This window comes from Hyperolius riggenbachi, chromosome 12, assembly GCF_040937935.1.
Source record: "Hyperolius riggenbachi isolate aHypRig1 chromosome 12, aHypRig1.pri, whole genome shotgun sequence".
Classification (NCBI taxonomy): Eukaryota; Metazoa; Chordata; class Amphibia; order Anura; family Hyperoliidae; genus Hyperolius; species Hyperolius riggenbachi.
In genome coordinates, this window is record NC_090657.1 from 203755733 (window position 1) to 203899911 (window position 144179).

General features: G+C 46.1%; 3 protein-coding genes across 4 annotated transcripts in view; 2 read left to right on the plus strand and 1 right to left on the minus strand.

Annotated features, from left to right (window-relative positions):
• The first annotated feature begins 11616 nt into the window (after positions 1 to 11616).
• Positions 11617 to 58762, plus strand: LUC7L3 (LUC7 like 3 pre-mRNA splicing factor). Its single transcript, XM_068263695.1, has 11 exons — positions 11617 to 11848; positions 30880 to 30946; positions 36170 to 36209; positions 36294 to 36438; positions 38307 to 38381; positions 42964 to 43068; positions 44412 to 44573; positions 45425 to 45777; positions 49550 to 49710; positions 56675 to 56865; positions 58296 to 58762. The coding sequence occupies exons 1-10, from the start codon at positions 11750 to 11752 to the stop codon at positions 56830 to 56832; spliced, it is 1365 nt and encodes a 454-aa protein (XP_068119796.1). The 5' UTR covers positions 11617 to 11749; the 3' UTR covers positions 56833 to 56865; positions 58296 to 58762.
• A 45820-nt stretch (positions 58763 to 104582) lies between these two features.
• On the plus strand, positions 104583 to 122105 carry WFIKKN2 (WAP, follistatin/kazal, immunoglobulin, kunitz and netrin domain containing 2). The gene is made up of 2 exons (XM_068264406.1): positions 104583 to 104877; positions 120121 to 122105. The coding sequence occupies exons 1-2, from the start codon at positions 104677 to 104679 to the stop codon at positions 121624 to 121626; spliced, it is 1707 nt and encodes a 568-aa protein (XP_068120507.1). The 5' UTR covers positions 104583 to 104676; the 3' UTR covers positions 121627 to 122105.
• An 8436-nt stretch (positions 122106 to 130541) lies between these two features.
• The window catches only part of ABCC3 (ATP binding cassette subfamily C member 3), a 143660-nt gene continuing 130022 nt past the window's right edge, over positions 130542 to 144179 (minus strand). For both annotated transcript variants that reach the window (XM_068263109.1, XM_068263108.1), the window contains exons 25-31: positions 142333 to 142459; positions 142139 to 142240; positions 138770 to 138916; positions 136054 to 136212; positions 135764 to 135930; positions 131851 to 132045; positions 130542 to 130963 (exon numbers count right to left, since the gene is read on the minus strand). In XM_068263109.1, the coding sequence (XP_068119210.1) occupies positions 130855 to 130963; positions 131851 to 132045; positions 135764 to 135930; positions 136054 to 136212; positions 138770 to 138916; positions 142139 to 142240; positions 142333 to 142459 (1006 nt within the window). In that variant the 3' untranslated portion in view covers positions 130542 to 130854. The remainder of the gene's footprint in view (positions 130964 to 131850; positions 132046 to 135763; positions 135931 to 136053; positions 136213 to 138769; positions 138917 to 142138; positions 142241 to 142332; positions 142460 to 144179) is intronic.

Here is a 144179-nt window from a genome sequence, read left to right on the forward strand (position 1 = left end):
TGCTGTGTAATTAGAATAAGGTTGACTCTGTTGTGAAAATAAGTGCAACTTTGTCAGAAATTGCAAACTACTATTCTTCTATGGGGTGCAAATTCTGACTGATAAAATGCTACCTGTAGTGAAAATATTTGCAACTTCATCGGAGTTTGCAACCTCCGCCTCACATGAACCTGCCAAACTTTCTGCCTAAAGCCTCGTACACACGCTTGACTTAAGTTGGCTGAGGTGCCTGATTATAATGCCTGCCTCAGCCGATAATCCGGTGTTTTTATGGCAGCCGGCGACCGAAAACCCCTGAGCGACCTGTCGGGCAGATCTTCACCTCCAACGAAGCTGATTCCATTGTTTGCGCTGATTCTCACCCGTTGCATGACGTCACAAATGTGACGCTAGTTGTCCCTCCCCTGTCCTCCTGCCCCCCCCCCCCCCCCGCTCCTCATAGCAACACAGCACGTCGTTAGCTACACAGCTGACACGTGTGCAGCCCAGCGATGTCACCCAAGGGGTGAAGTCCTGATCCCCAACAGGCGACATCCATCAAACGTGTGTACTAACCTACCATATCCTGTGCCTAAAACTGCCCTGCATCCATCCTAACCCTAACCAACCTTATCCTGTTCCTAAAACTACTACCCACCTATCCCATGCCTAATCTACCCTATCTTGTGTCTAAATCTACCCTCCACCCATCCCATGCCTAACCTACACTATCCTGTGCCTAAAACTACCCTCAACCCATCCCAGGCCTAACCTACCCTATCCTGTGCCTAAATCTACCCTCCACCCATCCCATGCCTAACCTACCCTATCCTGTGCCTACCCATCCCATGCCTAACCTACCCTATCCTGTGCCTACCCATCCCATGCCTAACCTACTTTATCCTGTGCCTGAAACTACCCTTCACCCATTCTCTGCCTAACACTAAACTCCCTTCTGCTCTGCCATTCTCCTATAAGATGCAAATTCTGATAGGTTGCAAAATATGCTACACCCCCTGACCTCTGTCACCCACTGCTCTCCATCCACCTAAGTGGGCCAAAAGTGGTGGCAGTAGGATTAGCCATACTATGCCAGGGAAAAAAACATATATAAGTAGATAAATACTTGATCTACTTACATAACACATGTATTGTACTGTCCACGTTTTGATTTCAGGGAATTTTATAAAGTAAATGAAGAGAATTCTGTTCCTGGTGGGAACCATGCCTTTTGCCCACAGTTTAAGGCTAAATCCTGATGATATTTCTACCCTTAACTTTTTTCTTATCTCCTCCAATACTGAGTCACCTCAGCCTTGCTTGTAAACTCAAGTGAGCAGAGGATCGTGTTTCAGATAGGCAGCTAGACAGGAAAATAAATGAAGGAGGAGGAATATATTATAGATAAAAAGAACCCCCAGCATGCAACTGTTTGGCTTTGACTATTAAAGGGCCAGTGCTCCTAAAGTATGTGATAACTCCAAACCATAACAGCAGAAAACGTTTTGAAAGTTTTGAATGCAGGATTAGCATCCTTATCTATTTAAACACTCAGATCAGTTGCTGTTGAAATTTGATTTTTATGGTGACAATCCCGCTTTAACATTTCTATTAAGAAGAATAGCCAAGTATTGGAAAGTTTGTAGAGAAATATTTGAATAGATCCAAGACTGTAATTGTTTTTTTTTTTCTGAATTGTTGCTCTTCTTATCTTTTTTCTTCCTGTTATAAGTTACAAGGGCGTAGCAATAGGGGTTGCAGAGGTTGTGACCACATCGGGGCCCTTGGGCTAGAGGGGCTCTGAAGGGCCCTGCCTAAACTCCAGTACTAGCTCTCTATTGGTCCTGTGCTCACAATAATCACTTCTATAGATACTTTGAATAGTGGCAATCATTACAAACTGTTCCCCCTCCCCTTCTTGCACCTCTGACACTGTAGTTGCCATTGGCAGGGTTTGGTGCGCCGTATCAATTGTTATGTATAGAGTGCTTGGGGGCCCCATTATAAAACTTGCATCGGGGCCCACAGCTCCTTAGCTACGTCACTGATAAGTTGTATTGGCTATCATTCATAAAGAATTTCCGCATGCGGAAATGCTAAAAACAGCTGACTTTACCGACCACTCGGCAAAGTCAGCATTCATAAAGGCTCTTTCCGCATAAAAAACTGACACTACCGAGCAGAGTGATAAATCACCGCCTTGTGCGGTGATTATCAGAACAAATGTAGCAAAATGTTTATTCATAAAGATCACCGCAAGCGGTGAGAGGTCGGGAAGTACCGCTCCCTGTGATGTGGCGATACCAATGCAAGTGAATGGAGACACAGACCTCCCAGGCAGCTGCAGCAGAGCGGAACACGGAGAAATGTATCAACTCGGCAGTTTCCGTGTCTCCGCCTGCCTACCGCCTGCCTAGTTCGGGGAATCTCCGCACTGCCACCGCACCTGGATGTTTTTTTATGAATGCCCACCCAGAAGTCTAAAACACCGGCAGCGGTGTTTTCCTGCACTGATTCCCTGTACCGACAGCTCCTTTATGAATGATAGCCATTGAGTAAATACAGTGGAAATTATTATTTTTTCTTTGCTTGAGTCTTCATTTCAGGCAGCAAGGCAACAAAATGTGAATCTTTTGAAAGGTTTGAACCTTTTCTGTACCCCGTGTACAGGAAGTATGGTGAGTCAAAAACCCTGGCACAGCCACATGGGCACCAGCCGCTGGCTGCACAGTCGTATTTCTACTCCTGCTCTTGGGTCTTCTTTTAATAGCCCATTGACACTCAAAAAGGCATAGATGCTGAGATTATTATTTAGTATTTATATATGCTGACACCTTCCGCAGCGCTGTACGGAGTAAATATTGTCTTGTCACTTAACTGTCCCTCAGAGGAGCTCACAATCTAATCCCTACCATAGTCATATGTCTTTATATGTGTACTGTATGTATTGTAGTCTAGGGCCAATTTAGGGGGAAGCCAATGAACTTCCCCCTAAAACTGTATGTTTTTGGGATGTGGGAGGAAACTTGAGTCCTCGGAGGAAACCCACAAAGACACAGGGAGAACATACAAACAGGGATGCAAACGAGGAACCCAGTGCTGCAAGATGAGAGAGCTAACTGCTAGGCCACCCTGCTGCCCCGGGATCAGATATGGATGGAGGATGACCTTGGAGTTCCTATTGTATCTCTCTTTGGAGATGGATCTTGGATTTTTATGTATCATTCTTTGTCCATTCTCATTTGATTTTCTTCCTGCAGCCTCGATCAGGACTGGAGATAGTCTAAAAGGTTTTGTTTTTAATATAATTATCTATAATTTTCTGGTCTTCTCAGACAGTTCTCTCTCCTTTGCTTTCTCTGGTTCATGTCCAGAGTTGTATATACGATGACACCAAACAGCAGAGTGGAGAAATGTGCGATACTTAGTATATAAATAATCTTGCTTGCTCTGCACACATGCTACATGGAATTTGGCCGAGGAGGGCAATAACGACCGCCTCTACCAAGAATCCACCATGTGTACAGCAGCCACCGGCCCCCGGCTGCTCGGGTTTCGATTTTCCAGCCCACTTCTGCCAAAAAATGTCTGAGTCCATTGTTCTCCCCCACATAGGAATAGGCTAAGGACACATCTGCACAGCCTTGGCCCAGCAATGTTGCCCAAGGAATGACATGCCTCGTAATATGCAAAAGCCTTTAAATGGAAGCAGAGACGAGGGGATCCTTAAAAATGAAAAAAGAGTTTATACATACCTGGGGCTTCCTTCAGCCCCATAAGCTTGGATCATTCCCACGCCGCCATCCTCCGCTGCCTCTATCGCCGGTACCGGGTCCCGTCACTTCCGCCGGACACGACCAGTTGTACGCATGCACAGGGGCTCCCTCCGGCTTTTACGCATGCGCCTGTGCAGTACGGAGGGAGCGCACTGCGCTTGCGTCGACTGGCCGAAGTGACGGGACCCGGTACCGGCGGACAGAGGCAGCGGAGAACAGCAGTGTGGGAGCGATCCAGGCTTATGGGGCTGGAGGAAGCCCCAGGTATGTATAAATCTATTTATTCTTCATCTCTGGTTCTCTTTAAGGGTTCTGTGGTGGTATAAAAAAGAACAAAAAAGTGTCACTTACCTGAGGCTTCTTACGGCCCCCTGCAGATATCCTGTCTCGCATCATCACTCAAGAATCCTCTGTTGCGGGTCACCTTCCAATTATTCGTCTAACTAGACGAATGTCGCACCGTAGCTGTGTGCGTCCTCGATCCCGCTTGCAGCCCCGGGAGCTTACTGCACAGGGGCACGCAGGTGCAGTGGACCTTCCAATTATTCGTCTAACTAGACGAATGTTGCGCCGTAGCCGTGTGCATCCTTGCTCCCGCTCGCGTCTCCGGGAGCTTAATGCACAGGGGCACGCAGGTGCAGTGGACCGGCGACTGGCCAGTCCACAAAAATAAAACTTAGTTGCGGCGGGGGATCAGAGCATTGTTCAAGGATGGCAAGGGCACAGGGCCGCTGCAAGGGGCAGGTAGAAGCCCCAGGTAAGTGAAATGCTTTTTTAGGTTTCAGTTAAGGTTCCCTTTAAAGCTTTTGCATATGTACGAGGCATGTCGTTCCTCGGACGACATTGCTGGGCCAAGGCTTTGCAGAGGTATTGTTAGCCTAAGTGATGCTCTTTTTTTAGGTTTCCCTTTAAAGTGTACCTGAGGCAAACCTTGGGTAAGAAAACACTTACTTACAGAAGAAGAGGGAAGCCTCTGAATCCTGCAGTGTTCCCCAACCCCTTACTCAAGGCCCACCAACAGGGCATGTTTTGTGGAAATCCACACAGGTTGTTAATAAGCCTACTGAGACACTAATTACCTCACCTGGGGATGTTTGTGGTTTTCTGCAAAACATGCACTGTTGGCGTGCCTTGAGGACAGGGTTGGGGAACTGCGGCTTCCAACACCTTTCTCCGGACCTCATGCCACTCATGGGCCCACCAAATAAATCCGACAAAGGATTGAAGACCGGGGCTGCACTCCTTTTTAGGAACGAGAGTGGCCGTACTACTGGAGGGGCCCGGCGAGGAGGACACAGCAAGCCTCTAAAGGATCCAGAGCATTTTCTCTTTTTCGGGAAGTATGTGAGGTTCTCTTTAATTTCAAAAACTTTTTTTTTAAGTAGCACACAAGAAAATACAAGAACGATGCAATATAGCAGGCCAATCGGCCTGAAGGCTTATATAATGAGACGATCTTTCATAAAAATTACTTACAGCTCTATAACAGTGTAATACAGTGACATTTTGATATCAGCTGTATTATACTGTATTTCCTAATCTTACAAAGAAATAACCCAGGAATTAAAACAGTTCAACATAACAAAAAGCGCTTGAGAGCTGCAGCCACTAAGGGTGTGCTCAGCAGGCCACCCTGCAGTTTTAGAGAGATTTGCCCAAGGACTCCTTACTGAATAGGCCCAAGGACTCCTTACTGAATAGTACACTATCAAGCCACTGCCATTTAAGGTGGTGAGGTTGGTATTTAAACTTAAAAGGTCTACAGATATAACTCCACAATCCTGCTGGAAAGTTGCTAAATATTGTCGCAGCCTTGTTGAAATTTTATATTCAAAATTGACTCAAAATGATCCAGCTATCTTAATAAATTTGAGATAGTAACCACTGGATTGGTGAATGTCAAAAGCATGTCATCTGCAAATAGACTTAATTTAAACTCAGCAACCCCTAATTGATAACCTTGGATATCAGGATTACGTCTGATGGCCATAGCCAACGGCTCCATCACTAGAGAGAAAATCATAAGGGAGAGAGGGCACCCTTGTCGGGTCACTCTCTTTCTCTAGGTAGCTTGAGATAAGCTTGGGGTGAGTAGTATAGTATGGATAAAGGCACCATGAAGACCGGCATGTTGCAGAACACCAAACATGGACTTCCATGAAATGGTGTTGAAGAAGGCCTTCCACCGACATCATCCGAGTGCCCGTCTTTGTTGCATATTGGAGGATATTTATAGTCTTGCATATGGTATCTGGGGCCTGACGAAATGGGACAAAACCCACCTGGTCTTTATCAACAGGGTGAGATAGAACCTTATTGATGTGACCTGTCAAGATATCCATCAGAATCTTGTGGCCAAGATTTAGTAAAGCAATGGGTTTGATGTTTTTGGTGTTGAGCAGGTTGTGGTTGGGTTTTGGACGTACAGTAATGTGAGCTTCTAAGACCTCTGGGTGTGAGAGTGGGTTGGATCTGAGTAGCACTCTGTGAGATAGGGGATCAGAATGGGTAGGAACTTTTTGTAATAAATGGAACTAAGGCCATCTGGCCCTGGGGCTTTGTGCAGTTTCAACTTTTAAACTGGGCATGCGCAAACTCTTTAATATAAGTCCTTACTCAGCTCTGGCGACCGAATGATGTCACTTGCGCGCCGCTCTGTTGGCACTCCTTCCCTTACATAGCAACAGAACCTGTCATGACCACTCCATTGGCCTTCTCCCCCTCCCCCCTGCATAGAAACAGAACACATTGCTAGCCTAGAGGCTTCTGTACAGCGTTTCGGCCATGCACTGTTGCCTGAAGTATTGAGGAATGACATTATATTATGGGGTGCACTATGGTACAGCTTTGGAAACATATGTGAATCTATGAACATGCCTATGCAACAAGTGAAAATAGCAGTGATTGACAGACTCCTCTGGTGCACAAAAGTACTTATGGTCACAAAGAGTTGGAGTCGACTAAACATGAGGAGGAGGAGGATTGCACATCTGGGTACAGTGTAATAGGCTATAACATACTATTGGGTTTTATGGGGTACAGTACGGTACATCTGGATAGAGCGTAGCAGAGTATATTATAGGGTACAGTATGGTACATCTGGGTACAACGTAGTGTATTATGGGGTGCAGTATAGTATATCTGGGTACAGTGTAGTAGATTATATTATGGGTGCAGTTTGGTATATCTGGGTACAGTGTAATAAATTATATTATGTAGTGCAGTATGGTACATCTGGGTACAGCGTAGTTGAGTATATTATGGAGTGCAGTATAGTACATCTGGGTTGTGTAGTAGAGTATATTATGTGGTGCAGTATGCTGCTGCTGCATCTGGGTACAGCACAGTATATTATATTATCGGGTGCAGTATGGTACATCTGGGTACAGTGTAGTAGAGTATATATGTGGTGCACTATGCTGCATCTGGGTACAGCATAGTATAGTATATTATGGTGTGCAGTATGGTGTATCTGGGTACAGTGTAGTAGGAGTATATTATATTATGCGGTGCAGTATGGTACATCTGGGTACAGCATAGTATAGTATATTATGGTGTGCAGTATGTTACATCTGGGTACAGTGTAGTAGAGTATATTATGGGGTGCAGTATAGTACATCTGGGTTGTGTAGTAGAGTATATTATGTGGTGCGGTATGCTGCTGCTGCATCTGGGTACAGCACAGTATATTCTATTATCGGGTGCAGTATGGTACATCTGGGTACAGTGTAGTAGAGTATATATGTGGTGCACTATGCTGCATCTGGGTACAGCATAGTATAGTATATTATGGTGTGCAGTATGGTACATCTGGGTACAGTGTGGTATATTATTATGGGGTGCAGTATGGTGCATCTGGGTACAGTGTAGTAAAAGTAAATTATATTATGGGGTGCAGTATGGTGCATCTGGGTACAGTGTAGTAAAAGTAAATTATATTATGGGGTGCAGTATGGTACATCTGGATACAGTGTAGTAAACCTGTTATTATATTATGGGGTGCAGTATGGTACATTTGGGTACAACGTAGTGTATTATGGGGTGCAGTATAGTATATCTGGGTACAGTGTAGTAGATTATATTATGGGTGCAGTGTGGTATATCTGGGTACAGTGTAATAAATTATATTATGTGGTGCAGTATGGTACATCTGGGTACAGCGTAGTTGATTATATTATGGGGTGCAGTATAGTACATCTGGGTTGTGTAGTAGAGTATATTATGTGGTGCAGTATGCTGCTGCTGCATCTGGGTACAGCACAGTATATTATATTATCGGGTGCAGTATGGTACATCTGGGTACAGTGTAGTAGAGTATATATGTGGTGCACTATGCTGCATCTGGGTACATCATAGTATAGTATATTATGGTGTGCAGTATGGTGTATCTGGCTACAGTGTAGTGGGAGTATATTATATTATGCGGTGCAGTATGGTACATCTGGGTACAGCATAGTATAGTATATTATGGTGTGCAGTATGGTACATTTGGGTACAGCATAGTAGAGTATATTATGGGGTGCAATATGGTACATCTGGGTACAGTGTGGTATATTATTATGGGGTGCAGTATGGTGTATCTGGGTACAGTGGAGTAAAAGTATATTATATTATGGGATAGAGTATGGTACATCTGAATACAGTGTAGTAAAAGTAAATTATATTATGGGGTGCAGTATGGTACATCTGGATACAGTGTAGTAAACCTGTTATTATATTATGGGGTGCAGTATGGTGCATCTGGGTACAGTGTAGAAAAAGTATATTATATTATGGGGTGCAGTATGGTGCATCTGGATACAGTGTAGTAAAGGTATAGTATATTATGGGGTGCAGTATGGTACATCTGGATACAGTGTAGTAAAGGTATAGTATATTATGGGGTGCAGTATGGTACATCTGGGTAGAGTGTAGTAAAAGTATATTATATTATGGGGTGCAGTGTAGTACATTGGGGTGCTTCATAGTAGGATATATGATGTCGTGCAGTATGGTACATCTGGATACAGTGTAGTAAAAGTATATTATATTATGGGGTGCAGTATGGTACATCTGGATACAGTGTAGTAAAGGTATAGTATATTATGGGGTGCAGTATGGTACATCTGGGTAGAGTGTAGTAAAAGTATATTATATTATGGGGTGCAGTGTAGTACATTGGGGTGCTTCATAGTAGGATATATGTCGTGCAGTATGGTACATCTGGATACAGTGTAGTAAAAGTATATTATATTATGGGGTGCAGTGTAGTACATTGGGGTGCTTCATAGTAGGGTATATTATGTTGTGCAGTATGGTACATCTGGAAACAGTGTAGTAAAGGTATATTATATTATGGGGTGCAGTATGGTACATCTGGATACAGTGTAGTAAAAGTATATTATATTATGGGGTGCAGCATGGTACATCTGGGTACAGTGTAGTAAAAGTATATTATGGGGTGCAGTATAGTACATTGGGGTACTTCACAGTAGGATATATGATGAGGTGCAGTGTACAGTAACATCTGGATAGTGTAGTAAATGTATAAAGAGTATATTATATTATGGGGTGCAGCATGGTACATTTGCGGTTTGCAGAAGCGTTTCTGCCTCAATGTCAAGTATAGGAAAAACGCAAACCGCTGTGGAAAACCCTACAGCGCGGTTTTCCAGGCGTTTTTGTTACAGAAGCTGTTCAGTAACAGCTTTTAGTGTAACAATATTTGTAATCTGCTATACAAAAATGCTCCCAAAAACGCTAGGTATGTTTAGAAAACGTCTCTAAGGGCCCAATCACGCTTTTCAAAGCGCTAGGGTAATAAAAGTCTATGGGCCCGTTCTCATTTGGGCGATTTGCAAATCGCCCAAAAATGCTAAACTCAAATGCGCAGCCTGCACCATTTTCAAGTGATTTCCCGGCGATCGCGTTTTAGTGCTATAGAAGCGCAAAACGCGATCGCTAAAAAAAATCGCCAGGTGTGAATGGTGATTTTTTTTTGGCGTTAATCGCCAAAAAACACCAGAGCAAAATCGCTAGTTTTTCGATCAGCAAGTGTGAATGAGCCCTGACGGCCCTTAGGCGATTAGCAGGCGATTCCCGCTAATCGCTATCGCTTTTTAAAGCACTAGTGCTTAATTACTCTATGACAGGGTTCTCACTGCCGCGATTTGCTCCAATCACGGGTATTCCGCGATTAATGCCAATCGCAAACTGTAACAATATATGAAATGTACTACACCAGAAACGTTTCATAAAAATAAGAAAAAGCATTTCAAAAACCGCTAGCAGATCCGCAAAACGCTAGCGGTTTTTGAAATGCTTTTTCTTATTTTTATGAAGCGTTTCAGCTAGTGTTTTGCGGTTTTGGGTAGCGTTTTTGGTGTAGTACATTTCATATATTGTTACAGTAAGGCCTCGGTCACATTACAAACGCGGACGGCACGCACGCGGAAAGCAACGCGTACGAACGCACGCCATCCGCGTTTGTATGCGTTGCGTGGCTGATCCCATCACTGAAAAGTGAATTGGACAGCCACGCGTTTTGGCAAAAAATGCGTGCATTATGCGTTCCCGGACCGCACAGTCTGATGTCTATGCACTGTCTGATGTCGTGCGTGTCGGCCACCTGCACGCGTTTCCAAAACGCGGCTGGAAACGCGTGCAGTGTGAACGGGGCCTTAAGCTGTTACTGAACAGCTACTGTAACAAAAAGGCCTGCAAAACCGCTCTAAACTGGCGTTTTTCAGAGCGGTTTGCGTTTTTCCTATACTTTACATTGGAGGCAGAAACGCCTCCGCAATCCAAAAAATGCTTTAGCCCGGGAGTATGCGTTTCAGCAAAACGCCTCACGCTCTGGTGTGAACCACCCCATTGAAATACATTACCCTAGCGTATCCACAGACACAAGCGGCTGTAAAAACGCCAGAAAACCCGCTCGGTGTGCACCAGCCCTAAGCCTTTGTTCACACTTCCGTTTTTAAAACGCTGACAATTTTTGTGGCGTTTTGCGGGAGTGATTTTTCTGCTATTTCACGTGGAAAAATCACTGAACGGTTCGGCGATTTTTCCATGATCGCATTTAGCACTATTATAGCACTGAAACGCGATCACCTGGAAATGGTGCAGGTTACGCGTTTGCCGTTTTTGGGCGATTTGCGCAAATCGCCCAAATGAGAACAGGCCCATAGACTTTTATTACCCTAGTGCTTTAAAAAGCACTAGCGTTTGAGCGTTTTGCTGAAATCGCAGCAAAACGCTCTAGTGTGAATGGGGCCTTACTGTTGGGGCCGTTCACACTTAAAATTGCAGAACGCCGGCAATTACCGCCGTCATTTTGCTGTAGTGATTTTCCCGCGATTAGCGTGGAAAAATCACTGGACACTGCGGCGGTTTTAGAGCGATTGCGATTAGCGTGCTATGCACGCTAATCACGTTCGCAAATCACGGAACGCCGGCAAACCGCTGCATACAGCGCGGTTGCGGTTATCGCTAACCGCAACCGCGGCAGTGAGAACACTGCCACTCGCTACATTGTGTAGCGGTTCTTGCAGAACCGCTATCGGTTTGCCGTGAGCGGGAATCGCGCGAACAATATCTGAAATCTACTACACCAAATGCGCTTCACAAAACCGCAAAATGCTAGGTGAAACGCTACAGAAAAAGAAGAAAAGGCGTTTCAAAATCTGCTAGCATTTTGCGGATCTGCTAGCGGGTTTTGATGTGCACCAGGCCTATCTGCTCCAAATTCCTCTAGCGTTTTGCGGATCTGCAAGAGGTTTTTGATGTGCACTGGGCCACAGGCAGGCATTAGGAAGGAGTGTCACGTGACATACTGGGTTAGCGGTCCCCGCAGCTTTTCCTCCTGATGGGTGTGACCAGTCTCATTAGATGGGCGGAGAGAGGGCGGCCCTGTAGGGACTCGCCGTGCAGTGTGGGAAGAAAGCTCAAGCAGCCATTTTGTCGCACGGCGAGCAGTGAGCGCCTGAGCGGGAGAAACCGGGAGAGGCGCCGCCATGTTATCCGCCGCGCAGCTGTTGGATGAGTTAATGGGCCGGGATCGGAACCTGGCGCCGGACGAGAAACGGTGCAACGTGCGCTGGGATGACGAGAACGTGAGTCACGTGTCTGGGCCTGTGCGCCTACCGGCCATGAGGGAGCGCTGAGCACGCTGACAGCTAGTGTGTGTGGGGATTTACCAGAGACCCCATCCGCCAGACAGAGGCCTTCCAACAGCCGAAACCTGACTGTTCACCACGGGCAACTGCACTGTGCCTGGTCGCCACGGGCAACTGTGCGCAGGGTTGCCACTTCATCCCTTAAAATACTGGCACATATGAATTATACATGCCTTGTGGCTAGTTAGATGTGGTTTAGGCACTGGTTATGTGTGAGTAGCCCCAGAAACTGTATAGCTTAGATGTGTCATTTAAAGGGATGAGGTGGCAACCTTAGCTGTGCGTGGTCGCCATGGACTACTCCGCTATGCATGGTTTGCACCATGGGCATTTAGCTGTTCATGGTCTGCACCATGGGCATCTCCTCTGCATGCTTTTCTGTAAATTATTTCCATGCTGGTTGTAAAGGCAGTGTGGGGGATAGTTTGCAGTAATAAAGGGAGGCTTTGTGTAAAGGACGTGTGATGGAGAGGGGGGTTGTGTACAGTTGTTGTAGGGGAGGAGTCATAATCAGTAATAATGGTGATAGTGTAGGGACATGTGGTTGGCTCCATTAATCACATTGCTGATGTCTGCAGTATTTTATGGAGTACATAACCATGCAACTAGGATGGTGGTTAACGGCAACCTCGCCTATGCACAGGTGGGGTAATTAGTGTCTCAGGTGGATTCTATGTAGCTGACACTTAAAAGGACTCAGAGCTGAGAAAATAAAGATTTTATACATACCTGGCGCTTCCTCCGGCCCCATCTGCCTGAATCACTCCCACTCTGCCGTCCGATGACTGCAGCTCCGCGAACCGGGTCCCCACACTTTCGTCATCGCGGACAGTCTACGCAGGAAAAGTGCGCTCCTCTACATATCTCTCCAGCAGCTGCTGGAGAGATACGCAAACAGCTCGCTACTTACACTAGACTGGCTCCAACTGATGGTGGTGCGGGGACCCGGTTCACGGAGCTGCAGACATCGGTGGGAGTGATCCAGGCAGATAGGGCTGGAGGAAGCCCCAGGTATGTATAAAATCTGTTTTTGTCAGCTCTGGTACAGTTCAATTATCCCACCTGTGCATAGGTGATGTTGCCTGCAAAACGTGGCACAGTTGACAGGTTTGAGAAATGTTGAACTAGGAGCTAGTATGAGTACGTGAGCTGGTGCTAAAGTCCATGTAAGTCCCATAATGCATTGCAGCGTGCGCAAGACATTTCTGGAAATGACAAAAGCTGGCAGGTGCTGCCAACCTGGCGGATGAGCTGATTTATCGCCTACAGGGCGGGGGTCAGAGGCGCAGCACTTTGTAGGTAAATATTGATGATTCCCTCAATCCCTGTCCCAACCCTCTTAGTAGCAAACAGGGGAGACATGCAATTTGGGGTCCAGCTATTGCCGCCACCCGAATTGAGAAATCCCTGTGTGCCACCACAGCCCTATTAACGGTGTAAGGCGGTCCTCAAGTCAGGTGCGGATTAAGAGCTAAGATGACCTGATCTGTTTAAAGGACTTCCAAAGCGAGTGGACTTAAATTTTACTCACCTGGGGCGTCTTCCAGCCCATAGCAGTTGTCTCGTGCCCTTACCGCAGCCCTGGTCCACTGCATTGTCCCAATGACCGCCTGTGACAATTACGAACCCGACAGGTCGCGTCTTCTGCAGGAGTGCGACGCCTCCAGCGGGATCGCGATCTTCACAGGCAGCCAACAGGACGACGCGGAGGACGGACGCTGCTGCGAGGGCACTCCCCCCAGGTGTGTAAAATATGTTTAAGCCCCCTTGCCTCGGAAGTTCTTTTACAGGACCAAGCTGTGAGAAAACATTTATTTCCTTTTTAAACTATACCATTTGCCTGGCAATCCTGATGGTTTTTCTAGCCAGTAGTAGAGATGATCAGTGAGATGCAAATACTTCCAAGTTCATGCAGGATTCTGTAAATTTCATGCAAATATATTCAGCTTGAAAATTGACCAATCAATTTAAACCTAGGTAGGATTTGATTGGTCCATTTTCATATCTGTGTTCTCCCCAGAATTTTTTTCTAGCCGGGTGGGACACGATGAGAGAATGCAGGGCTGGTGCTTCTGTGTGCAACTCAGCATAGGAGGAGGTGAGCTGAGGACATCCGGGTGCTAACCAAAATTAGCCGGGTGGAAAGAGCCTGGGGGGAACACTGCATAAATTTGCATAAAAATGTACATAAATCTGCATGAACGTGGAAATATTTGCATCTCATTGATCATTCAGTAGTCAGTAGTATCTGTATCACACCTAATGCTAAGTACACACTATACAATGTTCTGTTGGATGGATGGTGTTCGTTGGATAAATTCCAGAATGTTCGATCTTATTTTCAATCGTTTTTCTGGTTGAATCCTCATAGAAGTGAATGGAAATTGATAAGAAAATCGTTCGAGCAAAAAAAAAAAAGGTACTTATCCGTTAGCCGGGCGCATCCGGCAGGTGGCGCTGTTGTATCGAATTTCGATGCGCTGGGTTGTATCTAATTCCATTCATACTTCAACGTAGTACTGTGTGAATGGAAGCGCCGCAGGTGGCGCTAATTACATTGATACGTTGATAACAATACAGTGTTAATGGCAAGGAATACATTGCATTTGAAGTGGCCGGCACTGGCACTTAATGGAATTCAAATGAAGGCGGCAGCAATGTAACAGATGAAGCCGCTGCCTTCATCTGTTCTTCTTCTCCCCCTTTGCCCTCTCTCAACTATACAACCCTGCCCCCCCCCCCCCCCCCCCACAGTCGTTCGTCGCAAGGAAACAAGCAGGATTCCTTGCCGTGACGAACGACTCTGGGGGGAGACGCATGTCCCCGCAGGCTGCCAGCATTGTAGAAGCGAGAGGAGGGCAAAGGGGGAGAAGAAGAACAGAGGAAGGCGGCGGCTTCATCTGCATTGCCGCCGCCTTCATTTGAATTCCATGTAAAAGTGCCAGCCACTTCAAATACAATGTATTCCTTGCCATTAACACTGTATTGTTATCAACGTATCAATGTAATTAGCGCCACCTGCGGCGCTTCCATTCACACAGTACTACGTTGAAGTATGAATGGAATTAGATACAACCCAGCGCATCGAAATTCGCTACAACAGCGCCACCTGCCGGATGCGCCCGGCTAACGGATAAGTACCAAAAAAAAAATGGTATGGTGTGTATTTTGCATAAAACAAACATATGGCTAATCTTGGCAGGTTTTTGTTAGAAACACCTGATCTGCATGCTTGTTCAGGGCTCGTTCACACTAGAGGCGCTGTCGATTTTTCAAAAGCGCTCTGAAAGTGGCTACACTACGCTTTCTTATGGTGTAGTTCAGATTGGGGTGTTCCGTACCCTGTCAGTTGACATAAGTGCTGCATGGACCATTTTCTGGGTGATTTTGCCCTCAATGGAAGGTATAGGAAAAACGCTCAAATCACATAGTGCAGCGATTGCGCTCGCGTTTTTAAGAATAAATATTGTATTTTCTGGATCAAAGAGTTCACTTCCTGACTTGGGTCAGGGAGTGAATTAAAAAACTGCTCTGGAAAAGTGCTTAGAAAAGCCCTTAAAAAAAAAAAAAAAAAAACACATTGCCCACTCAAGTGCCGGGAAAGGAACAAAATCCCCCAAAAAAACTGCCAACGCGAACAGACACTATCGGAATGCAATGGGAACGAGTCCTCAGTGTTCCTCAAACCTTTCCTCGTGACTCCCTAAAGTGCAAGTTTTGCTGACAACCTCACCTATACACAGGTGGGGTAATTAGTGTCTTAGCTACATGGAATGCACTTGGCTGAGACACTAATTACCCCACCTGTGCATAGGTGAGGTTGCCTGTAAAACATGCATTGTTTGGGAGTTGCAAGGACAGATTTGGGAAACGCTGCTCTAATGCTGGGCATACACGGCTCGATGCCCCCTTATCAATTGAGCCGCTGATGGCTCGATTGATATCGAGTGGGAATCAATACGAGCGGGGACGCGGCGGTGGTTGATCCGGCGGCTAATCGCCCGCCGGATCGACCCGTGTATACCCAGCATAAGTATTAGCAGCAGTGGATCAGCAGGAGAGCCAGGCAATGTGCATTTTTAAAATGAAATACCTTATTTTTTGGAATATAAGCTGCACTTTTTCTCCTCGAAAACTGGGGGGGGGGGGGGGGAGGGGAGTGGGTGCGTCTTATATTTCAAAGATATGGAATATAGCCATGCAGAGTGTGCAGGTCATCTACGGGTATACTATACCTGCTCTTTCTGCCACGACCCTCTCCCCTTTGCTCCGGGTCCTGCATCTTCCCCAATCCTCTTTGATCTTCACCTCCTGGCAGTGCGCTCCTCTTCTGTTGCAGTGGTAGGCAGGGGCACCGGCCACCTACTGCTGTGCAGAACCGCAAGGTCCACAATACCGCTGGCTCCATCCACGCTATGCAGTGTTCTCCCCAGAAATTTTTTCCAGCCGGGTGGCATGAAAAAGTAGCCGGATGGGGTGCGACAGGAAAATGTATGTGGTATTTACTACCCCGTCTCACCCTCAAACCACCCCCATCCATATATTGCTTACCTACTCATTGGTGGTGAGTGCCCACTATTATTATTATTTAAAGAGAACCCGAGGTGTGTTTAAAGAATGTTATCTGCATACAGAGGCTGGATCTTCCTATACAGCCCAGCCTCTGTTGCTATACCAAACCCCACTAAGGTCCCCCTGCACTCTGCAATCCCTCATAAATCACAGTCATGCTCTGAGGCTGTGTTTACATCTGTAGTGTCAGTCTCAGCTGCTCCCCCGCCTCCTGCATAGCTCCGATCCCTGCCCCCATCCCTTCCCTCCAATCAGCAGGGAGGGAAGAGATGCAGGCGGGGACCGGAGTTCTGCAGGAGGCGGGGAGAGCAGCAGACTGACACTATAGAGATAAACACAGCCAGCTCTGACAAGCTGTTTGTCAGCAACGTGGCTGTGATTTATGAGGGATTGCAGAGTGCAGGGGGACCTTAGGGGGGGTTTGGGATAGCAATAGAGGTTGGGCTGTATAGGCAGATCCAGCCTCTGTATGCAGATAATAATCTTCAAACCCACCTCGGGTTCTCTTTAAGTATTTATATAGCAGCTCAGACAAATTCCGCAGCGCTGTACAGCGTAAGTTGTCTTGTCACTTAACTGTCCATTAAAGTGGCTCAGTCTAGTTCCTACCATAGTCATATGTGTGTATTGTATGTACTGTAGTCTATGGCTAATTTAGGGGGAAGCCAGTGAACTTATCTGTATGGTTTTGGGATTTGGGAGGAAACTGGAGTGCCCAGCAGAAACCCATGCAGACACAGGGAGAACATACAGACTCCATGCAGATAGTGCCCTTCTAAATATCTCCCTGCAGCAGTACTGGTAAAAGCAGTGACATGTGAGCCCTTTGCGTCATCTGAAAGGCGACTAAATGCTGTAAGCCCACCCAGAGCTGTGTATCAGTGTTGGTTATAAAATTAAGCCACGCTGCTATACAGCCCTGTGCAGGTTTACAGCGCATGGCTGCCTGTCAGATGACACAGAAAATACTGTTCTTTACCTAAATGTATCTGTGCTGCAGCAGTGGAGATCTGCTATACAGTATAGAAAAAGCAGTGAGGTCTTGTAGCAATGGTGCCTCTGGGCAAGGAATGGTAGGACTAGGGGTGGGTGAAGGCAGAGGATACAAGGTACAGACCTTTTTGAAAAATGCTGGGCAGAGGTGGCAGGATGGGGGCAGGAAATGGAGGCAGACTGCAGTCCATTCAGAATTTTTTTTTTCATTTAGCAGTACAGGATCTGGCCCTCACCTCTCGCACAGACAGTGCAGTAGGAATTGAGGAAACTAAAATGGCTCGGCCTCTCCTGCTATATACAGGCATGAATGAACTCTATGTGACCTGGTCAGTGGTCACAGGAGTCAGACCAGAGCAAGCCCAGATGGAATGTAAGGAGTGAGGGACAGCATTACTGTGCGGGCTGCCATGCTCCATTAGCTGGCCACACGCTGTGAGGTCTAGAAAGCGTGACTCGCTTGCTTAAGCGTAACCATGCCGTGCCGTCCCGGCTATCAGAAAAATACGGAGGACAGCAGTAGCTGGAGGTAGAGCCTGACATGCTGGACGCTTGCAGAGAGAAGGGACCTGGCTGTGAGGAGTACAAGCAGAGGGAGAAGCTGTGGTATTTGGAAACTGTGACTACATCAATAAATCCCCGTCTGCCAAACCATGTGCGCGTACCTCATACAGGCTCGAGTCTCCCTGCTATGTAAACTCCGGCAAGCAGACAGCCTCTAACACGCCCCTCACAGTCTATAGGCTAGCGCAGATGGTCCCACCTCTCACCACGCGCTGAGCCAATGAATGTACGAGTCTGCCGGGAAGCAGAAGAGTTTGTACTCAGAAAAGCAGAGCAGATTCAGGACAGCGCTGGGTTTTGCCATTTTGTAAGAGAGCCCAGCGCGTCTTGATAGATCACGTGAAACCAGCCGGGCGGTGCTTAATTTGAAGTGGGCGGCCCGCCCACTTGTTTGATTCTGGGGAGAACACTGCTATGTGTGTCAGGGGTAACATATGTCATGCATTACCGGTTCAGCACGCCGTGGGCACAGGAGGGCTGCAGGGGGCTGGTCCAAGCCCCCAGGTAAGTGAAACTTTTTGTTTTTCAGTTGAGGATCAGTTTAAAGGAAACTGTAGTGTAGTTAAGGACCGTGTAGTGTAATAGAGGTGACCGTATAGTGGTAGAGGTGACGGGAATTAGCGTAGATTGAGTAGCACAAATACAGTTTTATGGGATAAAAGGTCCATAAGACACCCCTGCAATATAGACGCACCTAGGTTGTTGTTTTTTACACTCTAAACCTAGGAGCGTCGTCTATTCTGAAAAAAAAGTTACATGTCAGCCTCCATAATGTCTCACCTCAGGTTCTATTTAAAGTGGACCAAAATTCAAAATACAAGATTTCAGAAATAAAATCTATTTTCTAAATTATAATAATAGCAGCCTTTTTTCAGCTGCATGATGACAAATATAAAATATTTTACATTTAAAGCGGAATATAACCCTGCGTTTCAACTTTGCTCTAAAACATTATTTACAGCATATTATATGCAAAAAGCATTTTTTTTTTTTACTAGACCAGCATTGGAAGGGTTACACACAGAGGTTTAAAGTTCTGTGGAGAGATATGCAGAAGTTCAGATTGTTACATTCTAGTTAGTTAAATGTATCTATTGAGAAATGTTACACACTCTTTGGCTGTCCTACAGCTCCTTCTCAGTCAGAGTGAGTCACATTCAACACTTAGATACATTTTGTTTACATAAATGTATCTAAGTCAGCTTCGGATGCATCTGCAGACATTTCCAGGAACTTTAAAGCTCTGTGTAACCCTTCCAATGCTGGTCTAGTAAAAAAAAATGCTGGTTGCATATAATATACTGTAAATAATGTTTTAGAGCAAAGTTGAAATGCAGGGTTATATTCTGCTTTAATGGAGGAACCCCTCCCTTTCATGTTGCCAGGACAGAAACCGGCAAACTGGTGTAGTAGCAGGTGTCTGGCAAAGGAGGAATTGCGAATGGCTGCCACCTGTATAACCCTAGTTATGAAGAGAAGGGTGAAAAGCATGCACTGAAATGCTCATAGGCTTGAAGGAGTGTTTATTTATCTTTGTATGTGTCAGCGTGGTGCAACTAAATATTTTGAATTAAAAAAAGTTTAGTTTGGGTCTGCTTTAACCACTTGAGGACCACAGTCTTTCTACCCCTTAAGGACCGGCCACTTTTTTTCCATTCAGACCACTGCAGCTTTCACGGTTTATTGCTCGCTCATACAACCTACCACCTAAATGAATTTTGGCTCCTTTTCTTGTCACTAATAAAGCTTTCTTTTGGTGCTATTTGATTGCTCCTGCGATTTTTACTTTTTATTATATTCATCAAAAAAGACATGAATTTTGGCAAAAAAATGATTTTTTTAACTTTCTGTGCTGACAATTTTCAAATAAAGTAAAATTTCTGTATACATGCAGCGCGAAAAATGTGGACAAACATGTTTTTGATTAAAAAAAAAACCATTCAGTGTATATTTATTGGTTTGGGTAAAAGTTATAGCGTTTACAAACTATGGTGCAAAAAGTGAATTTTGCCATTTTCAAGCATCTATGACTTTTCTGACCCCCTGTCATATTTCATGAGGGGCTAGAATTCCAGGATAGTATAAATACCCCCCAAATGACCCCATTTTGGAAAGAAGACATCCCAAAGTATTCACTGAGAGGCATAGTGAGTTCATAGAAGATATTATTTTTTGTCACAAGTAAGCGGAAAATGACACTTTGTGACAAAAAAAAAGGAAAAAAAAAAAAAGAATCCATTTCTTCTAACTTGCGACAAAAAAAAATGAAATCTGCCACGGACTCACCATGCCCCTCTCTGAATACCTTGAAGTGTCTACTTTCCAAAATGGGGTCATTTGTGGGGTGTGTTTACTGTCCTCGCATTTTGGTGGGTGCTAATTTGTAAGCACCCCTGTAAAGCCTAAAGGTGCTCATTGGACTTTGGGCCCCTTAGCGCAGTTAGGCTGCAAAAAAGTGCCACACATGTGGTATTGCCGTACTCAAGAGAAGTAGTAGAATGTGTTTTGGGGTGTATTTTTACACATACCCATGCTGGGTGGGAGAAATATCTCTGTAAATGACAATTTTTTCATTTTTTTTACACACAATTGTCCATTTACAGAGTTATTTCTCCCACCCAGCATGGGTATGTGTAAAAATACACCCCAAAACACATTGTACTACTTCTCCCGAGTACGGCGATACCACATGTGTGGCACTTTTTTGCACCCTAACTGCGCTAAAGGGCCCAAAGTCCAATGAGTACCTTTAGGATTTCACAAGTCATTTTGCGGAATTTGATTTCCAGACTACTCCTCACGGTTTAGGGCCCCTAAAATGCCAGGGCAGTATAGGAACCCCACAAATGACCCCATTTTAGAAAGAAGACACCCCAAGGTATTCCGTTAGGAGTATGGTGAGTTCATAGAAGATTTTATTTTTTGTCAAGTTAGCGGAAAATTGATTTTTATTGTTTTTTTCACAAAGTGTCATTTTCCACTAACTTAGGGTCTGATCTGATAGGTAAAAGTGACAGGTGGTGATAGGGGGTGATTGATGGGTGATTGATGGGTAATTAGTGGGTGTTTAGAGGAGAGAATAGATGTAAACAATGGATTTGGGAGGTGATCTGATGTCGGATCTGCGGGCGATCTATTGGTGTGGGTGGGTGATCAGATTGCCCGCAAGGGGCAGGTTAGGGGCTGATTGTTGGGTGTCAGTGACAGGGGGTGATTGATGGGTGATTGACGGGTGATTGACAGGTTATCAGGGAAGATAGATGCATACAGTACACAGGGGGGGGGGGGGTCTGGGGAGAATCTGAGGGGTGGGGGGGTGATCAGGAGGGGACAGGGGGGGGGGATAAAAAAAAAATAGCGTTGACAGATAGTGACAGGGAGTGATTGATGGGTTATTAGGGGGGTGATTGGGTGCAAACAGGGGTCTGGGGGGTGGGCAGGGGGGGGGTCTGAGGGGTGCTGTGGGCGATCAGTGGGCGGGGGGGGGCAGATCAGTGTGTTTGGGTGCAGACTAGGGTGGCTGCAGCCTGCCCTGGTGGTCCCTCGGACACTGGGATCACCAGGGCAGGAGGCAGCCTGTATAATACACTTTGTATACATTACAAAGTGTATTATACACTTTGTAGCGGCGATCGCGGGGTTAACATCCCGCCGGCGCTTCCGTATGGCCGGCGGGATGTTACGGCGGGTGGGCGGAGCCAGTTGCCGGGGGAAGCGCGCGTCATCAATGACGCGATCGCTCCCCCGGCATGCCTAAAGGACGCGCCGCCTGAAGGCGTATTGCGGTCCTTTAGGCGTCCACTTTGCCGCCGCCAATGGGCTGTGGGCGGTCGGCAAGTGGTTAATGGAGTGTATGCCATTGGGGTGATGAGCATTATATGCACTGTGCTGAATTTTCAACTTCTCGGCAGTGTTGTGTGCGCATGCATGCTGGGAGATGAAGTCAGTGGATGCAAGTACAGAGAAAATGCAACGTTGGTGACAGATGGCTACAGCTTTTCTTTTCAGTTCAGCTGCCTGCTGAAGCCCATGAGAACCATCCCTAATGTAATAAAGTGGACCAGTGAGAGTCATAGGGTGTTGTGCTAGACGAGAGCAGACGCTAATAATCCAGGAAGTGTGCTGCCCTATACAGGAAGTGATCTCTGTTTACTTCCTGTATAGGGCAGCGCCTTTACTGGACACATAAGCTGCCTTTACCACATGTCACCGCTAATCTGTGTGAATTATGCTGCGAATAAGCAGCAGGGGGTCCAGACTTCAGGAGGGTGCCAGGAGCGGGATCAGAGGAAGTAAAGCGGGCAGGCAAGTGGGGAGGGAGCTGGTCTGCCGCTTAGGGCTTGTTTTAGGGAGAGCTGCAAGTCTGACTGCCGCTAGCTCTTTTAGGGGGAGGGCTTAAGGTAGCCATACACTGTCTCGATTCCCCGCCGTTTCGACAGCAGATTCGATCCTGGGATCAAATCTGCTGCCAATCGTTCGCGGTAAACGCAGCCTCCGATTCCCTCCCGAAATCGGATCGGTCCGTCGATCGCGCCGTGCGGGAAATTACCCTCGATCGCCCGCGGGTAAAGTGCGCGTCGCTAGCGGCGGCCGATCCGATCAGGTATACATTACCTGAGGCTGGCTCCCGGACGTCTTCTCCATGCTGCACGGCTCTGTTCCGGCTCCATCCGATCCCGGCGGTTCCTGTGTCACTGCAGTGACCAGGAAGTTCTAATAGAGGGTGCTCTATTTGAACTTCCTGGTCACGGAGTAACACAGGAAGCGCCGTAATGGATCCGGAACAGAGCCGTGCAATGCGGAGAAGATGCCCGGGAGCCAGCTTCAGGTAATGTATACGGGGGGGGGGACAGGCGGCAGGAGCAGCTCAGCAGATGGTGAATCGGTTTCAGGCTGAAATCGATTCACAATCTGTTTGCAGTAAAGGCAGCCATACGATCCCTCTCTGATCAGATTCGATCAGATAGGGATCTGTCAGCTGGTCGATCTAATGGCACATCGACCAGTGTATGGCTACCTTTATAGTTCGAGCATACTCAAAATATATACTAGGGCTTATTTTCAGGAGAGACCTTACATTTGGGGAAACACGGTATACAGTAATAAGACATCGGTGGAAGGTATAGATGGTTATAAATATGAATAAGGACATGGTTTTGAGGGGAGGTTGGGAGGGGAAAACAATTGACTTGGGACTCAAATAATCCTAGATCATATCAAACTTGTCCTTGTTGATATTTGCATTGAATTTAACCTCTGTGAATGTGGACATGTATTTTTTGTTATACCCTTTGTCCTAATAAAAAATTTGTTTAAAAAAAAATATATGAATAAGGAAGGCAGTGGAAGGGGTAGGGTGACATATTAGTTTTGAACTTATAATAAAGGGGTGTAATTGGGAGTGTGGTGATGTTGTAGGTTAATACTTATAGATTAATACTAATGTGCAAATGTGTGTAAAGTGATAAAGGAGAGATTATTAAATAAGGGGTTCAGTGAAGGATAGGAGGGATAACCTACAATAAAGATAGTGGCATAGGTTGATGTGATAGTTCTCAGCCATTTAATAGTCGCTATAGAAAAGTGAAAAGTTATACACTGTTCTGGCAGAACCCAGTTATTTTAAAGGGAACCCGAGGTGGGTATTTAAAATCGTAAGAGAACACCGTGGCATATCCTGTGTGCTATGACATGCTTCTGTGTCTCTGTATTGCTGCCTCTAAGTCCCCCCGGGGTCTCCTTTGCCCCCCTGTAAAAAGCGCTAGGCTATCGACAATCTCCTTGTCGCTAGCCGTGTATCTACCTCCATCCTGTCATTCTATATGGCTGCCCACCTCCGTGAGCTTCCTCCAATTGGAAGCTAAGCCGTGACCTGGCAGGTACTTCCTGGGTCGCGGCTTAGCTTCCAATTGGAGGAAGCTCACAGGAGGCGGGGAGCGTGCATTGAATGACAGGATGGAGGTAAATACATTGCTAGCTACAAGGAGATTGTTGCTAGCCTAGCGCTTTTTACAGGGAGGCACAGGAGACCCTGGGGGGACTTTGAGGCGGCAATACAGAGACAGGGATATGCCTCTGTGTTCTCTTACGATTTTTGAAGTCTCCTGGCTGGTACTTTGGGAAAGGGAAGCCTCGGGGTCCCAAAGAGGCTCCCCCCCCCCCATCCCTGTAGCTGCAGGCAATCCAGCGCTGGCTCCCCCGAAGTGCCCCGCAATCCTCACTTGATATATTTACCTTCCCTGGCTCCAATGGGTGGCGCTGTTGCTGCTCTCAGCGCGGAAATAGTAGATTCCAGTCGGGCCCGCTCTACTGCGCAGTAGAGCGGACTCTATTGGGATCAGCTACTAGCGTCTATTTCCGAGGCCAGAGCGGCGCCTGCGCTGGAGCTGGAAACGTAAATATTTACATGCTCACTGTTTGTGGACCCGCAGTGAGACCACCATGGGCCAGAGGACGGGGGAATCCTCGATAGAATCCTGAGGGGGGTACCCCCCCCCCAGGGGCATATTTTTTAAAATACAGATTCTCTTTAAACTTTTGGCTGTTGAACATTTACAGGCACTTTTTACTATAACTTATTATTCCAGTTCAGTGTTGAATGGGAGGGCCTTATGGGATAGTGTACTGGCCATTTGTGCTTGGCGGGGTACATCTACATTGGTAGATTGCAGACTTGGTTGTGTTGCTAGAATCTGCCTAAAGATGTAACTGGATATAGAATCATCTAAAAATTGGTTGGTGAATGGCAGGCGTAATGTTGGCCATATGTCAGGTGACTTGGCGGCCGATAAACCATCCAATTTGATTATAATCCGATGAAAATCTGTGCCGCCGAGTGCTTAGCCAACCAACAATGCAACCAATTTTGGGCTGAAATTGGTCAAATCTATCGGTTGGACATGCTGCAAGGTGTCGGGTGCGCGGTGGTGACTGCGAGCGAGATTGGGATGAGCGTCGAATGCGACGAACCCCGAATGCTGTTTCACACGCCTATGTTACTAGGCAACTAAGTGAAACTCGTGTATGGACAGCGGAGGGAGCCCAGACCAAGTGGTGGCAGCAGACAGGTAGTATATAGTGTACTTAGCACATTAAGCATTGGGGGGCAGCAGTGAGGCGGTGGATATGGTAACACGAGGCTGATTCTGGATCAGTTTCAGCATGAGATTGATCGGGAATTGGCCTGCTGTGTATGGGCAGCTGACAAATCTTTCTGATCAAATTTGATTAGTCTAAACAGATTTGATTGGAGAGGGATCTGTCTATTGCTCAAATCTAAAATGTTAAAATGTTACAGGGCCAGAGTTAGGACACCTATGTTTACCTGGGTACTTCTGCGCAGTATAGGTGATTAAGCATAAGAATGCATTCTTCTGTGAACTAAAACCCTGGCTTTTAATTTAGCTGTAGGGATAACAGTTGTGCCTGGATGAGTGAATCTGTGAATGCAATTGTTTGAACATTTGCATGTGAGTGTGCGAAGGGTTAATAGCTTTTTGCTGTTTCTAGCCACACCCCCTTCAGCACCTCCCTTTCCCTAATAATAATTTATTTAATGTCCTAACTAGAGGCGATGTGCCTGGATATATGTATGTTTATTGCTCAAATCTGCCTATCATCTCTAGATGTATGGGCACCTTTAGTGTACGGTAATTTTGTGGCGTGGAACAGGTTAATGTGTTGGGTTGTCTGCCTGAGTGGTAGAGATCAGAATGGAAGCCTGGCAGGGTGATGTGTGGGTGGATGTGTATGTATGCAACACTTGGCTGACGCCCTCTGTCAGTGTAGCTGTATGAGCATATACTTATGAAATCCCATTCTGCTCCATCCCAGTGGAAAATTCCCAGCTGTCTGCTGGGAGCTGCAGTGTTTTCCTGAATAGAGCGCGGATGTGTAGTTCAAGTTGCTCTCTGGCCTTCCGGCTTGTTCAGGTGCGAACAAGGGGGGGGGGGGAGCTATTAGCCTACTACAAAGTTGTGTTTTGGTGGCAAAGAACCCCCTCCAACCACCCCTAAAAAAAGAATTTTTAAAAATTTCCACCTAACAGTACCATTTACTTTGAGACAATCATGCCCATTTAAAGCTCTCCCAAGCCACGTAAAACACAGAGGGCTGATTTCAACACGTGGGCCTTGAGTTTGTCACCTGTGCTTTATATTCGAAAACTGAAGGCTGCCAGTTCAGATCTGTCTATAAGGCCAGGGTCACACTTGGCAGAATCGCATGCGTTTTCCACTATGTACTATGGGGAAACTGCATGTGATTCAAGTAAGCGTGACCCTGGCTTTAGGCATACTGGTCGTCTGTACTGTCTGCAAGAATAGAAGGGATCCACACCATTTTCTGTCCAAAATTACCAGCTGCAAAAGTTTTAACCTTCCTACACACTCTCCCTAGTAAGTTATTACACTGATGTGCTTGGAATGGGTCTGAAAGAAATTGTTTTAAAGTAAACCAGAGGTGAAAAAATGGATTCTTGCCGACAGAGGTAGGTAGGGCTTCCCAGGTCATCCTCACTCCTACTGCTGGTTGCCGGGACCTTCTGGATGATTCGGGCCACGTCTCCACAGATCCGCTTGGCACAAGCTGCTCCGGCCAATGGCGTTAGTGTAGTTGTGCAAACGCAGTACAGCCGCGCTCATGTATGTTCAGGAGCATGGCTGCGATCAGAAATCCGACATTTCTTTTGAGGGCCCACGAGTGTCAATGGTGTTCTGGAGGATGGCCTGGGAAGCCTGTACAGGATCCAGAGGCTTTCTTCTTGAGCTTCGCCTTGGATATAGTGTAAAAACAAAAGAATGGCTGGGCTCTACCACTTAGATATCGCTTGTTAATGACAAAGTATGTAGACATTAATATGGAACTATGTAGCCAGTCTGCACAGTCTAGGAGAAAATGGGACATTTTTGGAAGCGTGTTTTTAAGGGACCCTGAGCAGTAAAAGAAAAAAACCCTGAAATTTGATCTTTTGGCTTCCTCCAGCGACCACCACTGATCACGGCTCACGGGTGTCCGACTGACCCACTTCCCACTATTGCCCGATACAAAATGCTGCAGGGGACAAAAACAGGATTCCTATTACAGGCTTTGTTCACATCTAAAATCGCGATCGCTGAGGCCAGTTTTTTTCAATTTTGCGAGTAATTTTTTTTCTTCCCTCCCGACGCTAACCCACGCGCTGCGTTTTTTTTTTTTTTTTTTTTTACAGCGCTTTTGCAGAGCGATTCTGTTTTTTCCACTTCCTGGCGTCAGTCAGTGAACTTTCACCCAGAAATGAATAAATGCAATGTATTTATTCCTGAAAGCGCAAATGCAATCGCCACACCAAGCGATTTTGTGAGCGTTTTGCACTTTTTCTATACCTTCGATTTAAAGCAAAATCACCCCAAAAATGTACAGGCAGCGCTTTAGACGGAAAGCAGGCGAAACACGCAGATATTAACTACCTTATAAGGATTCATTGCACAAGCGTCCATTTTTAAAATCGCTGCGCTAAAAAATAGGCGAAAACGCCTTAGGTGTGAACAAGCCCAAATATCAGGATTTACTATACCAGGCATTACTTGCATGTACTTATGAGGCTTGACTTGGGACTTGGGCACTTAGTTTACTATAACAAGATTATACTGTGTATCGGGATAGGGAAAACGTGTGTACTTCAGTATAGAGTGGTCCCTCTTGGTTACCCATATCTGCTAGCCAGAGAGGCTGCAAGGTCTGTCTTGTCTTCTGTTCAGGTGGCTGATGCCCTGCTGGGGACTCTTGGGAGTCATTCTGTATCAGGAAATCTCTCCAAGGGGGATGCGGACACTACTTATCACTAGAAACATGGAGATTAGTGTTCACCTGTTTTTGTTTGATGCCACACTTTGTCATTGAAGTGGGTTTGATGTTTTCCCTTCAGTGCAGTACTAAGCTGTGTTTGGTGTTCCTGTCTTCTTCCCTAGTCTCCATGTATCTGTTGGCCCTGCGATTAGCAGCTTTACATTTGTAGCATGTATCAGCTGTTCTGTCTCTCACAGAATTAGGGAAATGTCACCCTCTAGGTTCTTGGCTTGGCCTGGTCAGAGATAAGCCAGGAATGTCACATAAAGGCCACAAGTTCATGTGTCTTAGCACAGGACACTAGAGCCGTTGTGTATGTGTGACACCTGTCGCCATGTTTTACTGTCCAACTATAAAGAACTTATACTGGGTGTTGGTTGTGGCGTGCTTTTTGCTTTGTTTTGCAGTTACATACTATGCTGTCTTATATAAATCTCTCTACCAAATTATCACTTATGACAGGTCAGTTCTATGATGCTGGGATACTTCTAGTTGAGTTTGCTTTAACATTTCTTCAAGTGGACCTATACTCCTTCTGCTTACTTTTTTGTTAGAGAGTAAGCAGTATAGAGAAAATACATTAAACCCCTGGATTCCCTCTCCCTCCTCACATGACCTGAAACCAACTTCTTGCACTGACTGCCCACTGCATGGCTGCCTTGTAGTGTGCCAGGTGCAGTGACATCATAACCTAGCTTCTCACAGGGGTAAGCATAGGGAGAAGAGGAAGACACTGGTGGCTCCCTGAAACAAAATAACCGGTGGGAGGGGCAGCGAGATGTATACACACCCACTAATTGTGTCATCCATCAAGGTCAAGCTTGATTCTGCAAGTAACAATGAATGGAATGTGCAGGTGACCATGAATGGAACAAGCACTATGCAGACATGTCGCTCTGGTAGATCAGAATGACGTGCTGTTGCTATGGGGAAGAAGGAAGAGACACTGCATGATGGAGCAGCTTCTTGGTAGGGTAATGAAGGGCGCTACGTTCTCATCGTCAGTTAATCTGACTTCCCAGACCAATACACAACCGCGGGCGGGCATTTACAGGTTAGATTCTTGGCCAAGACAGACACCTTTAGCATGTAGCTACTCGGATGCAAATTTTAAAGCTTGTTAATGGAAGGTGGGATATGATGAGCAATATCAGTTGTTTGGCAATTCTGCTGATCATCCACCTCAGTGTTTCTGATAAAAATCTGACCATATTGCCTGCATGCTTGATTTCAGGTTTGTGACTTGGACACTACTGCAGCCAAAGAGATCAATAGGACTGCCAGGCAACTGGTATTAGGAAATAAATATGGCAGCCTCCACACCGTACAAGGAGAAAAGGCCACGGGGGATTGCTGCTAGTAGAATATCTGTAAAATTACAGGTATTCTACTGCTTAAAGTGGACCTGAACTCTAGCACAGGACAGAAGGAAAAATGGAGAAATGTACCCTGTATGTATTTAAAGAGTTTAGCCTGTCTAATTCCCCCTTACCTCACCACTGAATTTGATCTTTCAGCTGTATCAGCTCAGGAATCTACTCTACAAATTAGCTGCTCTGCCATGGTAAACACTGTAAGGATGCTAACCAGGCAATCCTAAAGTTAAAATCACTTACTTTTCTTGTTGATAAATGATCATTCCTCAGTTTACCTGACTCTTATTTGGTACACACAAAAATTGGTACACAAAAAGGAATTTGCAGGGCATGCTGGGTTTTCTGCTTCTCTATTTCCCCTCAGACTTAACTAATGCAGCCTTATTGGAAGGCTTATTGGAAAGTCTCTTTCCCTCCTATTTTTCCTCCCACACCTCTGTTCCTCTCTGACTGGCCAATATGTCTCATGCTGAGACGATGCACGTTCTATAGTGAAGGGTGAGCAAATCAGGCAGAGGAGAGTAAGGGAGGAAATTACATTAGGATTGGCTTCAAAATAGCAACAGATAAAATGGGAAATGCTAAGGATTTTTTTTTTCTGTAGAAAAATCACAAATCAAAATGTGGACAGTGCAATACATATGTTATGCAAGTAGAGCAAATATTTACTTGTTTTTGATAGTATGGCTGAAAGCCCCTCTTAAAGGGAAGGTTCCAGCAAAATAAAAAAATGAGTTTCACTTACCCGGGGCTTCTACCAGCCCCATGCAGCCTTCCTGTGCCCTCGTAGACACTCACTACTGCTCCAGTCCCCCGCTGGCGAGGTTGGCGGGCCGCATTGCGTACATTTTTACGCATTCCAGCTAGTGCAGGAACATTAAAACATACATTTTTACGCGTTACTGGTTCAATCGTACATTTTTACACATTGAACCAGTAATGCGTAAAAATGTATGTGTTAATGGTCCTGAGCTAGCGGGAATGCGTAAAAATGTACGCAATGTGGCCCGCCGACCTCTGAGGTCGGCAAGCTGCCAGCGGGGGACTGGAGCAGCAGTGAGTGACTACGAGGGCACAGGATGGCTGCATGGGGCTGGTAGAAGCCCCAAGTAAGTGAAACTCATTTTTTTATTTTGCTTGGACATTCCCTTTAAACAATATGAAAGCAGGAAGTAGACACTGCGGATTTATTGCAGGATTTGTATCTGCTGCAACAAAGGCCTTTTTTTCCTTTAAAGGCTATTATTCTAATGCATATCTTATCGAACAGAGAGGAAGTTATGAGTTCAGGCCTGGTTTAATTCCCATAGTAAAATATTGGTGATATTTACAATATTTACTATGTCTTAACTCTTGATGCCGAACACTTAACCAACAACCCTGCAGGCAGGAAGCAGACCAGGTATGAACCATTCTTACCTGGCAGACCTTTTATCACATCCTTCAAGATTTAGATGCTGCCTGGCTCCTAGGGTTTGTCCTGCTCCGCCTATATATGTGTACACATTACTGCCAACATGGAAAAGCGGCTTTGCAGCAAGATGTCATGAATTACCAGCATTGTGTCTAGTGACGCGTTCAGTAATGACGTTTCCCATTACATTTCTATGATCCTAACCATGTTCTGTTTTCTGACAGGTGTGCAAGTACTATTTGTGTGAATTTTGTCCTGCTGAGCTGTTCACAAATACACGGTCGGATTTAGGTAAGTTAAGTCTATCACAAACCAAATTTACGCCATTTATGTGCAATTTGTTTTCCTTAAAGGACTTACGAGGCGAAAACTAAAAAAAAAAGTTAATTACCTTATGGCCATTTCAGTGCTCCTAGCAGACTCTCAGCACCTGGCCTGTCACTGTGTGGCCCTCTGTCAGCATTATCCAAGCTGTAGTTCAGGCCCCGACCCTGCCCAGGGTCGCCCTATCAATTTGCAATCAAAAACGCCGCTTTAAAAAAATCCTGCATCTGCGCAGTTCTTAGCCGCTAGTGCGGCTGCGCAGGTTCTCTGGCCTGTCCCCGGCCCGTCCTCGCTCCCTTCAGTCTGCGCTGTACGTCATGTGGGCGTGTCCGCACGGCCACCCACATGACTGATTGAGGGACAAGTCAGCCGCGCCCCCTCAGCCGAGAGAAACAGCGCTGAGAGTGGGGAGACGTGACTTGTCACGTGACTTTTTTTAAAGCGGCGTTTTTGATGATAATGCTGACAGAGGGCCACACAGTGACAGGCCAGGCGCTGAGAGTCTGCTAGGAGCACTGCAATGGCCATAAGGTAATTAACTTTTTTTTGTGTTTTCGCCTCGTAAGTCCTTTAAGAAGAATAGTTTTGTCAAGTGATCTATTTAAAGGGAACCAGAGTTTGGGGGGGAAGCTTTTATACATACCTGGGGCTTCCTCCAGCCCCATACGCCCGGATCGCTCCCACGCTGCCGTCCTCTGCTGCCTTGATCCGCCGGTACCGGGTCCCGTCATTGCCGCCAGTCAGCCGGCAGACGCGGCCAAATGTCCGCATCACACGGGGCTCCCTCCATACGCATGAGGCTGCCTACTGCGCAGCCTCATGCGTACGAGTATGGAGGGAGCCCCTGTTATGCGGACAATTGTCCGCGTCTGCCAGAAGTGACGGGACCCGGTACCGCCGATCCAGGAAGCGGAGGATGGCGGCGTGGGAGCGATCCAGGCTTATGGGGCTGGAAGAAGCCCCAGGTATGTATAAAATCTTGTTCTAATTTTTCATGCTGTTCCTCTCTGGTTCCCTTTAATAGTAAGCAAAAAGACCCAACTAAGGGCTCGTTTTCCCTATGCTGTTTTCCGATCCAAAATCAAATATTGAATGTTAAAATAAGGTACAGGTAAATGGATGCAGCAGCTGTTTCCATTCGTGCCATTCCTTTGATTTTTCTGCCTATCATTCATCCTGATGCGTTTTGGGTGCGATTGACCTCCTATACTGAGTATAGAAGCTTAATTGCAGTAGTAGTGGAAATTAGAAAGAAATGAGATTGCAGCATGATTGCAATTGCATTTCCTAGTGGAAAAAACCGTTCAGACTACAAAGTGCGGACCGCAACGCGTACGAACGCACGCCATCCGCGTTCGTATGCGTTGCGTGGCTGATCCCATCACTGAAAAGTGAATGGGACAGCCGCGCGTTTTTGTAAAATCTGCGTGCAGCATGCGTTCCCGGACCGCACAGGTCCGGAACGCATGCTGTGTGAACATCAGACATTGCACTCTATGCAATGTCTGATGTCCTGCGTGTCGGCCCCCCCGCACGCGTTTCCAAAACGCATATGGAAACGCGTGCAGTGTGAACGGGCCCTAAAAGAAGCCCGTCTGTCCATGAAATGAGGTCTGCAAGTGCTAAAGTGATAGTTTACCCTTTCTACTTATTAGAGGGGGGGGGGGGGGGGAGTAATTTACAAGGTTTGTTTTTGAAAAGGCAAGTTATTACTGTGCTTAAAAAAAAAAAAAATTAATAGCTCAGGAGACACAAGAACTACCTAGAGTACCTGACGGAAAGACAAGGGGTTAAAATGTAATTCAACCCTCGGTACTGGATAGCCTCTGGATAATCTGGATGCTTCAAATCCAATATTCTCCTTGACCACACGGATTCACCACTGGGTCCCTCCAAGCTATGGTAAGCTATGACCGACTCCTCCGCCACTGTGCCCTTAATTTCCCCCCCCCCCCCCCCCCTTCTCTCTACTAAACATTAAAATCTTAGTTTTGTGTAATCGGGAGTTTTTTTTTTCCTGGGGGGGGGGGGGTTACAATGGCCGGTAAACACAATGCAATCACTCATCGGAATTAAGTGTCAAATTGATCATTTCAGGCATCAGGGCTGTGAAATCGATACAAAAATCTTCAGACTCCACTCAGGTTATGAAACCACTTACTCCAGGTACCCAAAATTGCTCCGACTCCTTAGTCTATTTTTTACAAAAGCTATGGATAACCCCACCCCTTCCAAACCAAGCGCCCTGTGCTTACGCAGGGACAAACCTATCCTGCGCCTGCATACCCCTGGCCGCATGTGTCCCTGCTACCCTCACGTCGCCAGGAGTATCCTGCGCAGTAGTATGGATACTGTGCCTGCGCAGGATGCTTCTGGCCGGGCGCAGTGGCCTGCAATATTAAAGTTGCAAAAATCGGAAGTGAGACGTGGCGTGGGACCGGAAGGTTTTGTCCTGGCGTGGGTGCAGGGGGTGAGAAGCCCCAGGTAAGTTAATTATTTATTTATTTTTTTCTTTTACAGTACTCCCTTAAATGCTATCGTTTTACCTCTTAGTTCTAAACTAGATACAGGTAGTCCCCTGTTCACGAACGAGATAGGGACTGTGAGTTCGTTCTGAATCTGTTCTTAAGTCAGAACACAGTGCCATCTCTGTCCCCTGTATCTCCTCTGTGCCCCCCTTGTGCCTCCAGTGTCCCCCTCTGTGTCACCTCTACCCTCTGTACCTGCTTATACAAGTTTAAGAACCATTTTTTTCCCTTTATCTATTTTTTTCAAACTAAAAGTCCAATTTGATTTTTTTTTTTTGATTTGATTTGTTCCATGGAAAAACAGAATCCATGCTGTTCGTATCGGCTGGTCGTTTGTAAGTTGGGAACTATCTGTATAAATGAGTTAAATGGTAGATGGCTTTTCACAATTAAAAACAAAGGATACCAGCACTAGGGATGTTAGTTTGGATTCGGTGGAATTGAAATTTTGGCATTTCAAATCTGGAATTGGATTTCTGCAGAAATACTGCATTACTGCAACTCAGTGATTTTAGCCCAATCATAGAACTCTGAAGCATTGGACCATTTAGAGCAGGGGTCCCCAACCTTTTTTTGGCCCGGGGACCGCTATCCAAACCAAACTTCTCTCTGGGGACTGGGTACAGTTGTAGGGTATTTAGATATACAGGTAGTCCCCGGTTAACAAGAGATAGGGACTGTAGGTTCGTTCTGAACCTGTTCTTAAGTCGGAACACAGTGCCATCTCTGTCCCCTGTACCTCCTCTGTGCCCCCCCATGTGTCTCCAGTGTCCCCCTCTGTCACCTCTGCCCTCTGTGCCTGCTTATACAAGTTTAAAAGCCATTTTTTCTTTGAATTTTTCTAAATCGATTTTCTCAAACTACAAGTCCAATTTGAGAAAATTTTGGGGGGCTTGTTCCAATGGAAACACAGAATCCATGCCGTTCGTATCGACGGGTTATTTGTAAGTCGGGGACTACCTTTAGTTGCCCCCAGTATAGGTAATATACTGACCCCAGCATAGCTAATATATGTGCCTTAGTATATGGAGTTTAGTTGCCCCAGTATGGGTAGTATAATTGCCCCAATGCCCGCTCTTCTTCACGGCCGCCACTCATGTTACTTAAGCTGGCCGCCGCTTCGTCTTTGATGCTGGGGATAAACGGTACGTATCTGTATCGAGCAGCTCATCCAGCCAGCTGATAATCAGCTGGTCCGATCAAGCTGCTCGACCCCCGCCCACTCGATCTCCACCGGCGGACAGTGGCAGGGAATCAAGTGGCTGATAAGGAGCGCCGGCGGGGACGAGTGGTAATCGATCCGTGGGGAAGGCGGCTGGGGTCGATTCGGCGGCTAATCGGTTGCCGGATCAACCAGTGTATTTCCAGCATTATATTCCCCTCTGCTCTATGCGGCTTGTTATCTTCTTTCACAGCAGGCCATCCCACAGCTGCTGTGAACAGGAAGGAAGCAGGACAGTGGTTCCCCTGCTACAGGAAGCTGCTCTTCTCCTTCTTCACAGCACTCCATCCCACAGCTGCTGTGAATGGGAAGGAAACAGGACAGTGGTTCCCCTGCTACAGGAAGCCGCTCTTCTGCCTTGTCACAGCAGCCACGGGACGATTTTCCACTAAAATCAGAGTACTACTGTAACTTTAGACCAATCACAAGACTTGTATGCTACTGACTATTTTTGAGTATTGTAATTGGCTTAAAATTTTCATGCTGTTTGGATTACCGCAGTTAAATTCTGCATTCTTTGATTGGTCCAGTACTTCCGAGTCAACTCCGAGATATTAAGCCAATCGGAGAATACAAGACTCCTCGGAAATCCGCATAATTGGTAATCGCTGTTGGCGGAAATCAAATTTCTGTGAAATCGGAAATGCCATTTCCGACCATCCCCAAACCAGCACTACAAAATACATGCAATAAACGCAGCCTTAAACATGTCCCTGCTGCATCCTACAGTGCAGTCCGGGTCCAGTGTTCTCCCCAGAAATGTTTTTCCAGCCGGGTGGCATGAAAAAGTAACTGGGTGGGGCGCGATGGGTTGAATGCAGGATCAGCTCAACTCTGCTTAAAGAATAGGAGGATGGAGCAGCAAGCAGATGACAGCCAGGTGCTCACCAAGATTAGCCAGGTAGACCACCCGGCCAAAAGAGCCTGGGGAGAACACTGAGGTCAATATAATATAAAAAGATTGCATGCTCAGTTCTTGTCTCACCAACCGTGTTCCTGGGTATAGAAAATGGATCCCATCAACACAGAAAAGCATCCACTCTGAACCAAAAGTAGTGACCTAATTTATAAGGTTATAAGCACATTGGCCAGATCTCCCATGGGGGTGACATCCCGGAAGTCTTCTCCCCTTATGCAAATGGTTATCCTAGGTATTCAATGGCAAAGTGGCAGTGCATATAAAATAATGAAAACGTTCAGTGCACTCTGCATACGTCAAAAGGACAAGCTTTATTCACAAAAAGAGTTAAAACAATAACTTACCGTGGGCCCATAAAACAATTGGCTTGAATAAACCAGCGCATGTGTATTAAGTAATGTAGGTTCTTACGGGCTGCCTATCCTCCGCCCAACTGGATTTGTGTTTGCTTAGTTACGTGTTGCTTTTCACAATTGCCTCTGATAGGCTCAGTATTAGTAACTTCTGTCTTATCTGTGCAGGTCCGTGTGAAAAGATCCATGATGAGAACTTACGTAAACAGTGGGTATCTTTCTTCATTGAATTTCATGATTTGCTGGCATGTTTGTGTCGCAGCTTGCTGAGTTCTGTGCTTTGTCTTTTCAGGTATGAGAAGAGCTCACGGTTTATGAAGGTCGGATACGAGCGTGAGTTCTTGCGCTATTTACAAAGCCTACTGGCAGAGGTAGAGCGCCGGATCCGCAGGGGACATGCACGCCTGGCATTATCTCAGAGCCAACAAGCTTCCGGCGTAAGTAATTGTTAGAGAATCCGTGGCCACATGCAGAGCACTGCAGTCCAGATTTCTGTAACCGTAAATGTGATGAAGTTCATCCCAACTTCCTGAGCTGGTTTCCCGAAAAATAACTAATTTTTTTTTTTTTTTTTTGAAGGACTCGTGTAGTGAGGGGGGATATGAAGGCTGCCATGCCTATGGCTGTCCTGCTGATCCCCTGCCCATAAGACTAACTAAAACTATAGACACTTAACAAGCATGCAGAGCAGGTGCTCCGACTGTAGTCTGACAAGATTAGCTGCATGCTTCTTTCAAGTGTGTTTCAGACACTACTACAGCTAAATGGAGCACCAGGACAGTCAGACAACTGGTATTGTTTAAAGGACATCTGAACTAAGAGGGATATTGAGGCTGCCATATTCATTTTAAAGGACAATTGTAATGAGCGATATGAAGGCTGCCATATTCATTTTAAACAATACCAGTTGACTAAAATATTTGTTGGTGTGAGCGCTTTATATGATATCCTTCCAGTCCCATATACACAACAACTGTGTGGTGACTCTGTAGGCGCTGAGCGTATTTCTGATCTATTACTGCCATATACTCCTTGTTTGTTGGCTGATGAAGTGGTGATAAACCTGTGAAACGTGTTGCAACTTTGTTTTGGAACATGTCAATAAATTTACGTCTGTTTTTTGAAACTGACAGTTCTAGTCTGCTTCTGGGAGTTATGTCAGCCACTGCCTTCTTAGCAAATTCAACCACTTGACGACCGCAGTGTTAACCCCACCTACCCAATGACCAGGCTGTTTTTTGTTAAGCTGGGCTGTGCAGGCTTTTCAGCTTCCTGCACAGCCCAGCGATCGGACTCCACTTTTTTTTTTTTTTTTTTTTGTCCCTAAGGGGACATGCCGCCTCAGCTGTCCGATCGCTGTGTCCGTTTTTTTTTGTTTGTTTGTTGTAGCCTCTGAGGCTCTCCCTCCCCTCCATGTGCTGAATTGGAACAGGATGGCGATCCGTCCTGTTCCGCCTCTCATAAGCATCAGCCTATGAGAGGACGGCGATCCCCGATCTCGTACAGCGCTACCGGGGACAGCAGCGAGGTATGGCAGTAAACAAAGGGAGTTTCTTTCCCCTTTCGTTTATAAACAGCCTGCTAGCTGCAATCGGCGGCTAGCAGGCTAATAACGGAAAGCCGCTCCGTGAAGTGACAGGGAACGATCACGCCGTTCCCTGGGTAACTGCAGCCCCAGGACTTGACGCCAATTGGCGTTAGGCGGTCCTGAAGCTGCCGCCGCGGCCACACCCACCGGCATTAGGCAGTCCCCAAGTAGTTAAGATTTTTTGTATATTTTATCCTGTTTGTGCCTCTGTTTGCTTTATGTCAGTACTATGTAGATGGTTTGGAAGTTTGTGTTTGGCCACCTGTAAACACCCTCCAGTCTCACCAGCAGGACTGGTTTTCTTCTGTTCTATTATAAGATAACATGTGTGCCGTGGGGGAATGTCACTGCTGGCTGATGCAGGACACAGCATAGAGGATGTGCTGTGTTGCCCATGGGGGAGCTGCTGCTCTCCTACAACCAATAGGATTACTAAAGAGAAAAGGGTTCTAGCAAAGGAAGCTGCAAATCTATAGCAGTATAAATAGATGGCACAATACGGTAAAACTCTTGGTGGAAGATGTGGTTGTGATGGCTTTATTACCTCTTCCATAACTGGAAATTGGCATATTCCATGATGGGCCATAGAGATGGGTCTTGTATGTCTACCTGTTGAGAAGAGTCTATAGTTATTGGTCCTGGTCTGTCCTGTATGCTTTGTGACATGAACCCAGATGGCTTGCCTATCATGAGACTCCTCCATGTTTTCATTTTCAGTCTGTCGGACCAGCTGGAAAGAATGAAGAGAAGATCCAGGTCTTGACAGATAAAATTGAAGAGCTGTTGCTGCAGGTAAGATGAAAAGCATTTATATACGTTACATTCCAGTGACTGTCCATCGATACATCAGTAGTTTGAAGTGGAAGGCAATATAACTCCAGGTCCAGACAGTAATATAGTGGATGGGTGACACTTCCATATGGTGTATAATGCTGTGGTTGTAAATGATCCACTCGGGGGTTCTCCCTTATGGTGTCATGGTGGGTATGCTTTTCTATGTTGGGGAAAGGGGGTTGATCCTTCACTGTGTCCACTAATCCTAGGTGCAAAGTGATCAGGGGCTTTAAAGGGGTTCTTCCGCGAAATAGAAAAAAAATAAAAAGTGGTTTATTTATAAACTATTAAAAATCCTCTTCAAATAGTGCGAAAAGTGTTTTAAAAAATGAATAGTTTCATCAAAGTAACACCTAATGTAATCAGTGACAGATGTCGGCCAGGGAGGCTAATCCATTTGTTAGGGGTGTTTTTTTTGTACTATAATATCACAAACATAACTGCTGCGTACCTAGTTGACAGTTCTGTAGTCCGTTGCTGTCAGGAATGGCTCTTACAATTAGAATAACGGCTGTTATCTCCCGGAGCTCTGCGCAGTTATTTATTTTAGTTTCACGGAGGGAGAGAGAGGACCCCGGAGCAATGAATCAGGCAGAGAGAGAGCAGCTGATCAGTGAGAACGTAGGGTGTCTATGCAGAATCCTCTAGCGAGTGATCTCTTTGTCGCTGCAAGATTTATTGGTTTGTGTTGAGTTCTCCAGGCAGCTAAAAGTTAATAAGAAAACACAAACCCATAAATCTTGCAGCGACAAAGAGATCACTCGCTTTCAGGAGATAAAGAGGATTCTGCATACACGCCGTAGTCTGGTTGCCGGGCAATGACGTCAACAAATTACGTTCTCACTGATCAGCTGCTCTCTCTCTGCCTGATTCATTGCTCCGGGGTCCTCTCTCTCCCTCCGTGAAACTAAAATAAATAACTGCGCAGAGCTCCGGGAGATAACAGCCGTTATTCTAATTGTAAGAGCCATTCCTGACAGCAATGGACTACAGAACTGTCAACTAGGTACGCAGCAGTTATGTTTGTGATATTATAGTACAAAAAAAAACACCCCTAACAAATGGATTAGCCTCCCTGGCCGTCATCCGTCACTGATTACATTAGGTGTTACTTTGATGAAACTATTCATTTTTTAAAAACACTTTTCGCACTATTTGAAGAGGATTTTTAATAGTTTATAAATAAACCACTTTTTATTTTTTTCCTATTTCGCGGAAGAACCCCTTTAAGTGGAATGTACTTCCTGCCTCTGCCCATAAGAGCTCCATAGGTGAGGCGCTACCTCAAAATAGAGGACTCCGTGACATTTATTTAGGAAGTTTCTGTGCTTTTTTTACTTTTAAAGTGAATCAATAGAGTAAAAATGCATTCCACACTGACAGTACAGTCCACTGACATACACTAGCAGCTTGAACAAATAATTCAGACTTACCTTTTGTGCAAGAAAATACAGGTTTTATTTAGCTATGCCCCCTTTCTCTAGTTTTTAGGGGACCCAGCAAGAAAACTCATAGGGAAATTCCGCTAATATGATTAGGTGGACAGCACCCTCTTAAACTGCTAGGTTTCAGATAAGTTATAGTAAACTACACCTGCACTTAATAAGTGTCTCAGCAGAGCTGATTAACTAGAGTCAGAGGGCCAGATTTATCAAGCGTGTCTGAGACAAAATATTAGTAGTTTTTTAGAAATCCATGCAGAACTCTCTCAGGCATCTTAAGAAATCATTAAGCCCCATCTACACGATACGATACGATTCTTTGTGCAATTCGATTACGATTCTATTTACCGATATCCGATTAAATCAGACATGACCGACCGGGATTTGATTCCATTCAATTCGATTTGCAATTGCAAAACAATGGCAAATTGAATCAAATGCTGATCGGACACGTCGGATTTAATCGAATCGTAATCAAATCGCACAAAGAATCGTATTGTGTAGATGGGGCTTTAGATGGTGCAGATTCCTTTTAAGGAAGGTCTCTCAGACAGTGCAGTGTGTGAGGGGTATTCCTGTTGCTGAGGTAACCAACACACCTGCTGTATTGATAGCAGCAGGCTCTGAGGAGGAATTCAGCAGGTGGGAGGAGCACATCACAAATCATGTCTAGCCTGCACTCTGCAATCATGTCTAGCCTGCAATTCTACATCTGTAGAACTGCTATCAAGCACGTCTTAATCTACACCAGTTTAGGTATGGAGTTGCACTTAACTGTAGTGCAGCTCTAGAAATTCATGCTAAATTGCCACTATTACCTAGGATTTAAAATGGTTCTTAATTTCATGCAAAACTGTTCTCCCTGCTGGTTAGAACAGATTAAGAAGAAAAAAACTGTCGGTAATGCATTGATAAATCTCCCCCAGAGTTCCCCCAAACCGGTCCTCAAGGCTCACCAACCATACATGTTTTGCAAAAAACCACAAACATCCACAGGTGAGGTAATTAGTGTCTCAGCAGAGCTGATTAACTACCTCTGTGGATTCATACAAACCATGCGCTGTTGGTGGGCCTTGAGGACAGGGCTGGGGAACACTGTTTAAATCTAAGTGACTGGCCCATAGGAGGGTGGAGTAGCTCTTAACCCTTTAGAAGCCACATATGTAAGTTATATGTGCCCTGCAGGGACATGTTTTTTCTCTGTTGCTGGTGAAGTATGCCTTCCCCAGCCTGGCAGGGTACGCAGAGTGGCACAGAGTGTTCATGGTTACCTGGCGGCTCGATCGGCTTCTCCTCCACTCAAGGCGCTGCAATGCTGACATTCTCTTCTGAGTTCTGATCACGTGACATGACATGAGATCCTTCTTCCACCACTGGGTAGTGCTGCAACACTGACCCCATCCCCTGGGTTAGGATCACATGTCATATCATGTGTTCGGAACTCAGAAGAGGATGTCAGCATTGCAGTGCTGTGAGTGGAGGAGAAAGTCGATCCAGCCGCCCGTAACGGGGTAAATATATAAACAGGCAGCAGAATGGCTTATGCCATTGGAAGACGCCCTAACACGCATTATCTAATGCAAGATGATGCATGCAGGGCAGTTTAACAGGTAGAAGCTCAGGTTTGCCATGTCGCTGAGCCAGTCGGAGAGAAGAGGGGTGAACTGTACTGCTGACCACATTCAGGACTCTTGCACACTACATGCGATTCCGATTTGCTTTTGATGTGATTTTACATGTGATTTGCGATTTTGAATGGCTACTGCATGCATTTTCTTTTTCTGCGGTTTTCTTGTGTTGATGCAAATCAGATTTGCAATGTGCAGCGGGCCTCAGTGTGTCCCTGCTACTTAATACAGAAATCGCCTATTGCTGCATTGGGTAAAAACAGAGGGGGAACTGTCAGTGAGTGTCTGTCTGGCTCTATTTCACTCTTGAAGTCTGCTTTAAGCAGTTGTCTTGTCATATTTATGTACAGTGTTAAGGTAGCCATACACTGGTCGATGTGCCATTAGATCGACCAGCTGACAGATCCCTATCTGATCGAATCTGATCAGAGAGGGATCGTATGGCTGCCTTTACTGCAAACAGATTGTGAATCGATTTCAGCCTGAAACCGATTCACCATCTGCTGAGCTGCTCCTGCCGCCTGCCCCCCCCCCCCCGTATACATTACCTGAGGCTGGCTCCCGGGCATCTTCTCCGCATTGCACGGCTCTGTTCCGGATCCATTACGGCGCTTCCTGTGTTACTTCGTGACCAGGAAGTTCAAATAGAGCGCCCTCTATTAGAACTTCCTGGTCACTGCAGTGACACAGGAAGCGCCGGGATGGATGGAGCCGGAACAGAGCCGTGCAGCACGGAGAAGACGCCCAGGAGCCAGCCTCAGGTAATGTATACCTGATCGGATCGGCCGCCGCTAGCGACGCGCACTTTACCCGCGGGTAATTTCCCGCACGGCGCGATCGACGGACCGATCCTATTTCGGGAGGAAATCGGATCGGCGGCTGCGTTTACCGCGAACGATTGGCAGCAGATTCGATCCCAGGATCGAATCTGCTGTCGAAACGGCCGGGAATCGAGCCAGTGTATGGCTACCTTTAGAGACTCTGAAGCGAATACAATTTGCCATTTTTACGTTATTCGCTTCGGTAGTCTAATCAGAAGTAAACCGCCGCAAAACAAGGGCTTTAGACCCCCCAAATCCCCGGGCAAAGATCCACGACCAACTTGGTTGTGGATTTTGCTGCGCTGAGGCTGAGCTTTCAGCTTCAGCTCTGCCTCTCCTGACGTCAATCCCCGATCTCAGCCTCTCCCCACCCCTCTATGAAGGAAGGCTGAGAGGGGCGGGGAGAGGCGGTAGAGCTGAAAGCTCTGCCTTTCAGGAAGCGCCGTCCGGATTGAAGCCGACACCCCACCCCCGGGATTTGGGCGATCTAAAGCGCTCGTTATGCGGCGGGTTACTTCTGAGTACTGAAGCGAATTATAAGGTAAAAATGTCAAAAAAAAATTCACTTCAGTCTCTTTAAGATGAGCATTGCATTCATTTGTATGGTGGTCTGACCTGATAATTTAACCTTTGTGCTCTGTGTGATTAGATCGAGGAGCTGGGCACAGAGGGGAAGGTGGAGGAGGCTCAGGGGATGATGAAACTTGTGGAACAGTTGAAGGAAGAGCGAGAACTCCTCAAGTCTAACACATCGGTGAGTAACAGAAAAGCAGCAGATCAGCTGCTCCTCCCAGTGATACAGGCACATCCGCCACTCTCATGCATATAAATGAGGCAAGATAAGTCCATTCATGGAAAAGCTGTCTGTAGTAATCCTATCCACATAACAGACAAAGCTAGCCTGATTATGGGCTCCCCTGTCTGCAACACAATGGCTTTTCTTGGGCTGTTTGCTACTTTGTTTTTCCTTTTAATGAAGAAATTGCTTTTACATGAGCGTGGACTTTACTTCCTTTACTTTGTGAGTTACCAGCACTGCTGCTGTTTTGGAAGCCTTGTTCCCACTAGTCCCGGGTGTCAATTCAGTGAATTTTCATCTTTTTCAACTGAAACTTTGTCTAGTAAGCAGGGCTGCGGAGACTGTACAAAAATCTTCCGACTCGTCAGTTTATGAAATCACGACTCAGACTCCGGGTACCCAAAATGGCTCAGACTCCTCGACTCAGACTCCTTATTCTAATACTTAACAGGAATGTGGATTTTGTACAAAAATCAGCCGACTCCAGACTCCTCAGTTTATGAAATCGACATACTCCGACTCCGGGTGCCCAAAATTGCCCTGACTCCGACTCCACAGCCCTGCTAGTAAGGCTGATTCACGCTATACAGATCCGTTTTTATTGGGCATCAGTTTTTAATCTTCCATTAGCATGGCAGAAATGCAACTCAATCAGTGACATAACAGTCATGACAGTCATGGCTTGAAAAAGGAGCAGGCTGAACGCTCAAACGTCGCTGTTACTTGTTTACTTTGCCATCTGTATACTAATGACGGTCTTTCAATAAAAATAAAAGAGCAAGTGATGGAGCCGGCTACATCTTTTCTTCTCTGTTCTAATGGAGAAATGTGAACGCATGCATTCGTTGACACTAGATCCGATAGGATCCATGCTAAATGGACCGTTTTACCTGCCAATGTGAACCGGGTCTAAGGGCCCATTCACACTTAAAACCGCAAAGCACTACTGGTTTGCGCGGGTAATTTTTCTAATTAAAAAAAAATCACTGGACAAATGCGCGTTCTTGGCACGATTGCAATTACTGCTTCTAAATATGCTAATCGTGATCGCTCCCGAATTGCCCAAAAATGCTGCAGGTAATGCCTTTTGGTGATAGCTTGCAATCGCAGCAGTGAGATCACTGCCATTAGTTTTCTAGTGCGGGAATTACCAGCTAATCGTCTAAGTGAGAATGAGCTCTAACCCTGTTTATCGATCATAATGGAGTATTAGAGTTGATTGCAGCTAAACACCCACCAACCGAACATAAGCTTGTCCCTCTTCATTCTGACGTCAATGTTGTGTGGATTTGTTTCAGACGCTGGAGAGTTTTGCAGCTCAGGAGAAGCAGATGGAGGTTTGCGAAGTTTGTGGTGCCTTCTTAATTGTGGGAGATGCTCAGTCTCGAGTGGACGATCATCTAATGGGAAAACAGCACATGGGTTACGCCAAAATAAAGAGCACAGTGGAAGAGTTAAAGGTAAGTGTGTATACCTACTCTTCCCACAAGTGGTTTGTTTTTCTTTAGTCTTTCACCCACTGTGTGGTTCAGTGCATAGTGTGCAATTTTCAAAGACACCTTGCATAGCAATGAATGTGACATCCCTATGGCTTCCCATGCAATGCATGATCACACAGCAACAGTTTGCCCCTTTCGTTGTATCTGAATGGTCTCAGCATGGCATCCGATTTAATGTCAGTGCGCAACAACTGCTGTACAGTAAGAAATATAATATTTTAACATTGGTGGGTTATTAGGCTTCCACCCTTTGAGAAATCCATATACAGACTTCTTTAATTTACGCAATTGCTCTTTGCATTGATGTGCTTTGTAAATATTTGTGATTTGTGCTTCTGTGTCCTATCTGCCCCTCCTGTGCCACCTCGGGTACACTTTAAAGCAACACTAAAGCACAGAAAAACAAATTTAAAATTAGATACTCGCCTATGTAGAAGTTATTTGACCCCTTAAGACTGGGAGTCCGGGGTCGCGCAGTACAGATGCACCCATCTTCAGAAGCACTCGGGGGGTGTAAGTGCTTCAGTGCAGTCCCAATAGCCCAAAATGTGAATTGGAATAGTGGTGGAATGAGGATGGACAGCGAGGACCGGGAAAGTTCTATGGGATCCAGAACCATCCTTCCATATGTGAGGGTTTTTTATTTTATTACTCTTTTCAGGGTTGCTTTAAAATCCCAAGTACCTGCAAATAGGCAAAAAGAGTAATCCTATTACCCCACATGCTGCTTCCTCACAGGTCTGGTCTTGCTGTGCTGTGAACTGATACTGTGTCAGCTTGTTGGTGACAGTTAGTGACTTTTGTTTTTAAAGGAAAAACTAAGGAAAAAATCCCTTGAGCCTGAACGTGATGACCGGTTAAAAAAAGAAAAAGATGAAAAAGACAAAGAAAAGGACCGGGAAAAGGACAGAGAAAAAGACAGAGAAAAGGACCGGGAAAAGGATAGAGAAAGGGACAGAGAAAAGGAAAGAGAACGTGAAAAGGAGGAGAAAGAAAAGAAACGAAAGAGAGAAGAGGAGGAGCGGGAGAAGGAGCGAAACCGCGAGAGAGAAAAGCGCAAAAGAAGCCGCTCTCGCAGCAGAAATTCAAGCAGACCATCAGACAGGCGGGGCAGTCGGTCACGTGACCACAGGAGATCCCGGAGCAGAGAGAGGAGGAGGAGCCGGTACGTGACACTGTTACACAGAAGGTCTTTACCTTGCTAAAGGGAATCTGAATTGAAAATAAACTTATAATGAATTCTGAGTAGTACAGCCAAGAAATAAAACATTAGTAGCACAGATATGAGGCTCATATTGTTTCCAGTACAGGAAGAGTTAAACTTCACTTGTTGTCTATGCAAAAAAGCTTCTGAGTTCCCCAAGTAATTTAGTTGGCTTTAGTGCTGCTTTCTGAGGCACTTATACTTCAAAGAAACATGACAGGCAGCTTCAGATAAGATTTTTACTGCAGGGGAGTTTAACCACTTAAGTACCAGCGGTCTCTGCCGCCTTAAGGACCAGAGACTGCTGGTACTGAAACGATGGATATCGACCAATCGCGGCACATACCCGCCGCAATCGCTTTCACCGCTGCATGTCGGGAACCTGGGCCACTGCCGGCAGAGTTCCTGTGAGCCGGTCAGGAGCTGCCTTCATTGGCTCCTGACCCTGTCTTTCAATGTAGGCCAATGGGAGTTGCTTACATTGAAAGACAGGGCCAGGAGCCAATAAAATGTGCTCCTGACCCGCTCACAGGGCTCTACAGTCATAGAGATGGTAGAGCGAGTGAACTGTGACGGGACAATGCAGGGATTCAGCGGCAAATTTGCAAATGTCCCTCTTGTGGACATTACTTTGTGTACATATATATAGGAATCATTCTGCGCACAAGGTTGTTCTCTTCATCTTTTGACCTTTCCTAATTAATATAATCTGACATAGAACAAGATGGCTTAGGCTGTCAGCTATTGTCATATGCCTTAAAGGGAAGATCCAGGATAAATAAAAAGTAAAAATCTACTTACCTGGGGCTTCCTCTAGCCCCTGGCAGCCGTCCTGTGCCCTCGCCGCAGCTCCTGGTCTCCTTCAGTGCAGATGCCGAGCTGCTTGTGCTGGACCATACGGCTCACTGAGTCACCCTGACGTCATCGCAGGTGCAGTACAGTTCCGGATGACATTACCGCGCCTACGTTAGACGCATGCTGGAACGCAAGTAGACCTCTTGTACCGGAGGGGGGGGGGGGGGGGGCAGAGCTGCGGTGAGGGCACAGGACTGCTGTCAGGGGCTGGCAGAAGCCCTAGGTAAGTAGATTTTTACTTATTATCTGGGTGTTTCCTTTCATGTGTACTTGAGATGTTTGGAATAGAAGCATTTATACGTTTCTGGTTCTTCCTCCAGCCCCATGCAGGCCGTGGGCTTCTTTGCCGGCCTCTGTCTGGCCTGGTAATTTGCCCACTCGTGCTCCTTTGCACATGCCAGGCCATGCGCACCTCTGGGCAGGAGCATTCTGTCCCTGCATAGTTAGTACTGCACAGAACGCTTCTGGCCCCAGCAGAGCGGTAGGAGGGTGCACAGCCGGGCGCATACTTGGTGGAGCATCACTGTGTAATCAGACCGGACAGCGGAGGGATGTAGCAGCCCAGGAGAATGGCACGGGAACCAACAGCCTGCATAGGGGCTGGAGGAAGGCAAGTGTAAACTCCAGGTAACTATAGATGTTTCCATTAAAGGGGTTCTCTAGGGGGGGGGGGGGTGTTGAAAATAAACACACTTACCTGTGGCGTCTACTGGCCCCCTGCAGCTGTAATGTCCCACACTGTCCTCCAACGATCTGCCGGTCCAATGCGGTATCTCATCCGACGGTGGGTGCGCGGTCCGCTTACCGCGCAGTACAAGAACTTTTCGTACTGTGCCTGCGCAGTAAGCTCGTGGTGGCGGGAGCGCGCATTATTCATCTAGTAAGGCGATTAATTGCCTGGTGCTGGCAGCGCCGAACGGGTGATCGGAGGGGGACGGCGCCGGACATGACCGCTACAGGAGGCTGATAGGAGCCCCAGGTAAGTGTCATTTTATTTTCGAACCCCTTTAAGTTCAGATAGATGGTTTACACACTTGTGTGAAACGGCATTTTTACAGGATAGTCTTGTGAGTGATAATGGTTTAGTCAGCACCTTCAGTCTTATACAGCCTTCATCTCACCTCTCTACGACTGTTTAAAGGACCACTGTCGTGAAAATCTGAAAATTTTAAATATATGTAAACACATACAAATAAGAAGCCTGTTTCTTTCAGAGTAAAACGAGGCATAAATGACTTCTCTCCTATGTTGCTGTCACTTACAGTAGGTAGTAGAAATCAGACATTACCGACAGGTTTTGGTCAAATCCATCTCTCCATAGGGGATTCTCAGCATGGCCTTTATTCTTTATAAAGACACTCCTTGAAAAAGATTTATACAAAGATGTTGACCAGCCTCCCTGCTCACTGTACGCCTTTTTGGCAGTTGGACGGAACAACTGCCATTCATTAAGTGCTTTTGAAAGTAAAGAAAACCCTGAGACTCACCCATGAGGAGATTAAGTTCGTTCAAAACCCATCGGTTCTTTCTGATTTCTACTATTTAGTGTAAGTGACTGCAACATGGGAGAGAAGCAATGTATGGCTCATTTTACTCTGGAAGAAATACTTTTCTGTATATGTTTACATATATTTTAAATTTTAAGATTTCTGCGACAGTGGTCCTTTAAAGATTTACTATATAGTACGTACAAATGCAAGTGCATCATTTTCCCCCCCAAGTTATTCTTAACAATTTCTGCCACCCGGACGTGAAGCTCACGTCCGGGCGGCTGCTCTGCTGTGGTGCCACGCGATCCCGTCTCCCCGTGGTGTCCCCCGGTAGCCCTGGGATCCGTGAACAGGAACATGGTTCCCGATCACTGATCCGTCTCCCCAGCAGAAAAACCGCAGCGCTCTTATGAGCATCTTCAGTTTTTTCTGCAGGAAAAATGTCTGCATCCCCCTTGTACTTCCGCTTAGCGAGAAGCACAAGGAGGGGGAAGAAAATTCAAGGTGGCCATCTTGTGGCCAAATAGTATCTACATATTTTTTGCATTACAATTTACACATATAATAAAAATTATGGTAGCGTGGATTATTTTAAAGCTATAATGGCTGAAAACTGAGAAATCATGAATTTTTTCCATTTTTTTTTCTTACTAATCCTGTTAAAATGCATTTATAAAAAAATAATTCTTAGCAAAATGTACCACCCAAAGAAAGCCTAATTAGTGGCGGAATAAAAAAGATATAGTTCAATTCATTGTGATAATTGGTGATAAAGTTATTAGCGAATGAATGGGAGGTGAAAATTGCTCTGATGCATAAGGTGAAAAAATCCCCGCGGGCTGAAATGGTTAAAGTAACACTTGGGGGAGGGGGGGGGGGAGTTCAATAAGGCTGCACTTGCCTCCAGGAGAGGGAAGCCTCTGGGTCTTGCAGAGGCTTCCCCTGTCCTACTCCACTGGCCTGATCCAACACTATCCCCTCCGCAAAACCACTTGCGACGGCTAGTGCAGTAACATGGACCCAATTGGTTTTGACCTTTTCCACCAAAGCTCAAGTGGGTCTGTGCTACTGCGCAAGTGCAGTGCGGTCAGGTCACTGCATTCTTTGGGTTCTCTGTGCTGGAACAGCCAAAGTAAAAGTTTCTTGTGAGAAAGGGGGTAGAAGATACAGATTGGGTTAAAGTCCAATCCTTAGTAACTGTTCCTCTTTAATGTCCCATGGTGCTTTAGCTTTGTCATGACAATCAGTTAAAGATCACCCCCAATCTACATAAGTTGTGGCAGGTTCAGGAGTTCCACCATTACAGCAATGGACAATTACTGCGATGAATTGTTTAGGGTATCTTATTAGACTGTAAATTCTGTCATAACTCGCTTTTTCCTCCACAGGAGCAGAGAGCGCCAGAGAAGTCGCAGTCACAATCGTACAGACAGAAAGCACAGGTCACGCAGCAGAGACAAGCGCAGGTCCAAAAGCAGAGAACGCAAGACCTACAAACAAAGGAGCAAGAGCCGAGAGAGAGAACGTGAGCGCAGATCCAAGGAACAAGGTGGGTATTACAGGCATTGCCTGCCGGGAGTGGAGGACTGAGGACACATCCAGGGGAGAGATTCAAAACTCAGAGCCGAAGCAGGCAAGTTCCTAGTAGGCTTTTGTACTGTATATACACTTACTTCCTCATGCCACATGTTCTTAGAGCAGACCTACTCTTATATTTCATGTCTGCATGGAGAGGTGCTTTCATATTGTAATTCACAACTACTAGTATATGGAGTTTACATCTGAGGACTTTCCTTAAAGAGACTCTGTAACATTAAAAAGATCCCCTGGGGGGTACTCACCTCGGGTGGGGGAAGCCTCCGGATCCTAATGAGGCTTCCCACGCCGTCCTCTGTCCCACGGGGGTCTCGCTGCAGCCCTCCGAACAGCCGGCGACTGTGCCGACCGTCAGTTAAATATTTACCTTTGCTGGCTCCAGCGGGGGCGCTGTGGCGGCTTTCCACTCCGAACTACACGGAAATACCCGATCTCATTCGGGTCCGCTCTACTGCGCAGGCGCAGGACACTTGCGCCTGCGCAGTAGAGCGGACCCGACGGCGATCGGGTATTTCTGTGTAGTTCGGAGCCGTCAGAGCGCCTGCGCAGGAGCCAGGAAGGTAAATATTGACGTCACCGCTGCACGGACTCCACGGAGGGCTGCAGCGAGACACCTGACTGATGGAGGACGGCGTGGGAAGCCTCATTAGGATCCGGAGGCTTCCCCCACCCGAGGTGAGTACCCCCCAAGGGGATCTTTTCATGCTACAGTTCCTCTTTAAGCAGGAATCTCAAGGTCTGCCTCCCAGAGGCATTGTGGGAGGGTGATGTCACCAGTAACGGGTACACTATGCATGCAGATTGAGGGAGGATAAACCTATGCATGGGGGGGGGGGGGGGTACAACAGGAGATGAGGTGCTATCCTAATCTCTGGGAGTCAAACCAGTATGGCTGTCCTATCAGAAAATGGTCACAGAAGCAAGCAGAATATTGTTGGACTCATTCAGAGGGTATTTTATAGGCAGCTGGGTTTACCAGCTGGTTGAGATGTGTAAATTTATCTAACTTAGAATTGAATATAAAACGGGCTGAAAGCTGTAAAGCGTATAACCGTGCTTTTAAACTAGTTAGGATCACAAGGAAAGGCCAATGGAGAAAGGCACCTTAGAGTGCCACTCCCCAAAGGGAATTAGTAGGATTTCCATGCATTGGTGCACACCTGTACTAAGGGATACAGTTTGTTTGTTTGTTTTTTTACCAGAGGCCAAACCAGGCCATTGTAGCATAAAATTAGGCCCATTCTCTGGTATCATCTTGGCAATGATTTAGGTTGCATACCCACATGCAGTATTGATATGCCAATCACTGACCACTTTTACCATCTCCATGCAGAATGAAGGCTAACAGATTTTCAATACCATGAGCAGATGGTGTAGTTAAGCTCTCATACTACTTGGAAGTGGTAAAAGTGGCTGCTCATTGGCTAATTAAAATTGGATGTTTGTACCAGGCTTAAAGGATACCTTGGCTCTAACGTGATTTTAAAAAAGACGACGACTTATGTGTGTATGGGAAGCTGTGCGGAGTCTTACACCACCTCCCGTGCCCTGGCATCACCTTCTATTCTGCGCCTTTTCTGTGCCTCCTGGTCGGCAACCTCCGACCTGGACATACTACTCTGTGCATGCGCGGTATGTCCGCCTGGGCACCTTATGACTGCGCTCCCTGCCAACTCCATATGATGCAAGTGCGGTCGCAAGGCACCCTAATGGACATACTGCACATGCGCAGCTTATGTCCGGGTCGGAGGTCACAGAACGGGCCAAATTGGAGTGGAGGGTGATGCCAGGGCACGGGAGGTGTGGTAAGACTGCACAGCTCCCCATACACACAGAATGCATCCTTCTTTAACCACTTTACCCCCGCGCGTACGTATTTCTCCGCCCCTTTTTCCATCCTTTAAAAACCAGGGACGGAGAAACACGTACTTTCCGCGTTCCCGACGCTGCCCGCGCTCCCGCTCGTAAACACGCCGCCCGCCGCTAGTAAAACCGCCGCCGCCCGCTCGCCCAGAGATCAATGAACGGGAAAATCCATTCCCGTTCGTTGATCTAAGCCCCGCAATGATCAGCTGCTCCTATGGGCAGCGCGATCATTGTGAGAAAAAACTCACGTGTCCAGCCTCCTTGTTCTTCCTCCAAGCTTCCGGAAGGAAGCTTGGAGGTCGCATTAAAACACAGTTACTGTGGCCATCTTGTGGCCAAATAGTAAACTACACCCTACACATTTTTCACATACAAATAAATGACTTTTACACATAAAATTAACTCATTACCTCCCACACTCCCCATTTTTTTTTTTTTTTGTAATTAAAAAAAAATTAAAAAATTTACAATTAAAAAAAATACATAAATAGTTACCTTAGGGACTGAACTTTTTAAATATTTATGTCAAGAGGGTATAACACTGTTACTTTATAAACTATGGGCTTGTAATTAGGGATGGACGCAAAACTGAAAAAAATGCACCTTTATTTCCAAATAAAATATTGGCGCCAAACATTGTGATAGGGACATAATTTAAATGGTTTTATAACCGGGACAAAAGGGCAAATACGTTTCATGGGTTTTAATTACAGTAGCATGCATTATTTAAAAACTATAATGGCCGAAAACTGAAAAATAATTTTTTTCCCCACATTTTTCCTATTTTCCCATTAAAACACATTTAGAAAAAAATAATTCTTGGCATAATGTCCCACCTAAAGAAAGCCTAATTGGTGGCGAAAAAAACAAGATATAGTTCATTTCATTGCGATAAGTAATAATAAAGTTATAGACGAATGAATGGAAGGAGCGCTGAAAGGTGAAAATTGCTCTGGTGCTCAGGGGGTAAAACCCCTCAGTGGTGAAGTGGTTAACTCGCGCTAGAGCTAAGGTATCCTTTAACCACTTTACCCCCAGCGGTACGAATTTCTCCGCCCCTTTTTTCCCTCCTAAAAAACCAGGGACGGAGAAATCCGTACCTTCCGCGCTACCGCCGCTGTCCGCGCTCCCGCCGCTCGTGCACGCCGCCGCCCGCTCGCTCGGAGATCAATGAACGGGAAAATCCATTCCCGTTCGTTGATCTAGCCCCCGCAATGATCTGCTGCTTCTTTCAGAAACAGCGAGATCATTGTGCGTCTCCCAGCCTCCTACTGCTTCCTGTAAGCGTCCTTCCGGACGCTTACAGGTCGCATGTAAACAAACACTCTGTGGCCATCTTGTGGCCAAATAGTAAACTACACCCTAAAAGCATTTTACATATACAAACATTACATTTACACAATAAATTAACTCATTACCTCCCACACTCCCCAATTTTTATTTTTTTTTTTGTAATTAAAAAAAAAAAAAATACAATAAAAAAAAACAGTTACCTTAGGGACTGAACTTTTTTAAATATTTATGTCAAGAGGGTATAACACTGTTACTTTATAAACTGCGGGCTTGTAATTAGGGATGGATGCAAAACTGAAAAAAATGCACCTTTATTTCCAAATAAAATATTGTCGCCAAACATTGTGATAGGGACATAATTTAAATGGTTTTATAACCGGGACAAATGGGTTAATACTTTTCATGGGTTTTAATTACAGTAGCATGCTTTATTTAAAAACTATAATGGCCGAAAACTGAAAAATAACAATTTTTTCCCACATTTTTTCCTATTTCCCCATTAAAACACATTTAGAATAAAATAATTCTTGGCATGATGTCCCACCTAAAGAAAGCCTAATTGGTGGCAAAAAAAAACAAGATATAGTTCATTTCATTGGGATAAGTAATAATAAAGTTATAGACGAATTAATGGAAGGAGCGCTGAAAGGTGAAAATTGCTCTGGTGGTCGGGGTAAAACCCCTCAGTGGTGAAGTGGTTAAAGGGGAACTTCAGCCTAAACAAACATACTGTCATCAAGTTACATTAGTTATGTTAATTAGAATAGATAGATAATATAATCTCTTACCCACCCTGTTTTAAAAGAACAGGCAAATGTTTGTGATGCATGGGGGCAGCCATCTTTTTGGTTGAAAGGAGGTGACAAGGAGCAGGAAACACAGTTCCAACTATCCTGTGTCCTGATTACCCCTCGCACACGCTAGGCTTCAAATGTCAAATTCAAAATGTAAAACAAAAAACAAAAAAAAAAAATGCACCAAAACAGCAGCACTAGAGCATCAGAAATCCCATCATGCTTTGCACAGCATCAGGGGGAAAAAGCCCAGGCAGTTTTCTTCTGTGCAGCTAAAAATGAGGCTTGTATAAGAGAAACAAAGTTCTGATGCTGTGAAACTGTTAAACACCAAGCCTTTTCAGTGCTGCCGAGTCGATTTTTAGTCCAGAGGTTCACTTTAAGCAAACCAGGATTCAATCATCTGGGTTTTTTTGTGCATTCACTGACTTATTTTTTTTTTATATCACGCCATACATCTATTGTTGTTCGTTTTTTTCCAGGCATAAAGCCAGTTTAGTCCCATCAATATTGTTCAGGGCTGTGGAGTCAGTACAAAAATCTTCCGACTGCAACTCCGGGTCTACTCTGACTCCTTAGTCTACTTACCAGGGCTGTGGATTTTGTACAAAAATTGACTCAGACTCCTCAGTTTATAAAATCACCGACTCCGGATACCCAAAATTGCTCCAACTCGCCGATATTGTTAATTAAAAGTGTACTTATAATGGACTTTGTTTACTCAATAAGGGTATCTTGCCAAAGAAGCATTTTTTTTTCCGTAAAATATAACCTTTTTGCAAAGCAATGTCATTTGTTTCTCCTTATCCGTGTAATTTGTAATCCTGTAAATTCTGTGTGCCTGGAATTATAGTCCATAGTACTTTCCTGAGATCTACAACAGTGTGCCTGTGCGATGTATTACTGCCCATGTGTTGACATACATAATGGTGCTGCCGTGAGTTACCATGGCAGTGCATACACAGGTCTGCTATTGTCAGCACGCTTCTGAAAGTGCACATGCACCACACATAATCACATGGCGTTTAATAATCTGTACACAATGCTTGTAGGGATCAGTTGGATTAGGCAGTCTGCACATCTGAAGTTCAGAAAAGCAAACGCTGCAGATGGGGGGGGGGGGGATGAGGAATGGGGCATGATTGTGCCAGAAGTGGAGATAAGGTACAGAACTTTACTTCTATCTCACAAACCTGTGACCTGTGCACCAGCTAACATAAAAGTAAATCTGAACTAAAAATAAACTTATCAGATAAGTATATGTAGTACTAACGGTAAATACAACTATCCTGGTGTCTCATGCTTAATTTACAGTTAGATCAGGGGTCTCAAACTCAATTTACCTGGGGGCCACAGGAGGCAAAGTCAGGATGAGGCTGGGCCGCATAAGGGATTTTACGTGTCCCCGCCGCAAAACGAGGGCTGCAGAGCCCCCAAATCGCCCAGGGGGGGGCAATCCGCCGGCATTTCCTGGAAGGGGCAGAGCTTTCAGCTTCAGCTCTGCCCCTCCTGACGTCAATCGCGGCGGATCGCCGCCTCTACCCGCCCCTCTCACTCTTCCTTCACAGTGAGAGGCGGCGATTGACGTCGGGAGGGGCAGAGCTACAGCTGGAAGCTCTGCCCCTCAGCGCAGTCGTGGCTGTTTGCCCGGGGGATTTGGGGGCTCTGCAGCCCTCATTTAGCGGCGGGGATGCGGCAGATTACTTGGGAGCACTGAAGCGAACTATAAGGTAAAATAGGCAAAAATAGTTCGCTTCCGTGTCGCTTTTGCTGGCAGGGGCCACAAAATATTGTATCGAGGGTCGCAAATGGCCCGCGAGCCGCGAGTTTGAGACCCCTGAGTTAGATTGTAATGCTGGGAATACATTTTTTTTTTTTTTTTTTTTTTTTTTTTTTTGGGCAGATTTACTTTCCAATTGTTTTTCTGATCAATTTTCATTCACTTCTATGAGAAAATCACATCGGGCCTGTTGGAAAATATCGAGCCATTTATCTGCTGAAAAAATGCTCATGGTGTATTCCCAGCATAAGACTGATTTCTGAACAGCAGCCATGAGTCTGGTGTACAATCGTCCTTCTGCTACAAAAAAAAAATAGCCGTTGGAACTTTACAGCCCTATATTAACCGGTTTTCCAGAGTTTTGACGTTTTTGTTAGCTTTTCAGGAGAGCCAGGAGGAAATTGACTGCCCCATTTGCATAGATTTATTTATTTTTACATATAAAGGAACCCAAACATAAGTAGAACTAGGATACTATGTATCCACCTCAAGTTACATGCCAGTTAAGGTATGTTTTAAGCATGTAGCCAAAATGTGATCGATTTCTCTCCCAACATAGTGTAAAGCTACGTACACACCAGTAGATGGATCGGGGAATCTGTGGCACCAAATGAGCATTCCCCCATCGATCTTGTTACATCACTTACCATGGAAACAAGCGATAGTTGTGAACAAGCATTGAAATGATTGCAGTAATTTGAGCTGGAATTGGTGGCGTTTGGAATGATTGCTTGTTCAATGATCTGTCCTGATGGTCGTGCAATTTGAATGACAATCGCAGGTAGTCTGATCTTAATGTCCTTTAGTAACGAATTTTCTTTTAACAATGTTTCCCAATATTGCAATAAAACGTTTGCCGTGAAGAAATCACTTTGCATTAGTGCTGTCTGGCTTTAGGGAAGAAATGTTACCTGTGAAGCAGACATTCCCCAGCAATATCTGATTGCTGTTGCAGACACTTTGCATGTGCATTTTCCTGTTGAACATTTCTGGGCACAAGGGGCAAACAGCAGGGAGATTGGAAACAGTGTTGACTGCTGCTGACAGCCATGTATACAAGCACCATGTGCGCAGAGCTCCTTCATAGCTTTAGTTAAGCTCAAATGAATAGAACATGGAGGGACTGTGGATTAGATTGTGGTCAGATGGATCCTCTAACCATGTCCTTTCTCTCCCAACCGCAGAAAAAAGGAGCTATGACGATAAAAAAAGCAGCAAGTCAAGCAGTCGAGATGGGCAGAGCGAATCTCGCAAATCGGTGTCTAAGGAATTGCCCAGCGATACCTCTGTGAATGGGGCCAACGAAGACATAAAATCTGAAGGTGACACTCAGTCCAATTAAAACTGATCTGATTTGACCTCTGATCAGTCCGAGGTAAGTGGTTTTTGTGCCTCACTCTCTATAGCTCTTATGTTTTGCTAGATTGTTACGGTGCAGAGTAAGTTTGCACAGATGAAGAGAGGAAGGCTTGCTGCGAAAGGAAATCGCTGTAACCCATCCAAATAATGTAGAGGTATCTCCTTTTCTCTATTCGTAGTGACCTACGCCCTTCCCAACTCTCTCCTCCCCCCTCTCTGCCCCCAATAGAACGCGTCCTCTGTCTTACACAAGACTTCCCACCGTACACTTTTTTTTTTTTTAAACTTAATTTAATCTTTATATGCCTGGTTTTATTTTTATTATTTTTGTTTATAATGATCACAATTCTTAAACCTTCTATTATAACCTTATGTTATAGTCCATCCTGATAAAACATTAGCATCCGTTTTAAGAGGCGCGTTTGCTGATTTGATTTTTCATTAAATTTTTTTGTAAAAGGCCTATAGCGAGCTAAGCTTGATTTATTGTTAACACAAAAAATAATAGCTGTTTATCACTTTTTTTATATTTTGAAATTGTGAAGAATGTGTTGGAGTCGTTTTGCCTCACTGCCTTGCATTCTAATGCAGTTTGTTCTGTAACTCGAGCTGCCTGTAGAATTGGATTGTTCGAAGTGTAGGGTTTATGAATAATTGCAAGCTGTCTGCCATACCTCACTCTCAGCGGGCCCCTGAAAATGCCAAATTAAAAATCAAGGATTCAGTCATACTAATCAGGTATTCTTGCAAGGTACTCCTTTCTCTACCAAAATCCATGTTTGAATGATGTTACCTGTAATAGCATAAGCTTACTTTTTTGTGTATTTTATTTTGTGTTCGTCTACCAAGCAAAGCCACCGAGTCATTTATTTTTAAATTTAGTTTGTTTGTTTTCTTTCTTTAAGTTATTAATTTTAATTTTGTTAGACTTTGTTGTTAACACCTTTAACAGCTTTGGAATTTTTTTTTCTTTTAAATGTCTAGGGGATGCGTTGCCGCCCAGACAGTACAAACCAAATTTTTCTTTTAAAGATTTTGAATGCAAAAAAAAAAAATATATATATAAGGTCGCTAGTAGTCGACTTGTTGCATTCAGTGCAAGCTTTTAAAGAGGTATGTCTTTACATTTTTCCTACTAAGTAGGAGGAATTGTCAGGCAGTTGCCCAGTTAGTTGCAGTCTACTGACGGTGATGGAAAAAGCAGAGATTCAAGGTTGGAAAGGTTTTGTTTGTTTTTGGTTTTTCCTTCCTCGAATTCCCTTTTTTCCTGATCTAGAGTTTAGCTTGTTTTGGTGGTTGTTGCATGAAAGCAAATCCAGAACAAAAAGGGGGTTTGAAAGTTCTTTTTAAAGTTGGATTACTTGGCTTCTCTGAGATTCCATTTTTGTGGAACGGCGAGTAATTATTCTTTTCTCTTCTTATTTCTCTTCATATATTACGCGATAGGACTGCATTAAGAAGATCAAGACGACCTCACAAGATGTCTTAAAGGAAGATCGGCTTTATATGAGGTGAAAGAACCTGTAAATGAAAATTAAAACTCATTTAGAGTTGGTTCTTAGCTTCTAAGTTGAGAACTGAAGTAATTCCTTAGAGCTGAAATAGTAGTTTCTGTTTGAGATGTTGCGGCCCGAATGTTAGGGGTTGCCATAAACCTTTTTATTTAAAAAAAATAAATAAAATGCAAGCAGGTTAATACATTGGCTTGCATATTCAGTCAAAAGCCTTTTTTTTTTGGACTTGGGAAAACACAATAATTGTGAACCACGTTATTTTTTTTACTATTAGAATTAGATTATACATGCATCTTCTTCTAATTTTTTTTTTTTTTTTTTTTTGGTTGTAAATGTGCGCTGTTGTCATTTTGGCTTGCTATTAAATGCCTTTTTCCAATAAAAATATTACTATTTAAACGTGGGCTTTGCGTCTTTTTGAAATAAAATATTTCCAGTGGGATGGATCATTCTAGCATACCTGAGGTGATATGAAATAGTCATGTGTATGTACGGTGCCAAGCATACTAATAACGAGGATAGGATGTGTTCCTTTTCTTCTTTTTCTGCCCTAAAGAGTTATCAGGTATGCAAGTGACAGTTACTCTCCAGACAGCACCTAGTCGGAATATAGTGAAACCCTCACTGATATGGAATTAAAGCCGTAAAACTCCTGGCAGAAATCTGCTTCTGAGTGCAGGGTAGAGGTAAAAAAAAGTCTAGTTCTTTATTTTTTTTTTTTAAGCTGACACAGAAAATAAAACTAGGTATTTGAAAGTAATTTATTTTAATTGAAAACAAACTTTGATGTTCTATACAGGGGTTGGACAAAATAATGGAAACACCTTGAAAATCAACAAAATATATTTTAACCACTTTGTCGTCCTTGACGTATAAAAACGTCGGACAGGCGCGCTCCCGCGGCCGATCGCGCACGCACACTCCCGGCCGCGGATTCGGTAGCCCAGGAATCAATGTATCGGGCTATGGTGCCCGATCACTGATACCTCTACCCCGCTGAAAAAGCAACAGCTTCTCTCGGAAGCTACGCTTTTTCTGAGACTGTCCCTCTAAGCGTACATTACGCTTAGAGTGACGTCATGTAAACAAACTCGAGGTTGCCATCTTGTGGCCAAAGAGTAAAACTACATCTAAAAGTAAAAAAAAAAATTACATTACACACACTTTTCCCTAAATAAAACACTATTTACTTCCCACCCCCCACCCCCCCCCCCTCCTCCCAAAAATAGCCACATAAAATGTTTAACCTATTTTGGTTCCAGGAACCATGCGCGCTCCCGGCCGCGGATTCGGTAGCCAGGGAATCAATGTATCGGGCTACGGAGCCCGATCATTGATTCCTCTCCCCCGCTGAAAAAGCGACAGCTTCTCTCAGAAGCTGCGCCTTTTCTGGCCGTTCCCTTCCCGATGCGTCACTGTAAGCGTATGTTACGCTTAGAGTGACGTCATGTAAACAAACTCATGGCCGCCATCTTGTGGCCAAAAAGTAATACTACACCTGTAAAAAAAATAATTTAAAATTAACACACATTTACATTATAAATCTATTTACCTCCCACCCTCCCAAAACTACCCAAATAAAATGTTTACAATAAAAAAAAACCACTACAATAAAAAAAAACAAAAAAAAACATGTAAATATTTACCTAAGGGTCTAAACTTTTTAAATATCAATGTAAAGATGAAATATTTCTATTTTTTTTTTTTATTTTAAACTTGTAAATAGTGATAGATGCAAAACGGAAAAAATGCACCTTTATTTCCAAATAAAATATTGTCGCCATACATTGTGATAGGGACATAATTTTAACAGTGTTATAACCGGGACATATGGGCAAATAGAATACGTGAGTTTTTAATTATGGAGGCATGTATTATTTTAAAACCATAATGGCTGAAAACTGAGAAATAATGAATTTTTTCCGGTTTTTCTTATTCTTCCTGTTAAAATGCATTTACAGTAAAGTGTTTCTTAGCAAAATGTACCCCCCAAAGAAAGCCTAATTGGTGGCGGAAAAAAACAAGATATAGATCAGTGCATTGTGATAAGTAGTGATAAAGTTATAGGCTAATGGGAGGTGAACATTTCTCACGTGAAAACGACGGAACCTGAATGGGTTATTAGAAAAAACAAAAAAAATTACAATTTTAAAAAAAACCACATAAATATTTAACTGAGGGTTTAACCACTTTACCCCCGCGCGTACGTATTTCTCCGCCCCTTTTTCCATCCTTTAAAAACCAGGGACAGAGAAACACGTACTTTCCGCGTTCCCGACGCTGTCCGCGCTCCCGCTCGTAAACACGCCGCCCGCCGCTAGTAAAACCGCCGCCGCCCGCTCGCCCGGAGATCAATGAACGGGAAAATCCATTCCCGTTCGTTGATCTAAGCCCCACAATGACCCGCTGCTCTCCTATGGGCAGCGCGATCATTGTGAGAAGAAACTCAAGTGTCCAGCCTCCTTATTCTTCCTCCAAGCTTCCGGAAGGAGGCTTGGAGGTCGCAATAAAGCAAAAAGTTACTGTGGCCATCTTGTGGCCAAATAGTAAACTACACCCTACACATTTTTCACATACAAATAAATGACTTTTACACAAAAAATTAACTCATTACCTCCCACACTCCCCATTTTTTTTTTTTTGTAATTAAAAAAAAATTCAAAAATTTACAATTAAAAAAAATACATAATTAGTTACCTTAGGGACTGAACTTTTTAAATATTTAAGTCAAGAGGGTATAACACTGTTACTTTATAAACTATGGGCTTGTAATTAGGGATGGACGCAAAACTGAAAAAAATGCACCTTTATTTCCAAATGAAATATTGGCGCCAAACATTGTGATAGGGACATAATTTAAACGGTTTTATAACCGGGACAAAAGGGCACATAAATTTCATGGGTTTTAATTACAGTAGCATGCATTATTTAAAAACTATAGTGGCCGAAAACTGAAAAATAATTTTTTTTTCCCCCACATTTTTCCTATTTTCCCATTAAAACACATTTAGAAAAAAATAATTCTTGGCATAATGTCCCACCTAAAGAAAGCCTAATTGGTGGCGGAAAAAACAAGATATAGTTCATTTCATTGCGATAAGTAATGATAAAGTTATAGACGAATGAATGGAAGGAGCGCTGAAAGGTGAAAATTGCTCTGGTGGTCAGGGGGTAAAACCCCTCAGTGGTGAAGTGGTTAAACTATTTAAATATCTATGTAAAGATGAAATTTTTTTTTTTTTTTTTTTTTATTTTTTTTTAAGATTGTAAATAGTGATGGCTGCAAAACGGGAAAAATGCTCTTTTATTTAGAAATAAAATATTGTCGCCATACATTGTGATAGGGACATCATTTAAACCGTGAAATAACCGTGACAAATGGGCAATTACAATACGTGGGTTTTAATTATGGAGTTATGTATTATTTTAAAACTATAATGGCCGAAAACTGAGAAATAATGAATTGTTTCCGTCTTTTCTTATTCTTACTGTCAAAATGCATTTACAGTAAGGTAGCTCTTAGCAAAATGTACCCCCCCCCCCCCCCCCCCCCAAAGAAAGCCTAATTGGTGGCGGAAAAAAACAAGATATAGATCAGTTCATTGTGATAAGTAGTGATAAAGTTATAGGCGAATGAACGGGAGGTGAACATTGCTCGGATGCATAAAGTGAAAACGACTGAGAGCTTAAGTGGTTAATATGGTGTAGGTCCACCTTTTGCGGCAATTACAGCCTCATTTCTCCGAGGTATTGATTCATACAAATTGTGAATTGTTCCCAAAGGAATTTTAGCCCATTCTCCAGTGAAAACACCCTCCAGTTCTTTGAGACGATTGCGGCGGAAATAGACTTCTTACTTGAATCTCTAATAACAACCATAAATGCTCAATCATGTTGAGGTCTGGGGATTGTGGTGGCCAGATGAGATACTCAACTTCATTAGCATGTTTTTCGTGCCATTCTTTAACAATTCTAGCTGTATGGATTGGGGCATTATCTTGATAGATGGCATTCCCCTCCGTAAACAGTTCTTGAACCATAGGATGAACTTGGTCGCCCAAAATTCCTAAATATTCTCGGCGTTTAATTCTTCCATGAAGGGAAATTATTTTATTTATTTGTTGTATTTATAAAGCGCCAACATATTACGCAGCGCTGGACATCATTGGCCCAGCGGATTTCCAAGAAATAGCACCCCAGATCATCACAACTCCCACCATGTTTTTTTTTTTCTTTTTTTAAATAACATTTTATTTGGGTTTTTATGATATAACGTTTACAACTGTCACCAAGAATGCGTTTCAAAGGTACAAAAAAAGATTGTCAACAAGTAAATGTCATTAGTAAACACAGGTATTAGCATTTCTTGGGAGGCATCGTATTGTAACGAGCCTTCAGGATAAACTGATAACGGGCAATAAACTAATAGGGAATTTGTTGGACTTTCTTTTGGTTGACCTAACCATCCCACCCCCCAGTTTGCGCTCTCTATTGGGCCTGTTTGATGAAGCAATCTTTGTTGTAGTGAAAAGAAAAAAATAGATTAGCCCTATGTATTAGGGCTAGATGTCAGAAGCTGGAGAGATCCAAGACTTCCTAGAAGGTCTTCATTGCAATACCAGGAAGTATATTTAAACAGTTCTACAATGTGATAAATTTCTTCTTGGAGAAACATCAAAAGTATGAAAGATTTCAATTTAGTGAAAACAAGTTTGGCACTCTTTATGCAAAAGAGCATTGTACATGTCCATGGCATAGTGTATTTATTGTGTTTATAAAGCGCCAACAAATTACGCAGCGCTGGACGTTAGTTTAGGTTACAGACAATGTTTAGGGGTGACATACAGCAATATGACAATACAGGAATACAAGAGAGACCAGAATTCAATGTGATTGCTGCTGCACCAATGGTGAAGGAGATGTGCTTGAATCACTCTTTGGAGTCACAAGAATAGTGCAGTCAACTCCATACGATCAGCACCACCTCGAAGGTTTCTTTTTTTCAGCTCCATTAAAACATCATATAAAAATACAAAGACATGTCTGGGTCTGTATCAATTGATGACGCACAGGCGTTTCAGGCCTATACAGATCCTTTCTCACATCATGACCAGCCCAAAAAGTCTCTTTGGGATGTTAAATAGTCTGTAGAGTTCAGTTAAAATCCACCATCTTTTTTCTTTAAAGTTAAATAGCTGGCTGAGTTTAGTGATACCCTTTTTCTCCCATCCCAGGAAGGACCTGTATTGCATACGCAAAGAGAAACCTGGGGTACCCCAAAGTGGCATGTATTTGGAAATTGACCAGGGCAAATAGAATAATTTACTGGTTTCTTTTGTCAGGCGTTATACGATACGATCATATAAACTATGACCGTATGTATAAAATCAAGCCAAGGCCTCCTACAAATGGGAGGAGTCTTACTGTAATATACGCCCAAACTTAAGTTCTTATAGTGAGTTTCTCAAGCTACTCGTACAAAGAGAGAAAAGTCAGGACAACTCTTTACTTTTAAAATGTATTAAATATACAAACTTTGTCAGAATAATTACAAATCAAATACGAATCGAACCATAACCACCAAATATTAACCACAAAGTACTTCCTGGTATAAGCTGACTATCCACTTCAGAGCAAAATTGACCACAGATATTAACTAATAAAATCAATCAATCACAATAGGCTGTGCAACCATAAGATGTCATACATATCTTATTTGCAAGGCTTGATTATGATGCACAATTTAACAAGGGAAAAATATGGAAGCAGATCTAGCTGGTCTAAAAACTTCAGTAAATTTTAAACTTGTTTTATAAATTGATCTGTAAACACTTACTTTATAAAAAGAATCTGATTTTAAATCAAAGAAAAAGATATGCAATTATGACCTGATCTGTAAATTAAACCTTTTTTTTTGTGTCAACCAATCTTCTCCCCCTATCATGTTATAAGCTTGGAGGAAAAAAAAATACATTAATAAAAATGTAGAGAAAAATGAACCCAAATCACACTGATATTCCTAGTCGCAATTCCAGGAAAGTCACATGTTCAGGGTGTTCTATACTACAGGGGTCCCCAACCTTTTTCGGCCCGGGGACCGGTAACCGTCCAACATTTTCTCTGGGGCCCGGGGGGGGGGGGGGGGGGGGGTGGATCTTTGCGGCGGCACAGCAAGCACAGTGGCCCCAGTATAGGGAGCTAGTATAGAGACCCAGTATAGCTAATATAGTGCAAAGTGTGCCCCAGGATAGCTAGTATAGTGTCTATGTGCCCCAGTATAGCTAGAATAGTGCCCCAGTATAGCTAGTATAGTGCCAACACCCCCCCCCCCCCCCCCTGGGCTGAAAAAGTTTGGGGACCCCTGCCTTAGCACATAAAACTGGTCAACAATAAGTTATGACTCTCTTTGAGAACAAGCGTTTATAATCCAAAAAATGTTTTTCCAGTAACTATGGCTCTTGTGTGTCTGGCCTAAGAGTTAATGATTTTAACTAGAATTAAACTAGAACATTACAGCTCTGTAGGAAATCTTAGAATTGTACATTTGGTATGGAGTATATTTTCTTGATACTATGCATTTAACTATATAAAATATGATACTTATGTCACTACTATATATGACATGCTATTTATGACATACATGTATAGAGTCCCTAATAATATCATAAGAAATTCCATATCAAAATCTAAACTTTTTAACTCCAAGCTGTGACTATCCAGCCTGCTGCCCCTCGGACTGTAAACAAGGACACTTGGCTTCAATATTGTTCAAGACAAAGTAAACTTTTAAGATTTGCCTAAAAGATTAAGAATAGTTCTGTATACCTGGATCAGCATTTTGGCAGCAGTCTGAACTCAGAAGAAAAACTGCTTTTTCTTTTTGAGCCAGAATTACATTTGATCTAAAACAGTATAAAGAAATCTATTTCTTGCAATCCATATGATAAATCAAACATGTGTGCGCATATACAATATAAATCCGAATATACTTGCTAATATCTATAATAAACCATACAATCCTATAAGATTATATTTTTTTTAAAGGACATTGTTTTATGCAATTAATACATCTCTATTAATTTCTGATAATTGAAAACCTGACACTTTCCAGGTGATAATGTCTCTGATCACAACATTGTTTAAGGCGAAGGGGCAGGGAAGCCCACTTGCAATGTAAAAGTCCAACTGGGGACCAGGGTTCAATTAATGCTGCTTCTAAATTATAGTTTGCGAAGCTAGATGTTTTGGATATCAGTACCCATACTCGTACAGTGATTTGCAAAAGTATTCGGCCCCCTTGAAGGTTTCCGCATTTTTGTCACATTACTGCCACAAACATGAATCCATTTTATTGGAATTCCACGTGAAAGACCAATACAAAGTGGTGTACACGTGAGAAGTGGGAGACGTTAGACCTTTCAACAGGACAATGATCCCAAGCATACCTCCAAGTCCATTAGAGCATGGTTGCAGATTAAAGGCTGGAACATTTTAGAGTGGCCATACAAGTCACCAGACTTAAATTCGATTGAGAACCTCTGGTGGGATTTAATGAAATCAGTTGCAGTGCGCAAGCCTAAGAATGTGACTGAACTGGAGGCTTTTGCCCATGAAGAATGGGCTAAGATACCTGTAGATCGCTGCAAGACACGTGTGTCAAGCCCAGTTGTACTAAAAGGATGTTGTACTAAGTACTAAGAATGAATGTCACTTGGGGGTTGAATAAAACTGATAATGATGTAAGCACAGAAAAGACATTTGTGGTTATTTCATTATAAATGTTATATTTGTCTGACAAGTGCCTCTATGATTTAATTGTAAACAAGATGACTGAAATGATCAAAATCAATGTCAAACTGGCCAAAGCACCATTTCAGTGGGGGTTGAATAATTTTGAACACAACTGTACACCCATCAGATAAAAATCTTTGCAAAATGCTATACACATACAAAGATCAGTTCCTGCAAAATGCATTCCTAGTCTATATGTGCAGATCTCATACACACCTTGTTTATCAGACATCCATCTGAAGATCCATCCTGGTAGATCTGATCTGCAGATGATTGTCTTGTAAACAAGGTGTGTACAAGATCTGCAGATATCATAGACTATGAATGCATTTTGCAGACACTGATCTTTTGAATGTGTACAGTATCTTGCAAAGATTTTTATCTGATGGGTGTACTCGGCTTAATAGAAGATTGTGCAGTGTGGCTCTCATATTACATGGAAGGTGGTAAAATTTGTCTGTCAAATTTTGGCTTTAGCTGCAAAATCAAATTCCATTTACCCACTGCTCTGTTTTATTATGCAGCCTTATGCTGCATTGCAAGCACTGCAATCTATTCATAAATGTTCCTGCTGTAACAAAAAACTTCAGTCAGTGTGACTCATGGTTCTATTGCCAAGAAGGAAACTTGTCCTCACCCCCTCCTGCATGCCTGCTCCTCACTGATTGGCTGAGGACAGTTCAGTGACCTGCTGAAATCTGATCTTTGCTAGGCTCACGTGTTTACAAAGCAGGCTAGCTATGGCAGTGCAGTTTCTAGGCGAGAAAAAAGTAAGGTAGGAAGTGACCTCCGTATTGGCTTCAAAATTCAGATACCGTGAATCCAGCGCAGGCGACCTGGGCGCACAAGGAGTAACTTCGGCGCCGTCAGAAGACTGAGCTGAAGTTGCTTTTAAAACACAATAATTCGGCTTCCAGCAATTGCTGCATGCTGATATTATCCACTATCCATGGCAGCCTGGAGGGGGAATAGTAATTAACACGGCCGGGACTTGTGCAGCAGCAGGATCAGCCATATACCGGCTGTATCCTGCACCCAAGTCTTCCGCGCCAATTCCCTTTATACAAAGAACAGTTTGCTGAAAGCTGTATGCTTGACAGTGTCTGGCATGCCGCTCAGGAGGTATATTTGCGCACTATGGTTTATTTAAACACGTTAGCTAGCTGTATGCTTGCTAGCATGTGTCAGCTAGCTACAGGAGCACCAGTTAGGTGTCTTTGATTAGCGATTTTCCCCACCACTGATTCTTGCTCCTCTCCCTCCCTCTGCAGGCGGGCAGCCAGTGCTGATGCTCACTGTGCCTCTTGCCTGCACAGATCCCATCACCAGATCCGGTCCTCTGTCTGCAGTACTGGTGTGCCGCTTTATAGTTTCATCAAAGGGAACCTAAACTTAACGTAAAAAAAAGTAACTTACCTGGGGCTTCTACCATCCCCCTGCAGCCACCCTGTGTCCGCGCTGTTAAAGAACAATCCTCCAGTCTCCCACAGCGACTTAGTTTAGTTTTTGGCAAATCAGCCTAGTGGATGGGTGCATGTGTACTGTCACACTCCCGGGAGCGTGTTCAAGGATGCGTGTGGCCAGGGCCAGGCAAGAGCAGTGGCCATTGACAGGCTGAGTTGCCGAAAATCAAACTGAGTCGCAGTGGGAGACTGGAGGATTGTTCCATGATGGTGTTGGCATGGGGTCGCTGCAGGGGGCTGGTAGGAGCCCCAGGAAAGTTAGGGGTGTTTTTTATGTTCAGTTTAGGTTCTCTTTAATGAACTCTAACTTCTGATTGGAGTCCTGTTCATTCCATAAACGAGCAGTGTGCGTACCTGCTGCTGGTTGACATGTATGTACCTGATTCATTTAAAGAGACTCAAACTGGATGCACATAAGCCTCTAGTTTGAGTTAAAGGGTTAAACACTTCGGGATCCTTGCTACGTAGATATAGGTTTTTGCTTCTTACCGCCACGCCGCTCTTGTTCACCTTTGTCGCAATCCTGCTGTTCTGTGATCGGTAAATGGGGAGCAGCTGTTCCCAAACCCGATCACAGTGCCTATGATAAATGAAAGCCAGCGGCCGCAAGATGTCTTTCATTCACAAAGTAAACAGTCACACTTATCAGGGTTGTGGAGTAGGTACAAAAATCCACCGACTCCTCAGTTTAGGATTCCTCCGACTCCTCTAATTTGCATATTACATTCTTGTTTGAAATTATGTAACATGAAATTTCTCTTAACTGCCAACGCTTAGGAATTTTAAAAGACAACTGAAGTGAGGATATGTAGACTGCCATATGTATTCCCTTTTAGTCATAGACTAAAACTAGTCCTTGGTAAGGGTACTTGAAAAAGGTACAGACCGGAACAAAGTTACATTGCCTAGGGCCTGATAGATGTTCTGTGGGTACATGTAAGAATGATATGCAGGTACTCTGCATGGAAATGAGATGATTCTTCCTCTATTACACATTCTTCATGTACAATCTGAACACAGAGGTGTTGTCTATCATCCATAAACCTGGCTCAATGTGCACAACATTCTCGGTGGATTCCCTGCAGCTCTGTGGGGAGTGCATATGTAGAGTATACTACTGTGTAACTAAGTAAACCTGAGATGAAATTAAAGTTTTATACATACCTGGGGCTTCCTCCAGCCCCTTTCAGGTTAAGTCCCTCGCTGTCCTCCGCCATTTGGATCTTCTGCTATGAGTCCAGGTACTTGAGCCAATCTGGCGTAGTGCGCATGCACACACTCCGCCGCCGGGAGTGTACTACACCTGCGCAGTACTATTGCGCAGATGCAGAATGCTCCTGACTGTAGGAGCGGCACGTGGCCAGACTGTGCTGACTGGCTGAATTACCTGGACTCATAGCAGAAGATCCAGGTGGTGGTGGTGGACAGCAAGCGACTGATTAGCCTGAAGGGGGCTGGAGGAAGCCCCAGGTATGTATAAAACTTTTCTTTTCATCAGTCTCAGGTACCTTTTTTAATTAGTAAGTCAACAAACCAAATTTTAACAGCATATTAAATGATTTGATTTCATGAAAAAAGTGCATACATTTGCATAAATTTGCATCAACGCAGAATTATTTCCATCTCATTGACCATCTCTTAGTGACACAGCTACACATTAGGCTTTATTCTTACAGCATAGATGTTATTTGGTATGTATAAGAGATTTCTGTGTACACATAATACAATACAATAACATTTCTATAGAGCTTTTCTCCCATAGGACTCAAAGCGCTTAGGCTATCTCAGATTCAGTAATTAGTAGTAGGATGAAGTATTCACACAACAAAAGTTATATTTCTGCAAATGCCAAACTAAACAGGTTTGTTTTCAGTCTGGATTTAAACACGTCCAGGGAGGGTTTTTTGAGGAGAGGCCTGGTGATTGCTTCCTTCAGTAAAGCAGGAAATATCCCTGATTGTAAGGAACCGTTAACAATTTTGAGGAATACCGGTACGAACAGGTCGGTGCAGTTCAGCATGAACTGTGTTGGGCCAGGATCCAGGTCACAGGTAGATAGGCGGAGGTGAAGGAGGATGTTTGATGTGACTTCTTCTTCATCAATTTCTTTGAAGTTTGACCAAGGTGTTACGTTGTCTCTGCTAATGGTCTTCGGCGCTATATTAGGCTCAGATGCTGTAAGTTAGATGGCGGACCTTATAGCGGAGACTTCATCTGTGAAGAAATGGGCAAATTGGTCACAGAGGTCCTTTGCAACCCAGCATGTCAAAAACTTAATATCGAGTCTTCAGAGTTTTTCCACTGTGCGGAACAGTTGGGCTGGTTTGTTAACTGCATTTGTAATCTCTTGTGATAGGAAGGATGATTTTTTTTTCCCCGTGATTACCTTTTGGTAGTTCTTCAAGTGGCGGATTAAGGTTTGTTTGTCTTCTGGAGACTGAGATTTGCGCCACAGTCTCAAGTTTTCGGCCTTGTCTTTTCAGCTCTTTTATGGTGTTATCAAACCACTGTGCATGATGGTGTGGGGTACGATATTTGATGCACAGAGGAGCAATGGTCTCAAAGGTGGAGGACACACATTTGTTGTATTTAAACAACAGTGTATCAGGGTCCAAGCTAGATTCAGTCAATTCATCAAAGCAAAGGTTATCTCGGATATGTTGAGGTGTTAGCCCTTTTAAGCGGCGATATTTTATTTGATTCTTGACCTGGTGTTTGATAGCTGGTATTGAGAGGGAGAAGTGGATAGTGTGATGGTCTGACCAGGCAACAGGATTAATTTCCACATCATATATACTGTACAGTCACAATCAGATATGTATATCTGACTTTATAAATACGGAGACTGCTTTATTGAAGCAGCACAAGTAACTGATTTTGATTGGTTTATTTCATTTTTGTGGACTAAGCACAGCTATTACTGTATATCTAAATTATTTGACTATTATCTGATACATAGAACATTTTGTCATATTTTCTATTTTAATTACAGTTTAAATTCATTAGGAGTCAGAGCATTTTTTCCAGACTCCGACTCCAGGCACCCAAAATTGCTCCGACTCAAACTCCACAGCCCTGACACTTACTACTTTGTGTGCTGTTTACACTACTCGGAAATTAAGTGTAGCACAATCTTGTGGCCAAAAGGTGGAAAAAATAAAAATACACCCACAGACACTATTGCATAAAAATAAACTTTAATTGTATAGCCCCTTTCACCCCTACCCCATAATTGATGTAGTATAGCATAACCAAACTGGACAAATGTGTTAGATAAAATCCACATTTTATTTGCAAAGCAAATTTTTTTTTTAAACGATAATGGGTGAAAACTGAGATTAATTTTTCAAAATGTGTTCTTTCTTGTAGAATGATATAAAATAAAATATTTCTTAGCAGAAAGCCTACTTTGTCCCACAAAAATTACCATATTTTTTGGACTATATGACGCGCTTTTTCTCCCCCAAAAGTGGGGAGAAAAAGTTACTGCGTCTTATAATGCGAATGTAGCACAAACCTACCTATCCTTGAGCTTGTCTCTATTCTACTGAGGTGCGCAGAGGGGAGGCAGTAGTGTGATCAGTAATGTTTCCATGTGGTACTGATGTAGCCGCTGTAATTACCTGGAATGCTTTAATTTTAATCTTATTCTTTAATTATGCCCCTCATCAGCACGATCAATTGGCCCCGCAGCACCGCGATCCACATCGCTTCCAAGCGGCATAGGAGCAGCCGCTGTAATTATTTGCAGTGCTGTAGCTTTGATTCCCCGGTCACTTCATGCCCGGCATCAGCGTAATCCCCGCTGACGGGCACATCTACAGCCGCTATAGCGGCAGAGTCCTCGGAGGCTTCCGACTGTTTACTAGCGCCCTCTCGTGACCTGTGACGCACATGAAGGTGAAGGCCAGTGGTTGGGTGATTTGTAGAAGCTGTCCAGCCAGCAGTAGTGAGGTGACATTTTCAGTGTCAGTCACTGTCACCCTTCAGTCAGGCAGCAGCACCACACACAGGACAGGCAGAGAGGGGACCATAGTGATCCTAGTTAACTGGACAGAAGTGTTACTTAATTACTGTGTTAATGGCTTCCCTGGCTCTTCTCATCTTCTGGGAGTAGGGGCAGGACCAGCTGTCCTTCCCGAGTCTGTGCCATTCACCAGCCTGGCTGTCATCCTGAGAGGGGAGGGGGGGCATGGTCTGATTTATTAACCCCTCACTAGCCTCCTCTAGCACCTACAGGGGAATATCTCTGTTACACACACACACTCTCTCTCTCTTCAGTGTGATAAGTAGTGCTAAAGTTATTGAATGAATGAGAGGAGCATGATGTGAAAATTGCTGTGGTTTTTAAGGGGACGTAACCTGTGCTAGGAAAGTGGTTAAACAATGCACATTGCCAGGCAGTCTTGCTGATCCTCTGGCTCTTAACACTTTAAGCCACAGACCCTGAACAAGCATGCAGATTAGGTGCTCTTACCCAAGTCTTGCCCTATGCTGGTTTCAGGTGTGTGTTTTCTGACACTACTGCAGCCAAAGACTGCCAGGTAGCTGGTATTTTTTAAAATGAAATAAATACTGTATGGCAGCCTCCATAGTTCTTTGTATTCAGGCTCCCCATTAAAGGCAGATCTAGATAATCCTCTGCCACCAGTGAATATAGTTGCATCTGTATGTGGTCTGCAACAATCTTTAGGTGAATTGTATGTGGGAAAGTAGCATACACCCCACCATGACAAGCAGCAGCAAAGCTATGATGTGTGCCCTGCGCAAGACTAAGTTGGGGAACCAGCAATTGCTAAACCCCAAATTACTTCTCCCTCCAAGTTGTTGCTACAACTCTGAGGGGGAATAGTAGTGCCGCCAGGGAGTTTAGCTGCAGCAGGGAGAGCCGTCATTTGGTTAACCCTGTGCCCAACTCACAGATGGTGTGTGTATATAAGTACATCCCCATGATTCTTAACCTCTTGCCGACCGCGTCACGCCGATGGGCGTGGCTGCTGCGGCGTCAGCCCCAGGACTGCCTAACGCCGATTGGCGTAAAGTCCTGGGGCTCTGTTTTGCAGGAGATCGCGCTTGGGGGGCGGAGCTCCGCCCCACCTTCAGTCTCCGAGCGGCAATGACTGTTAGACGGTGTGATCTACACGGTGCAGCGCTGCGATCAGCAGCAGCGCTGCCCCTGGGGGACGAGAGCGATTGGCTCTCATAGGGTGAAGCCTATGAGAGCTGATCGCTATGATTGATTGGCTGGCTGGGGGGAGGGAGGGAGGGCGGGTATTTAAAGAAACAGGGTTTTTAAAAAAAAAAAAAAAAAGGTAATACTAATATTTATACAAAAAAAAAAAAAAAACATGGGGGGAGCAATCACACCCCACCAACAGAGAGCTCTGTTGGTGTGGAGAAAAGGGGGGGGGGGGGGGGGGGGGAATAACTTGTGTGCTATGTTGTGCTGCCCTGCAGCTTGGCCTTAAAGCTGCAGTGGCCAATTTTACTAAAAATGGCCTGGTCACTAGGGGGGTTTAGCCCTGCAGTCCTCAAGAGGTTAAACCAAGCCACCTTCTTCCATTGCCTCTTGGGCCAGTTCAGATGCACACATGCCCACCATAGGCATTTCCAATAATGGATGAGTCAGCATGGGCTTTAGAGAAGCTGCACTATACACAGGACGCTGTGATACACTGTTCTGACACTCTTCTGCCATGGCCAGCATTAACTTTTTTTTAATTTGTGACACTAACTTTTCTGTGAAAAATGTCTACAGTAGAGTCTTGGTTATTGGCGAATGCTGGATAATTGTTCTTTTTGATTGCTGGAAACACAATGTTAAAAATAGGTCTAGCTCAGTGATCTGCAAACTTGGCTCTCCAGCTGCTAAGGAACTACAAGTCCCACAATGCATTTGCCTTTATGAATCATGACTGTGGCTGTCAGACTCCTGCAATGCATTGTGGGACTTGTAGTTCCTTAACAGCTAGAGAGCCAAGTTTGCAGATCACTGGTCTAGCTGATACAGTACTACCCCACTGTATACACATACCATGAACTCTGTATTAAATGTTAAAATACATTCAATGATAGTATATTGACCTTGGGGGAGCTGTGGAATCCAGTTTTTAAACCTGTAAGGAAAAAAAGTTCCCCATGAGGGAATAGCCTCTGGATCTTAATGAGGCTTCTCCCGTCCATCATATTTCACATTCAGAAAGAGGAGTGTGAATGCTGGTGGCTCAGGTGGTAGCAGATCATGTTTAGCAAGAGAGTGGGCTGCCTTAAAGGACTTACGAGGCCAAATTAGGGAAAAAAGTTAATTACCTGCATAATCTTTTACGGCACGGAGGATGCCGTCCGCGCTCTCTGTGCTGATCCGCCGGGTCCCCCTGCTCGTTAGCCTCAGGCCGGCTCCCGACCCCACGACCCGGGTCAGGCTCCCCTGCCTCTCCTAAAATGGCTGATTGCGCTCTAGGGCCAACCTCCCCGATCCACGCTACGTAGCGTACGGGCCGTGGGGTCGGGAGCCGGCCCGGGGGGACCTGGCGGATCAGCACGGAGGGTGCGGACGGCGTCTTCCGTGCCGTAAAAGATTATGCAGGTCATTCACTTTTTTTTTCCTAATTTGGCCTTGTAAGTCCTTTAACCACCTGAGCGGTCTGGACGAGCTGAGCTCGTCCAACACCGCCGGAGCTCGCCGCTCAGGCCCTGCTGGGCCGATTTTAATCAAATAAAAAGCAGCACACGCAGCCGGCACTTTGCCAGCCGCGTGTGCTGCCTGATCGCCGCCGCTCTGCGGCGATTCGCCGCGAGCAGCGGCGAAAGGGGGCCCCCCTAGCCGCCTGAGCCCTGCACAGCCGGAACAAAAAGTTCCGGCCAGCGCTAAGGGCTGGATCGGAGGCGGCTGACGTCAGGACGTCGGCTGACGTCGATGACGTCACTCCGCTCGTCGCTATGGCGACGATATAAGCAAAACAAGGAAGGCCGCTCATTGCGGCCTTCCTTGTTTATTCTGGGCGCCGGAGACGATCGGAAGATCGCCTCCGGAGCGCCCTCTAGTGGGCTTTCATGCAGCCAACTTTCAGTTGGCTGCATGAAATAGTTTTTTTTTTATTTGAAAAAAACCCTCCCGCAGCCACCCTGGCGATTTAATCAGAACGCCAGGGTGGTTAAGTAAGACAGCCCACTCTAAATATTGTCAGATGGAAAGACATGGGGTAAGGGGAATATGGCCAAAGCAATCTTGTGATATTGACGCATGTTAGGCCCGGTTCACATTAGTGTTCCCTGTCCGGATCCGGACCGTATACTGTACCAACGGAACGTATGTTCCGCATAGTAATGCAAAGGCTATGCGGATGTTCACACGCATCCGTTCCGTACAGTACGGCAGAGCCGGGACAAGGTCCTCCAGCACCCAAGGCTGAGACACCAACGTGCGCCCCTCCAGCCCTCCCACCCCAGCCGTCACACACTCATTGCTATTAGACTAAGGGGTGCCCCATGGCCCCCAACACATTAATTTCTAGTTATCTGGCTTGCAGTCACTGCCATATATCCCCTTTTCTTGTTTCTCTCTGCTTCAAATACAATAAGGGAAGGATAGCTAAATGAGTTGTGCGCCCTTCTTACACTGCGCCCTGAGGCTGGAGCCTCTCCTGCCTCTGCCTCGGCCTGGCCCTGCAGTACGGGACCGGATCCGGACTCCGGACACTTTTCCAACATGCACTATTTTTTGGTCCGGCTCATCCGGCCCACGCACCCGGACCGGAGCCTGACAGCACCATCCGGATATAGAAAACCAATGGGAAACAGAAGCACAGAACACACTGGAGACAACACCGGACGTTTTACCCCACTTCCTATGCGTATTTATAGCGGCCATTTCGGATGGGGACACATGGGCCCAGCATATCTGGAGTGGAGCAGCAGTGACACACGTGCTGGAGCTGTTTTGGCAGTATGTCGGGAGGTGGAGGTGAGGCCTACAGCGGAGGACCTGATTCTACAGGTGCACCTTCTGCAGACCCCAACAAATTTTAAGGTATTTTGTTGTTTTTTTTCCCCCATGGATCCGGATGGCAGCCTGAAGCAGTACTGATGCAAATGGACCGCAACCGTACGGTTCCAATACGGATCTGGTCCTGATACGATCCGGTCCGTTTGCATGCCAAAACGCAAGTGTGAACGGGGCCTTACAGGCACCCTTCTCGTACCTGGGACTCGGGAGCTGTGGTGGCTTGTCCATGGGCACAAAGGTCTTCACCCAGAGGGGTGGATCAGCAGAGCTGTCAGAGACCAGGATTGAACTCAGGTTTCTCAGCACTGCTGTCAGAGACCCTTACCTCTGAGCTATCTCCTTCTCCTGACTATATGTGCTCGTCCATTATATTTCACAAGTAGGACAGCTTAATAAAGAGATAACAAGATTAGAGCCAGAATCTCCACCAGGATGGAACGCGGGTTTCTTAGCACTGCTGTCAGAGACCTTTACCTCTGAGCTATCATCTTCTCCCATTCATATTGTGCTTGTCTAACTTATTTCACAAGTAAAAAGCTTCAGAAGTGAACAAAGAAATGCTGAGACTTGAACCAGGGACTTAAGCACAACTGAAACACCATCACACAGTTACCTATCCACCACACCATCTACTTGGCTAAAGCCAAGCTGTGATGTTTCTCAATGTCATCACTGACTCAAGTCTCAGCATTTCTTTATTCACTGCTGAAGCCTTTCACTTGTGAAATATGATGGACGAGCACATATGGTTAGGAGAAGGAGATAGCTCAGAGGTAAGGGTCTCTGACAGCAGTGCTGAGAGACCTGAGTTCAATCCTGGTGGACATTGGTTCTAATCTTGTCTCTTTATTAAGTTGTCTAGCTGTTCTACTTGTGAAATATGATGGACGAGCACATATGGTTAGGAGAAGGAGATAGCTCAGTGGTAAGGGTCTCTGACAGCAGTGCTGAGAAACCTGAGTTCAAACCTGGACTCTGACAGCTCTGCTGAGACGCCTGAGACCAACCCCACTGAGTGAAGACCTTGTGGCCCATGGACAAGCCACCACAGCTCCTGAGTCCCAGGTATGAGAGGGGTGCCTGTAACATGTGTCAATGACACCAGATAGCTTGGGGCCTCTTCCCCTTACCCCATGTCTATGTGGTCTATCCATCTGACAATATTTGGAGTGGGCTGTCTTACTCAGGACAGCCCACTTTCATACTTAGAAAAAATTTTCCCCCAACTTTTTTTTTTTTTTTTTTTCCTTTCCCCTCTGTCCAGTTCTCTTTACTTCCTACCACATAGGTAGGAAGCTGACCTAATAATGTATCTTATTGTACATTATTTCAGACATTCACCTCAACCAGCAAGTGGCTTGAACTCAGGTCTCCAGCACAGCAGCTCATACCTCCAACCACCTGAGCCACCAGCTCTAGTCATACCCAGTTCTCTTCGTCCGTTATACTTAACATATACAGACACCAAATGGATAACAGCGACTCCAAGAAATAAAGCCATTTTCGTCCAGAGGGACTTGAATTCATGTTTCACTGCATCAGTCATTGGCTGAATAAGTTAGGCAGAGAAAAACCATCAGGACTGCCATACAGTTGGTGAGCTGGCAAGGGCATTAGTAATCAGGAAATGATCCAGTAGTAGCTGCAGGCCCTGGTTCTATCCCTGTGGACTCTATTGATTTGTGAAATATGATGGGACCTCTGCCCTTACCCCCATCCTATGTGGTCTATCCATCTGACAATATTTGGAGTGGGCTGTCTTGCGCAAGACGGCTCACTTTCATAGTTAGTAAAAATTTCCCACCTCTTTATCCACTCCATAATTCTAGTTATCTTACTGGAACTTTACTGCACTCATCATACCCCTCCAACAGGTGTCCCATGGAGCCACACATTCACAGATGCTACAGGGTTGGAACTCAGGTCTCCCACCTAGTAGCCTGATTTGCTACCACCTGAGCCAACAACTATTCACACTTTAGCTGCTTATCCATCATATTTCACATTCAGAAAGAAAACTTAATAAGGAAACTCCAGAAATAGAACCTGTATAATCACCAATACCATACCAGCTTAATAGCACAGAGCCACCTTCCAGCCAAGTGAAGGCACCAAGAACATGACTTGACCTCCAAAATGGGAATGATGAAGAGTTTATGATGTAAATACTTCATGTCAAAGCTGAGAAACCTGAATTCAATTCCTTGGTGGACTCTGACAGCAGTGCTGAGATCAACCCCTCTGAATAAAGGCTTTCTGGCCCATGGAAAAACCACTTCAGCTCCTGAGTCCCAGGTGCAAGTTGAGTGCCTGCAATGTGTATTGGAAACAGAAAAGCATGGAACTTCCCTGTGTCGCATTGCTTAGTGTTATGTACATTTGACAATATTTGGAGATGGCTGCCTAGCTGATGGCGGTTATCACCAAACGTTGTACTTAAAATGCATTACACTGCTATACACTCATTTAAAACTTTACCTCTTGTAGAGACTTACTAATGAACTCTAACCTCCTACTGTGTCGCTAGCGATTTCCCTAACCGCTCTGCCAATGTAAATGGATGGGACAGATTTCACTAGAGCAATTGAAATTAAGAAAATCGCAGTCACAGGACATGCAGCATTTTGGGAGCATTTCCATTCTAATGCATTGTATAGTAGCAAGGAAATCACTCCCAAAATTGCTTGCAAAACGCTATCACAATCAATTGCAATAGCACTTTGCACTTTTTAGTGGGCACCAGGCATGCATCACAGGCGGTGGGAAGGCAGCCCCCAAACGTGACATGCACAGTGTTATCAACAGCATAGGCTATTGTTGCACCCCTGCTCCTGCATCAGCTCGCCATTATTTGCATCCCATAGGTCAACTAAAGAGATGCGATTAAACAGCAACGTAGATCCTAAAAGGAAGTTTCAGGTGTATGGATAACATACTGTATTCTTCTGTGCAGCTAAAAATGAGGCTTGGGTAAGAAAAACAAATTTTTTGATGCTGTGAAACTGTTAAAGAAACACCAAGCCTTTTCAGTGCTGCTGAATAGATTTTCAGTCTGGAGGCTCAATTTAAGTATAGGCCATTTGTACTGATGAATAAGTTGAAGACCTAGCATAGCAAAGACACTCAGAAAAAGAGTATTTTTTTAATTCGTCAGCTTAAACGCTCCTAACCTCAACATGCTAAGATGAATACTCATCTGAAGATGGATCAGGGAACCTTACAGCAACACTTTCAGATGATTGAGGTCAGTGCAGTTTCTAGGCTAAAATGCACCCAGGGCAAGGGTGTAAAAATTGCGCCCCCCCCCCCGAGCAAGGTATGGGTGCCCGCAGTATAGGTTAGCCAGTTCTAGTTGCACTTAGTATAGGTCCCCCCAGTATAGGTAGCCAAGTATAGGTACCCCAGTATAGGTAGCCGAGAATAGGTACCCCAGTATAGGTAGCCAGGCATAGGTGAGCCAATATAGTTGCCTGCGGTATAGGTTAGCCAGGTAGGTGCCTCCAGTATAGGTAGCCAGTATAGTTGCCCACAGAATAGGTTAGATAGGTAGGCGTCCCCGGTAGATAGTTAGATGCCCCCAGCACAGGTTAGCTAGGTGGGTGCCTCTAATATAGGTAGCCAGAATAGTTGCCCCCAGCATAGGTTAGATAGGTAGGTGCCCCCAGTATAGGTTATTTAGGTAGGTGCCTGCAATATAGGTAGCCAGTATAGTTGCCACCTGTATAGGCTAGCTAGGTAGGTGCCCCCAATACAGGTTAGATAAGTGCCCCCAGTATAGGTTAGATTAGGTAGCTGCCCCCCAGTATAGGTTAGATAGGTAGCTGCCCCCCCAGCATAGGTTAGATTAGGTAGCTGCCCCCCAGTATAGGTTAGATAGGTAGCTGCCCCCCCTGTGTAGGTTAGATAGGTAGCTGCCCCCCAGTGTAGGTTAGATTAGGTAGGTGCCCCCCAGTGTAGGTTAGATTAGGTAGGTGCCCCCCAGTATAGGTTAGATAGGTAGCTGCCCCCCAGCGTAGGTTAGATTAGGTAGCTGCCCCCCAGTATAGATTAGATAGGTAGCTGCCCCCCAGTGTAGGTTAGATAGGTAGCTGCCCCCCAGTGTAGGTTAGATTAGGTAGGTGCCCCCCAGTATAGGTTAGATAGGTAGCTGCCCCCCAGTGTAAGTTAGATTAGGTAGGTGCCCCCCAGTATAGGTTAGATAGGTAGCTGCCCCCCAGCATAGGTTAATTAGGTAGGTGCCCCTCAGTGTAGATTAGATAGGTAGCTGCCCCCCAGCGTAGGTTAGATAGGTAGCTTCCCCCAGTGTAGGTTAGATAGGTAGCTGCCCCCCAGCGTAGGTTAGATTAGGTAGGTGCCCCCCAGTATAGGTTAGATAGGTAGCTGTCCCCTATAATGGAGGGGGGAGCCGGAGCCACGGGGAGGGCAGCCCGACCTCTCCCGGGCCGCCCTCCTGCTTCCCCCTCAGATGCATAGCGAGCAGGCAGGGAGCGCTGTATATAACATGCCTCCCTGCGTTCCAATCGCCGCTCTCTCGACGCCGGTCTCTTCCTCTCTGCCTACACACTGATACACACGCTGCTTCCAGCTAAACAGGAAGCAGCGTGTGTATCAGTGTGTAAGCAGAGAGGAAGAGACCGGCGGCGAGAGAGCGGCGATTGGAACGCAGGGAGGTATGTTGTATACAGCGCTCCCTGCCTGCTCGCTCTGCATCTGAGGGGGGAGCAGGAGGGTGGCCCGGGAGAGGAAGGGAGAGGTCGGGCTGCCCTCCGGCTCCCCCCTCCATTACATCGCCCACCTCCCAACAGCGCCCCGGGCGGCGGCACGCCCCGCACGGCCCTAGAAACGGGCCTGATTGAGCTTCCCTGATCCATCTTCCTGCCTACAGGAACGGCACACGATGAGTGTGAGCAGGAGGTCAAATGATTGTGAGTCCTCGGGGATCTTAGCCTTCCTGGCGGTAAGCCCAAGCTGAGCTCGGGCTATGCCGCGCAGGAGGATTTCTTGCCAGGCAGCGCTGAGGGGTGGATCGGGACTCCCTTTGACGTCACGACGTCGGTGACGTCACCCCGCCCGTCGCCATGGCGACGGGGAAGCCCTAATGGAAATCCCGTTCAGAACAGGATTTTCGGACGGGCTTGATCGCCGGAGGCGATCGAAGAGGGTAGGGAAATGCCGCTGCAGAGCGGCTGTCATGTAGCTAGCGCTAGGCTAGCTACATATTTAAAAAAATAATATTTTTTTTGTTAAATAGTGCTGCGCTGCCCCCTGGCGGTTTTAATTAACCGCCAGAAGGGTTAAACATTCAATCTGTTGTGACAGTTGATACTGCTGTGCGTTGCAAAATGTTTGTATCATCGCACGCCTGTACCCATGCAGCGAGATCGAGAAAACAATCACCGGTCATTGGAAAAAGATGCCATACAAAATCGCGTTGTGGGTATGGACCTTTAGACAACTGGAGCTCCAACACCTCAATGCTTTTGAAAAAAAGCAAGAAAATGTTGACTAAACAAATACACTCCATCATCACACGCATCTTTTTCCTGACGGTGATTGTTCCAACTGAGGCATAGATAACAAGCAGCCCGAGTGAACAGGGCAACCGATGCTCAAATCCAAAGCCAGCATCATTCATGGCAACAGATGAATGAGAGACTAATAATTCCAGCTAACATGTTAATGTAATACAAATTCTATGCATTGTATGGCCAATTAAATGCACTTTCTGATGACTGTGGCCCAATCCCAAGCTGCATAAAATTTGCATGCCATCTAAACTAAAGGTGCGTACACACATGCGACTATAGTCGTTTGTAACGATCGTTCCCCGATCTTTACCAACGACGATCGTTACAAAAAAACGAACCACCGACTATTAAGGCAAACGACGAACAAGCCAAATCGCTACAAAAGAAAGTTCTGTCTCGGCGGATTTTAACCAACGACGATCGTTTTCAAAAGTAGTACATCGTTGGAAACGGTCGTTCGTACTAGGCTTGACATTCGCATTTCACTATTTCTCTGTGAAACTTCTCATTTTTATGCGCAGGTGCAATAGTTGCTTTACGTGATGTAACGTTCGTTCTAACGATCAGACCGTTACACACCTTTTAAAACTATCTTTACTTAGGTCGTTCTTTCATCAATTAAAAGTTCGTTCGTCGTTCTCAACGAACAATCGTTGTCGCATGTGTGTACGTAGCATAAAGCCTGATGCATACTTTAAATTATAATTGGCCAATCACCAACCAATTTTCCCACCTCCATGTAGTATGAGAGCTTACCTACACAATCTGTTCATAGTATTCAATATCTGTTGACCTGCATACTACACGGAGGTGGTAAAATTGCTCACCGATTGTCTTACCATAATTAAAAATGTGTACCAGGCTTAAGGCGCGTACATACGCCATACTTTTTCAAACTACGGGTCCGTCAGACCATCCCGCGGGGCGGTCGTTTTGACAACAGTTGCACTTGAGTACAAGCTGTCGGCAGACTGATAAGACTGTTTTTGACTGATCAGCTCCCCGCCCCTCTCAGTCTTCTTTCACTGAGAGGGGCGGGAAGAGGCAGAGATCGACGGAGATTGACTGGACTGGAGGCAGAACTACAGCGCTAAGCCCTGCCTCCCCCAACCTGGAAAGTCGTGGAATTTTGCCCTAGGATTTCGGGGAATAAATACCTTGTTTTGTCAAGGGAATGCAGCGAATCAGCTTTCATCGTAATGCTTACGATAACTGCGCGATAAAAACAGGTAATTGAAATGGCTTCAGACTCTCTATAACCACCAGCCGACCGATTGACGTGAACGCGGCGGCAGACCCAGGATTATTCCAATCTCCAGTACATACTACACTATATTGGGCTCTCGGGTTCCCTCCCTTCTTCTAATGTTATAAAAAAAAAAAAAAAAAAAAACGGAAATAAAAATATGAGACTATTTTCTTTGCTACTAATGTTCTATTAATCATCCGTACTACACAACCAATTCACCATATCATTATTTTTTTTTGCTTCAGTGTCACTTTAAGCAGGTCTAGATTATGAAGCTGTTGCCACACGGGTGATCCCAGATATTCCAGGCCTGGTTGCTCTGTAGAAAAACTGCAGACATGCAGGGGAGGGGACAGCCACACTTTCAGAGAGGTGTATGCAGGGGAGGGGACAGCTGCAGCGTCAGAGAGGTGTATGCAGGGGAGGGGACAGCCACACTGTCAGAGAGGTGTATGCAGAGAAGGGGACAGCCGCAGTGTCAGAGGTGTATGCAGGGAGGGGACAGCTGCAGTGTCAGAGAGGTGTATGCAGGGGAGAGGACAGCTGCAGTGTTAGAAAGGTGTAAGGGAGGAGGTCAGCTGCAGTGTCAGAGAGGTGTATGCAGGAGAGGGGACAGCTGCAGTGTCAGAGAGGTGTATGCAGAGGAGGGGACAGCTGCAGTGTCAGAGAGGTGTATGCAGGGGAGGGGACAGCTGCAGTGTCAGAGAGGTGCAAGCAGGGGAGAAGACAGCTGCAGTGTCATAGAGGTGTATGCAGGGGAGGGGACAGCTGCAATGTCAGAGAGGTGTAAGCAGGGGAGGGGACAGTTGCAGTGTCAGAGAGGTGTGAGCAGGGGAGGGGACAGCTGCAGCGTCAGAGAGGTGTATGCAGGGGAGGGGACAGCTGCACCGTCAGAGAGGTGTATGCAGGGGATAGGACAGTCGCAGTGTCAGAGAGATGTATGCAGGGGAGAGGACAGCCACACTGTCAGAGAGGTGTATGCAGGGGAGGGGACAGCTGCAGTGTCAGAGAGGTTTGAGCAGGGGAGGGGACAGCTGCAGTGTCAGAGAGGTGTGAGCAGGGGAGGAGACAGCTGCAGCATCAGAGAGGTGTATGCAGGGGAGGGGACAGCTGCAGTGTCAGAGAGGTGTATGCAGGGGAGGGGACAGCCACACTGTCAGAGAGGTGTATGCAGGGGAGGGGACAGCAGCAGTGTCAGAGAGGTTTGAGCAGGGAAGGGGACAGCTGCAGTGTCAGAGAGGTGTGAGCAGGGGAAGATACAGCTGCAGCATCAGAGAGGTGTATGCAGGGGAGGTGGACAGCTGCAGTGTCAGAGAGGCGTATGCAGGGGGGTGGACATCTGCAGTGTCAGAGAGGTGTATGCAGAGGAGGGGACAGCCGCAGTGTCAGAGAGGTGTATGCAGGGAGGGGACAGCTGCAGTGTCAGAGAGGTGTATGCAGGGAGGGGACAGCTGCAGTGTCAGAGAGGTGTATGCAGGGAAGGGACAGCTGCAGTGTCAGAGAGGTGTATGCAGGGAAGGGACAGCTGCAGTGTCAGAGAGGTGTATACAGGGGAGGGGACAGCAGCAGTGTCAGAGAGGTGTATGCAGGGGAGGGAACAGCCACACTGTCAGAGAGGTGTATGCAGGGGAGGGGACAGCTGCAGTGTCAGAGAGGTTTGAGCAGGGGAGGGGAGTGCTGCAGTGTCAGAGAGGTGTGAGCAGGGGAGGGACAGCTGCAGTGTCAGAGAGGTGTATGTAGGAGAGGGGACAGCTGCAGTGTCAGAGAGGTGTATGCAGGGGAGGAGACAGCCCAGTGTCGGAGAGGTGTATGCATGGAAGGGGACAGCTGCAGTGTCAGAGAGGTGCAAGCAGGGGAGGAGACAGCTGCAGTGTCAGAGAGGTGTATGCAGGGGAGGGGACAGCTGCAGTGTCAGAGAGGTGTATGCAGGGGATGGGACAGCTGCAATGTCAGAGAGGTGTAAGCAGTGGAGGAGACAGTTGCAGTGTTAGGTGTATGCAGGGGAGGTGACAGCTGCAGCGTCAGAGAGGTGTATGCAGGGGAGGGGACAGCTGCAGCATCAGAGAGGTGTATGCAGGGGAGGGGACAGCCACAGTGTCAGAGAGGTGTATGCAGGGGAGGGGACAGCCACACTGTCAGAAAGGTGTATGCAGGGGAGGGGACAGCTGCAGTGTCAGAGAGGTTTGAGCAGGGGAGGGGACAGCTGCAGTGTCAGAGAGGTGTGAGCAGGGGAGGAGACAGCTGCAGCGTCAGAGAGGTGTATGCAGGGGAGGGGACAGCTGCAGTGTCAGAGAGGTTTGAGCAGGGGAGGGGAGCGCTGCAGTGTCAGAGAGGTGTAAGCAGTGGAGGGGACAGTTGCAGTGTTAGAGAGGTGTATGCAGGGGAGGGGACAGCTGCAGTGTCAGAGAGGTGTGAGCAGGGGAGGGGACAGCTGCAGCGTCAGAGAGGTGTATGCAGGGGAGGGGACAGCTGCAGCATCAGAGAGGTGTATGCAGGGAGGGGACAGCTGCAGTGTCAGAGAGGTGTATGCAGGGAGGGGACAGCTGCAGTGTCAGAGAGGTGTATGCAGGGAAGGGACAGCTGCTGTGTCAGAGAGGTGTATACAGTGGAGGGGACAGCAGCAGTGTCAGAGAGGTGTATGCAGGGGAGGGGACAGCCACACTGTCAGAGAGGTGTATGCAGGGGAGGGGACAGCAGCAGTGTCAGAGAGGTGTGAGCAGGGGTGGGGATAGCTGCAGTGTCAGAGTGGCATATGCAGGGGAGGGGACAGCTGCAGCGTCATAGAGGTGTATGCAGGTTAGAGGACAGCTGCAGCGTCAGAGAGGTGTATGCAGGGGAGAGGACAGCTGCAGTGTTAGAAAGGTGTAAGGGAGGAGGTCAGCTGCAGTGTCAGAGAGGTGTATGTAGGAGAGGGGACAGCTGCAGTGTCAGAAAGGTGTATGCAGGGGAGGAGACAGCCCAGTGTTGGAGAGGTGTATGCAGGGGAGGGGACAGCTGCAGTGTCAGAGAGGTGCAAGCAGGGGAGGAGACAGCTGCAGTGTCAGAGAGGTGTATGCAGGGGAGGGGACAGCTGCAATGTCAGAGAGGTGTAAGCAGTGGAGGAGACAGTTGCAGTGTTAGAGAGGTGTATGCAGGGGAGGGGAAAGCTGCAGCGTCAGAGAGGTTTATGCAGGGGAGGGGACAGCTGCAGCGTCAGAGAGGTGTATGCAGGGGAGGGGACAGCCACAGTGTCAGAGAGGTGTATGCAGGGGAGGGGACAGCCACACTGTCAGAAAGGTGTATGCAGGGGAGGGGACAGCTGCAGTGTCAGAGAGGTTTGAGCAGGGGAGGGGACAGCTGCAGTGTCAGAGAGGTGTGAGCAGGGGAGGAGACAGCTGCAGCGTCAGAGAGGTGTATGCAGGGGAGGGGACAGCCACACTGTCATAGAGGTGTATGCGGAGGAGGTGACAGCTGCAGTGTCAGAGAGGTGTATGCAGGGAGGGGACAGCTGCAGTGTCAGAGAGGTGTATGCTGGGAAGGGACAGCTGCAGTGTCATAGAGGTGTATGCAGGGGAGGGGACAGTTGCAGTGTCACAGAGGTGTATGCAGGGGAGGGGACAGCCACACTGTCAGAGAGGTGTATGCAGGGGAGGGGACAGCTGCAGTGTCAGAGAGGTTTGAGCAGGGGAGGGGACAGCTGCAGTGTCGGAGAGGTGTGAGCAGGGGAGGGGACAGCTGCAGTGTCAGAGAGGTGTGAGCAGGGGTGGGGATAGCTGTAGTGTCAGAGAGGCATATGCAGGGGAGGGGATAGCTGCAGTGTCAGAGAGGTGTATGCAGGGAAGGGACAGCTGCAGTGTCAGAGAGGTGTATGCAGGGGAGGGGACAGCAGCAGTGTCAGAGAGGTGAATGCAGGGGAGGGGACAGCCACACTGTCATAGAGGTGTATGCAGGGGAGAGGACAGCTGCAGCGTCAGAGAGGTGTATGCAGGGGAGAGGACAGCTGCAGTGTTAGAAAGGTGTAAGGGAGGAGGTCAGCTGCAGTGTCAGAGAGGTGTATGTAGGAGAGGGGACAGCTGCAGTGTCAGAGCGGTGTATGCAGGGGAGGAGACAGCCCAGTGTCGGAGAGGTGAATGCAGGGGAGGGGACAGCTGCAGTGTCAGAGAGGTGCAAGCAAGGGAGGAGACAGCTGCAGTGTCAGAGAGGTGTATGCAGGGGAGGGGACAGCTGCAATGTCAGAGAGGTGTAAGCTGTGGAGGGGACAGTTGCAGTGTTAGAGAGGTGTATGCAGGGGAGGGGACAGCTGCAGTGCCAGAGAGGTGTGAGCCGGGGAGGGGACAGCTGCAGCGTCAGAGAGGTGTATGCAGGGGAGGGGACAGCTGCAGTGTCACAGAGGTGTATGCAGGGGATGGGACAGCCGCAGTGTCAGAGAGGTGTATGCAGGGGAGGGGACAGCTGCAGCATCAGAGAGGTGTATGCAGGGGAGGGGACAGCTGCAGTGTCACAGAGGTGTATGCAGGGGATGGGACAGCCGCAGTGTCAGAGAGGTGTATGCAGGGGAGGGGACAGCTGCAGCATCAGAGAGGTGTATGCAGGGGAGGGGACAGCTGCAGTGTCAGAGAGGTGTATGCAGGGGAGGGGACAGCCACACTGTCATAGAGGTGTATGCGGAGGAGGTGACAGCTGCAGTGTCAGAGAGGTGTATGCAGGGAGGGGACAGCTGCAGTGTCAGAGAGGTGTATGCTGGGAAGGGACAGCTGCAGTGTCAGAGAGGTGTATGCAGGGGAGGGGACAGTTCCAGTGTCACAGAGGTGTATGCAGGGGAGGGGACAGCCACACTGTCAGAGAGGTGTATACAGGGGAGGGGACAGCTGCAGTGTCAGAGAGGTTTGAGCAGGGGAGGGGACAGCTGCAGTGTCGGAGAGGTGTGAGCAGGGGAGGGGACAGCTGCAGTGTCAGAGAGTTGTGAGCAGGGGTGGGGATAGCTGTAGTGTCAGAGAGGCATATGCAGGGGAGGGGATAGCTGCAGTGTCAGAGAGGTGTATGCAGGGAAGGGACAGCTGCAGTGTCAGAGAGGTGTATGCAGGGGAGGGGACAGCAGCAGTGTCAGAGAGGTGAATGCAGGGGAGGGGACAGCCACACTGTCATAGAGGTGTATGCAGGGGAGAGGACAGCTGCAGCGTCAGAGAGGTGTATGCAGGGGAGAGGACAGCTGCAGTGTTAGAAAGGTGTAAGGGAGGAGGTCAGCTGCAGTGTCAGAGAGGTGTATGTAGGAGAGGGGACAGCTGCAGTGTCAGAGCGGTGTATGCAGGGGAGGAGACAGCCCAGTGTCGGAGAGGTGAATGCAGGGGAGGGGACAGCTGCAGTGTCAGAGAGGTGCAAGCAAGGGAGGAGACAGCTGCAGTGTCAGAGAGGTGTATGCAGGGGAGGGGACAGCTGCAATGTCAGAGAGGTGTAAGCTGTGGAGGGGACAGTTGCAGTGTTAGAGAGGTGTATGCAGGGGAGGGGACAGCTGCAATGTCAGAGAGGTGTAAGCTGTGGAGGGGACAGTTGCAGTGTTAGAGAGGTGTATGCAGGGGAGGGGACAGCTGCAGTGCCAGAGAGGTGTGAGCCGGGGAGGGGACAGCTGCAGCGTCAGAGAGGTGTATGCAGGGGAGGGGACAGCTGCAGTGTCACAGAGGTGTATGCAGGGGATGGGACAGCCGCAGTGTCAGAGAGGTGTATGCAGGGGAGGGGACAGCTGCAGCATCAGAGAGGTGTATGCAGGGGAGGGGACAGCTGCAGTGTCAGAGAGGTGTATGCAGGGGAGGGGACAGCCACACTGTCATAGAGGTGTATGCGGAGGAGGTGACAGCTGCAGTGTCAGAGAGGTGTATGCAGGGAGGGGACAGCTGCAGTGTCAGAGAGGTGTATGCTGGGAAGGGACAGCTGCAGTGTCAGAGAGGTGTATGCAGGGGAGGGGACAGTTCCAGTGTCACAGAGATGTATGCAGGGGAGGGGACAGCCACACTGTCAGAGAGGTGTATACAGGGGAGGGGACAGCTGCAGTGTCAGAGAGGTTTGAGCAGGGGAGGGGACAGCTGCAGTGTCGGAGAGGTGTGAGCAGGGGAGGGGACAGTTGCAGTGTCAGAGAGGTGTATGCAGGGGAGGGGACAGATGCAGCATCAGAGAGGTGTATGCAGGGGAGGGCACATCCGCAGCGTCAGAGAGGTGTATGCAGGGGAGAGGACAGCTGCAGTGTCAGAAAGGTGTAAGGGAGGGGCCAGCTGCAGTGTCAGAGAGGTGTATGCAGGGGAGGGGACAGTTGCAGTGTCAGAGAGGTCTATGCAGGGGAGGGGACAGCCACACTGTCAGAGAGGTGTATGCAGGGGAGGGGACAGCTGCAGTGTCGGAGAGGTGTGAGCAGGGGAGGGGACAGATGCAGTGTCAGAGAGGTGTGAGCAGGGGTGGGGATAGCTGCAGTGTCAGAGAGGGGATAGCTGCAGTGTCATAGAGGTGTATGCAGGGGAGAGGACAGCCACAGTGTCAGAGAGGTGTATGCAGGGGAGGGGACAGACGCAGCATCAGAGAGGTGTATGCAGGAGAGGGCACATCCGCAGCGTCAGAGAGGTGTATGCAGGGGAGAGGACAGCTGCAGTGTCAGAAAGGTGTAAGGGAGGGGCCAGCTGCACTGTCAGAGAGGTGTATGCAGGGGAGGGGACAGTTGCAGTGTCAGAGAGGTCTATGCAGGGGAGGGGACAGCCACAATGTCAGAGAGGTGTATGCAGGGGAGGGGACAGCTGCAGTGTCAGAGAGGTTTGAGCAGGGGAGGGGACAGCTGCAGTGTCGGAGAGGTGTGAGCAGAGGGGACTGCTGCAGTGTCAGAGAGGTGTGAGCAGGATTGGGGATAGCTGCAGTGTCAGAGAGGCATATGCAGGGGAGGGGATAGCTGCAGTGTCATAGAGGTGTATGCAGGGGAGAGGACAGCCACAGTGTCAGAGAGGGACAGGAACAAGGGACAGGATTAGGCATAAAAAATATTATAACTTCTGATAGGAGGTTAATATATCTCTGATGGGTTGTAGCATAAACTACTTTTATTTTTTTTTATGCCTAATCCTGTCCCTCGTTTTTGAACCAATAGCAAACTGTTATTCTGTTGGAGGAGGGTTTTGATATGTAAAACAGCAGTTCCCCATCAGGTCCTCTAATTAGTATATTGATTGTGATTGGATACTAATGTGTATATATTTGGCTAATTCTGTGTGTCACTTCAGAACTGGGCAACTTGATGATGGGGTCAGACCCGAAACAGTGGACTGTCTTGCCATTCAGTTCTTTTTCATTTTATAGGTTTTTTATTAAACGAAGATACTTTTCCTTAAAGGGATACTGTAGGGGGTCGGGGGAAAATGAGCTGAACTTACCCGGGGCTTCTAATGGTCCCCCGCAGACATCCTGTGTTGGCGCAGCCACTCCCCGATGCTCCGGCCCCGCCTCCGGTTCACTTCTGGAATTTCTGACTTTAAAGTCAGAAAACCACTCCGCCTGCGTTGCCGTGTCCTCGATCCCGCTGATGGCACCAGGAGCATACTGCGCAGACACTGACCATACTGGGCTTCTGCTATACACTCCTGGTGACATCGGCGGGAGCGAGGACACGGCAACGCAGGCGCAGTGGTTTTCTGACTTTAAAGTCAGAAATTCCAGAAGTGAACTGGAGGCGGGGCCAGAGCATCGGTGAGTGGCTGCGCCAACACAGGATGTCTGCGGGGGGCCATTAGAAGCCCCGGGTAAGTTCAGCTCATTTTCCCCCGACCCCCCTACAGTATCCCTTTAAGGTGGTGCGGAGCATTACATTTTCTTCCTGCATTGAATATCCTGTGGTATCCGGGATAAGCTCACAGCACACCCAGTCAACTTTGATTGACGAAGAGCCAGAGAGTGCGGCCTCATCAAAAGAGCACTTTCTGAGCACTCAGACAGCGCTGATGGTCAGAAAAGCTCTGAGAAAGCGCTCACAATGTGTCTCAGGAACTTGTAGAGTCAACAGTCAAAGTCACTTTCATACATTACAATTTATGGATTAATTTAAGGGCTATTTTCTACTAGCAGCGTTTTGCGATGCAATTCCGATTGCAAAACACTAGGTAGTTGTAAAGAAATAGAAGCTGCACAGGGATGTTTCCATTAGTGCTTCGACGCAATGTTTGCTCCTTCTGCATTTTGTGTGTGATTGGCCTCCTATACAAAGCTACCGTATGTGATTTTTCCACCATTCAGCAATTAAATTTTTTCTCACCTATTTTTGTCTCCCATCAAAAGTGCTATGCAATCTCGTCATGCACTCGGTGGAGCATGGCACAATCACAGAGCAATCGCAGTAGTGCAAAATAAGAGAAACAGGATAGCAGCGCAATTGTGATTGCAAATGTGTTTCTTAGTGGAACACAGCCCTAATATACAGACCCACTACAGGCACTTTGCAGCAAATTATAAAGCGCCCACAAGTTACCAGATTGCACAAGTGTCACGGTTGTACAGCGACTCCCAGTACAATTGTGATTTAGCTACAGCAGCTTTTGGGATGGCTCTGCAATTGCAACGCTGCTAGTAGGACCACCCTCATAGGGATCCACTGGTGTAGCGCTTTGCCGATCGCCGGCGATCACCAAGTGCTGCAAAGGCGCTCATTGTGGATCCCAGTCGTTAGGCATTGTTCTAGCAGGATGGAGGGAGTGGATGTCTGACCTGGAGTACTAAAACGCTATTTCATATTACCACTACTCCCTGCTCAGCCTTACTACGTAACACCTTAAAGGGAAGGTTCGCGCAGACTATAAAAAAAAAAAAACTGCACTAACCTGGGGCTTCTTCCAGTTCCTGGCAGGCGATCGGTGCCCTCGCTGCAGCTCCTCTCCCGGCGTCCAGTGGTGAAGAAGCCGAGCTCGCCAGGTTGGCTTCCGTGAGCTCCACGGCGCGGGTTATGTGGTGTAAGTGACGTCATCTGGTCTCTAATGCACAGGCGCAGTAGTTCTGCGCCTGCGCAGTAGAGACCCGATGACGTCCCTGCAACACGTGATCCACGCCGTGGAGCTCACGGAAGCTGACCTGGCGAGGTCGGCTTCTTCACCGCTGGACGCCGGGAGCGGAGCTGCGGCGAGGGCACCGATCGCCTGCCAGGAGCTGGAAGAAGCCCCAGGTAAGTGCAGTTTGTTTTTTATAGTCTGCGCGAACCTTCCCTTTAAAGAAAGCTTGTACTATAAAAAAACATCCCCTGGGGTAATCACCTCGGGAGGGAAAAGCCTTAGAGTCCCAATGAGGCTTCCCCCTCCCCTGTAGCTGCAGGCAGTCCAGCAATGGCTCCCCGAAGCGTCCTGCAATCCAGGGCTCGACAAGCCTGAGAAGCGCTGATTTATTTACCTTGCCGGGATCCAGAGCAGGCGCAGTAGGGGCTCTTCCTTCGGATATGGCGGAAGTAGCCAAAGCCGATTGTATCCGCTCTACTGTGCAGGCACAAAAGGACTCACGCCTGCGCAGTAAAGCGGATCGATTGGGTTCAGCTATTTCCACCTTAACTCGAAGGGAGATCCGCTAGTACGCCTGCGCTGGATCTTGGAAGGTAAATATTTACATCGCTGCACTCCGGGGGGCTGCAGCTGGACAACGGAGGTAAATACCCCCGGAGACTTTTTCTTAATTACAGGTTTTCTTTAAAGTGAATGTTTACCATTTGAAAAAAGAAAAAGTCAGATACTCACATAAGGAGAGGGAAGTCTCGGTCCTAATGAGCCTTCCCTCTCCTCTCCCGGTGCCCGGTCCCGCGCAGGATCCCCCGTGACAGTATTCGACCAGTTCGGTCAAATACTGCCACTTCTACATGCCGAAGGGAGCTTTCGGAAGCCTTTGGGAGCACTCGGGCTCCCGAGGACGGGGCCGCTCCATACTATGCATGCGCGAGCGCCCTCTATGACGCGCTCGCGCGTACGTAGTATGGAGCGGCCCATCTTCGGAAGCCCGAGTGCTCCCGAAGACCTCCGAAGTCCCTGCGGCGGCGGACGCGAACGGGGGAGCCAGCGCAGCACCGAGGGCACCGGGAGAGGAGAGGGAAGGCTCATTAGGACCGAGCCTTCCCTCTCCTTAGGTGAGTATCTGACTTTTTTTTATTTTTACAGCGGTACCCATTGGCTTTAAGGGAAACCTAATTTGAAAAAAAAAATGCCACTGTATTTACCTGGGGCTTCTTCCAGCCCTCCCCTCCCAGCATCCTCTGGAGCCATCACTCCACTATAAAAGGGCAAGGTGAGCAGACTGGACTCATTTGGCTGCTGGTAGTGGCCTAAACTATTTATTAAGCTACCTTGATATGTGTAATATGTGATGTTTTATAATATATATACTTTAGCACTTTAGGCACTTCGCACTTTGGTTACCCCTGACGAAGTTTCAATTAAGGAAACGAAAGATGTAGGGTTGTGTGTGGGGTTGATAATATGCATGCATTGTGAGTTTGGAGGAGAGTCTGACAGACAAATGACCTTTATCCCCAACCCAATGTATTACTTCTTGCACTAAGGGGTAGTATAATCTGTTCGAATTATCTATTTCAACCCGACTTTATTAAAAGTTACATTTTATTAACATTAACTAATCTCTGAATAAGGTTTATCCAGTGTTTTTTCACTTCTTCCAGCCCCCTGAAGTCTTCCTGGCCCCTCGCTGTCATTCCGCACTCCGACAATCCTCCAGTGTTCCTCAAAGGGAACCCCGAGTGACTCATCAAAGGGGGACAGCAGAGGAACAGCTGAGAGTCAATCTCAGCAAGGGAGCAGGAGGACTCCAGGGGACTGGAAGAAGCCCCAGGTAAGTAAATGGATATTTTTTTTTACTTAAAGGACAACTGTAGTGAGAAGAATATGGAGGCTGCCATATTTATTCCTAATATGATCGTATTATAAATATTATTATTATTTACTAATTGCCTGGCAGCCCTGCTGATCTACGTGCAGTAGTGTCTGAATCACACCAGAAACAAGCATGCAGCTAATCCTGTCAGATCTGACAACAATGTCAGACACATCTTATCTGCTGGATGCTTGTTTAGGGTTTATGGCTAAAAGTATTAGAGGTGGAGATTCAGCAGGATAGCCAGGAAACTATTATTGCTTATAAGGAAATACTGTAAATATTGCAGCCTCCATATACCTTTCACTTCAGTTGTCCTTTGCCCTTTAACCACTTCGGGACCACAGTCTTTTCGCCCCTTAAGGACCAGAGCCTTTTTCTCCATTCAGACCACTGCAGCTTTCACGGTTTATTGCTCGGTCATACAACCTACCACCTAAATGAATTTTACCTCCTTTTCTTGTCACTAATACAGCTTTCTTTTGATGCTATTTGATTGCTGCTGCGAGTTTTACTTTTTATTATATTCATCAAAAAAGACATGAATTTTGTCAAAAAAATGACTTTTTTAACTTTCTGTGCTGACATTTTTCAAATAAAGTAAAATTTCCTATACATTTGAGCGCGAAAGTTATTCTGCTACATGTCTTTGATAAAAAAAAAAACATTCAGTGTATATTTATTGGATTGGGTAAAAGTTATAGCGTTTACAAACTATGGTGCCAAAAGTGAATTTTCCCATTTTCAAGCATCTCTGACTTTTCTGCGCACCTGTCATGTTTCATGAGGGGCTAAAATTCCAGGATAGTACAAATACCCCCCAAATGACCCCATTTTGGAAAGAAGACATCCCAAAGTATTCAGTGAGAGGCATGGTGAGTTCATAGAAGATTTTATTTTTTGTCACAAGTTAGCGGAAAATGACAGTTTGTGACAAAAAAAAAAAAAAAAAAAAGTTTCCATTTCTTCTAACTTGCGACAAAAAAAAATGAAATCTGCCACGGACTCACTATGCTCCTCTCTGAATACCTTGAAGTGTCTACTTTCCAGAATGGGGTCATTTGTGGGGTGTGTTTACTGTCCTGGCATTTGGGGGGTGCCTAATTGTAAGCACCCCTGTAAAGCCTAAAGATGCTCATTGGACTTTGGGCCCCTTAGCGCAGTTAGGCCGCAAAAAAGTGCCACACATGTGGTATTGCCGTACTCAGGAAAAGTAGTATAATGTGTTTTGGGGTGTATTTTTACACATACACATGCTGGGTGGGAGAAATATCTCCGTAAATGACAATTTTTTTATTTTTTTTACACACAATTGTCTATTTATAGAGATATTTCTCCCACTCAGCATGGGTATGTGGAAAAATACACCCCAAAACACATTATACTACTTCTCCTGAGTACGGCGATACCACATGTGTGGCACTTTTTTGCACCCTAACTGCGCTAAGGGGCCCAAAGTCCAATGAGTACCTTTAGGATTTCACAGGTCATTTTGAGAAATTTCGTTTCAAGACTACTCCTCACGGTTTAGGGCCCCTAAAATGCCAGGACAGTATAGGAACCCCACAAATTACCCCATTTTAGAAAGAAGACACCCCAAGGTATTCCGTTAGATGTATGGTGAGTTCATAGAAGATTTTTTTTTTTTGTCACAAGTTAGCGGAAATTGATTGTAATTGTTTTTTTTCACAAAGTGTCATTTTCCGCTAACTTGTGACAAAAAATAAAATCTTCTATGAACTCGCCATTCTCCTAACGGAATACCTTGGGGTGTCTTCTTTCTAAAATGGAGTCATTTGTGGGGTTCCTATACTGCCCTGGCATTTTAGGGGCCCTAAACCGTGAGGAGTAGTCTTGAAACCAAATGTGGCAAAATGACCTGTGAAATCCTAAAGGTACTCATTGGACTTTGGGCCCCTTAGCGCACTTAGGGTGCAAAAAAGTGCCACACATGTGGTACCGCCGTACTCAGGAGAAGTAGTATAATGTGTTTTGGGGTGTATTTTTACACATACCCATGCTGGGTGGGAGAAATATCTCTGTAAATGACAATTATTTGATTTTTTTTACACACAATTGTCCATTTACAGAGAGATTTCTCCCACCCAGCATGGGTATGTATAAAAATACACCCCAAAACACATTATACTACTTCTTCTGAGTACGGCGATACCACATGTGTGACACTTTTTTGCAACCTAGGTGCGCTAAGGGGCCTAACGTCCTATTCACAGGTCATTTTGAGGCATTTGGATTCTAGACTACTCCTCACGGTTTAGGGCCCCTAAAATGCCAGGGCAGTATAGGAACCCCACAAGTGACCCCATTTTAGAAAGAAGACACCCCAAGGTATTCTGTTAGGAGTATGGTGAGTTCATAGAAGATTTTTTTTTTGTCACAAGTTAGCGGAAAATGACACTTTGTGAAAAAAAAAACAATACATATCAATTTCCGCTAACTTGTGACAAAAAATAAAATCTTCTATGAACTCATCATACACCTAAAAGAATACCTTGGGGTGTCTTCTTTCTAAAATGGGGTCACTTGTGGGGTTCCTATACTGCCCTGGCATTTTAGGGGCCCTAAACCGTGAGGAGTAGTCTTGAACCCAAATGTCTCAAAATGACCTGTGAAATCCTAAAGGTACTCATTGGACTTTGGGCCCCTTAGCACAGTTAGGCTGCAAAAAAGTGTCACACATGTGGTATCGCCGTACTCAGAAGAAGTAGTATAATGTGTTTTGTGGTGTATTTTTACATATAACCATGCTGGGTGGGAGAAATATCTCTGTAAATGACACATTTTTGATTTTTTTTTACACACAATTGTCCATTTACAGAGAGATTTCTCCCACCCAGCATGGGTATGTGTAAAAATACACCACAAAACACATTATACTACTTCTCCTGAGTATGGCGATACCACATGTGTGACACTTTTTTGCAGCCTAGGTGCGCTAAGGGGCCCAACGTCCTATTCACAGGTCATTTTGAGGCATTTGTTTTCTAGACTACTCCTCACGGTTTAGGGCCCCTAAAATGCCAGGGCAGTATAGGAACCCCACAAGTGACCCCATTTTAGAAAGAAGACACCCCAAGGTATTCCGTTAGGGGTATGGTGAGTTCATAGAAGATTTTATTTTTTCTCACAAGTTAGTGAAAAATGACACTTTGTGAAAAAAACAATAACAATCCAATTTCCGCTAACTTTTGACAAAAAATAAAATATTCTATGAACTCATCATACACCTAACAGAATACCTTGGGGTGTCTTCTTTCTAAAATGGGGTCACTTGTGGGGTTCCTATACTGCCCTGGCATTTTACGGGCCCAAAACTGTGAGTAGTCTGGAAACCAAATTTCTCAAAATGACTGTTCAGGGGTATAAGCATCTGCAAATTTTGATGACAGATGGTCTATGAGGGGGCAAATTTTGTGGAATCGGTCATAAGCAGGGTGGCCTCTTAGATGACAGGATGTATTGGGCCTGATCTGATGGATAGGAGTGCTAGGGGGGTGACAGGAGGTGATTGATGGGTGTCTCAGGGGGCGGTTAGAGGGGAAAATAGATGCAATCAATGCACTGGGGAGGTGATCGGAAGGGGGTCTGAGGGGGATCTGAGGGTTTGGCCGAGTGATCAGGAGCCCACACGGGGCAAATTAGGGCCTGATCTGATGGGTAGGCGTGCTAGGGGGTGACAGGAGGTGATTGATGGGTGTCTCAAGGTGTGATTAGAGGGGGGAAATAGATGCAAGCAATGCACTGGCGAGGTGATCAGGGCTGGGGTCTGAGGGCGTTCTGAGGTGTGGGCGGGTGATTGGGTGCCCGCAAGGGGCAGATTAGGGTCTAATCTGATGGGTAACAGTGACAGGTGGTGATAGGGGGTGATTGATGGGTAATTAGTGGGTGTTTAGAGGAGAGAATAGATGTAAACAATGGATTTGGGAGGTGATCTGATGTCGGATCTGCGGGCGATCTATTGGTGTGGGTGGGTGATCAGATTGCCCGCAAGGGGCAGGTTAGGGGCTGATTGATGGGTGGCAGTGACAGGGGGTGATTGATGGGTGGCAGTGACAGGGGGTGATTGATGGGTGATTGACAGGTAATCAGTGGGTTATTACAGGGGAGAACAGATGTAAATATTGCACGGGCGAATTGATAAGGGGGGGGTCTGAGGGCAATCTGAGCGTGTGGGCAGGTGATTGGGTGCCCGCAAGGGGCAGATTAGGGTCTAATCTGATGGGTAACAGTGACAGGTGGTGATAGGGGGTGATTGATGGGTAATTAGTGGGTGTTTAGAGGAGAGAATAGATGTAAACAATGGATTTGGGAGGTGATCTGATGTCGGATCTGCGGGCGATCTATTGGTGTGGGTGGGTGATCAGATTGCCCGCAAGGGGCAGGTTAGGGGCTGATTGATGGGTGGCAGTGACAGGGGGTGATTGATGGGTGGCAGTGACAGGGGGTGATTGATGGGTGATTGACAGGTAATCAGTGGGTTATTACAGGGGAGAACAGATGTAAATATTGCACGGGCGAATTGATAAGGGGGGGGTCTGAGGGCAATCTGAGCGTGTGGGCAGGTGATTGGGTGCCCGCAAGGGGCAGATTAGGGTCTAATCTGATGGGTAACAGTGACAGGTGGTGATAGGGGGTGATTGATGGGTAATTAGTGGGTGTTTAGAGGAGAGAATAGATGTAAACAATGGATTTGGGAGGTGATCTGATGTCGGATCTGCGGGCGATCTATTGGTGTGGGTGGGTGATCAGATTGCCCGCAAGGGGCAGGTTAGGGGCTGATTGATGGGTGGCAGTGACAGGGGGTGATTGATGGGTGGCAGTGACAGGGGGTGATTGATGGGTGATTGACAGGTAATCAGTGGGTTATTACAGGGGAGAACAGATGTAAATATTGCACGGGCGAATTGATAAGGGGGGGGGTCTGAGGGCAATCTGAGCGTGTGGGCAGGTGATTGGGTGCCCGCAAGGGGCAGATTAGGGTCTAATCTGATGGGTAACAGTGACAGGTGGTGATAGGGGGTGATTGATGGGTAATTAGTGGGTGTTTAGAGGAGAGAATAGATGTAAACAATGGATTTGGGAGGTGATCTGATGTCGGATCTGCGGGCGATCTATTGGTGTGGGGGGGTGATCAGATTGCCCGCAAGGGGCAGATCAGGGGCTGATTGATGGGTGGCAGTGACAGGGGGTGATTGACGGGTGATTGACAGGTGATTGACAGGTGATTGACAGGTGATTGACAGGTGATCAGGGGGGATAGATGCATACAGTACACGGGGGGGGGGGGGGTCTGGGGGGGGTCTGGGGAGAATCTGAGGGGTGGGGGGGTGATCAGGAGGGAGTAGGGGGCAGATTAGGGACTTAAAAAAAAAATAGCGTTGACAGATAGTGACAGGGAGTGATTGATGGGTGATTAGGAGGGTGACTGGGTGCAAACAGTGGTCTGGGGGGTGGGCAGGGGGGGGTCTGAGGGGTGCTGTGGGCGATCAGGGGGCAGGGGGGGGGGAAATCAGTGTGCTTGGGTGCAGACTAGGGTGGCTGCAGCCTGCCCTGGTGGTCCCTCGGACACTGGGACCACCAGGGCAGGAGGCAGCCAGTATAATAGGCTTTGTATACATTACAAAGCCTATTATACACTGTTGCAGCGGCGATCCGGATGCCAGTAACCCGCCGGCGCTTCCGAACGGCCGGCGGGTTACGGCGAACGGGGGGCGGAGCCAGTCCCCGGCGGCTGATCGCGTCACGAATGACGCGATCGCCGCATAGCCACTCCCGCAGCCGCCCCCGCCGATGGGCGTATTGCGGTCGTTTGGGCCCAGACTTTGCCGCCGCCCATCGGCTGGGGGCGGTCGTTATGTGGTTAAAGTGAACCTTCAACTGAAGTGAGAGTAATATGGAGGCTGCCATATGTATTTGCTTTTAAGCAATACCAGTTACCTGGCTGCCCTGCTGCTGATCCTCTGCCTTTAATACTTTTACCTACTATAGACAAGCATGCAGCAGATCAGGTGTTTTCTGACAAGATTAGCTGCATGCTTGTTTCTGGTGTTTTTCAGACACTACTGCAGCCAAATAGACCAGCAGGGCTGCCAGGCAACTGGTATTGTTTAAAAGGAAATAAATATGGCAACCTCCATATACCGCTTTCTTTAGTTGTCCTTTAAAGAGAACCCGAGGTGGGATTTAATTATGTTACTGGGGCACAGAGGCTGGTTGTGCACACTAAGACCAGCCTCCATTGCCCCATGGTGTGCCTCCATGTCCCCCCTGCGCGCCGCTATAGCCCCCGCAGTGCTGGCGACATGCAGCGTGTCGCCAGCACAATGTTTACCTAAGCGATGTCAGTCAGCGCCGCTCCCCTGCCTCCTCCGCATCGGCGCTACCTGCCCGTGTCCCTTCCCTCCCGCTGATAGGAGGGGACATGGAGGCACACCAGGGGGCAACGGAGGCTGGTCTTAGTGTGCACAACCAGCCTCTGACTGTGCCCCAGTAACATAATTAAATCCCACCTCGGGTTCTCTTTAAAGGGATACTGTAGGGGGGGTCGGGGGAAAATGAGTTGAACTTACCCGGGGCTTCTAATGGTCCCCCGCAGACATCCCGTGCCCGCGCAGCCACTCACCGATGCTCCGGCCCGCCTCTGGTTCACTTCTGGAATTTCAGACTTTAAAGTCTGAAAACCACTGTGTCTGCGTTGCCGTGTCCTCGCTACCGCTGATGTCACCAGGAGTGTATATCACAAGCCCAGTATGGTCTGTGCCTGCGCAGTAGGCTCCTGGTGACATCAGCGGGAGCGAGGACACGGCAATGCAGGCGCAGTGGTTTTCAGACTTTAAAGTCTGAAATTCCAGAAGTGAACCGGAGGCGGGGCCGGAGCATCGGTGAGTGGCTGCGCGGGCACAGGACTTCTGCGGGGGACCATTATATGCCCCGGGTAAGTTCAACTCATTTTCCCCCGACCCCCCTACAGTATCCCTTTAAGTACTGAACTTCAGTCAAAGGGTGGTAAATCAGTACACTATGTACAAAATGTACAAGCTGCCGATCTGGAAGTGTGACAAATACATGCAAGTATTGCTGCAGGTCATTATTCAGGCAGTCAAGCAGATGTAAATGTTTCAGAATGAAATACTGTAATTAAAAAATACCTATTTATCAGCCTGCCTTTGAGAATGAAATCATTTCTGTGGCTGCTGCACCTTGTGACCGTCATCACACGTCCAGAGACAGATTACACCGTCCTAAGACGTTAATGCCAATCCTCTGCACAGCTCGCTGCAGCCGGACTTTCTGCTGTGCGTCTGCGGCTTGGCCTGAGTTACAGTCACCATGCATGCCTAGGCAAGTACAGCACAGGGCAGCTATAGTAACAAGCAGTATGGAAAGTCTCTTCAGAAATCTGGACATCCATGCACTGCACTATATGCAGCTTAAAGGATAAGCATGCTTACGCACATGAACACTGTCATTTGTGTTCCTCTCAAAGTGACTCAAGAAACTACACTGGACCAGTTATTCAGAATGTCCAAATACAGAGATCTGGACAGCGCCGCCTAGTGGCCCCCAATCTGCACTGGTAGCTGTAAATAAGAGTGATGTCATCTCATGTCTACCCAAAGAAGTTGAAGTTTGTTAGGCATCGTACACACACCCGACTTAGGTTGGCTGAGGCGGCCGACAACGACCGCCTCAGCTGATAATCAGGCGCAACCGGCAACCTCTAACCCACGAGTGATTTGCTGGGCGGATATACTTACCTCCAGCAACCTTGATCCCATTGTTTATGCCTCTCCTCCTCCGACCACTGTGTGATGTCACGCACGCGCCGCTCATAGTGCACCCCCCCCGCATAGCAACACAGCGCGTCAGCTACACAGCTGACATGCGTCTGTGCAATCCGGCCCAGCGATGTCACCCAAGGGGATCAGGTCCTGATAAGTGATGGGTGACATCTGTCAAAGGTGTGTACGCATCTTTAGCCAGGGGAGGAGCTCCTGCTAATCATGATGGGCCTTCCAACATCGCAGCCAAAGCCAGCCCCCTGCCGCTAGAAGCCCCATCTCATGTCTACCTCCTAGCTTTGGTAGGAAAGGAGATATTACTCTTGGTTTTAACCACCAGCATGGATTGGAGGAAGAACTGGGGCACAGTACAGGTAGGTCCCGATCACAAACACACAACTTAGTAACGGCCCGCCCATACAAATGGTTTCCTGGGAATGAGAAAAACAAAACACAAACATTTTTTTTTTTTGCAAAAGAGGTAATTTTTGAGAATATTAACTAAAGTCAAAGAAAAGAACTTTATTTTTAAATGGTTGGGGGATATTGGGGGGGGGGGGAGATTTAAACCGTTAAAGATGTCTTTTGAGAAAAATGAGTGAAAGGGGTGTGATAAGTGACAGGAGGGGTGTGGCCACTGGTGGGTAGAATCATGTCCAGGGTGGGTATACTAGGAGCTGATCACATGGCTTTCAGTCCCATGATACTGTAATCAAGTCAGAATTTTTTTAAAACTATCTCCTTCCTCCAGGGCCCATTCTACACATTCTCCTCCACCGCCTTCCTTAATATTTTTCCGCTATTAACTTTAGTTTTCTATATTGAAAATACAATTATAATAGCAAAAGTAGGCTTTATATTATCATAGAAAGTGTTATCTGTCCTTTAGAGAACAAGATACAGTATAGGTTGGCATGGTGGACTACAAAACCAAGGTGCTATTATCAGATAACATTGCAAACCTCGCAATACCTAAAACATAACAACAAGATGAGGTACCTTTTATGCAGAATGTCCAGGGTTTAAAGAGTGGGATCTGCTGCAGATATCCCCCTTCTTAACCTCCTTGGCGGTAACCCCGTGTGTGACACGGGGTAAGCCGCCGGAGGGTGCCGCTCAGGCCCTGCTGGGCCGATTTACATAAAAAAATTTTCAAACACGCAGCTAGCACTTTGCTAGCTATGTGTTTGGTCTGATCGCCGCTACCTGCCGCGATACAGCCCCCCCCCCCCCATACCCCTTGCGCAGGCTGGCCAATCGGCGCCAGGCTGCGCTATGTGGTGGATCGGGATTCCCTGTGACGTCATGACGTCGATGACGTCACTCCGATCATTGCCATGGCGACGGGGGAAGCCCTCAAGGAAATCCCGTTCAGAACGGGATTTCCTTATGGGCAAGCGGCGCCGGCGGCGATCGGACGCTACGGGGGGACGCCGCAGGGAGGAGGGAAGCATGTAGCTAGCGCTAGGCTAGCTACATGCTAAAAAAAAAAAATAGTGAAAAAAACCCTCCCGCGGCCGTGCAGCCGCGGGAGTCATACCGCCAGGGGGGTTAAAGCAGCAGCTATACTTTCCCAGAAAAAAACCCACATACATAAGGACTGTATTTTTTGGACTAGAAGACTCACTTTTTCTGCCCCAAAAGTGGGAGAAAAAACTCACTCTGTCTTATAGTCCAAATGCAGGGAGTTCCTGACTTGTGAACACCTACCAATACAAACCTCCAACCTGCTGTAATGTCGGGGACTCTCTGTACTGTGCTCATGCAGAGGGGGACACAGGGGAACAAATGGAGGACACGGGAACACAAGGACGACAGAGGCCGAAACATGGGGGACACAGGGAGACACATGAGGTACGAAGGGGGCATAATCCACAAGATGCCCCTTCACCATGGATGCACCAGGTTTAGTATATATATTGTTTTCACCTGGTTTTTGTCCTCTAAACTTGGGTGCGTCTTATGGTCCGAAAAAGGTAGATAAATAATTGTTCTACTTACTTATGTATTCTGCTGTCCACATTTTGTTTTCAATTAATTTTATATAGTGAATTTTATGTACTGCCTCCTCTAACTAAAGCCAATCATGATTCATTTTGGCCCTTAGGGCTGGTTCCCACTGCATTGATTTGAAGAGCTCTTGCTAATGCAATGCTATGGGGGATTTTTAGCATTACATTAGTAAGAGCTTTTAAAATCACAAGTGCTTAGAAAAAGCACCAGCCCCTACTCTTTTTTTCCTCCTGCCTGAAATGGTGTTTGGTTCGCCTGCCCTCCTCCCCACTGAGCTCTGTATTAGAAAGTGCACTGACATATCCAGCTTGCTTTGTACACACATGTATTCAGCAGCTTTTGCAGAGGGGTGAGGTGTATTTGCCTTCTCAGTCTCGTGTCACACTGAACTGCCCTCAGCCAATCAGTGAGGAGCAGGAATGTGGGAGGGGAGATAACAAGATTCCCTCTCCCCAGCAAAGTACCAGAATAGAGCCAGGCTGACTGAGATCAGATTAATTACAGCAGACACATTTATGATTATATTGGAATGCTTACTGCATGTTGACTACATAATAACACAGAGTAGTGGGTACATTTGGGAATTTGGTTTTATGGCTGACAATCCTGCTTTAATAGAATTCCATTCCCTGTCCCTCCAGCCACAAGAGGTCACTGTTGGGCGAAGGAATGCTCTTTCTGAATAACTGAATGCCCCAAGAGTGACATTAATTGGTCCAAGAGGGCAGAGGCCACCTTATTTATTTTTGAGACATTTTTACGAAACTCTCAAGAAAAGAGAAGGGGGGAGGAGAGAGTGACTTTGGCCATCAGCTGTCGGTGACAGTATTCTGGAGCGGATTGGTATGAAATGAACTAGCCCCCCGGTTCCCAGCCTCCATTGACTACCCCTTACTTTTCATTCCTGAGCTCAATGCCTGGTGTTATCAGTAAGCAGTCTGTGTTTTGGATTTTCCAAATCGGCTCAGACAGAGAAATTAGTAGTACAAAAATAGCGTGTACGAAGGCGGCCCATTCATGAGGATTTTCCGCTTTTTAGACGTTCCACCGAGACGGAACAAAGAACAACAGTCTTGTTTCATAATGCCGCCAAAGGAATTCTGTAATCTCCTAACCTGACAGAAAGTTTCTGTGTAACACTACATAAAGAACAGTAACATGTAAATATGTCTCTTCCAATTAGGCTCACATACCTTATAGAGCGGTTTGGCCCCTCTTTTTTCTCTATCCCCCCTCCTGTATATTACATAAATTAAAAGCAGTCAGCCGTGAAGAGAACAATTATAGGCCTTTAGTAGGGTGGGTAAGTTACTGGTGCGCGCTGAATCCTTTAAAGTACGGCCAACTTTTTTTTTTTCTTCTGAAATTCACAGACTAAACCTTGCACAAAACCGAATTGTCAGAAAAATCAAGATTTCCTGAATTAATTAATAAGGCAGCGGAATCAATTTACAGCCGACAAAAGTGTGAAATTAAAGGGTTATTTTTAATAAGTCTGTTAATCCGCTGCAGTTTGGACTAGACGCTGTGGAGTCTGCCTCAGACGGAGCAGCTGCAGCGCTGAATTTTGTTCAGATTGTGGCACCTTTGTTGCGAGCTAGAATGCGGTGTTTGATCATTCGTACCTGGTCGGGGATTTTGGTGGCGGAGGCCGTTGTCTTGCTCTTACTCTACCCGCCGCTGCAAGGAGATGCTGCGCCTCACATGAGGTACTCTCACGCGGGTCTGTGTCCCAACGACATGAACCCAAACCTCTGGGTGGATGCGCAGAGTACCTGCCAACGTGAGTGCGATGCTGACCAGGTAGGTGCAACTCCACTGCTGACCTGTGCAATATTTTAGCTATTTTGGGGAATTCCTTGGTGAATTTTAAAGGGAATCTGAAGGGAATCTGAAGTGAGAGGGATATGGAGACTGACATTTATTTCATTTTAAACAACACCAGTTACCTGGCTATCCTGCTGATTCTCTTCCTCGAATACTCTTGAGGTGGCCATACACTTGTCAAGATAGATCCCTCTCCAATCATTATCTGATCTGAGAGAGGATGTATCTGCTGGATTGCCTCCCTCCCCCCGTGTGCTTGCCAGCTCTTGGCCCCCCCGCACAGTTCTCACCTCTCAGCTGCATGCTCCCAGTCTCTGCTCCCTACCAGACGCTGCACCGTCTTCACCTCCGTGTCCCCGGTTGCACGTGGGATGTAATGCGGGAGACAATAGAAGCAGTGACTGGGCCGTGCAGCGGACAGGTGAGAGTACTTTCGCCGGTCAGAGCGATCTAATCTACCGTATATCAATGGGATAAATCAATAAGTGTGTGGCCTGCTTTAGCCATAGACCATGAAGATCAGATGTTTCTGACTGAAGTGGGACTAGACGAGCCATGTATTTGTTTCCTGGTGTGTGATTCAGACACTACTGATTCCAGAAAGATCAGCAGGACTGCCAAGCAACTAGTATACAAGGAAATACATATGCCAGCCTCTCATTTCAGGTTTTCTTTAACCACTTTACCCCCAGCGGTATGGATATCTCCGTCCCTTTTACCATCCGTTCACCCCCAGGGACGGAGATATCCGTACCTCCCGCGCTCCCGCCGCTGCCCGCGCTCCCGTTTGTGGCGCCGCCCGCTCGCCCGGAGATCAATGAATGGGAAAAACCATTCCCGCTCGTTGATCTAAGCCCCCGCAATGATCAGCTGCTTCTATGAGAAGCAGCGATCATTGTGAGAAAAAAAAAAACAGTTTCCCAGCATTCTAACACTTCCTGCAAGCGTACTTCCTGTACACTTGCAGGTCGCATAAACAAAAAGTTACTGTGGCCATCTTGTGGCCAAATAGTAAAACTACACCCTAAAGCATTGTTCATACACAAATACAATAGTTTTACACTAAAAAATTAACTCATTACCTCCCACACTCCCCAATTTTTTTTTGTAATAAAAAAAAATTAAAAAAATGTACAATAAAAAAATACATAAATACTTTAGGGACTGAACTTTTTAAATATTTATGTCAGGAGGGTATAACACTGTTACTTTATAAACTATGGGCCTGTAATTAGGGATGGACGCAAAACTGAAAAAAATGCACCTTTATTTCCAAATAAAATATTGTCGCCAAACACTGTGATAGGGACATAATTTAAACGGTTTTATAACCGGGACATATGGGCAAATACATTTCATGTGTTTTAATTACAGTAGCATGCATTATTTAAAAACTATAATGGCTGAAAACTGAAAAATAATGATTTTTACCCACATTTTTTCCTTTTTTCCCATTAAAACACATTTAGAATAAAATAATTCTTGGCATAATGTCCCACCTAAAGAAAACCTAATTGGTGGCGGAAAAAACAAGATATGGTTCATTTCATTGCAATAAGTAATGATAAAGTTATAGACGAATGAATGGAAGGAGCGCTGAAAGGTGAAAATTGCTCTGGTGCTCAAGGGGTAAAACCCCTCAGCGGTGAAGTGGTTAAACTAAGCTTGAGCCAAGATGATGAATGTGGATATTTTACCGGGTGTCCCCCTACTGAAAAGGGAAAACTCTTGACTGACTTTAACCTTTTGTTGGCCAGTCACAGGATGAGTCTGTGTATGGCCAGTCACAGGATGAGTCCATGTTTGGCCAGTCACAGGATGAGTTCGTATTTGGCCACTGGATGGGTCCGTGTTTGTCCAGTCACAGGATGGGTCCATGTTTGGCCAATCATAAGTTGAATCCGTGTTTGGCCAGTCACAGGATGAGTTTGTGTTTGGTCAGTCACAGGATGGGTCCATATTTGGCCAGTCACAGGAAGAGTCCGTATTTGGCCAGTTGCAGGATGGGTCCGTATTCGGCCAGTCACAGGATGAGTCCGTATTTGGCTAGTCACAGGATGGGGCAGTGTTTGTCCAGTCACAGAATGGGTGAGTGTTTGGCCAGTCACAGGATGGGTCCTTGTTTGGCCAGTCACAGGATGAGTCCATTTTTCACCAGTCACAGGATGGGTCCCGCGTTTGGCCAGTCACAGGATGGGTCCTTGTTTGGTCAGTCACAGGATAGGTCCATGTTTGGCCAGTCATAGGATGGGTCCTTGTTTGGCCAGTCACAGGATGGGTGCAGTTTTGCTGTAGGCAAATAGAAATTTCACAGTTCATGGGGGTGAGAGATCACAAAAGATAGACCACTAGCATGCAAGGGGCTCGAGATTAGTAACTTTTCTGCTATACGCTACAGAGATAATTCATCCATAGCCACTAGGGTTACACACAGGTAATAATGGGAAATAATCTAACGGCTACTAGAAATATACAGCTGTATGCAAATACAGTATTTGGACACCATAAGCCAAGTTACATACGGTTAATGAAAGATATTGAACAACTACTGCAGAAAACATTGTGTAATATGAGACATATTTACAATGGTTATTGAACTTTCTTTTTTTCATGAAAACAGAGGAACAAATCAAATAGTAATTTTTGGAATGTGAAAAAGTTTGGACACGAATTGTCCAAGGGTGAATCCTTTCTCTGAAACTTCCTCAACTCTAATTACCGCAGTCTCATAGTTCACCTGTTGGCAACTGAAGAGCTTCATCAATCCTAACAGGTTCTTGCCAAGTAACCGAGTGAAGGTCTCATAATGCAGTGATTGATACAAAACAAAAAAAAAAGCAATAGAAGAAACCCAAAGGCTCACAACTGCAGGCAAGGAGAATTGTGGGACTAAGTCACTTTTTGGATAACCAGAAAGGCAAACAACCTGCAAAGATGTTAAAGAGTACCTACATTATAAATTACAGTTTGCTTTAAACCCAATTGCCAAGATACATTAAATCCCACATAATAAAATATAATTTTCTCACCCCCAGGGTATACATTCCACATATGGTCTTGAAATCCCCACCCCTTGTCTGAAATCTGGCCCTAGCAATTTTTTTCTTTCCTAGCCATGGAGGCAAACGATTCTGGGGGATTGATGTCATGACTTCCCCCTCTTCCACGCCCACTGTGAAAAGAGGCGAAATCTGATCCAGGCAGGGAGGCAGGCAGACATCTGGGATAAGAATTATAGCATGCTGTCTCAGATTTCTTATCTTTATAATCACTCTGCTCTGTTTTTCACTTCTTTCCCAAGTGCTGCTGTACCAAAACAAGCCTGACTCTTATGTCATCAACCAAGCCCATAATCTGTACAGAGCATGCGCAGGATTTCACAGGCACATTTGCATGAAGGGGAGGGCACAATGCTGGAGAGGAGGATAAAAAGCTGAGGGTGTACTTGCAAGGCATCAGCATAAGGAGAAAGATGGAGGCAGTGGCGTACCTAGGGCATTTGACACCCGGTGCTAGGTATTGAAAGACACCCCCCACCCACGGTACACCACCTGCCGCGGCGAAAAATGGGCGTGGCTATGACCGGATGGGGTGGAGCTAATTTAAAAGTGCACCCAAGTTTTAGTCAACCTTTCTCCAGAAAATTCACATTATTGCGCAGCTTTTCTCCAGAAAATACACAAAATGTCAGAAGCTTTCAACATAAAATACACGTAATGCGAGAACATTTCACCAGACATTACACGTTATGTGAGCAGATTTCCAGGGCTGTGGAGTCGGTCCAAAAATCCACCGACTCCGATTCCGACTCCTCAGTTTAGGATTCCTCCGACTCCGACTCCTCGACTCCTACTCCTCTAATTTGCATATTACAATTTTGTTGATTAAAAGTATGAAACATGAAATTCGTCTCTTAACTGCCAACGCTTAGGAATTGAAGTGAACTGAAGTGAGAAGGATATGTAGACTACTATATTTATTCCCTTTAGACTAAAACTATACCTTGGTAAGAGTACTTGTAAAAGGTACAAAACGTAACAACGAACATCTATCAGGCCCTAGGCAATGTAAGTGTGGGTACATGTAAGAGTGATGTGCAGGTACTCTGCAGGGGAATGAGGAGATTGTAAACAGACAACACCTCTGTGTTCAATGTGCACAGCATTCTCAGTGGATTCCCTGCATCTCTGTGGGGAGTGCCTATGTAGAGTATTATACTATTGTGTAACAAAGTAAACCTGAGACAGATGAAATTAAAGTTTTATACATACCTGGGGCTTCCTCCAGCCGCCTTCAGGATAATCAGTCCCTCGTTGTCCTCCTCCACCACCTGGATCTTCTGCTATGAGTCCAGGTACTTGAGCCAGTCGGGCGTAGTGTGCATGCACACACTCCACCGCCAGGAGCATACTACACCTGTGCAGCACTATTGCGCAGGTGCAGAATGTTCCTGGCTGTGGGAGCGGCATGCGGCCAGACAGCGCTGACTGGCTGAATTACCAGGACTCATAGCAAAAGATCTGGGTGGTGGAGGACAGCGAGGGACTGATTAGCCTGAAGGGGGCTGGAGGAAGCCCCAGGTATGTATAAAACTTTACTTTTCATCCGTCTCAGTTACCCTTTAATTTGTAGTCACCAAACCAAATTTTAACAACATATCAAATTATTTGATTTCATCAGCAAAGGGAGTGCATACATTTGCATAAATCAGCATCAGTGCAGAATTATTTCCATCTCATTGACCTTCTCTATTAGTGACACAGCTACACATCAGGCTTAATTCTTACAGCATAGCTGTTATTTAGTATATATGAGATTCCTGTGTACACATCATATATACAGTCACAATCAGATATGTATATCTGACCTTAAAAATACGGGGACTGCTTTATTGAAGCAGCACAAGTAACTCTTTTTGATTGGTTTATTTCATTTTTGTGGACTAAGCACAGCTATTACTGTATATACTGTATACATTATTTTTAATGACTATTATCTGAGAAATAGAACATTTTATCATATTTTTATTTTAATTACAGTTACAAATTCATTAGGAGTCGGAGTCGGTGCATTTTTTCCCGACTCCGACTCCGACTCCAGGCACCCAAAATTGCCCGACTCCACGACTCCGACTCCACAGCCCTGCAGATTTCACAAGAAAATACATTCAATCATGTCGGCAGATTTGACCAGAAAAAAATCATTCAATCTTGCGGTAGATTTGACCAGAACATACACAATGTCAGCACCAGATTTCACCACAAAATACACAATATCGGTAGTTAAACTGACCACAAAATACACAATGACGGTAGTTAAACTGACCACAAAATACACAATGACGGTAGTTAAATTGACCACAAAATACACAATGTCGGTAGCAGATCTGACCACAAAATACACAATATCGGTAGCAGATTTGAGTGTTGGCAAGCTGATAGCCTGGTGGGTAGGTGGTGAAGGGTGAGCAGCCTGATTGCCTAGTGGGTAGGTGGGCAGCCTGCTGGGTAGAAGTGGTGGGTAGAAGGGCAGCAGTGGTGGGTAGGTGGGCAGCCTGCTGGGTAGGTGGGCAGCCTGGTGGGTAGGTGGGCAGCAGTGGTGGGTAGGTGGGTAGCATGGTGGGTAGGTGGGTAGCCTGGTGGGTAGGGGGGCAGCAGTGGTGGGTAGGTGGCCAGCCTGCTGGGTAGCCTGGTGGGTAGGTGGACAGCCTGCTGGGTAGCAGTGGTGGGTAGGTGGGCAGCAGTGGTGGGTAGGTGGGCAGCCTGCTGGGTAGCCTGGTGGGTAGGTGGGCAGCCTGCTGGGTAGCCTGGTGGGTAGGTGGGCAGCCTGCTGGGTAGCCTGGTGGGTAGGTGGGCAGCAGTGGTGCGTAGGTGGGCAGCAGTGGTGCGTAGGTGGGTAGCAGTGGTGGGTAGGTGGGCAGCAGTGGTGGGTAGCCTGGTGGGTAGGTGGGCAGCCTGCTGGGTAGGTGGGCAGCAGTGGTTGGTAGCAGTGGTGGGTAGGTGGGCAGCAGTGGTGGATAGGTGGGCAGCAGTGGTGGGTAGGTGGGCAGCAGCGGTGGGTAGGTGGGCAGCAGTGGTGGGTAGGTGGGCAGCAGTGGTGGGTAGGTGGGCAGCAGTGGTGGGTAGCCTGGTGGGTAGGTGGGCAGCAGTGGTGTGTAGGTGGGCAGCAGCGGTGGGTAGGTGGGCAGCAGTGGTGGGTAGGTGGGCAGCAGCGGTGGGTAGGTGGGCAGCAGCGGTGGGTAGGTGGGCAGCAGTGGTGGGTAGCCTGCTGGGTAGGTGGGCAGCAGTGGTGGGTAGGTGGGCAGCAGCGGTGGGTAGGTGGGCAGCAGCGGTGGGTAGGTGGGCAGCAGCGGTGGGTAGGTGGGCAGCAGCGGTGGGTAGGTGGGCAGCAGTGGTGGGTAGGTGGGCAGCAGTGGTGGGTAGCCTGCTGGGTAGCCTGGTGGGTAGGTGGGCAGCAGTGGTGGGTAGGTGGGCAGCAGCGGTGGGTAGGTGGGCAGCAGTGGTGGATAGGTGGGCAGCAGTGGTGGGTAGCCTGCTGGGTAGGTGGGCAGCAGTGGTGGATAGGTGGGCAGCAGTGGTGGGTAGGTGGGCAGCAGCGGTGGATAGGTGGGCAGCAGCGGTGGGTAGCCTGCTGGGTAGCCTGGTGGGTAGGTGGGCAGCAGTGGTGGGTAGGTGGGCAGCAGCGGTGGGTAGGTGGGCAGCAGTGGTGGGTAGGTGGGCAGCAGTGGTGGGTGGCCGGGCCGGTGCACCTGTAAAAGAAAAAAAAAACATTCACTTACCTGCAGATGAAACCTCTCTTCCGAATCCCAGGCAGCCTCTCTCTCCACAGCTCCTCTTGAAATGTCCCGCGCTGTCTCCTGCTGCGTCATCAGTGCAGGGCTACGGGAAGATGGCCGCCGAAGCCCGCACTGGAGACAAAAATAGACGGCAAGATGGCGTCGGCGGCCATCTTGCCGTCTATTTTTGTCTCCAGTGCGGGCGTCGGCGGCCATCTTCCTGTAGCCCTGCTCGGGGTTGCCGTTGCCGGCGCCCGTGGAGGGGAAGCGCCGAAGGAGGGGACCCAGGTGAGGGAGATGTGGGGGGGTATTTCCCCCCTCCCCGCCGACGCTGCCACCCCTCCTTCAGCGCTGCTTCCCCTCCTGTGTCATCAAGGCTTCTGGGGAGGCCTTGATGACACCCCCCCTGGAGCTGACACCCGGAGCGGAGCGCTCCTGGCCGCCCCATGGTAGGGACGCCACTGGATGGAGGTGCTACTACAGATATAAATGTGTGTCTGTTCTAGGACACTTCGATGTACCAGATGGAAACTTTTTATGTTTATCTAACTATACACAGTGCATAGACTACATACATGTATTGCCATTCAAGTTTTTTTTTAATTGGAGGTGGGCTTTAAAGGGACACCGAGCAGTGCAGAAACTATGGAAAGATGCATATCATTTTGAAGCTCTCTTTCTCCTCTTTGCAACAATATATAAACCGCCGCCCTACGCCTTTTAGTTTTTGCTATTTTCGCGATCAAAAGTGTGACCGCATCAATTTAGCGAAAACTAAAAGGCGTAGGGCGGCGGTTTATATATCGTTGCAAAGAGGAGAAAGAGAGCTTCAAAATGATATGCATCTTTCCATAGTTTCTGCACTTTTTGGAGTTCAGCATTTTATTACACAGGATGACACTTCCCCAGTGTTGGCAACTCCATTCAACACAATGCAATGAAATATAAGGAACCCAGGGGGATATAATTACAAACATCATGCTGGTAGGTGTGAGGATGTAATTAATTAGTTGTGGGTATGCTTAAAGGCATACCCACAGACACTGCTCGGAGTCCCTTTAAGCCAACACATGAGTGGTGGTGTACCTAGTGTTGGACTGGGACAAGCCTGTTTCTTGGGCCGTGCGGGGCGTGCCGCCACCCGCGGCGCTGTTGGGAGAGGGGCGCTGTAATGGAGGGGGGAGCCGGAGCTGCGGGGAGGGCAGCCCGACCTCTCCCTTCCTCTCCTCTCCCGGGCCGCCCTCCTGCTCCCCCCTCAGATGCAGAGTAATGCACAGGGAGCGCTGTATACAACATACCTCCCTGCATTCCAAGCGCTGCTCTCTCGCCGCCGGTCTCTTCCTCTCTGTCGCCTATACGATGATACACACGCTGCTTCCGGCTAAACAGGAAGCAGCGTGTGTATCATCGTATAGGCAGAGAGGAAGAGACTGGCGGCGAGAGAGCAGCGCTTGGAACGCAGGGAGGTATGTTGTATACAGCACTCCCTGCGCATTACTCTGCATCTGAGGGGGGAGCAGGAGGGCGGCCCGGGAGAGGAGAGGAAGGGAAAGGTCGGGCTGCCCTCCCCGCGGCTCCGGCTCCCCCCTCCATTATAGGGGGGCAGCTACCTATCTAACCTATACTGGGGGGCACCTACCTAATCTAACCTACGCTGGGGGGCACCTACCTAATCTAACTTACGCTGGGGGGCAGCTACCTATCTAACCTATACTGGGGGGCACCTACCTAATCTAACCTACACTGGGGGGCACCTACCTATCTAACCTACACTGGGGGGCAGCTACCTATCTAACCTACACTGGGGGGCAGCTACCTACTCTAACCTACACTGGGGGGCAGCTACCTATCTAACCTACACTGGGGGGCAGCTACCTATCTAACCTACACTGGGGGGCAGCTACCTATCTAATCTATACTGGGGGGCACCTACCTAATCTAACCTACACTGGGGGGCAGCTACCAACTAACCTACACTGGGGGGCAGCTACCTATCTAACCTATAGTGGGGGGCAGCTACCTAATCTAACTTACGCTGGGGGGCAGCTACCTATCTAACCTACACTGGGGGGCACCTATCTAATCTAACCTACACTGGGGGGCAGCTACCAACTAACCTACACGGGGGGGCAGCTACCTATCTAACCTACACTGGGGGGCAGCTACCTAATCTAACCTACACTGGGGGGCAGCTACCTAATCTAACCTACACTGGGGGGAAGCTACCTATCTAACCTATACTGGGGGCACGTATCTAACCTGTATTGGGGGCACCTACCTAGCTAGCCTATACAGGTGGCAACTATACTGGCTACCTATATTGCAGGCACCTACCTAAATAACCTATACTGGGAGCACCTACCTATCTAACCTATGCTGGGGGCAACTATTCTGGCTACCTATATTAGAGGCACCCACCTAGCTAACCTGTACTGGGGCACCTACCTATCTAACTTATACCGGGGGCGCCTGCCTATCTAACCTATACTGGGGGCAACTATACTGGCTACCTATACTGGAGGCACCTACCTGGCTAACCTATAGCGGGGGCAACTATACTGGCTCACCTATGCCTGGCTACCTATACTGGGGGGACCTATACTAAGTGCAACTAGACCTGGCTAACCTATACTGCGGGCACCCATACCTTGCTCGGGGGGGGGCACAATTTTTACACCCTCACCCTGGGTACATTTTAACCTAGAAACTGCACTGAACTGGGAGATGGGAAAGCTGGAGAAATCCGCTTGCTGGCCAAACAGCAGTACTCATGTGTTGCTGCTCACAGTGAGGACTTGCTGCAGGTTTATATTGGGAGTGATAACACAGAGTTTTTGCTGCTTGGCCAGCAGGTGGATTTTCTCAGTTTTTCCACCTCCCAGTCCGACACTGGGTGTACCATGCTACAATACTTCTACAAACATGACTTGCATGGAAGAGTCATAGAGAGGAAGCATTACCTGTGACCTCATCACAAAAGTCAATTTCTGAAGTATGGTAAAAAAAGCATCTTCTAGACAAACCAAGGTCATTTTAGAAACAAGTGAGGTCGCACTCACAGTGCCACTTTGCGGAGCGGTGTTATAAAGTCTTATACCGCAGCTTATCGCACTGCAATGTACAAGATACAGAGGCGCCAAAAGAATAAAAGGTAATTAAATGAACTTAAAAACCAACTGGTTAAACAGAGGAGGCAGCGGTGGTCTTACCCCCTCCAAACAGACACAGGCAAGGACTGTGATTCAGACAGTCAACAATTTATTCGGAACTCCAAAAAACAATGCAACGCGTTTCACAGGCCATACATCCCGCTTCCTCAGGCAAAATACAGTAGAAGTCATAGTATCTGTATTATATCAGCGAGCTCGGCGCCTCAGCGAGCTCGGCTATCGCACTGCAATGATAATCCTACGGGCCGTTCACAGTGCAATGTTATTGTCACATTGAAAATGTTGCGTGGTGGTAACTAACTGCTTACATTGTGTTACCTCTAAACGCAGACACGTTGCGACTTTAACGTCGCCTTAAAACGCAACGTCCCACTATGTATATGCCCTGAATTAGCAACAGAGTTATTCACCATCAAAGGTTTGTTTGGCTATGAAAAACAAACACAGCAACTTTTGATGACCAAAAAAAAACAACCAAACAAACGTAGTACCCATTGCAGTTCTCTCCGCACCCGGCTGACATCAGCTTGCCTCGGCATCCTCCTTTTGTGCTGTACAGAGAAGCCCTGCATTGCCCCTGTGCACCACACCCAGCTACTGTTTTATGCCACCCTGCTGAAAAACAATTCTGGAGAGAACACTGGATTGTAAGAATGAGGGTGGATCAGTTGTGTCTTGGCATGAACACTGTAGGAGAGAAATTCTGGATGCCAATGTTAATCACTCAGCCAAGAAGCTAAACAGGGCATAGCTTCAGCAAGACAAGTTACCCTAAATCCTGATCCAGCTACCTGAAGAAAAGCAATCAGAAGATTTTGTAATGGCCCTCAGTTGTTGGAAATACGGGGTAGATCTTCTCACATACAACATAGGTTGAAGAGCCTAAAGGTGCGTACACACGTGACTATAGTCGTTTGAAACGATCGTTCCCCGATCGTTTCAAACGACGATCATTTAAAAAAAAGCAGCCAACGACCATTAAGTCTAACGACGGACGAGCTAGATCGTTAAAAACGAACGATCTAGCTTGGCGGATTTTCCCCAACGACGATCGTTTGCAAAAGTAGTACATCGTTGGAAACGGTCGTTCGTACTAGGTTTGACATGCGCATTTCGCTATTTCTCCATGGAACTTTTCATTTTTATGCGCAGGCGCAATAGTTGCTTTACGTGACGTAACGTTCGTTCTAACGATCTGATCGTTACACACCTTTTAAAACTTACTTTACTTAGGTCGTTCTTTTGTCAATTAAAAGTTTGTTCGTCGTTGACAACGAACGATCGTTGTCGCATGTGTGTACGTAGCTTAAGAATATCTTGGAATTACAACGCATACGCAAGGAAAACTCAGCAAAAATCTCTGCAAGGTGTTTTCAAACTGTAATGCCAAAGGGGTGGTAATAAATACTGCCTCACCTAGTGTGTTTAAAATTTTGCACGTGCCGCAATTGCTAATGGATTTGTACCCATATTTTAGAGGAAACCCGAGATGGAAATAAACTGATGAGATAAACAATTGTATCTATCCTCCTACTCCTAAAATGACTTATTTTAGAATCCTGCTGTTTCAACTAAGAAAATGTTTAAATTTGTATTGTCTCATATGCTGACACAGTCTTTCAGTGTTCCAGAAGCCGTTCTATGCCAGGAAAGTGTTATCAGAGAGGATTATTATAGTCTGATTTAGGGATTGTTCACACTATGAGCGTTTGTGTATTTTTTTAAGCTTGTGCAATGATTCCCTATGAGAGTGTTCACATATGAGCGGTTCAATTACGATCCGCTTCCAAAAATGCTGCCTGTACCATTTTCTGAGCGCATTGGCTCAATGGAAGGTATAGGGAAATCACTAAGCGCTTGAAAAAGCGCTTTTTATAGTGATTTCCCGAGCGCTTTTCAGAATAAATGCATTGTATTCATTCTTTTCCGGGTCAAAGAGTTCACTTCCTGTCTGACATCAGGAAGTGAAAGTCTCAATCATTTATTAAAAGCGCTTAGAAAAGCGCTTGGGGTCCATTCACACTAGAGCGTTTTGCCACGGTTTCGGCAAAATGCTCAAACGCTAGTGCTTTTTAAAAGCGCTAGTGTAATGAAACCCTATGAGCCTGTTCTTACTTGGGCGATTTCCGCTAATCGTCGCAAATCGCCCCAAAGTGCGAAACGCAAACGCGTCGCCTGCACCATTTTCAGGCGATTTCATGATCGCATTTTAGTGCTATAGAAGCGCTAAACGCGATTGCGGCAAAATCGCCGCAGTGGTCAGTGATTTTTCCATGTGAAATCGTGGAAAAATCACTCCTGCAAAAATCGCCGGCGTTATGCGTTTTGTAAGTGTGAATGGGGCCTTACACAAAATCGCCCAACACTCAGAAAACGTCAGGAATCGCTTGAAAAAAATCACGCAGGTAAACGCTACTATCCTGCTTGCGATTTATAATGTGAACATAGCCTTAGTACTGACTCATGAGAAACTGTCACTTGCATACCTAAAAAGAATTCCTTCAGGTAGAAAAAGAAAAAAAGGAACACAACTTAGTTATTTGTATGCTGTACGTACATGTTTATCTCATCATGTCACCTTGGGTATCCTTTAAATGTTGTTACAAAATGTAACTGCACTAACCACCATTTCTGGTAGTGGTTGTTTACTGTTCACTTATTTTTGTTCAATAGTTAAAGAGGACCTGAACTCAGAACTCCTCTCTGCTCTAAAAGATACACAACAGCATAATAACCTTTAAACAAAAAATTCTTTCTTTGTTACACCCGATACAAATCCTAAAATAAATCTGCACTGTTCCTACTTCCTGATTCATGGGAGCAGACATATTGTTTACAGCCTGTGCTTTCAATTGGGCTTATCTGCTTATCTGCCATAGGCAGTCATGTGACACAGGGGAGACTCAAATTACAACTTGTGATTAGACACAAATGAGGGGGAATTAAACAGGCTAAACTCTCTACATACATTAATGGTGCATTTCTCTACTTTTCCTTGTGTCCTGTGCAAGAGTTCAGGTCCACTTTAAAGTGGAATATAACCCTGCATTTCAACTTTGCTCTAAAACATTATTTACAGCATATTATATGCAAAAAGCATTTTTTTTTTACTAGACCAGCATTGGAAGGGTTAAACACAGAGGTTTTAAAGGGAAGGTTCAGGGACTAGCTAAAAAAAATAAAAATCCATTTCCACTTACCTGGGGCTTCCTCCAGCCCGTGGCAGGCAGGAGGTGCCCTCGGCGCCGCTCCGCAGGCTCCCGGTGGTCTCCGGTGGCCGACCCGACCTGGCCAGGCCGGCGGCCAGGTCGGGCCTCTTCTGCGCTCCATGGTGCGTTCCACGCCGGCGCGCTGACGTCATCGGACGTCCTCCGGGCTGTATTGCGCAGGCTCAGTAGTTCTGAGCCTGCGCAGTACAACCCGGAGGACGTCCGATGACGTCAGCGCGCCGGCGTGGAACGCACCATGGAGCGCAGAAGAGGCCCGACCTGGCCGCCGGCCTGGCCAGGTCGGGTCGGCCACCGGAGACCACCGGGAGCCTGCGGAGCGGCGCCGAGGGCACCTCCTGCCTGCCACGGGCTGGAGGAAGCCCCAGGTAAGTGGAAATGGATTTTTATTTTTTTTAGCTAGTCCCTGAACCTTCCCTTTAAGTTCCGTGCAGACGTTCAGATAGTTACATTCTATTTAGTTAGATGTATCTATTGATAAACAGTTACACACTCTTTGGCTGTCCTCCAAGCTCCTTCTCAGTGAGAGAGATGAGTCACAATAAACACTGAAAAGATACATATTTGTAAACAAAAAGTATCTAACTGAAGTTCGGATGCGTCTGCAGAAATCTCTAGGGACTTTAAAGCCCTGTGTAACCCTTCCAATGCTGGTCTAGTAAAAAAAAAATGCTGGTTGCATATAATATACTGTAAATAATGTTTTAGAGCAAAGTTGAAATGCAGGGTTATATTCCGCTTTAAGTAATCATGTATGAAGGGGCTCAACTGGAAATAACGCAACCCCACAGTAAATGTTTAATAAGTGCCCCCATCATAACATAGCTCTCTGGTCAGGCAGTAGGTGATGTGCCTCTTGGCTAATGCTGTTTTACAGAACAAATTTGATCACAATGCTAATTTAGAGTCCTAGTGACTACAGGGAACGTTCCACAGTCTGTTACATGGGACAGACTGACCTTCTCCAAGCAGAGCCCAGGAACCATATGAACAACCAGTAACCACTGTCTGCTGTAGCTATTACTATGCTCATTCATAGTCTCAAGCATTTGCTTACATTAACCAACTACAGTAAAACCTCCGTTTTCCAGAGCTCAGTTAACCAAAAGTCTCAAGCAATCAGAAAAAAAAATTCTGGCTTTGCAGTATGCATAAAGCTGCTTTCGAACTTCTTTATATACTAAGAAACATCTGTTACATTAAGATAAGTCTGTCCTTTGTCCTAATTTGTCTTTAATTAATGTATTTCAACACTAATGCAGAGTTTATATTAAGTATAAAGTGTGGTGTACACAGTAGGACTATATTTTAGTTAGGCCTATCATTAACATTGACTCTCAAGAAACCAGAAACTACACTTATCTGGCATCAGCCAATCCCCGTTTGTGTCGGATAAGGGGGTTTTACTGTAATCTTTAAAGAGAACCAGAGACAAAGCACCCTCATGCATTTCACCATATATATCAATGGGAACATTACAGTAAACGCCTACCCTGCTCTCTGTTTCATTCTTCTCTGCCTGTTATCAGCCCTGATAAGAATCCCCGACTGAGCATTCAGTCTAGCTTTTCCCCGGAATGAATATAGCTGAGTCGGTCTTCTGTGGTGTCTTTTCAAGCCCAAGTCTGCCCCCTTGTGGCTCTGCTTTGCTGCTTTGAGGATACATAGCAGGAAAGCAGAGCCACAAGGGGGCAGGCTTGGGCTTGAAAAGACATCACAGAAGACTGACTCAGCTATAATCATTCCGGGCAAAGCTAGACTGAATGCTCAGTTGGGGATTCTTATCAGGGCTGATAACAGGCAGATTTAGCAGAGAAGAATGAAGCAGAGAGCAGGGTGGGTGTTTACTGTCATGTTCCCATTGATGTATATGGTAAAATACATGAGGGGTGCTTTGTCTCTGGTTCCCTTTAAACTGTTTATGTTTATAATATCCAGACCCAAGCCAGTGTGATTGTATTTTCTATGGTATATGATAGCAGGCATTGAGGTGAAGTGCTTTTCTGAAACTGGATGGAGATGACTTTCAGCGTTTTTCTTCCTGTAGGAATGTGAATCTTACGAGAAGTGTTGCCCTAATGTCTGTGGAACAAAGAGCTGCGTAGCTGCCCGGTATATGGACATGAAAGGAAAGAAAGGCCCATTCGGCATGCCAAAAGAAGCTACCTGTGACTACTTCATGTGCACACAGCAAGGCTCTGAATGTGACATTTGGGATGGGCAACCGATCTGCAAATGCAAAGACAGATGTGAGAAGGAACCTAGTTTCACTTGTGCATCTGATGGACTTACCTACTACAACAAGTGCTTCATGGATGCTGAAGCTTGTACCAAGGGAATCTCGTTAACTGTGGTGACCTGCAAGTACCATCTAACATGGCCCCACACAAGCCCCATGCCTTCAGAGCCAACACCTAACCCAACCATTGCATCCATTGAGACAGCCATCATAAATATCATTCCACCGACTTTAGTCAATAACCCATCTGACCAGACAGTACATGTGGGGGACACAGTCAGCTTTCACTGTGATGTCACTGGTAAGCCAAGACCAGAGATAACGTGGGAGAAAGAAGTGGAGGGGAAAGAAAACGTAGTTATGCGCCCAAATCATGTCGTTGCAAACATAGTGGTCACCAACATAGCCCAACTCGTTATCTACAACACCCAAATACAAGATGCCGGTGTGTACACATGTACAGCCAGAAACACAGGAGGCCTCGTCAAGGTCAACTTCCCCTTGTCTGTCAAGGAACAGCCCCCAAAGGAGAAGTCCAACAACAAAACATTTTTTCCAACAGATGAGTGTTTAAAGCTCCCCGATAGTGAGGATTGTGGAGAAGAACAGACACGATGGTATTTTGATGCCAAGAAAAACAACTGTTTCTGGTTTGTGTATGGGAACTGCAACAGCAACATGAACCACTTCGATACCTATGAGACTTGTATGTTAACATGCATGAATGGACCAGTCAATATCTGTAGTTACCCCACCCACCAGGGCCCTTGCAAGGCTTATGAGCCAAGGTGGGCTTACAACAAGTTTTTGGCCCAGTGCCAGTCTTTCATTTATGGTGGTTGTGGTGGGAATGAAAATAACTTTGAGAGTAAGGAAATGTGTGAGGATATGTGTCCGTTCCCCAAGAATCAAAAGTGCAAAGTGTGCAAGCCTCGGCAGAAACTGGTCACAAGCTTCTGCAAGAGTGACTTTGCTATCTTGGCCCGCATAATTGAGTTGACCGAAGACCAGGATTCAGGACATGCTCTGGTCTCTGTAGAAGACATCCTGAAAGATGACAAAATGGGACTTCGATTTCTTGGGAATCAACCTCTAGAAGTCACCTTGCTCAACATGGATTGGAGTTGTCCATGTCCCAATATAACCTCCGTCAGTGGTCAACTTATTATCATGGGTGATGTTCACAATGGCATGGCTGTACTACAGCCCCACAGCTTTGTTGGCATGTCAAGTGCCCGCCGTGTACGAAAGCTCAGAGAAGTCATTCATAATAAAACATGTGATCTTCTCAAAGAGATTTTAGGCCAGCCATAAGAATCCTTAGCATTAGATTGCATGTACAGAACAAGCATTCCAAAGTCCCAAAACTATTGAGCTCTTTCAAATGCCAATGTTTTGAATGCTTCTCGACATAGGAAGTTTCCAAAGATCCGGGAATGTTGGCAAATTTACTTAAGTGATTTTTTTTCTTATTTACTAATATGTAAAATCTGGTTTAACATTAAGATATTAATCTAGGAAGAGGAATTTCAGTATTCTGTGGGTTGTTAACAAAAAAAAAAAATTTGTTTTCACAGTAGGAGAAAACTACAAATACTGCCACAACTTAAGGTGCCTGTAAGAATCGGAAAAGTAATTTTGGTGTTCCTGGTCAGACCCTTGGTTCCTGGGTATGCTACAAAGAAGAGAGGTTTATCTCTACCCATATTTTTGTGTTAAGCGTGGTACACACATCCAACTTCGATTGGCCAATTTTACCACTTTCATGTAGTACAAGAGCATTCCAACACAATCTGTTCATAGTTTCAAACAGAAGAGAGGAAGGAGATGGGCACAGCAGCTGTGCCCATCTCCTTCCTCTCTTCTGTTTGAAATCGTGGACTACCATTGGAGCAGGGCCGGGCCGAGGCATAGGCTGGAGAGGCTCCAGCCTCAGGGCGCAGTGTAGGAGGGGGCGCATAATTCATTCAGCTGTCATTCCTAATTGTGTATTAAGCAGAAAGAAATAAGAAAAGGGGATACATAGCAGAGACTGCAGGCCAGATAACTAGAGATTAAGGTGTTGGGTAGGTTGTGGGCCCTGTGGCCCTCTTAGTCTAATAGCAATCAGTGTGTGACAGCTGGGGTGGGAGGGATGGAGGGGCGCACTTTGGTGTCTCAGCCTTGGGTGCTGGAGGACCTTGTCCCGGCTCTGCATTGGAGCACGCTGCAGGTAAGCCCAGTGTGGCAGTATCCACCCCTGCTGCATTTCGTGCAAGTGATTTTTTCTCTTCATATTCGCATTGACAATCTGTTCATAGTATTGAAACTGTGTTGGCTCTCAGACTACATGGAGGTGGTATTTTGGCCAACCATTGGCCAATAAAAATTGGATGTGTAGCAGGCTTTACTTCAACGCTGGGGCCTTAGTGCTCAGTAGAGGTTTTGTTGGATTTAGATAGAATTGAAAGAACTTGCTGTCTTACAGATGTTCCAAGACTACGTGGATTCCCATTGTTACATACATTTCCCTTCCCCAGCAGTCTGTACAGTATGTAAAGCAGTGCTGTTGGGGCTGCCTTGCTTCCTACTAGTGGATGTACAGTATATGCATTGCTTACCTATCCATGACCACAAAATCATATCTGTGATTGGCTCTCAGCAGAGATCCTCAGTTCAGCACATGTGAAGCCAGTGGATATACATAACCTCCAATATAAGCAGAGCCAGAGTCAGTTAATTGGTTAGGAGGATAACACATATGAAGTTAGCCCTAGAGTCAATGTAAGAGACAATCCCTTTCTAGAGTTCCAATGCCAATGGGGGACGCTGTCATATCCTATGCAAACAATAGGGTCACACACAGAGAGGCATGTACTTGGATACATAAAAACCTGAAAGTTGTCCAACCTTAGATTGAGCCAGGGGACATGCATAATACCAACATTTGTATAGTACTTTCTCCTGTCGGACTAAAAGCACTTGAGAGCTGCAGCCACTAGGGGTGCCACCCTGTAGGATTAGGCCTGGGACCCACTAGCAGAGATTTTCACTTGAGGAATGTGATTTCAAAAAAATAAAAATAAATCTCCAATAGCATTACAATAGCAAGAGCTTTTCAAATCACTAGCCCTTAAAAAAATCACTGCTAGTGGGTCCCAGGCCTTAGGGAGTCTTGTCCAAGGACTCCTTATTGAATAGGTACTGGTTTACTGAATAGGAACAGCCAACATTTTAACCCTGGTCTACTATGTCAGAGGCAGAGCCCTTACTATCCAGCCATTGGCCTGACTGCAGCTAAGCGCTGGGGGGAACAGACACCACATTACAGAGTTCTGCTGAGGTTGATAAGAGACAGGGCAGGATTTCTGGAAAGGGCACAAGGGCCCGGGCCTTGAGCGGCTGCAGCCCAAGGGGGCACCTGTACGTAAAAAAAGAGATTGCTACATATGACAGAGGAGGCTGAAAATGGGGAGTAACACATGAATGAGGGAAGCTAAATTCCAAAGGAACCATCCATGAAAGAGAGGGGCTGCAGTACATGGATGACACACATGGAAGAGGGGGCTGCACATAGAATGGGAGGAGACTGCTGTACATGGATGATACACATGGAAAAGGGGGCTGCACATAGAATGGAAGGGGCTGCAGTACATGGATGTTACACATGGAAGAGGGGGCTGCACATAGAATGGGAGGGGCACTGCTGCATAAGGAAGGGGAGTCACAACACACTTGGCATAGGGGCAGAAAAAGTTTAAATCCGGCCTTGATAACATCACAAATATGGCATGCAGATTACCGGCAGGTAGGTAATGATCATGTTGGGGAGTTTGGAGGGTTGAGGACAAGGCAGGGGGAACTGGCCAGGACAGCCATCAGGGCGTACAGATAGTAATACAGCACTAAGCCTAGATTGGAAGGGCAAAAATGTTACCTTGCAGGGGGGGCCCAAGGGAAACCTTAACATGTAGTTTGTATGGGGTCCACAATAGATTATAAATTCTGATGGCGGGCCTGACAATAAAGGTGCGTACACACGCACTACGGCAATGAACGACGGGTCCATCAGACCCTCCCGCTGAGCGGATCGTTCAGAAACAGCCTTATCAGTCTGCAGACGGACTGTACACACACACTACTGTCGCTGGAGATGCCCACCCAGCGGGAGGGTCTGACGGACCTGTCGTTCATTGTCGTAGTGCGTGTGTACGCACCTTAACCCTGCTGTATAGTGTACAGACTGCCGACAAAGAGGAAATATTTATAAACAATAGTAAACCAAGGGGTGTCAGATCTGTATCTGGAGACGAGTCAGTAGTGGATTAGAACATAATTGCTTCTGTGAAGCTGAAGGTAAAGAGGAGCTGTCAGCCACACTATCTCAGACAAAAAAAAGAAAAACATATATATAAGTAGATAAATACTTGCTCTACTTACATATGTATTGCACTGTCCACGTTTTGATTTTAGTGATTTTTCTACAGTAAAAAAAAAAAAGAAAATCCTTCTTAGCATTTCTCATTTTAAGTGTGGCTATTTTGAAGCCAATCCTGATGTCGTTTCCTCCCTTACTCCTCTGCCTGATTGTGTATGCATTGCCCGCCCTCCACTATAGAAAGTGCATTGCCTCAGCATGAGAAACATTGGCCAATCAGAGAGGAACAGTGTGGGAGGGGAAACAGGAGGGAAAGAGGCTTCAGTCAATCAGGCTGCAAGTCTGAGGGGGAAGTAGAGAAGCAAAAAAAGGACAACCCAGCATGCCCTGCAACTTCCTTTTTGTTTACCAAATTTTGTGTGTACCAAATAAGTGTCAGGTAAACTGGGGAATGGTCATTTATCAACAAGTAAAGTAATAGTGATTTTAACTTTTGGATTGCCTGGTTAGCATCCTTATTACTTGTTTACCAGATGAAATTAAAGAATTGATTTTTGATTTTATGCCAAACCGTTACACTTTAGGTGGGCTATTGACTTCTATTACAACCACAATGGTGCAGGGTTCTTCCCTTGCTCCAAAACACATGCGATTTCAGCAAGTGTCACACTTTCCTGCATGTTTTTTTTTCTGATTTCGTGTTTTTGGCATTCTGCAAACACATTTCTGATCGTGTTTTTCTGTCCACGACTTTGTGTACTGCGGCGAAACATATTGTAATTGGGAATGAGCGTGTCATGCAGAATCAGAGCAAAAACAAGTGCAAGAAAATTCAGATTCCTGAGCAGGCCATTGGCTTTAATAGCGAGTGCGACGCCACAAACCGCATGCTATTTTGCCAAGTGTGACCCCAGCCTGAAAGTGATGGAATCTGCATGTATATGGCCAGCTTTACCTGAGACATGGGGGGTGGCTTCCAGCTGCTGCAGTGTGACCAGAGCCTGGCTTGTGAATGCTGCTATTCATGGCTAGTCTCTCTTGTACTTTCATATATAGGATGAATAGGTCATCATGGTGGAGTATGATCTTGCCACACATCTATCCCCTCCCTGGCGGCAGGCTTGGATTGTCTGCAAAGGATTTCCTGGGCTAGCCTCATGACTAGGCGGTCAATGCTATGTTAAGAATTCTGGCCTACATGCAAATTTGATGCAAATTGTATGCCGCTAGGGATTGGGTCATTAAAAATTGGAAGAAAATGCATTTGACTGGTCCAGTTCCAAGATGCATCTAATCTGCATGCAAGTTGGAATTATCATCATCATCTAATCACACCAGATTTACTGAGGCTCCCCTGAGCCGAGGATGATGGGAAGGCACAAGAGATCCAGCAAACCTGGCAATGGTTAGCCAATTGTGTGAGCCGCACTTAAGAAGTTCAATGTGAGGTTGCCAGAATATTGGCCGGTACCTCTGGGTCTCAGCACATCGATTAGGTGGCCACTGTTCATGGCCTGGGTCATATCAGACATTGCAAGGTGCTGCAGCCCAATGTCAACATTTAATTAATACAGTATATACATTTCTGCTCAATATGAAAGGGAAGTGACAATGACTCAATCAAAGACCTGCTCAGTTGGCAGCTGATATTTTATACAGCGAATGGTAAACTGGTCATCAGCTCCTGTCTGTCGCTCGGCTACTGTAATGCTGGATACACACGGTGCGTTCGTGCACTCGATTTTCCCGTCGATTCCCGTTGATTCGTTTATTTCCAACATGTCCGATTTGGATTTCGATGGATCGCTAGGTCGATTCGCATGCAAAGTATGCCGAATCGACCTAACGATCCATCGAAATCCAAATCGGACATGTTGGAAATAAACGAATCGACGGAAAAATCGAGTGCACGAACGCACCGTGTGTATCCAGCATTAGACATAGACATTTGTAGAATGGCAGATTTTTTTTACCCATTGCATCTTTCTCCATGCCTACTTTTCACTACTATAGCCCTCACCTCAAGTATAACCACATACATACCCCAATACTGCTCCATTGCAGTATAGCCATCCCTAAGTATTGCCTCCTGGTCTAGCCATGTACACCCCCCAAACACTGCTTCATTATAGCACCTCCCCCACCATATCGTCACAGTACTACCTCCCTCCACAGCTCTGCCACACTGCTCCATTATAGCACCTCCCCCACCATATCGTCACAGTACTACCTCCCTCCACAGCTCTGCCACACTGCTCCATTATAGCCCCTCCCCCACCATATAGTCACAGTACTACCTCCCTCCACAGCTCTGCCACACTGCTCCATTATAGCCCCTCCCCCACCATATAGTCACAGTACTACCTCCCTCCACAGCTCTGCCACACTGCTCCATTATAGCCCCTCCCCCACCATATAGTCACAGTACTACCTCCCTCCACAGCTCTGCCACACTGCTCCATTATAGCCCCTCCCCCACCATATAGTCACAGTACTACCTCCCTCCACAGCTCTGCCACACTGCTCCATTATAGCCCCTCCCCCACCATATAGTCACAGTACTACCTCCCTCCACAGCTCTGCCACACTGCTCCATTATAGCCCCTCCCCCACCATATAGTCACAGTACTACCTCCCTCCACAGCTCTGCCACAATGCTCTATTATAGCCCCTCCCCCACCATATAGTCACAGTACTACCTCCCTCCACAGCTCTGCCACACTGCTCCATTATAGCCCCTCCCCCACCATATAGTCACAGTACTACCTCCCTCCACAGCTCTGCCACACTGCTCCATTATAGCCCCTCCCCCACCATATAGTCACAGTACTACCTCCCTCCACAGCTCTGCCACACTGCTCCATTATAGCCCCTCCCCCACCATATAGTCACAGTACTACCTCCCTCCACAGCTCTGCCACACTGCTCCATTATAGCCCCTCCCCCACCATATAGTCACAGTACTACCTCCCTCCACAGCTCTGCCACAATGCTAGCACACCTTCCTCTGCTCCCCTCCATATACTGCCACTCCGGTTCATACTATACCACTATACCAGTTTGTTGGTGGTATAACACTAGTGATAACCATGAAGTGTGAATCATAAAAGGATTACGATGAGATGAGGCCCTAGGCAAGATAGAAGTTCTTGCCCACTGCTGATGGTCACCTGGCTTTATTTTCAGTAAGATTTTGTGGGGATACCATTCACCAGGCTCCTATAATTTCTCCAGGCAATAGGCAATTGCCTTGTGGATGATCTGGCTCTGGTGTGAATAAGTATAAGTCCACTGTGACCGGAGAGACCAGGCCAGCCCCCCCCCCCCCCCCATTCACTGCAACTCACAGGGACCTTGGCATGGAGGTGGCATCTTACAGCGCTGGGGCAGGGCACTATCTGCAAACAATTCCCCTGTGTTTTGGCTGCCCCTGCTATTGTCTGATATGACATAGGTCAAAGATGTAGCGGTTTGCCACCAGACAATGAATAAATCCAGTCCAGTCCAGAGTAAACGACTGATACTCCAGATAGTTGCCATACACCACTCAGAATCCACATCATCAGATGTGACTAAAACCAATCACTTCCTCCAATCATCAGATGTGACTGAAACCAATCACTTCCTCCAATCATCAGATGTGACTGAAACCAATCACTTCCTCCAATCATCAGATGTGACTAAAACCAATCACTTCCTCTATTTATCAGATGTGACTGAAACCAATCACTTCCTCCAATCATCAGATGTGACTAGAACCAATCACTTCCTCTATTTATCAGATGTGACTGAAACCAATCACTTCCTCCAATCATCAGATGTGACTAGAACCAATCACTTCCTCAAATCATCAGATGTGACTAAAACCAATCACTTACTCTAATCATCAGATGTGACTAGAACCAATCACTTCCTCCAATCATCAGATGTGACTAGTACCAATCACGTCCTCCAATCATCAGATGTGACTAGAACCAATCACTTCCTCCGATCATCAGATGTGACTAGAACCAATCACTTCCTCCAATCACCAGATGTGAGTGAAACCAATCCCTTCCTCCAATTATCAGATGTGACTAGAACCAATCACTTCCTCCAATCATCAGATGTGACTAAAACCAATCACTTCCTCCAATCATCAGATGTGACTAAAACCAATCACTTCCTCCAATCATCAGATGTGACTGAAACCAATCACTTCCTCCAATCATCAGATGTGACTGAAACCAATCACTTCCTCCAATCATCAGATGTGACTGAAACCAATCACTTCCTCCAATCATCAGATGTGACTAGAACCTATCACTTCCTCCAATCATCAGATGTGACTAGAACCAATCACTTCCTCTAATCATCAGATGTGACTAGAACCAATCACTTCCTCCAATCATCAGATGTGACTGAAACCAATCACTTCCTCCAATCATCAGATGTGACTGAAACCAATCACTTCCTCCAATCATCAGATGTGACTATAACCAATCACTTCCTCTGATCATCAGATGTGACTAAAACCTATCACTTCCTCCAATCATCAGATGTGACTAGAACCAATCACTTCCTCCAATCATCAGATGTGACTGAAACCAATCACTTCCTCTATTCATCAGATATGACTGAAACCAATCACTTCCTCCAATCACCAGATGTGACTGAAACCAATCGCTTCCTCCTATCATCAGATGTGACTATAACCAATCACTTCCTCCAATCATCAGATGTGACTAGAACCAATCACTTCCTCCAATCATCAGATGTGACTAGAACCAATCACTTCCTCCAATCATCAGATGTGACTAGTACCAATCACGTCCTCCAATCATCAGATGTGACTAGAACCAATCACTTCCTCCGATCATCAGATGTGACTAGAACCAATCACTTCCTCCAATCACCAGATGTGAGTGAAACCAATCCCTTCCTCCAATTATCAGATGTGACTAGAACCAATCACTTTCTCCAATCATCAGATGTGACTAAAACCAATCACTTCCTCCAATCATCAGATGTGACTAAAACCAATCACTTCCTCCAATCATCAGATGTGACTGAAACCAATCACTTCCTCCAATCATCAGATGTGACTGAAACCAATCACTTCCTCCAATCATCAGATGTGACTGAAACCAATCACTTCCTCCAATCATCAGATGTGACTAGAACCTATCACTTCCTCCAATCATCAGATGTGACTAGAACCAATCACTTCCTCTAATCATCAGATGTGACTAGAACCAATCACTTCCTCCAATCACCAGATGTGACTGAAACCAATCGCTTCCTCCTATCATCAGATGTGACTATAACCAATCACTTCCTCCAATCATCAGATGTGACTATACCCATCACTTCCTTTGATCATCAGATGTGACTAAAACCTATCACTTCCTCCAATCATCAGATGTGACTAGAACCAATCACTTCCTCCAATCATCAGATGTGACTGAAACCAATCACTTCCTCTATTCATCAGATATGACTGAAACCAATCACTTCCTCCAATCACCAGATGTGACTGAAACCAATCACTTCCTTCTATCATCAGATGTGACTATAACCAATCACTTCCTCCAATCATCAGATGTGACTGAAACCAATCACTTCCTCCAATCACCAGATGTGACTGAAACCAATCACTTCCTTCTATCATCAGATGTGACTATAACCAATCACTTCCTCCAATCATCAGATGTGACTAGAACCAATCACTTCCTCCAATCATCAGATGTGACTAGAACCAATCACTTCCTCCAATCATCAGATGTGACTGAAACCAATCACTTCATCCAAAACGTTTACCACCAACTTTACTCTTCAGATTTGTCCGTTTTCTTGATATTGAAACCAATCATCTGTAAACCAAAACACCAAATTAAAAAAAAAAATGCATATAATTTATTTCCTCCTGTTGCAAGTGGATCAGAAGGATGTATACCGTATTTGTACAATTTAAATAGTTTTCTTTGGCCAAAATAGATATGTTGTCTTTCAGTTTTTGTTTTTTTTAAAAATCCCTTTAAAAAATGTTTTTTTTTTTTTCCTTCCCGCAATGGAGTGCAGAGATCAGTCTAATAGAAACTGGTTTTCCAGGTCTTATGTACATAATGGACTTGTAAAAATAAAATAAAAAATGAGTGACGGTCTGTAACATAAATCTCACAAATATATATATGTAAAAAATGAGTTTAAGCTAGTCCAGCATCTTTGGCCATTCCATAAAATATTCCTCTTGATGCTATGAGATTGGAGGGTGTGTCAAATTCAGCAATTTTCCCCTTGTCCAGAACGAGAACCCTAGAAGAAGACAAAGCGTACATATGAGATTTTTACAGGGTTTTTTTAAGATTTTATTTTGCTTCAAAAACTTTTGCAAAAATAGCAAAAATAGCTTTTTTTTTTTATGACAAAATACAGGAAAAAAAAATAAACTACCGCACCAATGAATTATTATTTCTTCTTAGCAACCTACAGCTTCCTGCTTGCATTATTCCCAACATGTAAACACATACAAATAAGAAGTATATTTCTTCCACAGTAAAATGAGGCATAAATTACTTTTCTCCCATCTTGCTGTCACTTACAGTAGGTAGTACATGTATTTAAAATTTTACAATTTTTGTGATAGTAGTCCTTTAACCTTCCTGGCGGTATGCCGCCGGAAGGCACCGCTCAGGCCCCGCTGGGCCGATTTGCATAATTTTTTTTTTTTTTTGCTACACGCAGCTAGCACTTTGCTAGCTACGTGTGCAATGCGATCGCCGCCGCTACCCGCCGATCCGTCGCGCCACGGCCGCCCCCCCCAGACCCCGTGCGCTGCCTGGCCAATCCGTGCCATCACTACCAGTGATGTCACTTCCTGTATTTGAAGTACACCCGCCATCACTGTGCACCATTCACCTGGCTGTCTCCTCACTGCTGATCTGAGGTTTGAATTATTTTGCAGGGCAGCACAGTGAGAGGTGAGCAAGGGGTAGCCAAACTTTGTGGAAACAGGAAGGGACCAGGACAAGGCAGCAGGCAGGCAATTAAGTGGCAGTCAAACTTGGAGTGTATCACCTGGCCAAAAGCAAAGTACCATTGGTGGTACGTATACCACAGGTTGAAAAGCCCTGCTGTAAATGACATGTTTCCCACAGTCCAAAGTCCATATAACAATAAAAGCGAGTTGATGGAACATGTACCTTGTGTAATCCATGATGGTATTCAGGCGATGTGCAATAGTCAGAACAGTACAGTCCTCAAACTGCGTCCTGATGGTCATCTGTATGAGATCGTCCGTTTCCAGATCAATGGCGGCGGTGGCTTCATCCAGCACAAGGATGCGAGTCTTCCGGAGCAGAGCGCGCGCCAAACATACGAGCTGACGCTGGCCCACGCTGCAACACAGACAGCCCTTACAGTCCATAAACTGCCCAAATACTCACAGACTTACATGAATGTGTGAATATACATTGCTTCCAGGCTAGACACAGAACATTTATAACGCGCTATTTCATGGCAGACTCAAAGCGTTTCAGGGCTACAGTCACTAGGGCAAGCACCACGGGCGACCATGGAGCCTTGCCCAAAGATTGCTCACCGTTTTACATATGGTCTAGGGCTTAAATTCTACATCAAAGGCTACAGCCTTACCCAGTACACTATCCAGCTGTTTTTTTTTATTTCCGTTTCTTCGCAACATTCGCCCCCCCCCCAAAAAAAAACCCCATTCATGTAATATGTGCTGCTTGCCAATTATTGCTGGCTCTCTGGGCTACAGACTCCACTCCTTACATAACTTATTCACTTGACTTCTACAACTTATAACCTAACAATGGAACTCAATTTAGCCCAATGGAATCTCTGAAGCTCCCCTCCCATAGGATGCCCAGTGTGTGAAGGTATCATAGATAGTTTTTGGCAAGGGTTGGGTAGGAACAAAGGGAATCTATCTCATCAGTGGATCGCTCTGCAGCATAGAGGGTTGTAAGGAGGCAGGATGGTGTGTGGGGTAGAACCTCCAATGACTGAGCAGGGTGGCCCCTCTATGCTGAAGAGCGATCCACTGATGAGATAGATTCCCTTTGTTCCTACCCAACCCTTGCCAAAAACTTCTTAAGGTGGCCACTAACGATACAATTTGCGATTATTCATATGAGCAATTAGAAATTAACGTTTGGGGCCACTAATGGACAAATATCTCCTAACCAATCTGATCAGATCAGATTGATGAAATCGATCCAAAAATCAGATTGATTCCATTAATCTAATCAGATTTTGTCCGTTAGTGGCCTTAAACGATCATTTCCTGTCGTTCATATGAATAATCGTTGTAAACGATTGGTCGGCAAATTGTATAGTTGGTGGCCACCTTTAGTGGGCAAGGAGCAGCCTGGCAAGCCACAAGCTGGTTTTAGGTTTTCTAGATAGAGATTTGTTCCTTTATGATGTGTTGACGACTTAAATTCTATTACGGTATTAGTGGTTTATGTAAACGTGCATGTTTTACTCGGTTCAACTTTGGTTTACTCGCCGATTCTAAGCTTTTGTTTCTGTTCTGTACCTACATTTCTGCGACTTTACAGCAGCCTATTTATATGTATGATGTGATTAAAGTCAATAAAAATTTATTGGAATTTTTTTTAACCACTTTCCCCACCACTACAGTATATCTACGTCAGCTGTGGCACCCTCCAAGCCACAGTCACGTAGATATACTGACCTCCTTGCAGCCCTGCTGTGCACGATCGGGTGCGCTTTAGAGCACTGTCAGCTGCAATACTAATTGGTGGAAGGTAACATGTTCCCTTTTGGCCAATTAGTCCACCCCCCTCCCATGAATGATCGCTGCAGTAGTGAACTGCAGCGATCCTTCATCTGTCCCCCTCGGCGCACAAATAGTAAAAAAAAAATGCGGCTGACTGCAGAGCGGAGAACAGAGGATCGGGCTTCAGGACAGTCGCAAGAACGAGGTAGCTGAGTGAGGCTGCTTGCTGTTGGATTTTTTTTTAGGATTTCTGCACGGAGGGGGCTGCCTCATGGGGGGGGGGGGGGCACTGGCTATCGATCCTGGGGGTGTGGTATGATAAATAAAAGGGGGGTTACAGATTTGTTGGGGGGCATCTAATTGACTAAGTGGAGGGTGGGGATTTACTAATTTGGTGCATCTGGGCAACTGGGGGGGGGGGGGGCAGTAATCATATACTGGGGGCACTTTTGGCTATAATGGGGGGCAGCACTAATCCTGGGGTACATCTGGCCATAATGGGGTTAATCCTGATCCGGGGACACATATGGCTATAAAGAGGGGCACTATTCCTGGGTGTGTTTGTCAATCTATTCTGGGGCTGTCAAACGCAGGGGACACATGTGGCTATGTTAGGGGGGCTGATATTGGGGACACATCTGGCTATACTGGGGGAGGCGGTGATACTGGGGACACATCTGGATATCTATACTGGGGCGACTAACTGGCGGCACAGTTTTTATGTCAATCGCACTTTTTATTTCCAAATAGGAATTGGTCAAAATTGAGAAACTATGCATTTTTTAAAAATTTCCCCACTTTTTTCCATTAAAATGCATAGAGAGGAACATTTTACTTCGTACCAAATACCCCCAATGAAAGCTTAGTTTGTCTTGAAAAAAACGATATATAGATAATTTAAGTGGCACAAGTACAGATGAAGTTATTGCTGATTAAAAAGGGACACCGCTAAAGTGTCAAAACTGCTCTGGTCAATAAGGGGAAAACAAGGTCTGGATGCGAAGTGATTAAATTAAGTTCTGTAAACATCTAAAAATGTTCTTAAAGCAGCAGTGACAGCCATACTACTCTGGGAGAGAAAAAACCCAGATATATATGTAGATATACATGTTGTAATTACATAACACATGTATTGTACTGTCCACGTTTTGATTTCAGTGAATGTTATATGGTAAGTATAGAGAAAACTGTCCCAGGCATTTTTTAACTGCCTCTGACTGAAGCCAATTCTGATGTAATTTCCTCCTTTACTCTTTTTGTTTCTGTTTCTCCTGCCTGAAATGGTGTATACATTGCCAGCCCTCTTCCCCACTGAGCTCTATAGAAACTGCACTGTCATATCTAGCTTGCTTTGTAAACACATCTGAGCGCACCATAGATAGTATTTCAGCAGCTTTTGCAGAGGGGTGAGGTGTATTTCCCTTCTCAGCCTCCTGCCACACTGAACTGCCCTCAGCCAATCAGTGAGGAACAGGAGTGTGGGGGAGGAGATAACAAGCTTCCCTCTAACCAGCAATGAGCCAAAATAGAGCCAGGCTGACTAAGATAAGATTCATTACAGCAGAAATATTTATGATTATATTGGAATGCTTGCAATGCAGACTACATGTAGACTACCAAATAAACACAAAGTAGAAAGTTAATGGTAATTGATTTTATGGCTGGCAATCCCACTTTAAAGTGGATCCGAGATGAACATTTACTCATTGCATAATTGTGTTTATTTCCTACAGTTTATAGGGCATTCCTCAAGCCAAATACTTATTTTGTTTTAATACTCTAATTCCCTATAAACTAAACAAGCCTCTCCCACAGCATTTCAGAGAGCCTTGGCATTTTCAGACAGTAGCAAGGGCTCATGGGAGCTCCGTCTGGGCAGGAGGAGGGGGAGGTATTACTAGCCAGAGATTTCAGAGGCAGAGGGGAGGAGGGAGGGATTAGGTTTTTTTCACAGGCTGAGTGCTGAAGATGCAGATAAGCCTACCTCTGTGTAATGTTTACAAACAGAACATGGCTGCTGTCATTGTATCACAGGAAGAAATAATCATATTCTATTAAAGCTGTTTGCAGCTAGATCTGCTGTGTAAACTATCTAAACTTTAGATAAGATATATTGACAAGTTACTTGTTATAGTTAGTTTTTCATCTCGGATCCGCTTTAATTTTGTAACCACGATTTGCAGCAACAGGGAACAAAGTTACAACTGACAATTTTTCAATTCTAATTTTTTTTTTTTATAGATTGCAGTTTGTCAGTGCTAGCATAACCTTTCTTAAAAAAGTCCATCCCTGTAGATACAAAGTACACTTCATACAACTATCTGCTTTGACAATGGAAGTCTACATACCTCAAATTTTCTCCCCCTTCTGAACACTCGTATTCCAGTTTCTCAGGCAGGCTGGTTACAAACTTCTTTAAATTTGATAACTCCAACGCTGTCCAGATATCGTTTTCAGAATATTTATCAAACGGGTCAAGGTTCATTCTGAGGGTCCCTGAGAAAAGCACCGGGTCCTACAGAGAGAGGAAACAAGCACACAATGTCAGAGAAAACAACTGCAGACTAATAGAAGACTCACAACAGTCAGCTAACTAGCAGAATATTGATGTATTGGCCAGAGGCCACCACTGACGTACCTGTGGGATGATGGTGAGCATAGATCGAAGGTCATGTAGCCCAATCTCAGCGATATTCACATCATCAATCTTGATAATTCCCTCAGCGGCCTCCAGAATTCTAAAAAGGCAGAGAGTCATGGAAGACTTCCCAGCTCCGGTCCTTCCCACAATTCCAATCTGAAAAATCGATGTAGACAATGATTGACAAGACCATCTACTTCCAGCCAATGTTACCACCCAGCAATAGTGGGTGGTAGAGGTTAGAATAGAAGTTCTGACCTTTCCTCACTGCTAAAAATCTATTCCTGCTTAAAACTGATGGTCATTATCTACAGATGCTCCTACCCAGTAAGCAAACAAGATATACCTCCACCAAAACTCCCAAATATTCTACGGTGTGTGAGGTTCAGGGCAGATGTCTGCTTGGCTCTGGTCTGGGTTTGGAGAGAAAAATCCCAGATAATGATGGTGGTTGCTGCAAGTTAGCAACTCCGCTTCATTCAGATTTGTTTGGGATACTGGATCAGCATGTATTGGGAGAAGCCCAAGCCCAGACCAGAGTCCGGCAGAGGGAGGGTTAATCAGCTCATAAGTGGCTGCAGCTCTCGGTATACAGTGGGCTGTGTGTGGAGCAAGGAGGCTCCTGAGGGGCTGTGCAGCAGAGAGGCTAATAAATCTGTGTGCAGTACAGTAGCTGCTGAGGTCCTGGAAGGATTTGGACTGCAGTAATGGAAACCCAGGAGAGGACCGGATAAGTGAATGTCTAAGGATGGCCATTAGGCCCGCGGTAGAGTGCCACTCAAGAGCCAGTGAGGCTGGCAGATCGTATCAGGGGTGGCATGCAGTGACCCTAAAGATAACCTGAGATATGGTTGGTACAGAAGCAGAAGGCTGTATATGTGTGTGCAACTACATACCCTGCGGAACATCCAGTGTGGTGTATTTTTTGTTGTTATGGACATTGTTTGGATAACAAGCAAACCTTATATTATAACCCTGGCTGGTATGTTGAAACCCATATATGCTGTGATGTCCTACCAAAGTGAGCTAAACATCACAACTCCCCCCCCCCCCCCTCACACACAAATATCACAGGTGACATCATTCAACACCTTCTCAGAGATCGTGGGTGCAACCTGCTACGTACACCATCTTCTTCACTACACCAAAGGGAGGGCATGGCCGATAAATCCACGCACCCATTGTCTTGGTTTTTATGGGAGGTATGGCTGGGGATGCCATGCAGAGTGACACGGCATGCACTTGGCAGCTTGTGGGATGCAACATGGGGCACAGTTCATGTCATCCATACAGCCTATACTGATAATAAACTAGCTACAGTAGGTGCAGTTTCACAAGATGCCGCTAAAGTGTTCCCATTGGGTTCTTTTTCTATCCCATTCTCCCTTCTCTTCCGAGCTGGAATTGTATGTTTGCACCGTACATATCACATCAGCAATGCTACCAATACTCAGAACAGACTAGCAACAAGTAATCTCTTAATGTAAACCATTTGAATCACAGGGCAATATTGTAGAACCACAGCTAAAATCAGTACAGCATTAAAAGCACACCACATTTCTGTTCAGAACCTCATTTTATAACAGAGCTGTAGATAAACCAGCACTGAAAATAGAACTAAAATGTTTATCAATTACATATGCGGTATTATTATTATTTATTGTATTTATAAAGCGCCAACATATTACGCAGTGCTGGACATTAGTTTAGGTTACAGACAATATTTAGGGGTGACATACAGCAAAATGACAATACCTGAATACAAGAAAGACCAGATCATGCAGCACAGTATGAGTACAAGGTAATGCTTAGTCACTGGAGGGGAGCATGGAGATTAGGCAAGTTAGGTTCACTCAGATGCATAGCATGGGTTTACAGTAATGGAGGTGCATGATCAGGTAGGACACAAAAGGAGGAGGACCCTGCCCAAAGGCTTACAATCTAGTGGGAGAGGTAAGGACACGAATGGTAGGGGACCAGAGTTCAGCTGTGGGTTTAGAGCACTTGTGAGGGGTGGTAGGCCAGAGTGAAAAGGTGAGTTTTGAGGGCCTTCTTGAAGGTGTTGAAGGAGGGGGCTGCCCTAATGGGTGGAGGTAGGGAGTTCCATAGTGTTGGAGCAGCTCTTGAGAAGTCTTGGGTGATGCGGGGGACGGTCAGGCGAAGTTCATTGGAGGAGCGGAGTGAGCGGCTAGGTGTGTATCTCTGAATAAGATCAGAAATGTAGGTTGGACAGGTTTTGTGGACGGATTTGTAGGTCAGACACAATATCTTTAATCTGATTCTGGACTGGATAGGAAGCCAGTGGAGGGATTCACGGAGGGGAGCCGCCCTGGTGGAGCGATGAGAGAAGTGGATAATTCTGGCTGCCGCATTCATGATGGACTGCAGTGGGGCTATTCGGGTCATAGGGAGACCAGACAGAAGGTCATTGCAGTAGTCGAGGCGGGAAATTATGAGGGCATGGATGAGGAGTTTGGTTGTGGCAGAGGTCAGGAAAAGGCGCATCTTACAAATGTTACGAAGGTGGAAGTTGCAGGACTTTGTGAGGTTTTGGATGTGGGGAGTGAAGGAGAGTGCAGAGTCCAGGGTGACACCCAGACAGCAGGCTTGAGAGGTAGGGCGAATGGTAGTGTGGTTAACAGTGACCTGCACATCTGGGAGGTCCAGGGATAACCGGGGTGGGAAGATCACTTAAAGGTATATAAAGCTTTACCTTTTCTCCTCCTTTAACTTTGAGGCTGAGGTCCTTCAGCACCAAATCCAAACCAGGCCTATAGCGGACAGCGTAGTTCAACATCTCAACTTCTCCTCTACTTGGCCAACCTTCTGGAGGTGTCTTGTCTGGTATCGTCCATGGGGCCTGGAGATAAGAAACTCAGCCAAGTCACACAGTAGTTTTGGGTCACCCTGAGCTGCGTGGGTATTCTGCTGTTCTGGTCCAAGCCCCTATCCCATAGAGTCAATCCCTGCCATGCACAGAGGAGGACGAACAGTCTGAAACAGGCTGTCTGCATGTTGGGTTGATGTGGCTCTGTACATTTTATAAGCTATGGGCTTGCTAAACATCAACGGTTCTGGATGTAAACCTGACTTCAGGGGCATAAAGAGATAATTTGCATATTCATTAGTGTTGCAATGTGGGAGACCACCGTTGCTCACTTAAAGGACTACTGTAGCGGGGTAGGAAAAAAAAAAAAAAACGTACCTAGGGCTTCTAATGATCCCCTGCAGATGTCCTGTGCCCGCGCAGCCACTCACCGATGCTCCTGTCCCCGTATGCGGTTCACTTCTGCAATTTCCGACTTTGAAGTCGAAAAACCACTGAGCCTGCGGGGCCGTGTCCTTGCTCCCAGGCGCAGACTGTACTGAGCCTGCGCAGTACACTCCTGGTGATGTCAGCGGGAGCGAGGGCGCAGCCACGCAGGCTCAGTGGTTTTCCGACTTTAAAGTTACAAATTCCAGAAGTGAACCAGAGGCGGGGCCCGGAGCATCGGTGAGTGGCTGTGCGGGCACAGGATGTCTGCGGGGGACCATTAGAAGCCCCAGGTAAGTTCATCTCTTTTTACCCCTACAGTAGTCCTTTAAAGCTGAATTATTGCAAATACCTTCTGTTCTAAGAAGGCAAACTAAACTGAGCGATGGGTTTTTTAGTACGAGGGCTTTTCGGTCTCTTTTAGTCCCCTATTCTTTCCTAGTAGTTTTGGGTCACCCCGAGCTGCTTGGGTATTCTACAGATGTAAAGAAAATCCCTCTGCAGCTACAACATATATAATGTACAGCGATACAGAAATATGTGCCGTGTTGAGGAAGAGGAGATGAAAAATCACAAAACCATTAAAACAGTTCCAAAGTACAGAACTAAAGAACCATTAAGTACCAAGTGTACCTGTAAGGAATCAAAAATTCCCCAAATGCTACCTCATTAGAGGGAAGCTATATATAGTTTAGATATGGTTTTCTGTCTCCATGAGAAGGGGGATGGCTAATCTCAGGTTCCAAGGGGTGTGTGGTCCCCGTCCTCACTCCTCCTTACTGTGTCAGCAGTATAAACAGGGCAGAGGACCCAGAATCCATGTCCTCCACTTTGAAGCATCAATCTGGATTACATAATTGCCAGCTTGCTTGAGGACATGCTGGCATCCATCCTGTTTGGTCTTTGACGCTGAGTCCCCTGACTCTGAAACCAAGGACTTAGCCATTTTCTTCCACAAAAGGACATTTTCACCTGACTTAAGTATTCGTTTATTTTCTTCCCTTTTTTTATTTTTTACACTGGATTATAATTGCCTATAATTGTTGTTTTTACTGATTTTCTGTATATATTAATTATTTATATTGCATTTATTAACTCTCCTGGCGGTCAATTGTTCTGCGGCTGTGCGGCCGAGGGAGGTTTTTTAAGCCAATTTTTTTTTTTATCATGTAGCTAGCCTAGCGCTAGCTACATGATTCCCCCCCTCCCTGCGGATTCCCTCCCACCCCTCCGATCGCCGCCGGCAATCAAGCCCATCCGGAAATCCCGTTCGAAACGAGATTTCCTTCAAGGCATCCCCCGTCGCCATGGCGATGAACGGAGGGACGTCATCGACGTCGTGACGTCAGAGGGAGTCCCGATCCACCCCATAGCACAGCCTGGCGCGATTGGCCAGGCTGCACAAGGGGTATGATGGGGGGCTCTGTATCGCGGTGGGTAGCGGAGCTCGGCGGCGATCGACTCGAACACGCAGCAAGCAAAGTGCTTGCTGCGTGTTCTAAAAAAAAAATTATGAAAGTCGGCCCAGCAGGGCCTGAGAAATCCTCCGCGGCGGCTTACCCCGAGCTCAGCTCGGAGTTACTGCCAAGAAGGTTAATAAACAACTCTAAAATCATTTATTGATTTCCCAGCTAAACCTTCTATTCAGCCACACAGAACGAATCCTAGCTTTCTGAAGATTCGCTACCGAGAAGTGTTGTTATTAGCCAGAATTGCCTGTTAACCGTTTTTACCCGCAGGTCTTAGAGTCAGTCAGTGGGCTTCTCTGTCCCTTATAAACAGAGATGGTGGCAGCCTAATATTTTGGATTTATAGTTCGCACGCCTCCTAGTCTGTCTGCTGCCAAAATTCCAACGGTTTCAGTTCATCGATTGTGTACAGGAGATTGGATGGTCTTGTCAATGATTACTACCACTCAAAGCATCTATAGAAGTGATTTTTACCAGCTCAGGATCAATAAAAAGCTATACTGTGGTAGAGAGAGAGCACAGGTGTGGTCGCAACCTCTGTTGCTACGCCACTGCCAGAGTCACAAAAAATAAAATGCATCCTAAATTATCTCTGCAAATCTTTCAGCCTGACTGGCCCATTTCATTCAACGACTAGATCAGGAGTGTCAAACTCAAATACAAAGGGGGCCGAAATTGTACACTGGGACCTAGTCGCGGGCCAACCTCAATGTCTACTGGCCACCTACCTCCCTTATAAACTTCCCAGGTGTCTAATGGCCCCCTCCGATCCCTATACAGTTCCCTGGTGTCTAGTGGTTCACCCTTCCCTATACAGTTCCCTAGTGTCTAGAGGCCCCTCCCCTATACAGTTCCCTAGTGTTTAGTGCTTTCCCCCTACCTCCCCAGTGTGGCTTTCATGGTGTTCTAGGGCTTTACCTCCAATATAGCTTCCCTGGAGGTCTAGAGTGGGCCAAACATAATGCAAAGTGGGTAAACCAATTTAATGGCTCTGAGGGCCAGATTTGGCCCGCGGGCCGTAATTTGACATGTATGCACTAGATGGTGCTGTGAATATTAAGTAGTATGTGAATTGCAGCAGCAGTGAAATGATATCCTGTAGTGCTATAGTGCAGCTGCAGTAGCATACATTTTCCATAATGCTTTACAGGATGCATAGACAATTCATGTCGCTAACTGTTCCTACACTTTCTGGGAGCGGGAATGAGCTGGCAAGCTGGGGACTGCTGAGGAGGGTGTGGATCCAGCAAAAGTTATCTTTTCTTACTTGAAAAACAACTGCAACTTTTATGCTTTTCTAAAATAATCAAATGTTCTATGAAATGCATAGAAAGGATTGTGGCTTCAATGAGGGAAGCACCTCTGTTTCGGTCTCTGAGTATTCCTTGACTCGCTCCACAGCCACAATATTAGTTTCCAGGTCAGAGGTCATCCGCACCATCCAGTTCAGCGCCATGGTCACCTAGAAGAACAAGTGCGAAAGAGGCAATAAAAGAGATGGCAAAGGTAATGACATATCTTTCAATATAAAGCTTATTTCTTTATTATACGTACCTGCAAGGCGTAGGACACTGAGAGCCCCACTAAACCGGGACTCAGGCTTTCTCTACCAATAACTGCAAACAGAGCGGCAAACAGGACAATGCAGTTCCCAACAAACTCCACCCGGATTCCCAGCCACCTGGAAGGAAGAACATCACACTGATGCACACGTCACTGCAGCCTCGAGAACTAGACAAGTGTCATTAGCTGTACACTAAACACAAGGAAAACAGAAAGATGGAAGGTACATATAATCAGGTGCAAGTGAGTCATGTGACTGGACAGCGTAAGGAGGAGACAAGACAAGGGCCCATAAGGATTTCATTTTCTCCTGAATTTTCTACTAAGAGAGAATTTTTAATTTTCTCTTTAAAGAGGAACTTTAACTAAGGATTGAACCGTCAGTAGCGGATACCACTTTTCCCACAAGAAATCTATTTTTTCCTCAATGGATCATCAGGGGGTGTGTATGGGTGATATTGTGGTGAAACCCCTCCCACAGTGTGATGTCACGACAGTTTGCATCTGTGAACATCTTTGCATTGTGCCAAATAACGTTTTTTCCAACTGCCAAGCATGCAACATCTCCCTCTGTGTACAGAACACTCAGTAACGAACATTCCGTACAGATCACCTGGCAGAAGATGTCACCACCATCGATACATTTCAGAGTGTAAATCGGAGGAAATATTTTTACAACGAACAAACTGATTAAATAATTTATAAGTGACTGCTGTAAAAAATAAGCGATTTTATTTATTACGTTATTGTCACTGCAGTTCCTCTTTAATTTTAAAATTTTGAATAGTTTCTTGCTTGCTGGTCGTTTAAAAGGCCTTAGATTGACAATGTATGAACACCTAGGAGAAGACTCGGGAGAAAAAGTGAATGGCATATGGACCCAGGACAGTGATCTGCAAACTTAGCTCTCCAGCTGTTAAGGAACTACAAGTCCCACAATGCATTTGTCTCTGTCAATCATGACTGTGGCTATCAGACTCCTGCAATGCATTGTGGGACATGTAGTTCCTTAACAGCTGGAGAGCCATGTTTGCAGATCACTGGCCTAGGTCACTTAGTTATGGGACTTTATGGAGACGATCTTGCTGTGACTGGGGAATGGAACTTCAAGGACACTTGAAGTCAGAGGGATATGGAGGCTACCATATTTATATCCTTTTAAATCAAGGGTGCCCATTGTGTAGATCGCGATCTACTGGTAGATGGCAAAGGACTTCTGGGTAGATCTCACATCGCCTGCCTAAGTGATGTACACGTGCTGCAGTTGTGACTACATCTGTAGGTAGTCAGTCGCCTCAGTCGTGGCCTTCTGCGCATGCATGGAGGTCCCGCGCATGCGCAAAAGACCACAACTGACATGACTGAGCCAGGTACAGGAGCTGATCGCAGCTGAACGGCAGACCTCGGGAGGACGGCGAGGGACTCAGACGTGATTATGGGGCTGGAGGGAGCCCGGGGTAAGTATTGAATCTTAGAGTAAACCAGAGCTGTCAGTACACTAAGGTATGTGTTTTGAATAAAGCATTATTAACAAATTTACAGTATATGGTAGTGGTCTCATGTGCACCCCCTAGATTTAGTGTACCTTTAATCTTTTTCATATTTGCTTTCCTAGTTTAGTGCACATGAGATCTAAATACTGTACATGGAATAAATATGTAATTGTATTCAGAATATATGGTACAATGTTGTGCAGAGTGCGTAGGGAAACTCTTACCTGATCCTGCCACTGCGCTCCTCTCCTCCTTGCTCTGGTCCTGCTGATAGACGCGCTCCTCTTCTCCTCCTGAAGCTGCCTGCTGCTATACAGCTCCGGGTCCTTCCCTATTACTGGGCCT

What these genes read in the sequence shown, in the direction of transcription:
- LUC7L3 (XM_068263695.1), top strand. Translation starts at nt 11,750, where the DNA reads ATGTTATCCGCCGCGCAGCTGTTGGATGAGTTAATGGGCCGGGATCGG. An exon ending in TGCGCTGGGATGACGAGAAC is followed by an intron (nt 11,849 to 30,879) that starts GTGAGTCACGTG and finishes GTTTTCTGACAG; the next exon opens with GTGTGCAAGTACTATTTGTG. An exon ending in GCACAGTGGAAGAGTTAAAG is followed by an intron (nt 44,574 to 45,424) that starts GTAAGTGTGTAT and finishes TTGTTTTTAAAG; the next exon opens with GAAAAACTAAGGAAAAAATC.
- WFIKKN2 (XM_068264406.1), top strand. Translation starts at nt 104,677, where the DNA reads ATGCGGTGTTTGATCATTCGTACCTGGTCGGGGATTTTGGTGGCGGAG. An exon ending in GTGAGTGCGATGCTGACCAG is followed by an intron (nt 104,878 to 120,120) that starts GTAGGTGCAACT and finishes TTCTTCCTGTAG; the next exon opens with GAATGTGAATCTTACGAGAA.